The sequence below is a fragment of the Anopheles moucheti genome, chromosome 3, assembly GCF_943734755.1.
Source record: "Anopheles moucheti chromosome 3, idAnoMoucSN_F20_07, whole genome shotgun sequence".
Lineage (NCBI taxonomy): Eukaryota > Metazoa > Arthropoda > Insecta > Diptera > Culicidae > Anopheles > Anopheles moucheti.
In genome coordinates, this window is record NC_069141.1 from 1,787,296 (window position 1) to 1,930,977 (window position 143,682).

General features: G+C 44.4%; 10 protein-coding genes across 11 annotated transcripts; 1 reads left to right on the top strand and 9 right to left on the bottom strand.

Moving 5' to 3' along the window:
• Nucleotides 1-1,282: 1,282 nt before the first annotated feature.
• On the bottom strand, nt 1,283-2,439 carry LOC128304219 (uricase). The gene is made up of 3 exons (XM_053041380.1): nt 2,238-2,439; nt 1,883-2,161; nt 1,283-1,785 (listed from the first exon to the last, which is right to left on the bottom strand). Exons 1-3 carry the CDS (start codon nt 2,437-2,439, stop codon nt 1,283-1,285), a joined length of 984 nt encoding a protein of 327 aa, XP_052897340.1.
• Nucleotides 2,440-7,050: 4,611 nt separating this feature from the next.
• On the bottom strand, nt 7,051-10,758 carry LOC128300679 (nascent polypeptide-associated complex subunit alpha, muscle-specific form-like). Its single transcript, XM_053036834.1, has one exon. It carries the CDS (start codon nt 10,544-10,546, stop codon nt 8,546-8,548), a length of 2,001 nt encoding a protein of 666 aa, XP_052892794.1. The 5' UTR covers nt 10,547-10,758; the 3' UTR covers nt 7,051-8,545.
• Nucleotides 10,759-14,356: 3,598 nt separating this feature from the next.
• LOC128301987 (skin secretory protein xP2-like) lies at nt 14,357-17,353 on the bottom strand. The gene is made up of 2 exons (XM_053038682.1): nt 17,172-17,353; nt 14,357-16,754 (listed from the first exon to the last, which is right to left on the bottom strand). The coding sequence occupies exon 2, from the start codon at nt 16,084-16,086 to the stop codon at nt 14,722-14,724; it is 1,365 nt and encodes a 454-aa protein (XP_052894642.1). The 5' UTR covers nt 16,087-16,754; nt 17,172-17,353; the 3' UTR covers nt 14,357-14,721.
• An 8,403-nt stretch (nt 17,354-25,756) lies between these two features.
• LOC128304980 (uncharacterized) lies at nt 25,757-62,621 on the bottom strand. Of its 2 annotated transcripts, none has more exons than XM_053042236.1 (3): nt 62,507-62,621; nt 60,566-60,721; nt 25,757-34,809 (listed from the first exon to the last, which is right to left on the bottom strand). In XM_053042236.1, exon 3 carries the CDS (start codon nt 34,747-34,749, stop codon nt 28,474-28,476), a length of 6,276 nt encoding a protein of 2,091 aa, XP_052898196.1. In that variant the 5' UTR covers nt 34,750-34,809; nt 60,566-60,721; nt 62,507-62,621; the 3' UTR covers nt 25,757-28,473. The 2 variants fall into 2 exon arrangements, with proteins under 2 accessions (XP_052898196.1, XP_052898195.1); XM_053042235.1 differs by lacking the exon at nt 62,507-62,621 and adding an exon at nt 62,057-62,189.
• Nucleotides 62,622-65,183: 2,562 nt separating this feature from the next.
• LOC128304981 (multidrug resistance-associated protein 1-like) lies at nt 65,184-70,284 on the bottom strand. The gene is made up of 7 exons (XM_053042237.1): nt 69,949-70,284; nt 69,215-69,876; nt 67,634-69,130; nt 67,492-67,571; nt 66,022-67,393; nt 65,567-65,948; nt 65,184-65,498 (listed from the first exon to the last, which is right to left on the bottom strand). Exons 1-7 carry the CDS (start codon nt 70,282-70,284, stop codon nt 65,304-65,306), a joined length of 4,524 nt encoding a protein of 1,507 aa, XP_052898197.1. The 3' UTR covers nt 65,184-65,303.
• A 1,475-nt stretch (nt 70,285-71,759) lies between these two features.
• LOC128304982 (multidrug resistance-associated protein 1-like) lies at nt 71,760-76,718 on the bottom strand. The gene is made up of 7 exons (XM_053042238.1): nt 76,383-76,718; nt 75,649-76,310; nt 74,076-75,572; nt 73,941-74,017; nt 72,511-73,879; nt 72,055-72,436; nt 71,760-71,983 (listed from the first exon to the last, which is right to left on the bottom strand). Exons 1-7 carry the CDS (start codon nt 76,716-76,718, stop codon nt 71,789-71,791), a joined length of 4,518 nt encoding a protein of 1,505 aa, XP_052898198.1. The 3' UTR covers nt 71,760-71,788.
• Nucleotides 76,719-77,523: 805 nt separating this feature from the next.
• LOC128304983 (multidrug resistance-associated protein 1-like) lies at nt 77,524-83,197 on the bottom strand. Its single transcript, XM_053042241.1, has 6 exons — nt 83,162-83,197; nt 82,264-82,563; nt 80,038-82,181; nt 78,511-79,968; nt 78,055-78,436; nt 77,524-77,983 (listed from the first exon to the last, which is right to left on the bottom strand). Exons 1-6 carry the CDS (start codon nt 83,195-83,197, stop codon nt 77,789-77,791), a joined length of 4,515 nt encoding a protein of 1,504 aa, XP_052898201.1. The 3' UTR covers nt 77,524-77,788.
• A 2,170-nt stretch (nt 83,198-85,367) lies between these two features.
• On the bottom strand, nt 85,368-90,342 carry LOC128304984 (multidrug resistance-associated protein 1-like). Its single transcript, XM_053042242.1, has 4 exons — nt 90,274-90,342; nt 89,972-90,205; nt 89,199-89,761; nt 85,368-88,945 (listed from the first exon to the last, which is right to left on the bottom strand). The coding sequence occupies exons 1-4, from the start codon at nt 90,298-90,300 to the stop codon at nt 85,537-85,539; spliced, it is 4,233 nt and encodes a 1,410-aa protein (XP_052898202.1). The 5' UTR covers nt 90,301-90,342; the 3' UTR covers nt 85,368-85,536.
• A 461-nt stretch (nt 90,343-90,803) lies between these two features.
• On the bottom strand, nt 90,804-103,472 carry LOC128304985 (transient receptor potential-gamma protein). Its single transcript, XM_053042243.1, has 17 exons — nt 103,337-103,472; nt 101,108-101,238; nt 100,717-100,954; nt 100,489-100,631; nt 100,227-100,416; nt 99,979-100,161; nt 97,970-98,081; nt 97,399-97,521; nt 97,130-97,276; nt 96,803-96,942; nt 96,027-96,295; nt 95,839-95,949; nt 95,569-95,764; nt 95,296-95,490; nt 94,263-94,824; nt 93,696-94,186; nt 90,804-93,113 (listed from the first exon to the last, which is right to left on the bottom strand). The coding sequence occupies exons 1-17, from the start codon at nt 103,430-103,432 to the stop codon at nt 92,661-92,663; spliced, it is 3,780 nt and encodes a 1,259-aa protein (XP_052898203.1). The 5' UTR covers nt 103,433-103,472; the 3' UTR covers nt 90,804-92,660.
• Nucleotides 103,473-123,424: 19,952 nt separating this feature from the next.
• On the top strand, nt 123,425-123,995 carry LOC128304990 (myoglobin-like). The gene is made up of 2 exons (XM_053042258.1): nt 123,425-123,528; nt 123,599-123,995. Exons 1-2 carry the CDS (start codon nt 123,425-123,427, stop codon nt 123,993-123,995), a joined length of 501 nt encoding a protein of 166 aa, XP_052898218.1.
• The last annotated feature ends 19,687 nt before the right edge of the window (nt 123,996-143,682 follow it).

Sequence of the window (143,682 nt, forward strand, 5' to 3'; positions counted from 1 at the left end):
AATCTGGCTGTCAGTCGGAATTTGATTGCTTCGGCAACAGCTTCCTAATCTGTATTTCTTGTTCAACGTTGAGTGATTTATATTGTGGATTGATTACACTTCATGACATTCGTAGCCGTTGAATCTGTTTAAGGACATCGGATTAACGTGATTTGGCTTTCGAGGAATGGTTGTTCTTAAGGGCTCATACAATTATGATGTAACGCAAAGATTGATAACTTGCTTGCTACATTGATGCTAACTGCTCTTCACAAAGGAATTTAGAGTGTTACTAAAACATGGCTCTACGTTCGTGACGGTTAAATTGGATTGTTAAGTTATGCGGAACTCGAAATCATTTGACTTAAAAAACGGTCATACAAGCACCGATATGAGGGGCCACACGTGCTAGGTGTCGAAAATCGAGAATTATTCCGAGAATGAGCGTCCGAGCACTAAATGGTATTGAATGAGAAAAACTGAAGTTCTATGAGACTGCTGATACCTTAGAAGCTTAGAACATAGCTGATAGAACAAGAAGCTTGATCTTTAAACATCCTCAAGTAAGTAGATAATAAGGAATGTGTATGACTATTCCTTGTTAATTTTCATGAAGGGAGAATTTAAGTTTTGTGTAGTTGTATGTTAAGTAAAATGTTGTTAAATGTTAAGTAAATGTTTCTCTCTCTCTCTTCCTTCCCCTTATCACAACATTTCCCTTATCAACATTTGAGAAACTGTCCTCAAGATGGTATATGAAGAAACAATTTACGACAGAATTGTTTGAATGCTTAGATATTATTTATTGAGATGGAACATACATTTTAATTCTGCTGTATAGATGGATCTATTGAAACAGAGTTAACATTCACTATTATTACAGTTCACTCAGCAATTGCTTTCAGCCAACGCAAAACTTATTATGACAATTGAAATAAAAAAAAACCATTTCAATGAAGGGTCCTACATCGCCATTGCAAAATCAATATTTCAATCAAACAAATTGATTTCTCTGTTCTTTGAAGTGTGCAACATGCATCATTAAATCGTAACTAATTAATTGCACTTTTTGCATAGTGCAACATGGGATGGGTGGTAATGTTACCAGCACCAGACGTTCCGTTCGTCTGGGTTTAACGATAAGTAACAGCGTATGATTGGTCTTTGTCGGTGAACGTTCAACGAATCCTACCGAAGACGGATGAATTCCATCTTCACTTACGAGCTAGCTTTACTCTAGACACACCTTAACTCCCAACAAACAGTCCACACGGAAAAAAGTCCCCATAGGTAGAACCCCGCATCATAGTTTACTCTTCACGTACTGATCCGATTTCCGATCGAGCTGTGCGTAGATGATGCCCGCCGGCTTATCCACCGGTACGTACACCGTCTCCTCCTTCAGCTCGACCTCGTTCACCACCTTCGGGAATTTGCTAAAGTCAAACGTAAAGTAATGTTTGTTCGGCATCGTCATGTCGATCGAAGATATTTCCGGTATCGTCTCCAGCACCTGTTTCTCCGCCAGGTACAGCGTGTTTTGTACGCTCGGCGAAAAGATGCCCTTCTCCGTTTCGCCGGCAAAATTGTTCAGTATGCACTGCTTCACCTTGTTCCAGCAGTAATCAAAGTCCACCCCGGTGACGGTGGAGTACTGCCAGGACGAGCGGACCACCGTGCTGAAGATACGGTCATGCTGGTCCGGCAACGACCGGTACTCATCGTTAACGAAGTTCACAAACGCAGACTGTGTCGTCTTGAGCACGCGTAAATCCGTCAGCCCGCTGATGACAGTCGGTTTAATTTCTGAACAAACGAAGGAGAAAGACAACAACAAAAAAAAACCGACCGGACATTAGTGTGATGTGTTGTAGGCGGGAAATTGAATTACGTTCTCGCTTACCGGTGCGCTTCTGCGTGACGTCCGTGTACCGGATGGCGGTCGGTGTGAAGACGAACGCGTGATTATGCAGATCCTTGTACGGGCCGGTACCGAAGCCCATCCGGGACCACGGATACTCGTCGATGTGTATCGATACCTCTTCGACGTGCGAGTACTTGCTCAGGAAGTGATGACACAGCAGTATGCCGAACTCTTCCGGTGACTTCAAACCGTGCTTGCGGGCCAACAGGTAGACGGTGTTCTTTTGCGAATCTGTCGCCACAATGTCACTATTATCGCCTAAAAGAAATTGACGTCTATTAACGTTTGCTTCAGGGATTTTGTGGATTTTTCTTTGCCATTCCATCAAACTCACCCTCCAGGTAGTCCTTTTGGCTGCGTAGCTTCAGCTTCGTGCCCACCTCAAACTCCTTTATCGTGTGCACCAACCCATTGCGGACCACGTGCATCACCTTGACGCTGTCCTTACCATATCCGTAGTTGCTGATCAGGAAGGGCGAATTTTCGTTGTCCAGGTAACCTTCGCGGCTTTCATCGATAAGCTTTCTGGACATCATCTTGGTGGATAAAGCGTTCCCAGTCAAAAAGAGCTCCGGCTCGTTACTTCTGACAGGCAAGAAAGATGTAACAAAAAGTAGGTTAATAATTGACTGCGCATGTTGCAATTATGTACCGTGAGGAGTGACCGAAGTGTGTGCGAAACAGAATGACCTCTCTTGTAAAGGCGGGCCCCATCCAACCATCCTACCCGAAAGAGGGGTATTCTACGCTTGTTTCCAGTTCATTTGCATCTAGTAAAACCCTTCACTAGACCTTCCTTTCATCTCTTCTTGCACATCCATTAAATTACATGAATCATTCCGGGTCGTGAAGAGAAGCTGAAGCATCTGGGTATGTATTACGGAATGAAATTCTCCATTGTGTGTACCCGTGCACGTAAATCTCCCGTTACCGTTCAGCGGACAAGTTCAGAAAAACCGGTTCAGGATGCTGTTCGTTGCAAAAGTGTTACTATTATTCGTTGTCGCGAGGTTCTCCCATTCCGCAAGCATCTTTCGGTGTTGTGCGAATGACTGATGGCCATGATAAGAAGCTGTGCACCAAGGCAGACTCTCTTCGTTCGGTTGGTTGGCTCTTCGGCTGAACCGGTTTAAAGCGTACGCACAACTGATTGACAGCTGACGAGCTGTGCGGGATGATGACGTCGACTTCGTAAGCAGTCGAGAATGCGCGTACTACTGTCGAGAGGTCATGGCATGACATTACATGGCCCTTATCACCAACTTCAACGAACTGTTGTAGTGAGAATTCCTTGTATTTTTTCCGTAGCGCGACCAAACAGACTTAATCTTCAAGCGGTGACCCATTCAACATGCTCATTTGTCCTCAAACTTGTACGAAATTGCCAAAAAAGACAACTACCCACAGATAAGCGGGCTTCTTCTTGATTCGGTACCCGTTACGAATTTTTTACCCGTTGGATTATCTAATCAAGCGTTCGATGAGGTACTTCAAATCATCAACCAAAATAAAAAAGCGAAGCACTCACTCGTGGAATAGGTGTCAAAAACGACTAGAGATCTTCTTGCAAGATCAGGGAATCAAAAATTTCTACTGCTGTGTCTCGGTTCGATGGGTAAACGTGCGCCATTGCACGTACCGAACTTAATAAGGCATGTCTGGTTAGAAAGGTTATCAGTCCGAAGCCTGTCCCGAAAAACAATAATCCATCACATCGCACGTTGGCAAGTGCTGCCCTGGGATGGGAGAGATGTCTAGAGACGGCTGCAAGATTAAGAACCGCACATAATGAGAACTCACTCAGCGAGATAACGATGACGTGTTGCTGGGGAGTAGAACCGTACCGGACGATTATGTGGCACCGGGTGAACCAAATTCATGTCCAATTAGGATTCCAAGCGAAGAGAGCAATAGTAAAAGCTCGCAATACGTTGGACATTCTAGATCACTTCAGAATCACCTTCAAGTCTATTGCTGCTATTGCAATCAAATGTTGTGCATAGCTCTTTGTATTATTGTTTCTTCTATACTATCTTGCTCTAAATCACTTTCACTAACTGGCTGTATTGTCCTACTTTAAAAAAATCGGGAACATATCTAAACGAATCTAGATTTAAACACTTACTCTTCTCGTTTACTGAGTTGCGCTAGGCGTTGTTGTTTTATAACTCGTAAAATATTCTCAAAAACACCTGATAAAACACAAACACGAAACTCACTCGGGCACACACCAACTTCACTGGCAAACAGAGCAGTACGAACTGCAATACGAACGCGTCTTACCTTAGCCACTGCCGCTGCTTAAATGGTGCACGGTAGCGAGAACCGCGAAGATTTTTCTTCCCGTCCCAAATGGACATCAACCGATCGGCCGCCAAGATCTTCGCCGTAGTTCCGTTTCATTCTACTCATTCTACACCCATTCGCTAATCGCGGTAATGTGTTGTACCCTTCGCCCTCCAAAGGGAGTATCCCGCATCCGCCACCGGTCACCATGGTTCGAATTTTCCATTATCAGTGTTCGGTCCGTTTCGTCTCGGATTGTTGTCTAATCGAACACTGTTCTGGGGTGGCAAGCATTATCGTCATCGGCTCCAAGTCCCGGCAATCGTTTCGTGTGCCCGGTTGTCTTACCGTCGGCTGCTATAAAAAGAGGACAAAACTTGGTAAGTACAGCCTCCAACGGTGTTGCATCAACAGCAGCGAAGTGAGGTCACATTGATTGTAATGCACCTCCTTTTTTGTTTTGGTTCTGTTTCCTCTTTGCGAGGACAATACCTGCATGCCTGAATTGATTGATGATTGACTTAAGATGTCGTCTACTATACTGGAGTGCTATTATTATGTGATGCGAATCAATTTTGCTGCCGAGCGGCGACCGCGCGCGAGGCTACCTACTGCCACCAGTCGTTTCGAACTTTGATGTGAAGCGTCAATCGTGTGGCGTCCTTCTCATGATCATGTACAAGACAATCCTGAACTGGAGTTGCAGTTGCTTGTCTATCTAGCTGCGTAGAAACCATCGAACGAAGCAATGATTCAGGGTTTAATGCGTCGGTGAAGAAGCGGTAAACAGTAAATACTGATAAGGAAGGAGAGACCTACACAAATTTGGGTTTATGTGTTGTGCCTTGACAATAACCAGCTGTTGACGAGCGAGCATTGGGATTATTTTCTTTAAGTGATTCATGCGTAAAACACTGCTAAACATGTGTTGTTTACCGTCGATTGAGCTAATTGCATCACGTTCGTTGCATCGATAAACTTGTCGTTCGCAAAGAGCTAGTATTAATGTGTGCCCTCACGTGAACCTAACCTTATAACAAGATTCACTCCATGCTTCACGTGTTTAGTAAACAATTTAATTCAACTCTCCCGCTGAAACGTGTACCTCAAACATTTGTTGTTTCCAAACTCTCCTCCGTACGTTTAGCAACTATTGCCGATAGTTATGAAATCTTCCGTTTACAGATTGCAAGATTAATTCGCTTTATCAAGCCCATCTAGTGTTGGGAGGTTCCGAGAATCGAGCCGGTTTTGCTCGATTGCTTCGCAGGGGATTTGTGACACGAGTGTTGCGTCGGATTGGTTTCTAGTCAAAACAAACTGTTGTTAAAGAGCGTACAATTTTCAACAGCTGTTGAAGGAGATTTTGAACGGCCAGTTCTGTTTCTTAGAACTGACGTCTTGTAGACACGATTAGTTTATAGAATAATATTATTCTTTGATTAATCTTTTTGTTAAAAGATTGACCGGATTAATCACTCTGACCGAACCTTTAGACACGATTAGTATTATTCTCAAAATTAATCTTTGACTAATCTTTCTGTCAAAAAGATTAATCGGATTAATCTATGATTAATCTTTCTGTCAAAAAATGTATAAAGATAAAAGATAGAAAGATAGAGTCGATATTCTTCTCTGCATTTAATTTAGCAAATAAAAACAAATGTTTCATATAACCAAGGAAGATATTTTCGATAAATTTTTTACCTTTTTGATTAGATTTTGTGCTACTAATTAACTCTTCTGTTAAATTTTCTAAAATCTCTTATCTCTGAATCCGCGTATCTCGAGAACTACTTGTACTTATCTGTCTGTATCGACGGAGAAGTTAGTGTTTAAACATTGCATACCTTCAGGCAGATTTCGAGCAAAATTGCTGTACTAGGAGTTACCTCTTCCGTGGATGCTCTCCTGGTACTATACAATCGGAAACTGGTAGTTTTAGAAGAAAATTTACCCCGAAATATTTTGACAGAAAGATTAGTCAAAGATTAATTTTGAGAATATTATTAATCGTGTCTAAACTTTCGGTCACAGTTGTTTAGCTGAGCGAAAATTACGTTGACGCGATGTTGTTACATAGCGGGAATAGAGTATATCTACACAGCAGTTCATTTTTAATTATATTTGTAGACATTCTATGGAATGTTGCATAAAACAACTAATGCATGATTTGAATTTTGATAGCTTTTATACAGTTGGAACAACCAGGTGAAAACCAAGCGGTCAAGAAGTAACATTTAGCAAAAATAAATGTTCCAGCCTAAATTACAATTTGTGTTAACTAAATTTCAATGGTTCAATGTAAGAATTACAACAAAACGAGCTATGCAGTTGAAACAAATAAAAACGATAGCTTTGAAATTTAAAATAATCTAACTGACACCCGGAAGCGTTACACTCGTAACGAACGCAGCCAATCTGTACGCAGCCATTACATTGATGAGCGTTACATCATATGCACAATGGTCGATGTAAATTTATAAATAACACCAAAATATTATTTTTGAAACTTTGTTAATTATTGCCCATGTTTCACTCAAAACTATCATAAAACTAAACATACATGCCAATTATGAATTCTTGCCCTACAATGGAGGTTTCAACACTATCATATTTTAATAATTTATAGGTCGCAAACGTCGATATTATTTTCATGTTTTCGCACTGATTTATTTTTTTCATTATTCAATTTTGCAAATATATATATAGCGCCACAAACCAAAGAGATTTCACCTAACTAATGGGACATTATATACGACTACTCAGGAAAAATAATAAAAAAAGAAATAAAATTATCATCTGCTCCGAAAGGTGATATAACTACAGCGTTAACAAAATAAACAAATACAAGATTGTCCAATTTATATTTTATTTTGCCAAGGTAAACAGTTATGAAGCCTAAAACCAATAGCTATTCGTATCGAAATTCAATTTCATTTCTTGCTTTAGAAGCATTTCCGTCTGCCGCATACGTTTCACCCGTTCATAAAAAAACACATTTGCCCAATATAAAAATTTACAAAAATAACGCACTTGATTAGCTGTCTGCCAGCTGGCAACCAATGCGCTAGAGCACTGGGATGAAAGGCGATTGGAAGCGTTGCAATTTAATGCAGTGTTAATGGAGTTCCAGCAACATCACTTCGAAATAACTGCTTTATGGTGTATAAGTCAGAGCTAATCTACGGACAAAAATATTGGCCTTGGTATTGATTGTCGACGAACTTCGACATCCTCTTTTCAGAGTTAATTGTAAACATTCCGATTGTAGAAAATGTGTACAGTAGAGAAGGCGCACGATGGAGAATAAAGAGAAGTCTGTTGATACAATCATGTTGCAATTTTACGAATAGACGTACATACAATCTGCTTACAATCTACCATGGTGTATAACTTTGCTAAGACACGCCGTTTTCCGAGGCAAATATATAGGCAGGTAGGTAAGGTTAGTGTTACTCCACTCGGTAGGGTAATTATGGTTTCAACAGTACAAGAAGCTCCTTGAGTATATAATGTTTAGAATTACGTTTAAAACTAACAATATCATTGAATTCACTGTAACACGCAGAGGGCATGAGAAAGAATTAGAGAGACCATCGGATGGGGGTGGCTTTGTGTTGTGAAACGGAGGGTTAAGGGACCCTACCAGATATCTAGCTAACAGGTGACATTTAAATGCGGATTCTTGTAGATGCGTTTGATCTTTAACGATCGTAAATATTGATGGTTTCAGTTTCATATTAGCTGTGAAACATGTGAGATGTATAAGAGTATTTTGAACAAACACACCCCATGGAGATAAAATCCGGTACAAAAAGCTAGCTAATTGCTGTTACAGTCTGACAAATCACATATTAAAAGCGTTTCTGTAAAAGATTTTCCGATTGTTGAATTCAAAAAACTTATTTCAAGGATTTATCCATTTGAAATCAGAAATCAATTCCCATCTGTACCTGTATAATTCGCGAACGCGTGTAAGTGTTTCGTTTGGAAACGTGTCTATGAGTTAGAGAGCATCTTTAACCTTTGCCAAATGAATACCTAATGGGGAAGCTCTTGTTTATCTTGAAACGCTGAACCGGTTCTGTACTTCCATCAGGCATGTGAAGATTCGACTTTTTGACTGAGATTTCTGTAATACTCTACTCTCTCTAATCGTGCAATTATTATATTGTGGTTTGCTCCCAAGCAGTTGATCAAAGGCTCATATTCTCTCCTCAAAATGCCTTATGTACTTGACGTTATGAAAATATGTTAACCATTGTTGTTTTTGTTTGTTTCCCAAATCCCGTTTCCCGATCCTCGCGACTAGCAATAAGGAAAGAAGATGAAACTTTGTTCTACACAGAACGTCTAAAAGCGTACGATTTGACGGAAGCTTTCCGACACTATCAATGCACCAAGCGCCGTTAGCAACGATACCGTCTTCATGCTAGCGCCGCTCGTAGTTTTCAGCTGCGATGCAATGGCCGGTGTAACTGGTTCCGGCTGGGATGCAACTGGAGCGACAGCAGGAGTAACAGGTTGTTCGCCATCGTACGGTGCCAGCGATAGTGGTGGATGGTTCGGGTCCGGAATAAACTGTCCGTCGGCTTCGTACCGACCCGGAGTAAACATCTGCGTCAATGGATCGTACAGACCGGACTGGAAGATACTCGTGTCTGGGATGTATCGTCCTGGGGTGAAGATTCCCGTTGCCGGATCATACTCGCCCGGGGGCACATACTGCCCGGTGGCCGGATAATACTGACCGGGTGGGGGAATATATTGCTTAACGTTCGGATTCACAGTGGTCGTTTCGCCAGGTGCCATTTCAACCGGTGCTTGTGCTAGTGGAGTCAGCGTTTCTGTTCCGTTTACTGCTGGCTGCTGTTGTTCTGTTTCGGTCGTAGTAGCGTTTTGATTTAAAATGACCGGAGCATCGGGGACGCCGGGTGGTGGTGGTGATGAAGCCTGCGCATTTGCGTCGTCAGTAGTGTTGGGCATTGGAGCGAGTGGTACGGATACTTGACCATCCGGGCCAGCAGATGCTGGTAGAACTGGAGGTACCCCAGCTACTGGTGGGATTGCGGGTCCTGCAGCAGGTGCTGCTGGTGCTGCTGCTGGAGCTGCAGCTACAGGAGCAGGAGCTGCAGCGACAGGAACCGGAGCGGCAGCAGCCGATACGACTCCTTCCGATGCAGCAGGAGCAGCAGCAGGCGCAGCCGGTATATTGTTAATGATCGTAACACTACCTCTCTCACTGTACCGTCCACGATCCTCTGGGCGAAGCGCATTGTAAAGCGCTGATCCAGCCGCTCCTGCCAAAAGACCCGTTCCAACACCGGCCGCAATGCCACCGACACCGATACCGGAGCTTTGTGGTTTGTACGCACCGACTGGAATGGCCGCAATAGGGAACGATGGCGCGGGGGCATAATTTACCGGAGGTGCATAACCACCACCCTGGAAGGTACCATGCGGAGCACTGAATCCACCCGCCGGAGGATGGTAACCGCCGCCTCCGAAACTTCCCATCGGTTGTCCATATCCTCCCATCGGTTGTCCGAATCCTCCCGGTTGCCCAAAACCGCCCGCTGCTGCTGGCTGACCGTAGGCTGGTTGTCCGAAACCTGGCTGTCCGAAACCTGGTTGACCCGGTGCTCTAAAACCCTGATTTCCCGGAGTATACATCGGTGGCGCTTCATTGAAGCGCGAGTTCAGGTTCGGATTGTTAGCGGCCGAATACGGTGGTGGCGGTCCCTGCGAGTACGGTGGCGGTGGAGCTCCTGCGTGTGTCTGGTGCGTGTTGTGTGTAGCCTGTACCGGATAGAGAGGCTTCGGAGCATTCGACTGTACCGGAGCGACCTGCTGTACGGGATACGGAGGTTTCACAGCACTGGTCTGTCCCGGGGCACCTTGCTGAACCGGATACGGAGGCTTCGCCACACTCGACTGTACCGGATACGGTGGTGGCTTGTTAACCGCTGGCTGAGCCACGGAACCCGCAGGTTTTGCCTGGCTGTTTACATTCCATCCAATATTGCGCGTGTTCGACGGTTCAACCGGAGCCGACGGTTTCGGTGCTGGTTTCGATTGGTAGTTACTGTAGCTCAAGCTACCAGGATTGCTAAAGCTGGACGAGGACGAAGACGACGTGCTGGGTTTCGAAACACGACTTGACGACGATGACGAAGAAGTTGAAATTTTGCTACGACTTTTAAACTTCAACGCATCGCTCACCGGCAGCAAGGTGGAAACGGCCAACAGCGTACAGAAGGCAATCGCCTTTAGCTGCCTATTTTCGTAACATCCACTACGCACCATCCTCAGATGCACTTTCTCCTTCACGCGCGTACTTTGCATACTGTCCATAAACACCCGCGTCTAGAAGGTTTGACCTTCACTGTCGGGTTTCTGCGCTGCGATATTTGGGAAAAAGCTGCTATTTGCCCTCAGAATTTTAATGATCCACTAACGCACACACACCCAAAGGCAACACTTTATGAACTATTTGGCACCAGTCTGTCGTTTTCCACCGAATTGTTCGTTTTCCACTGCGAGCAAAAATTCCACTGCACGCTTCGTCCGACTTCACGAAACAAATAAAACTCAAGTGTTTCGCTCTGTGTGAAATCGATTACCGCCCGTAGAATGTGTGCGTGCAAGATTCCATTAGCGCTGGGTGTGTGCGTGAGCTAGGTTATAAACAGCTAACGACGCGACTTTTGCAGAACGGGTAACAGTACGGAAACAGAGCAATAAGTAGCTTTTGAACAGTTCTTTCACTGTGAAATGAGTAAATGAGAAATAACACAGATGAATTGTGAGCTTTATAGCAAATCATTGTGCATATTCCACTGTAGCAATAATTAATCTAGTTATATTCCTAGTTTCATAAACTCTTGTGTACCACACTGTAGCTCGCGAATTCCCGTACAGTAGAGTCTCGGACTGTTGATGACTGGTAATTTAAAATATATTACTGATAACATATAGTCCAATTTAATGTAATCGTCCCACGAACTCATTGTTTTACTCATTTTACAGTTACTGTTTACTGTTACACAATCAGTATACGTCAATAAAATAATAAAATATGAAACTGGAATGATCTTTAATATGGCCGTTCTCGAGTTCCGCGAAATTTTTACTAAATAATATATCACAACAATGCAATCGAGACTTTACTTTCATCACATTTTGTAAGCATACAAATTCATTTAATTAGTGATCTTTTGTTATTTTCCATGCAGGAGACTTCACTGTGATATATGAAGGACGTACGTGATCCGTTTACTGGAGGGGATTCCTGGCTCGAACGATCGATAACCTCCCCGCCCGGAAGACGTGTTTACGCTGAAGGTAACTTAGTGAAAACATTTCCATATTCGTAATGTGTTTAGGCGTTCGCTCAATATGTACCGGTAATGTAAAGAAACCGCGATCGCGTTGCCAGAAGCCCGCATATACCTAGTACCATTGTCCCAGAAGCACGTAATGATGACGTCAGAGATACATGACGCGTTTTTTGTTTTGTTACTTCTGGCATGATTCATAGTGAAGCGAATGATTAGAAAAGTGCAACCGAACGGCACAATACTGCCCTTGTTCCACGAATATAGATGAAGCTTTGTGACGTAAAACTGGGGTTCAATAACGACCAATCCGCTTGGCCGCGCGGAGTAGCGTGTGAAGTATTTATATTTGTACTAGGAAAGATTATCCTAGTTGTACGAGTTTGATAATCAGTGCCATCCTTGTGCCACGTGTTGCAAAAAGTTAGTGTCACTCTCAATGTTTACATGCCAATGAAGGTGTTGGAGAATAGAAACGCATCCCAATTATGAATTCGTCATCACTCAACTGTACACTACCAGCGAAGAAAAAGGTGAGTTACAATCTAGAACTATTTCACAATATGCCGAAAGCTTACTTAATACTAACGACGTCACTGATGAAATTTCCTTGGCTTTGGGGAGCTTTTCTTATTTTTAGCCCCCTCTAGCTTTACGACGCTAGACAACGAGGAGGTTGAATGAACATTCCTTACCATCCAGGGTCCGTAGAATCGATCCGGGTTGTAATTTACCCCATTTTTAACATTGACCCCACGAAGGATTGGTCTATCGCGAATCAGAAACGACGATAACACACGCACAAAGTGTCGGGAAATGTCCGCCTGTAAAAACACACCCAACAAAATTCGATCCAATTTCAAGAGTAATCGCTTTGTTGCGTGTCAATGTGGTGGCTACCGGTGGTTTATGATCCAAGTAGCTATTACTCCCCTCAGCGCAAAGGCGATGGTTGGTTAGAACCGTTTCAAAACGCCACGCCACGTGTTGGCACGTCTTTCGCGGCAAACATAGTGTACGTTTCGCGAGCAAACCTCGTGTCATTAGCATTTGCTCACCTTTCTCAACCGACGAGCAATCAATCAAAAGAATTTACTTTCCTATTGCCATATGAATGATCGTATCGCGTAAAGATTTGCCGATTGTTCTCGTGGAAAATTGGATTCGTTCGAGACCATCGGACGTGATGCGGTTGATGTATTTTTTATATAATTGTATTGTTGGTAATAATGTTCCTTAACGTGATAACACATTACATGGCCACTGGTAAATATGCGGGTTAAAAAATAATACAAGCAATGGAACGATTGACTGTACACGACGATCTCCCCCCACACTATTTGGTGCCTTGCTACATGAGTGCATCATTCCACCTGACCGATTGTTTGACCATCTGATGCGTTGTGTTCCGAGACTATTACCATATCCATGTGAATCAACAGTTCCGCCAGAATGGGGGAATGGACGGTTGACTAGCTCTTTCGCACAGGCGGTATGGTGATTGTGCAATAAACAAACGCCCGACTACAGTGTCCGTCCGATAACGTCATCCATCGAGTAATCGATCAAAATCCACCATTGGTTAGCTAAAAAGTCTGCCAAAGTATGTGCCATGTACAATTTAACGTTACTGTTCACCGATGGGTCCGCCGTTATGTGCCCTTTGGGAAACGGAGAAAATGCGTAAGGGAAAACAATGGAAAGCGGCTCTGCAAAAAGCTGCAACAAGGCATGCGTTACAGCAGTGGTCGGCAAAACCTGGGAACTTGCAAATGTATGCCACGTAAAGTTTAGTAGCATGGATTAAGTAATCATTTCTTCTTGTTGTGATTAACTGTGGTATGATTATGTTCTCAGTCCGATAGTAGAGAAGGACGTGAGTGATCCTTTAGCGCTAAACTCAGAATGGATTTCTCTTGCGGTTTGGTTTGGCGTTGGTCACTACTTGGTTATGCCTTCCATAACTGGGTTACAACATTTAATATTAAAACGTAACCGGATAGTCTGACCTTGCTAAGGCGGAAAGGTACCGAATGGTACCAGTCCTGTCAGTTCCAAGACCTGCTAACATCCAATATCATCTTCAACGTTCTATCGATCAATCGATTAACTCGAAGCAAGAACATATTTAAGTTAATATTCCACAATTCTTTAATTAAACACCCGCTTGTCTAATTTCTGATTTTCGCCTAACGACTGTAACAATAACTCAAGGAAGGCTCATAAAGCTGTATGCGATTACGAAATAAGGAACGAACGCGCACTAGTTTGTTTGAGCACTTTTTTGTTTCGTTAGAACGGCCTGGCCGTATCGACTTATTTTACCACGTAGCAGGATAGTCAGTCCTCGCTACGGGGGATTGGTCCGGATGGGATTTTGGTCCAGTCCGTTCGTGTAAACTATTTCTATTCCAAATTTCAATAGAAAATACACAACAGTGATTTTGTAGAGTTTTTCAATCGTGATACAATTTGATGTGGGACACCCTTTGGAAAATTAATGCTTTTATGTTCTCTCCTCAAACTTGTCGAACGATGGGTCAAAATGTTTGACCTACTGCTATTAGTAATGCATTTGATAATGCTTTGTTTTAGATGGAATGCGACAAATGTCAGCGAGTTGTCGGTGTTGTCTTTTGCATGTTTTTATATAAGAAACGTGAAAAATGCTGCTACAGTAGTTACGTTCCGCTCTGTTCCTCATTTTGAATCGCATAGATAACACTTTACTCGTTGAACATGCTTTTTCCCCAACGGTAATGTACTTCCCGGGTTTCTCAATCAGGCAATGGACAATTACACAGAGGCGTGAGCTGTTGTTGTTTTTTGTTTGGTTAACCTATTTTATTACATATCGTCTTTAAAATTCAAACATTGAACATTCGTGATCGCATACTGCCTGCTCGTAGACGTCGTTGTGCAGTTTCAAACTGACGATTACATTACTAACATATACAACAACAAAACAATACTTAATCGGGCTCGAATAACCATGCCACCCGCACCTTCGCCCCAACCATGCTGGGCATCACCGGTTTGGCTACATCGCCCGTTAAACTACAAAAAAGTAGTGGCACAGCAATTTGCGCTCCGTTCGGATCGCCAAACACCGCACGGCAACGAGCCTCAATACTAGAGGATATTCGATATGTACACGAAGCTGCTGCCGCTACGGTGCGAGTTGGTATGGACCTAAAAGCGGAGATACTTGACGATGACTGGCAACAGGGCGAACATCGAAATGGCGGACGAGAGGCGCACGGACTCGGCAGCACCACCACTCGCCGGTTCAGCCATCGAAGCGGACAGATCTGGCTGTACGTTGAGGGCCGAGTGACGTACCTCCACATCCGAGCCAGATACATTCGGTGTAGCGTCGACCGGAGTGGCAGGAGACGAATCGGGCATCGGTGCCAGCGGTGCCATACCGAGCGGGTTCTCTGATGAACTGCTTCCAATAGAAGTGGTGGTGGCAGTACTTTCGCCCTCTACTGGCGAAGTAGTTGCCAGGGGAGTCGCTTCCGTTGGCAGCGGTGCAAGAGGTGCCTCTCCGTTAGGGTTCACGGGCATCGGTGCCAATGGGGCATTTGCTGCTGGAGCGGGTGTTTCACCAGCTGCAGGAGCGGGTGTCGGAGCAGCTGCAGCAACAGTCGTCGTAGTAGCGGCAGTTGTAGTCGCCGTAGGTTCTTCCTTGCCTTCTTTCGGTTTCAACGCATCGTAAAGAGCTGCACCGCCAATACCTGCGGCCAATCCAGCTGCACCAGCGCCCAACACCGTTCCAATACCGCTACCTCCGCTCGAAGGCTGCTCGTAGTGATGAACTACCGTTTGACCTGGTTGTCCCTGGTAGTGAGGTTGCCCCTGCTCGTAGTGTCCACCGGGTGGTACGTACGATGGTTGGTGAGGGAATCCACCCGGTTGCTGTGGGACGTATCCACCCGGTTGGGGTTGATAGGCGGGTGCAGGGAAACCACCACCGGGGTGTTGTACCGGAGCACCCGGGAATCCTTGAGCCGGCTGGGCCGGATAGGAAGGATAGGCTCCGGGTGGCGAGTGAGCCAAACCACCTCCAAAACCGCCTCCAGTTGCATTATGACCATGCGAACGGTAGACATTGCCCGCGACCAGTCCCGTTCCAGCAGCTCCAGCGGCTGCCGCTCCTGGATATACACCTCCGCCAGCGCCGGGAGCTCCATGCGCACCAGGAACATTCCAACCGTAAGACGGTTGACCACCACCAGCGCCTGCTGGTGGGAAGTGCGGAGCAGCCGGTGGTGCTTGAGGATGGCCAGCAGGTGCAGAAGAGTACACTGGTGCCACAGGTTTCGGGGCCGATGCCGGTGCCGAATGGCTTGGCGAATAGCTCAGCTTGGCAATGTCCGCATTCGCGTAACCACGGTGAGCGGTCGGTTTCGTCACCCGCGACAAGGCCACCTTTCGGCCGAGGGCTGCGTTCGGTAGGGAGAGCAATACACAGAGGCAGACTGCTAGTAACTGCTTATTTTTAGGCGAAAGTGGACGCCTTCTTCCGACGCTCTGTTTTTCTTTCTGCAACATGGTGGCGATATGCGTTGAACAGCACACTAACGAGAGCACCGTATCAAATTCGGCCAACGAACGAACACAACACAAACTATCGGAGCACCGTCAATGTGGGCTAGGGTGGCCGGTTGCAGCTTTATCGGCGCACCAAACGCTAATAATAGTGAGTTCCTCTCTCGACTTTGAACTGCGTCTTTTTTTGCACCACGATCACGATCACACCAAACCAACCGTTTTGATATCGAACTGTAATTATCGGTGGGTGGAGGGGTTTTGTTTGGTGAAATTTACATACAATCCCGGGAATAAACGCAACCGGGGAGGAAACGAATTATTGGGAGGAAATAAAACCTTCCTCGACCTACTCTCCGCTGAAGCTTTTTCGAACTTTCAATGGCGCGTAATTCACACGTACGCACTAGTGGCGCTTGTCCGTTCGACTGTGGATTTATCTGCCTCTCTTGCCTATGTATACACACACACGCGCGGGGTATTCACACGTGTACACACCCCAGTCACAAGATCAACCCCGTGGACGCTGTGCCGAAAGACGCTCGTTTGGTCTCATCCGGTGAACGATCTACTCGCTACTGTCCGCTGTTATCCGGTGGCTGTGATGTCTAGCCCGACACTGGACGGTTGTTATCTGTGCTACCCAACGGATTGCCAGTTCCCTCTGTTTGCTGAAATTAAAAAAAAAGGGAAATAGAAAAATGCCATGAAAACCAGGCGAACAAACAATGAGACACACGGTGTGGTGACTGTACTCCCGTGTATCGCGCCGCACTCGTGTACGATCTTCAACAGGCAGGTGATAATGAGTGGATGTGAAAACCATCCACATGAAGCGGTTTTTTGCGAGCCCGAAATTTGCATTCGGATGTACGGTTTAGAAGCAAAACAACTCGTCACAAGTGTTGCCTCTCACTTCTAGCGAACGATAAAACGTATACACCGCATACGTCTAACCTTCGAAAAATCGGCACACGGGAGCTTTGTGCGATAACGCCCATGGCTTAAAGAGATTTTATGATGTACACTGTCACTGTGATCCAAGTGCACGGAAGGCGATTCACTGTGTACCCGGTGCGTTATCTTACCGTTCGGGAAAGCTGCCTGTAGTCGCCCAGGCCCGGTCTCAGGTATGTCTTCACCTTTAAAGCGCGTTCGAATGATTGTGTTGGCTTTACTTTCAGCAACGGCAATGGAGCCCTCGAACGGACGCTCTCCGACGTGACAGTGTGTTGTTAGCTATCCGTGCACACCACCACCAGCAGCAGCAGCAGCAGCAACAGCAGCCAATGCTGGCCGGTTAATTAGACCAACACATTCCCACTCCCAACCACGGACCAGGGGAAAAGCGTAAGAGTAATCGAATTTCCCGCCGGGATGGAATTTGGCGTACGGACGAAAGAGCAAGCGAATGAATAATGTCTGACATCCTTTTCGAACCTACTGTAAGGACCTGCGTGTTTCTTCAGGAGGTCCTTTTTGCTAAGGTCCGTTTTGATGGGTGGAACCAGGACATTGTTGCCCTTTCCCTTTTCCTTTTAATCATTTATCTGAGTGTGCGTGTTGTTTGTGCCGGCTAACCACCAAATGGTACCAGGTGCTGCTTTGCGTACAGCGCTGCGGAGGTCCTTCAAAGGACATTTGGCAAGAAGAAAGAGGACCCCAGAGTGTGGAGATTGCGAAATAAGGCGGAACAAGCTATAAACCGGCTTCTAGCGAGAAGTAATTTCCTTTGTTCATAAACACATCGCAAACGTTTATGTTGATGTGATTTAAACTCCTGGAACATTTATTCTTAATTTTATTAACCGGAAACTGTCTGGATCTCTTGCTCCTATAGAAAGTGTGAAGTAAGAAATTTAATTGAAGAATGTATATCTCGTGTAAATATACATCATGATATCTCAGCTTAACCTTGAAATCTCCCTCACTCTCTTTGGTCAGGCTTAGCTCCATTCTAATCCATAAATTGCACTGTGAATCATCTCATTTCCACACCTATTCACAGCTACATGTGAGACCTCGATGTGGTTAATGTGATGACTTGATAGCCATTATCGTAAATTATCCAACTGGATATAATTTTCCATCGCGACGCTTTTGCAATTGTCATTTAACAATCCTAACGGCAGGCGAAACAACTTGTTCCGTTCCCCCGTTTGTAAGTGGACAGGTTCCGTCCTTTCCTTGGTGGAAACGAATCCATCGCGTAGAATGGATCTTGAGGAATTGCTAGAACATTAGTGTGACTTTGCAGGGCTATCAATACATTCCTAGGGGCTAAGGAACAGCTATTTAATGTGTCGCAAATGGTTGTTGGGGAAGAGGGAAGATATTAATGTACATTGTAATGATTACATCAAAAGCGGGAGTAATGATAGTAGGTCGAATTAAGCAGTGGAGAGCTGAAGCTACTTATGGCGGCTTACGTCATGTGTGAATGGTTTTGAAGGCACTAAAGCATGAAGTTTTTGTTTTTTTGGTCTGGAAGTGTTGTTTTTTTATCAGACAAAACGGTTACAAAAAGTAACCATGTTGTGTTGTATTATGTAGAGTTCCTTATTGTGTGAGCCGAAGAGCTACTTTTTACAATTATTAAAAATCTATCACTTAAACTTGGTTACCCAAAGCATTCATGAAATAATTCAATAGGTTGAAGTAATCAATTATGAACATTATTTGAAAAAAAATATACAGATTTAACAATAATTTTGAACAAATTGCACATTCTTTGTTGGGGATTTACAATCTCTGCAAACATCGTAAATCTTGGTGAAAAAATAAGAAAGATATAAATGTATATTTTGGTCCTCCCTCAATACGAAATTTACCCATTGTGCTCGACTGCATTCCTGTACTGCGAGTTGCATACTTTAGGCGCACAACAAGCAGCGTGCAGGGTTCGTTGCAAATAAAATAAAGGTTTTTTAAAAGTTGTTAATAATAGTATACTAATAGCATTACTTTCTTAATTCCTTAAAAGAAATTACCCAATTTTAATCATATACTATGTAATGAAAAAACTTCTGTTAGGGTACCGCATATTATTCACATACTTTATTCGCTATAATTAGCCCTTGAAAATGGAGCTCGATTTTGAAACGAGCCATCGAAATGGATCTATAGCTGGTACATTTGGTTTGCTGACCACAGTTGCTTGGGGTTTCACGCCTTCACTTGCTTCCATGACACCCGCTCCATGCGTGCCATTAGTCGCCGTTGGTTTGCTGCAATCGGAAGTGGGTGCTGCAGTCACAACGCCATTCTCAACCGTCAACAGCAAACACAGCACCGCAAACCAAACGAATCGAACATTTGGACTGTTCCACATCGTGCGACGGATCAATTGCTACTGCGTGAAAACGGATCTTCTCTGCTAGGACGGTAGTACGGTAGCTTCATCGGGTGTGTTATTATTTGTGTATTTTGCCAAACCAGGGCGATAAGACGCATTGCGCCACTAGTGACTAGTAGTGGTGGGTATACTGATCGGGGGACGGTAGAAAAATTTATTTAGATGTCTTCAGACTGTTGTTTAACGTTCATCAGCGAGCAGGCGGGTGATGCCTAGTGTTGAGATAATTAGGAAAGATAGCAATCCTAAGCTAACACGCAATTGTACACCACTCCCGTTTACGTTCCGATGGTGGAAGACAATTTTAAATTCTTTCAACTTCTTATCGCCACCGGGTAGATAGGGCACCGGATCGGAGCTGACCGACTCGCGAGAATTCTCCTCCTCCATGTCCATGTTGAGCTGTTGTCCAAACTCGGGCTGAAGAGGTATGAACTCACTGTTTGGATCGTCACCCAGCAGCATCAGATCGATCAGATCGAGATAATCCTTCAGTTCCTCGGACGGTTCTGTGCGTCCCCGCGTGTGTCGTTTCAGTCTGTTTCCACCGGTGTACTTCCTTTCGCCAGAATTCTTCCAACGGCCGGAAGAAAGTTTCGCTCCACGCTGACTCTTGGCTGAGCCTTTGGAGTTCCCGACTCGCCGATAATGATAGTTGGAGTAAGCGTTTGGTACTTCATCCGGCGTAAAGAAATCTTGCTGCCGTGGGGACAATCCATACCGTGACCGGTGGCTCGTTTTCGGTGGTTCGAAGGCCGATTTCCAGTCGCGCCGCAAGCCGGAACCGAACCGGGCCCGCCAGGTCCGCTGCTGCCATTTTTGCACACGGTTCCGTACTTTCGATTCCACTAAACCATGGTTTTCGGATAGCTGATAGAGGAGTAGAATGGCAACACTCCACAGCAGCTGGACACACTTCATCTTTTCGCACTGGTCAACGGAACAATCACGTACGCGCACGACACCAGACCGGGACCACTTGATGCTACGTCCCCGGATGCTGGAATGTGTCTGTTCGGAGCGTTTGTGGTGAAGCCTTTTTGGCATGCTCGGCGTCGTTCCAACTGGCGAAGTTGGCGATAATAATCAATAATAGTAGAGACAGACTGGCGCCATCTGTGTTTCGCCGCCCGTTCGTGTGGGCTGACACGAGAAGATGTTTCCGGACGAGGTGGTCCGGGAAATACACGAAGAAAGTAGTAAAAAATGAGAGTGGCGCTTGTTTGTCGGTTCAAAAAGAATCGCAACATGTCGGGTGGGATAATTCTTTGGTGGAAGAACTAATGTTTTCAAATAAAGTGGTACCTTGATATCGCGGTTTGTAACGCGTATATCTTTTTCACCATGATACCAAATGAAAAACATTTACCAGCTTAATTCTTTGGTAAGCATCCGCTACGTTAGGAGAGCCGTAAGTCAATGATGCTCCATCCATTAATGATGACCAATTACACTAGTGTTGTGCTTAATGAATCTTTAGTGAAGAGTCATTCAAATCAGGGGTTAAATTAATAAAATCCCAGTGTTGACAAGCTAACGCGTTTACACGTACGATGTGGAGCATGGATAACTCGTATCTTAAAACACTCGTATGTCGAGGCACCGCGGTACATTTTTGACCTAGTTGGTCAATTTTATAGCTCACAGATGCATTCGATTGGAAGACAAGAAACGCTCTAGCTTAATGGTGATTCTTCCACTCATCAATTATCGATCATCGCATTCTAGGAAAGTTTTGCCCTACTGGGAAACAGGTTTAACACGCTATTATTAAAGCCCATACAGCGACATCAACAGTTCCACCACATCGAGTTCATCGAGCACGCTTGCACTTTCATTCTCGTGCCGCGGCTGAACTGTGGACGTGCTCGTAGCGAAACACAAACAAGAACCGGCTGTGCTGATTAATCACTCGTTTGCAGGTGCGTTAGAGTAGTAACGGTAGCACTATTCCGATTCAGCCCATTTCTAACGCAACCGTCCTTAACCCAGCATGCCAGGCGTTGGTTTGTGTCTGATGCGAACACACGCAATTGTGCTTCCGGATTCCGTATACAGTGCGTGTCTGGTCATCGGCCCACCTTTGGTAGGTAGAATGGAACACCCGTGGCACACCAGTACCAGTGACCCTCAAGAAGTCGAGAAACCGACCCATCGGGCCAAGCTTTCCTTCGCTTCCATTGCATCATGGCGAAGGTCGGCAAAGACCTCCCTCCCCCTCACGGGGGCTCTCCCTTCGAGTGCGGTGGCCGAGGAAGACTTGTTTGATGGAAATCAAAACAATCACCACTTCTACCGACTACCTTCCCGTTGTTTCCCCTTCCCACGCCGTCGATACGGATCGGACCCTCCAGTCAAAGAAGCCGTAACGCGAGAAATGTCGATCAAAAGAAGTGTTTCGTGACCGGTTTTCCGAACCACGAAACGACACGCCATTGCAAAAAAGCCCCCGTCGTGCGGCCAAATTGAGTTTGTGGTACAGGGTGGCAGGTTTCACTAGCCAGTGCTATACTAGTGATCGTACAGTGCGGATCGACTACCAGCGGTCAATAACGATGCGACTCTCGTGGAGCTTTCGGCGGCTGGTCCTGGTCGTGTGGGTGTTGGTGGCAGGAAGCTTCCTGCTGGAACAGGCCACCGGAGAGCAGGCGGAAGACATTGCCCGGTCGCTCGGTGTGCCCGATGTGCATGATTGGGACATCAGGTCGCTGTATCGGGTGCGGTTCCAACACGTCACTAAACGACCACCACCCGGCCAACGTGCGGCTGATCGGAAATCCAAGCTGGCAACACGGTGGGCCGCTTTGCGCGAACGGTTGGCAGACTTTTTCCCTTCGCGACACACAAATCCTCGCACGGTGGTGACGTTCGATAAGATTGCGACGGACTTTGTGAACGTGGGCATCGTGAAGCTTGCCAAGGCGCTGGATCCCCCAAAAACTACCCCAAAGAGTCGGGTCGGGAGGAAGGGGAAAGTGTCCACTCCTCAGGAACCGCGGCCGGAAGTGACTGCAGTTGCGGATGTGGAAGATGTCACGGCACCAACCCAACCTGCACGAACCTCTGATGGTAGGCCAAAACGACGAGTAACGCTGTTGGTGGATCTTCCTGACTTTGATCTTCAGGATTTTGACAGCTTGGTAGAGGAAGAGAAAGCTCGCGAAGAAGCGCAAGAAAGCAGCGAATTGAAGAGAACATCCTCAACAGTCACAAAATCACCTGAAAGACCATCCACACCCGAGTTGCTTCCCGAACCACCGCAAAGACTCGTCGACGATAGCCCCTGTGCTGGCAACACTGCGGGCCGTACCATTGCGCAAAATGGTGCCGCATCAAAGTTCCTGCTGCTGCTAGCCGTCTTCCTATCAATTTTGGGCGCATCGCGAATGTGATCCTGTCATTGCAGACAGCAGAGGTCACATTCGCCCATTTCTAGTTTGATAAGAGTGTATTCGCCAGAGCGGCATGTGCCGAATTCGCAAAATCAGCTATTCGCCGCCTTATTTTAGATCCTCCCCTTACTGTGGTGCGTACCATTTTGTGGCCAGTCGTGCAAGTGTAACGTAGTTGTGAACTGCTGCGTAGAATGCGCATTCTCGGTGTGCTTTATTTGTTCTTTCTCGTCCAGGGTGATGTGGGGGCACTGGGCGGCGGTGAGGGCACTGAAGTTCTTACCCGTCGTAAGCGCGGTTGGAGCTTCAGTTCCGGCAGCTCGCGAAAGGTAACGAAACGGCCGATCGGTTGGAATATTAGCAACAAACCAGTGCAACAGCAGCAGTATGGGCCGCAGCAAGCGTACTACATGCCGGTCGCTCAAAGTCGACCGAGCTCGATCACGGTAAACTTTGCCAGACCGACGAAAAGCATGACGCGCCAGCTGGTCAAGGCTGCGCTAGCGGTTGGAGTGGTCGGTGCAGTGTCGGCCTATTCAAAACCGGTCCAGCCGAGTACCAAATCACCGAGCCAGCGGGCAGAAGAGCGGGAAAGACGTCGACAGCAGCGTTTGAGTCGGCGATCCACGACGACGGCGGTTCCACCTGTGGATGGGAACTCCACCACTACTGCGGTACCACTAGCGGCCTCCGAGCTAATCCCGGTCATGGTCCAGGATGCCAACAAGTTGCTCCAGGTCGTGTATGTCCGGCGTGATCAGATTCCTCCAGGAGGAATACCTATCGCTATGCAAATGCCATTCCCAGGAGCTCAGCCACAGCAGCAGCAGCAGCAGCCTTCACCTGTCACTCAAACTCAGCTGCCAGCACCGTTGCTGAACTCGAACCAAACCGTACCGGTCCTACCCATCCCACCAGTACGACCCTAAGCACGAAACCCTTTGTTGTTTGCGCAAGGTGTTGCCGCCAGTTGCCGGTGCTCCCCAGCGCTAAAACCCAATCATCCTCCTACGTCCAAACATGGTACGAAAATAAATTGGAAGCCATGCGTGGTGCCTAATTTGATGACCATCCACACCGTTGCGCATCCTCCGGTGCACACGCAAACATAGCATCGCTTCTAGCAGAGCGCTCGTGCAACGTGTGAAAGTGTATGGTCGAGCTTGGTGATTGCGGAGATTTTTCGGTGGCGCTGTTGGACACTGTTTATTTGGTGCAACCTTCACAAAACGATTGCCCAGTTCGCGCTAGGAATCTAGCTTTCATCTTGTCGAATCGGGCGGAATGTCTTGCGCGTGTGGGGAGAGCACCATTCACAATGGGAACAACTATGATTTGGCAAGCGAGCGAACAATTAATCCAGCGCTGTGTTGAAGTTGTCATGGAGAAGGAGTGTCCCATGGCTTGCCTAAACTGCCTTTCGAAAAAGCTTACACTCTCCCGATTTATTGGAGCACCGATCGTAGGTTAATAGCTTGTTATGAATGTCTTTTTGTTACCGATTAACGTAAAGAGCGTTAATTATGATACTTGTTAGTAAGACTGGCTAGTGCCACCTGAGGTACCTCTCGTCTATGGTACCATAGAATCAATAAATCCTCAAACGTTGTATGTAGAGTAAAGAGCCCCGTGTTGCATCCTATCCGCATCGTGTACTAACCCGCCTGATGACCTGCTTTATCGCAACCCGGCTGGGTGCAACCAGTTGATAAGATGGCTTGGGTGCTTGGGTGGGAAAATTCTTCCATCGTACGACGGGAAGAAGCGGTAAGGACACTATCAAAACTCACAGATTCCGCAGTGTACGAGAGCACGTTTTTGAACCTGAAGTCGTTCGGCGAATTGTTCCCCACTACCTTCCAGATACTTCCAACCATCTCACCGACTACCTAAGCTGGCCGACAGAGGGTCAAGAGGTGGCATCTTCATCCAATCATTGATAACCGTAGCTCCACTAGGTCCACTGGGAGTGTCCACAAAAGTTGCGACTCATTCAGTGTGTAACGTTCCCGGAGGGAAGAAGCTCAGTGATTTATGAAGACAGCAAAGTAGTTCCAGTCGGATTATCTCTCCATCTTATCACACACACACACACGAACGTACACACTTGCTGCGGGCGGCTCCTTCAAGGCACAGTACATCCGTAATCACCTCTCCACCCTGCGGCGTACACGATGCGTCTGACCGTGTTAATCTGTCTCTACCTTACGTTCCTCGAGGCATCCGTTGGCAGCTTGATCTATCCCGAAAGAACCCTCATACAGATGCTACTCGGCCAGGGACGGATGGTGACGGTGGATGAGTTGATCTCGGCCGGTGAATCGATTGGACAACCACGCCCGACGCTGGCCATTGCATCCGATTTCGAAACGACGCGGTTTGTCAAGCGAAACCTAATGATGGACGCGGAAGTTGCGGGTGAGCTTCCAACCGTACAGGTCGCCACGCTAAAGAAAGTAAAGCGGAAACTAGCGACCAAGAAACCAGCCAAAAGGCTAGTAAATACGCGTGCGTCTGTAAGACCAAAGGTGAACCAGATAAGACTTTAAACTGTATGGCGATGACAATAGGAAGCCTAGTAGAAGCTTTTACCGAAAAGAAGTATCTAAGTTTGGGTAAAATGTAGTAAAAAATATGTATACCATAAAGCAACGTAATAACGTTTTATTTGTGCAATAAAAAGGAATTTATGTATAGCCTTGGTTAAAATAATCAAATAAGCTCAATAATCAATTCTTCCCTGTACGACGATTGTGTTTGGCATCTTCCTTTGCTCGTGTGATGACCAATTTGTCAGTGATAAGGCTTTAGTAATTAAATGTCATGTTATTCGTTTCTTTCTAGACTGATAGCAACAGCCCGCCGCGAGGTGGACTATTCCATTTCGGATGTCAAGCTGACGATTGGTTCTGGTACGTAGTTTCAGTTTCCAGTTTTCAATTAACAATCAAAAACAACTAAACTCATTTTATTTCGGTTCCAAACGCAAACATAATTTACACCGACACACACACATTCACGCTGTTCGCAATATTGCGAGAAGAAACAATAGCAACGCAAGTGTTTCGTACAATAACACCGTTTAGCTTAATTACTCGTTACGCGCCAGGTGGGATAGAGACAAAAGGATGCTGAGAGAAAGGAATGGTATGGTGTGTAGAGGAATGTTTATTGGGCTTTGCGTAGTTTGTTTTCATCGTATTGTAAAGATCCATTGTTTTTTTAAATACTCAGTTACATTCTAGCGCGATAAAGCTTCACACAATAATATGCCTAAAGTAATGTTGTTTTAAAGTTTTTCTTATTTCCACCTTCTTTAAATCGTCCTTTATCAAATGCGGTTGTAAATCGTACTTCTTCGCTCGCTTCGCTACACACACTTCAATATGTGCGTGAGTGACCGTAAAACATTTGCTACACTCTATACACTGCCATTTTGCGGGCGTGTCAGTTTAATTATATGCATTCAATAGTTCAATAATATACTCTACTCTTCTAGATGTGCTACTCACTATTCTTGATTATCTCTGTGTGTTTGTTTTTTTGTTTTTGTTGATTTTTGGTATGTATTGTTTGTCTTTTATGCGTTACTAGGTATAATGTGTATTGTTTTATTTGTTATATGTTATTATATGTCCTTTGGCTGCCACTTTTGTATTCTGTCACCTGAAGGCACTGAATTATTTGTGATTTTTTCTTCTTCAATACATTATACGGTTTGTTTTGCTTTCGTTTTACATCTTTTACCTACTCCATTTTGGTTCCATTTTGCGTTGTATTCAAATGCTTATCTATTCTTTATTTTTACTTGCCAACATTCTATGGTTGGTTTCTTTTCACTTAGTTAGTGTGAAATCTTTTGCTGGCGTTGTCTGCTTTTTTATTGTTTATGCTTTTGTTTTTAAAACAGAAACATAATTATCTCTACCTAACAAACAAGCAAAAAACTGATAATGCTATACCACAAAGCCTTACGTGTGTAAACAGCTACTAGTGCGGGGTCTGTTTTGTTTTGGAAATCATACAATTAAAAACGCTACTCTTTCAGGAATATATACTAAACACGCACACACAACGCCCCACGCAAACACAATATATCATTTACACCTAGTGTTTTACACGCTGTGCCTAGAAAAAGAAAAGGTGGGTACACAGAGGTGGTTACTTTTTTGTCGTTTGTTGTTTGTCGTAAAACTTATCCACTACCTATAGGGATCACTAAAAGGGACGAAAATTCTTCCTTCCATGTTTTTCTTTTACTCGTACCGCTTAAAATAACCCCAAACCATCCAAACATGAATGCAACAACAACACTTGACTAGATGAGTGATAGTATTAAATCGCATCATTCGTAGCGTTCGTGTAAAAAACGTTTTGATGATAATGATAACCAGCAATTAATGATTTACCATTGAACAAACGACAATTATTCTAACGTATTTGTATCCACCCATTTAAACCTTATGCAATAGAGCAAGCAACCACGGAACAAACAGTTAATACGTTCATGTAACAAAAATACAGAAAATTGTCCATCTATTTAAAGCAAATTCAAGTTCTTTAGAAAGGTTTAGTCGAGAAAGGTTTAGTCGGCAAAATACTAAAACGGTTAACGATTCTGTCAAATTTACTAATTAATTTGTTTTACCAGCTTTTCATGTTTTTTTTGCAAATGATCTGTGCTGGTCCATAGTTGATGACTCAAAAATTGGCAATTTTTACAATGCTTAATTTTATCCATATTCTTTTGGAAAACTTAGAAACTGCAGTCATCTCAGAAGTAGAAAAAAGTATATTTTTTAAAGTTACTGCATTGCATTTGGTGCATACCGCAAAACACTATAGCTTTAGTGCCGCAGCTTTTGATAAAAGCTTCGTCATAATACCTCAACCCCAGCGTGCTATAAAAACTTTTTCACGCCCGTTTATAGCAAACGTTTTAGCTAGCCATAACAATAGCAAATCATGATTTTGCAGTTGTGCGAATAAAACTACACTCGTTGTGATTTTACGATTTTATAACAACCAAAATGTAATATTAATAAAAGCTAAATTGTTTCATAGCAACAAATAGCAGAAACTAAACATTTATCGTATCGCCCCGCTTCTTTGTGGGCATTGTTTTTTAAGTACGTGCTTGCAATGAAAAATTCTTTTTTCAGCAGAAGAGCGTAAAAACATACTTTTAAGTTATCTGTGCCGGTTGGTAGCAATAGACTTGACTTGCAACTAAAGCGCATTATTTGGGGTGCATTATTTGTGACTTATATGTGGACTCGCGTATATAAACTCGTAGAAGCTATATCCTCAACGAAAGAATGCATTAAGGTGAATAGTACTAGCCTACCATTTTGCCGCAGCAAGGAATGCTTCTAAAGCTTGGGAATGCAATTAAAATTGTACAATCGATGTACTCACTAAACATGAGCTCAACAGTTTTACCTTGTGTGAGTGTAAATTCAATTAGTGCAGCGCTAGAACACTCGTACCCGAAACATAATCGACTGTCGATTAAATAAGGAGCAGTTTTGCACAATTTTTCCCCCGGTTCAAACACTGAGAATGGTTTTAAAAAGGCCCAGCCACGGATGTATCCTCTGTTTAACCTCCGTCTGCTGTTTGGCTATTTTGGCTGGCACGAACCTATGACGACCTTGGGTGTTGCTGTGCCTGTCGACGATAGTTCTCCGCCAGCTTTTCCACGTAATCGTTTCGCTCCAGGCGCACGTATGGCACCGGTGCATTAAGCTGAACCATCACCGGCGAAGACTTGATGCACACGGGTAACACTAGCGGTGAGCTCGGGGGTGATCGCAGCGGTGAGCAACAGCAGCTCCGACGCCTAACTAGAGCGGCTTTCCGACGCTCCAGGCCGCGTGTTCGTCGATCGCCCTCGGACGTGGAGATGGAGCGCCCGTACGCCGGTGCGATACTGATGGACGTTCTACGCTTTTGGATTTGCTTGCTAAATTCACCGCTCAGCTCGAGTAATGTCGGAGCGTCGGCATCTATCGATCCCTTCCGGTGATGTCCGTTGACAGCCGGTCGTGATTCGTCCGCCGTCTGATCGAAGATCTTGTACGACGGTATGATGAGCTTGCGTGGAACTTCACGCTTATTGTTCACGTTTACGATCACATTCGGACGAGTTGCGGCAGATTGGGGACTTGTGGCCGAACGTGGTATTGGCGAAGGTATCGTAGCCGCTGGGGCAGGACTTGCCGGTTTCCGGTACATTTGATCGATGTTGAGCAAACTTTCTTCGAACGAAAGCTTCTTCTTCTTTTTGGCAATTGGTGGTGAAACAATTACCGAGCGAGGTCGCTCGGTGGTGTAAGTGACTTTTGCAGCGTTACGTTGTTCGATGAAACTGGTGGGACTTCTACTGTTGCTTTTACCACTACTACTGCTAGTGTATGGACTGCTGGCTCGGGTGTTTTGACTTCCAGGACTACCTTTTCCGTTACTACTACTGCTACAGCTACTCACACTATTGTCATCACACCGGACCGGGCTATTACCGATTTCAGAATCAGCCTTCACATGATCGGGTTGAGATTCATCGTCCTTCATCGTGGGCTGTGAAACCATTTCCTTCTGCTGCACTCGGGGCATGGCCGAATTTGCGAGCTCGATAGTATTATTGTTTGCCTCGCCCAGCGTTATACTGGCACACGAAAGCTCCTCAGGTGTAAATTCCACCGCTGCCACAAGTTTGACCGTTTCCTCTTCGTCTTCCATATCGCTGCTGCTGCTGCTGCTGCTACTGCTACTACTGCTGCTAGACGACGACGACGAGCTAGACGACGAAGAGCGCGACGAGTGACTGCTACGAGATGAACTTGACGAACGACTGCTGCTGCTACCGGAACTGCTCGAACTATTCGAGCAGTTGCTTTCCTCATCGTGCTGCACCGGTTTCATCAATTCCGCTTCGTTGAATGTATTCCTAGTGTTCACTATCTTTCTCCATCGAACGGAACTACGCGGTAGCACCCCAGCTCGGGTCTCTATGTATCGTTGATAGACGACATACTTGCGCACCAATCGCTGATGAAGTCTCCTCTGGCCCACACCTCGCGACGCGTACTTTGCCCGAAGTGCCTTCAACACACCCTCCTTCAGGCTTTGCTCTTCCACGTGCACCGGTATAACTTCTTCATATTGTACACACTCCACATCTTCCGCAAACGCAAACAGCTCCGAATCCTTCACCGGAACCTCTGCTTCGTCCTCCGACGAACTTGTGTGCATCATCTTTTCGATCTCTTGCTCTACCCGGCTAAAGATGTCACTTTCGCTTTCTGCCGCCAGTATTGGTTCTGACTGTGCAGCGAAATCAGCCATAAAGATCTCATGATCTTCACACCCTTCACCAATGTCTTGCCGGACGACGACGAGATCTTCCTTCTGTAGCTGAATGTTTTCACACAGGAGATCCGCTATTGAGCCACGATCCTCCTCGACGATATATACACGACCGGCGTTCGATGTGGTCGAATCGGAAGGAACCATCTCGCAGCCCTCATCTTCGCCATCATCATCAATGATGCACACCTCGTTCGTGGTAACGTCGATGAAGATATTCGCCTCACTGAGGACGGCTTTGCAGAGATCTTGCAATCTGGGCGGTTCGCTCTTCATTTCCTCTATGATGTAAAGATGTTTGCTCTCCCGGATAACCCGCTCACATAGCTCCTTTAGTGTAGCTGGCTGGCGGAAAAGCTCCAACGATTCTATTCGCTCGTAACATAAATCCCTCAAAGAAGGAACGGAAGACACCATCAGCACTGTTTGTCTTTCCGTTTCCTCCTGTTCGGACGGTATGGCCATCGTTTCCAACTCAACATGTTCCTCCACTATTGATTCTTCAATCGTATGGGTCATTTCCTCCATCACATCCCCACGCTCACTTTGTTGCACTAACGCTTGCCGTTTGGCAAGATCCTGCTTGGCCCAACGACGGAACGGTTTCGAGTTGAGCGTGTCCACCAGCAAACTTAGCAGACTTTTCGGGCTACGTTTGATAGTTTGTACTTTGAATTTCGGTATATCACAATTGATAAACTCTTCTATGCTGGAGCGACGCGCCTTCTTCGGAAACCGGGGCATATCATAGTCGTAGAAGCGCCGTTTCCGGTACTTTGGGAAACAGCGAGGCACCTTAAAGGATGCCTCCTCTTCAGCGGATGACGAGTCTTTTGCAATAGCCTCACACTTAACCTCAGTTGCGTCCGAAACATTTCGAACGTCATGGCTGATATCTTCCTTATGGTCCAACGTTTCGAGATCTTGTTTTACCTCCTTGTTATCCTTGGGTTGGGACAAATCTTCAGGTTTACAATCGGGTGATCTTTCGCACTGTTCTTCCTTCTGCTCATCATCTTCACTCCGAAGATCGTCACCGGTGTGAACTTTTTCCGTTCGCTGCACATCGTTCTCGTGCTTTGGCTGCTGAATGACTGATGTTTGCTCAGTCACAGCGTTTTCCTCATCTACCACGGCTTTGCCCTCTTCCATCACTTCCTGTTCTTTTTCTTTCTCCTTTTCCTTCTCCTCATACACCACCTCCGACTCGAGCTCCGTTTGGTAGTACTTCTCACGGTTGGATTCGATCTCTTCGAGGAACTTGAGCGAATCGGCACTATCGTTGATAGGAACGACATTCTTCGGCAACTCGTTGATAACGCTCAGATGCTTGTACTTGTTAAGCTCGCTCTGCGGCACATCGTACGTCTCGAGGATGTACAACTTTTCACCATCTTTACCGGTTTCTTCCGCTTTCGGTGGCTTCTCAATGTCTACCAGAATATCGGGAAGGTTACCGTTGCTTTGTACATTCGCCACTATTACCCCAGTGTGACCGGTTACCGGTGCCGCTGCCGAAGCAGGTGCAGCTAATGGTGGTGAAGGCGAAGAATGTGTTGTTATAGCTTCCGGTGTTAGCGCAGGACTACCTTTTACTGGTGCGTTCTCGGTAACTACCGGCTGCGGTGTCACTGGTACTTCCTCCGTCGCTGTCGGCGTTGTGTCCAGTGACGGTTGAAGTTGACCCATGTACTTGCACGACTCGTAGTTCTGATGTGCAACCAAGTTGTTGTTGGCCTCCTTGGATGCTTTCGCGCCAGAAGAGTCTTCCTCTTCCATCTCGCTCCAGCTCGTGAGGTAATCGCGCAAGCTCTTATCCTTGAGATTTTCATCCAATGCGAAGCTGCGCGGTCCCAGTCCGAGATCTTCCATTGTGGCATAGCCACCATAAGCCCCAACAGCTTCTGGATGTGGGTGGTGATGAAGTTGATGGCGTTGGTGAGAATGTTCACCGGCGGAGATCGGTTGGGCACCTCCATATCCGATGGGATTGGTGTTGCTGTGCGGAACCGACGGTACCGGTTTGGAATGCATGTACCGGTTCTTGAGATACATCTGCTGACAGTCGTAATTGAGCGCATGGTTCGTATCGTACATCGATCCCGGTACAGCACCCATCGTTGAGGGGCCACCCTTGAGGATCTTCACACTGTTGATCTGCTCTTCTAGATCGATCAGGGGATGGTTAATATCGATTACGGGGCTTGGTGTGTCGTAGAAGCAACTGGACGCTTTCCTAGTCTGCTGTCCTAAGGACGTGGGAACACCACCTGGTCCTAACGTCGTTGCTCCACCGGCATGTTTCTGCTGTGGTCCTATTGGTTGTGAAGAATACTTCATACCGTAATGTCCCGTGTGTCCAAGACCGGCCGATTGCATCGACCCCGGATGAGCACCAGCATAATGTTGGCCAACGTTACTCGACGTCACATTCGGTGTGTAGAAATCGTTCATGTTTTTGCTAAATGTCAATTTCGGGTTCGGATATCCCATGGGACCTTGCACTTGATGGTGGTAGCTACCAGCACTAGTGGCACCGTAGGGCGTTGACCCTGGTGCGCTCTGGTGATGGTGCGGATCGGTAGTGTATGGATGGGGCAGTGGAACTCGTCCCCCCATGGAACGCTGATGGTAAGGATCTTCGTACGACGACACGGAACCATTTGCGCTCGTATACCCATAGCCCCCGACGGCATTTTTATGGTGCGGATGTGGCACATGATGATGGGCAGGATGGGACGGGTGTGGATGATAACCCGCGCTCGTTTGACTGGCGTAAGCCATCCGATTCGGTGGGATGTAAGGATTGGTAGGGGTGTGGTGTGGATGCGAGCTGGACAACTGTTTGGTGGTGTAGGTATTACCATAGTATTCCATGCCCGGATTCATCATACCCTTGCTTGGACCCATCTGGGTGTAGTATGCCGCATGTCCGGCACTGTTTGTTACCGCTGCATTGCCTCCACCGCCGGCACCACCAGCAGCACTCGAGGGCATGTAGGTGTTGCCGGTGCCATAGCCACTGACGTATCGTTGAGATCGTTCGTTGTACATAAGATCGGCATGCGTGGGAGCGACGCGGGATCCACTCGACAGATGCATGCCCGGCGGTGGTCCCGAACCGGTGTACTTGTTGCGCACGATGTGCGGATAGGCATCGTAACCCGCATGTGCTCCCGGAGCACCCGCGGTCTGTGACTGTTGAATCGGTGTCGCCTGTACACCATCGGGATGGTACAGGCCATAACCAGCGCCACCACCTCCACCGGTGTGTGACGGTACATAGTGTCCCGTCGAACCGGGCGGTACCGGCTGGGATACGTAATCAGTCGCATTGGCATACCGATACTGGCCACCGGACATGCGCGACCCAGCCGTCGTCGCACCGGACGCTGTGTGATGGTACTTGTTGGGATTCTTCGCCTCGAAGTTCCCGATCACCGTTGCCTCATTGTGGTGTGTTGCGTACTCTGCCCAGCCACCTGTCGTACCGCCTGTTCCGCTGCCCGTTCCACCAATTGCACCGTACTTTCCGCTCATCTCCTTGTACGCAGCACTACCGCTGCCACTCATCTTCGGCTGATACTGAGGTGGACCATGGTACGGGTACGGTGGGGCCATAATGTTGTGATTGTTATTGCTAATGTTAATGATGGTCGGATTGCTGACACCTTGCTGTAGACCACCCGCACCAACCGCTGTTCCCGTTCCACCACCGTTCACGGCAATCGCCGAACCGCTTCCCGCACCGTACTGTGTTGCGGCCGTAACGCCAGCGAGAAAGTCACCACCACCGTTCGTAATGGCCGCTATGGCCGGGGGTGCTCCCTGACCGCTGCTGATGTTGTTCACAATGTTGGTGTTGATGTTGTTGATGTTGTATGTAATGCTGTCACCGGTGTTGGTTTCGAACTTACGCGAGCTATTGCTAATGCTCGAGTTGTAACTGCTGTTGCTGGTAGCGGCAGCCGCGTTGCTACCGTTACTTCCACTCCCGGAGCTGTTGCTGCTGATGCAGAGTGATGCGGTTGCGTTGGAGGTGGCGCCGTCGAAAAGACCGGCAGCGCTACTGTCCGGATACAGTCCACCAGCTCCACCGTTACCTGCACCTAGCGGCTGATGAAGCGTTTCCAGGTGATGCTGCCGCTGGGTTGTTGTTGAAGTTTGGAGCTCAGGCTGATGGTGTTGTTGTTGTGGTTGCTGTTGGGACTGCTGTATCACATGACTCTGCTGTATGATGCCGGGCGCCGGTTGTCCGTACCCACCTACCACAACCGACTGTGCCGTGGTCTGTTGCGATGGGGCCGAATTCTGCAGGTGGACGTTCAGCGGCTGGTGCTGCTGCTGTTGGTGTTGCTGCTGGGAATGGTGATGGTGTTGGTACTGATGATACTGCCTAGAGGACCCTAAGGGTGGCACCGGGGGCGGAGGGGGTTGCGGTGGGATCTGGGGAGGGTTGTGAAGGTGGTACTTCACATTCGTGCTCGGCAGGCCGCTGGCGCCCGGGAAACTGTTCGAAATGTCCGCAAACAGTCCACCATGATGTTCCATTGTCGGTGTACGGGAGACGCCACTTTGCCTAGCAATTCATCTGATACCGCCGTGAGGGTTCTGTTAGTGAAGAAAGCGAGACAAAAAGCAGAAGGAAAATGCATTAGAAATAAGAAAACTTTATTTGCAACACGAAAAATAGGCAATATTTATGCTTTATTCGCAACTACATTCAGCCAGCGTTAAACAAGCGGCTCCATCTTATAACACAGTCCTGTCTAGTGTTGCAAAAGGTGACAGGAAGGAAAGGCTTTCACTTTTTCCACATTAGCGCCATTTGCTTTCATTTCATCCCAACCAATCGATAAGCCGTTACAAACGTTCTCGCTATATGCCTAATGTCCATTACTATCTGTCGTGGCTTTCAGAAGCTTACCACAGCCCATTGCACGGAAATAATGGAGCCACCCACTAAAAATGGGACCACAACCTTCATTCGTCTCCACTGGATGGCCACGAACTCTCCGCAAGCATGCCGTGCCAGTCAGATAATAGCAGCTGGAAAAAACCCACCAGCTACGTACCCATGGTACCCAGTGCTGTATGGAACCCAGAAAGCGAAGGCTACCTCTTCTGGTCCCTGCAGCAACCCTTTGCACCGTAAATTATTCATCATAATTGATTTGACATATATTTGAATAATTACCCGTCCGTTCCCGAACGAAAGGGAAGCCAACGCACCGGTGCCCGGCAATGGGTTGGGTGCGATTATTGTTCCGCACAGAAACATAGCACCATTTTCTTTGGGTCACCAGTGCCAGAAAGTATGGGAATTCATTAGAACGATAGTGCATGGGTTCGGTGCTAGTGGTGCAATTTTATGCTACACTATTGATGGCTAATCTAATCGAGTAAAGCAATCATAATGGAGTTTTTTTTGGTTTTCATTTTCATTCGTTTCTTTGTTTACCGGCGAATGACTACAGTTCGGGAACCATTAGTGTTTCCGCTTTTTTATGGTGGAATTTCTCTGTTTCGTGAATTGTGCAAAATCCTTAGTATCTGGCGATTCAATACGATGTGTTTTATTGTTTTTATTTAAAAAACTGTAAGTTAATGCATTGTAAATTTTAAGTAGAGTATCAATTTATAATATTTTTTACAATACGATCAATTAGCCTAACATTATGTAATTACTAAGCACCTGATAATTTTTTATTTTCAAATATAAATAGTTTTAACAAAGAAATTGCCTACCTTCAGCAGTACCAATCCAAGACACAAACGAATGGCAAATTGTATAGGGTTTAATGAATCCTTGCTGATCATTGGGTATGTTCCAATTGCAATATTCATTTGACAGAAAGTATTGACCAATCACAAATATGAATTTTACATACTGACCTAGTGTAACGACCACCGTATGTAGTGCAAAAGCACGTGACGTTTATTTAAAGTAACCGTTAACCAGCGGCACATGCAAACTCTTTATACCTAGTTCCTTTGACAAACGCAAGTAGTATACATTGATCAAAGGGCATCAGAGAATCCAGCCAGATGTTCTATATGGAATGGCAACAATTGCGTGCGGCAAATGTTTTAAATATGATCAGTCGTTGCTGACGTTGCAGAGAGAGAGAGAGTGAAAACGCAGCGCCTAATTCATCCATTGCCCGCCAGTACACTATCACCCGAATCGATCGCGGAAATGGCATATTAACATACATTTTTCTCGGGGTGTTTGTGACCGGCCGTAAGGCCTCACTTAAGACCAATCCACCAATATCGCAATGGCGCCAGCCGTAAACGTCGAACATGACAGATTGCCGGTGAAGAAGGAGTTAAAAAAAAACGCTCACGAAGTAACCTACGCTTCAGGTGAATAGGCTGCGGAACGTTCTGGTTGCGCGTGCAGCGGAAGTGCTAATTTCCGATTTCGATGAAAAATGCTCAAACATGACTCCCAGCGCTACACACTTTTGGGTTCTTTACGGCACGGCAGGAGTAACAGTTGAGCGTTCAGAACCCGCCGGTTGGTGGAAGTAGGTCGTAGCGGGCGCACGAGCTAGAAAAGTACGGCTCGGCAAAAGGATACGACACTGGCAGGAGGCATAGCGAAATGTCATGCAAAAGTGATGACTTTCGTGCCGGTGGAATAGTGAACTCGAACACAGGGCTACACAGGGTTGTTATCATTTGACTGAAGGTTGGTACTGTTGAGTTTCTGGCGTATATCTGTGTGTTTAAGTGTATCCGCGTGCGCGCGTGTGTGTGTGAGCTGAAGGGAATAAGGAAACCTTTCAAGCATGTGCATGAAACAAAATGATGTAAAAGGAAAAAAAAAACGACACAACAAATACCACACGCGCTCTGATGTCCAAAAGCACGTTTGAAGGGTTTTTAGGGGGAAAAAAGGACGGCGCATAGTCGGCATTCCGTGGCGATGGAGCAAAGCGTGCAAAGCGTCGGGTAGAGTCAAAGAAACGTATGCCATGTGTGTGTGGTAGACTAAACTGTGCAAGAAAATTGTGCACACTTTCGTCGGACGAGGTCTAAAATCAGAAATAAATATACGAAAAGTATACGCTGTATTGCCACCTCGTGGAGGAATAATATCCAGCAATTTTCCCCTATCCTACCCACTAAACGGTTAGCTAAATATTAAAGCCAAGTGGATGAAAAGTGTTGTTTTGTAAGCTAGTGAATAGGACGTATTTTATGATTTCCCTAAAATTTTCACCTTTTGGATTTTACGCCCCTAGATGTATGCAAAATGATTTAAAATTTAATTAGTTTTATACAAAATAACACCAACGGAGCATAAGTACATCCTAAATGAACCTAGGAATTCAAACTAAGTAAGGCGTAGAGGAGTGCGATAATAGCGCATTTGTCATAAAATATTTCAACAAATAAATAAATACATGCTGTAATGCGTATTGCATGGTTTAAGGGGTAATTCATTGCAAGAGTTGCGCCTTATTAGGACCTTTTTAAGACCCTCGTTATTCTGTATTGAAATCAACTTTGTTAGCTGGTGTAGGTGTTGTTGCCTAGCAGCAACTTTTGTTCGTTTCGAGGGCGATGACAGTGGATTTAGGCACGATAAAACTGGTGCGGACATATTCGCAGCACACGGCAACGGCAATAGTGCATTAGGGGCTTTTCGTGAGCTGTAGTCCCGTTTGCTATCTTCCCGATGCACGATGTCACGCACAATATTTTTCGAGCGAAATGGTGTGACCTATATTTGTACAGAACATTTACTGTTTCCAATTTTCTTACGTGCTTTAAAAATCGAATCATATACTATTTTTGTGTGTGCGGAGCAGTCTTTAAGCACACCAAGCTGGTTCTTTCATGATGTAGCAATAAACAAGGATTCGTGGCTTTAGAAACACGAAAACATATTACGTTTGCTTTAGCGAGACACCAGGTGGTATGAAAAAGGAAGACGAAAATCAGGAAAACAGAATTCAGTTTCACCATGATAGACCACAGTGAAAGAAAAATGATTTCAAAAAAAGGGAAAATTCGATCAATCCGCTATCGGGAAGTATGGACGGATATGGTACCGAACGCTATAGCTATAGCGCCAGAACGTAGTAGAGGAACCCTTTCCGGATGAGTGACGCTCCACTCCGCTTGGTAATGGGTGCAGGAAATCAATAATTTCTTTGAATTTAATAAATTGTACTGACAGCTGGGAATGGTGCCGGTAACTGGTGCGCGAGTGACGGGCGTAAGAAGTGACGGGGCTGCGTACTTCGTTGTATAAGCGAACTCCATGAACTTTGCCTCTGCCGTCTAATGGAAGAAACGACGCGAATGCGACCGGCTACTATCCCTTTTTCTGGCGTCCACACTCACTCCACTCCAACGTCGACCTGTCAAGGTTCGTAGGTTCTGCACCGAAAGACTAGAAAAGCGGATGGATTATTCAGTGTTTTTGCTTCGTCCTAAAGACCAATATCGGTTCGGAACGATGACGGTTGATTCGTCGGTGGGGCACATTGGAAGGACTTCACTCGCGGTGTTGTTACAAACCGTGGAAGGTGTACGAGCAGGTGTACTGCATTATATACTACGGAAGATAGAGCGATTGTTGTTTTGTCATCCTGCACTACGGAGCGAGTGTTTTCCTTAAGCAAGTTACCCTATTGTGCTGGGAGTTTGTTATTCCAATCCTACATATGTGTGCCTTTGGGATTTAAAGCTTACTTTGGAAGGGTGTAATAGAAGAAAAAGATCATCAGATCATCCTTGATGCACCGAACGGGACCAGTGCCCAGTGCAACCAATGGCAGTAGTGCAGGGGTTTTATTGATACATCAAACCACATGTTTATTTTCCAATCAATTTCTCTTCATTGTGCACTATAAAACGTGAGTTGTTTTTGTCCCACAAACCATAATCCACCGTACAAACAAGTGATCCGCATAATGGTGGACGGAAGTTGAAGCTGCAGTTCCACATAATTGGAAATAATGTACTATCAAACATGGGCTCAATAAAGGGATCTTCAATAATCATAATTTTTATCGCATTTTCATCATCATAATAACCGGAAGCATACTAACTCTAGGCTACAGATACCTTGCGTCCAGGGTCTCTGTGTGTCAAGGTATCCCTACACGTGGTATTTGGTAGTTTTTGGTCTAGGGAATTCATAGGTTTAGTCTGTTTAAATGTTGAATCAATCCAATCTAAACTAGACAAAAACTTGTTTACACGACCCATATGTCGCCACGTAATACGCTGAGGGTTGAAAACAGTTTACGATGGATAAATAACTCGTCTCCCAAGAACCTTTTCTTTCACTGCGTCACGCGTCGTGAAGTCTTCAGTGCCACAACCAGAGCATGATAATGACACGCGCAAACAACTGAATGCGGCACAAGAAAATGATCTAGTTTGATTTTGTTTGTACTCGACACACGATCTGTCACACAAATCTTTTGCTGGCACCCCAGCCACGGGTCCGTGGCAAAGCGCATAATGTGGCAGATCGTTCTGTAATGAAGAAGAGTACCGCGCAAACACGACAAACAACTTTTCCGAGTAGTTAAGTGGTGAAACACGGCGTTCTACACGGTGCAAGAATTGGAGCATTCTGTCAATGATGCCTCGAAACGATTCACTGGTTCGATTGACAGGTATCGGGCAGGGAACGACTAACCCCGTACATTGCGCGCCTGCCAACGTGCACTTCACTTAGCGGAGATTTGTTAATTAACCTGGAATTAATTCCGTTACTCCGATTGTACTCCTGAGGGCAGAAATTTGAGTGCAGTGATTGAAGAGTGACTTGACGCACTAGTTCACTTTGCGAGCTGTAGAAGACCTCCCTGAAGCACCCCAATCAAAGTGAACCAGAAACGTGTATTTTAATTGAGTTAATTGCTTAACATAATTTGCATGATCTATACACAAAGTAACTGCACTCACATGGATAAATATTAGACAGGCAGCTATCTTTTCAACGCAACACAACAGTTGGTCCAATTCCGGCAGCAAGCATCAAGGGGGGAAAAAACCCTGCAACACGCGACTCTGGATGGGCACGTGTGTCACTTGCTACCATCATTAAATTAATGCATTCGCTTGAGCAATCAACCAGGCGTGATAGATACGCAGTGCCCATATCAAGGAACGCTTTTGTCCGGTGGAATGTAACGAGCCGGGGTTTGTTATTATTTGAAAGGTGAAGAATTTCCAAACAAAACGTCCATTCCTTCGTCCATTAGCCGTCGCAGTTTCGCCATCAAAAGGATTTGGATAAAGAGGAAACGTTTGTTGGGTGAAGTTGAAATTGAAAGTGTAGCGCGTGTAAAAAGTTTCCTTCAAGTACCAAACTTTTATCACATCGTAATGGAAGTTGTGGTGCAATACGAATGATGATGATTTTAACACAAATTGTCACATCTGATAGTGGTTGATGGAAGTACCAAACGTGTTAAGACAATTTGTCGAAACTTATTTTAAGTGATGTTCTTGAATTACTTTTTCAATAATGCAGCAAATTGAAAAAGGACATTGCTTGGGAGAAATAAAACTGACCAATGCATAAACGAGGGATAGCTTACAAGTTTTAAAGTACAGGGGGGCAAAATGTTCTATTAAAACGATTTATAGTATTTAGCAACTCGGAAGTATGAACTTGGTAGTTATTGATTGAGTTATGAGAATCTTTTTCCATTAAAAATATTGGGTTGGAAGTGTCACTTTTAGTTTCACTTTTACGAACATATGTTCCAAAGTGTACATAAGGCCCCCTGCTCGCACAACTTCAGCAGCACAACTTTGGGATGCCGATCGAGGAACTAACATTCCATTTAATTACACCTCTAACTCCACAGAAAGCCCCTCCTCCACATTGCATAACGCACGCTCCCAGCGAGGTCAACTCACCCTGTCATGGTAAAACATGTGTGGAGGTCACGATGTGACGCGGTGACGCTCATAAATCACCTTTCTCCGGGTTCATGCCGTGAGATGAAGTAGGTGTGCTGCATGGATGCAGCTAGCTAATACGTTCTTCACTAGAGACCGCGCAGATGTTGGTGTTTGGTAATTTGTGGGAAATTAGGTAAAGGTTTTGAGTGACAGCTAGTGCCCCTTGTTATTCCCATGATTTGTCACTCCAAGTTATTGCAGAGCCATAATGTTTGTGACGCTGACAAACATACAGGGTTCGATGTGGCTACTCACCTCAAGAGTAGCCAAACAGGTCCGTTTACTTGCAAAATGTGTGACGGAATAAATTGTTTCTCGGGTGGAAAGAAGCCCCTCCATCCCACCCACCTCGAACAGACGGGTTCGATATACTTTCGCTAGCGCTAATTGATTAAGTCGTTCAATTAATGAATACCGATTGCTTTAAGTGACGCCGGTATGCTGGGTCGCGATGACATACGACCATACCCGTCCATCTCGATGGTTAGGTGGCGGCAGTCGCTAAGAAAATATCCATATTTCCATCGAAAGAACCCAACCTTACCCCGACAATGGTTGGTGTGACCAAAGCATTGCGTAAAGCGGGAAAAGTTCGTCGTACCTGTGGGCTAGAATCCACGGGTTCCACGCCAGGGACACCTTGCCCAGCGTTCTCCCCGCTCCAGGGAAGAGCTATTAATTTTCATTAAGCACCGTAAAGCACCGGGAACATTGCTACAGTCGATGGCCCACCAGTTCCACGGCGATCGATTCTTTCACCCACAAGTGGGCGATAAACATTTTTCGGTGCAGAAGGACGGGTTCGTAATGTAATCGGTGTCTGTTTCGGCGTTCGTTACATTCTACCGTGTACCAATAGGTTGGCGAATATGGACTTTCTGGAGAGTAGGGGTCACAAACAATAACCACCCAGGACATCCGCACTGGAGAGCATCTTTCCCAAGGGGGAGGGAATGCATCCCGAGTGGGGCAACGTAAGTTGAAATTTATATCTTTAACTTTATTTTATTTTTCCGCTTCGATATCGAAAGCCACACACGGGGCCTTACACAGGGCAATACACAAATACACAGGACACATAAGTGGAAAATCGAACACGTGTTCGAACATATGCGTTCTCGCAGCGAACGGTGTCGAAATTTCCCTGGTGGCAAGGAAATGTGTGTCAGGTAAGTCACAATTATGTTTGCGGTTGTGGCCGTTTTGGCAGGTAAAAAATCAACCACGATCGATTGAGAGATTGCCGTGCAGCGTGGTACACATTTAAAACTTCTCCAATGTCCCAAACGCAAACAGTATCGCATGTTGCCCATCGAAAACAATAAATCCAATTGAATAATTTTCAAATTAATAATTCAATTGCCATCATCATCATCGTCATCGTCACCGTTATAGTGTTGTCCTCGAGTCGTTAGGTGGGGAAATTTCTTTTTCACTCCCCACGGGAATTAAATTGCCTTCATGTTTTATTAGCGTTATTGCGCAGGCAAGGAACTGGACGACGGGGGAAAGAAGGAAAGGGAAGGGGGGAAGAGTTGCATCAGACCACGGCAACGACACAAAGTATTCGATGGTGGGATTAGCTGGACGTCTCGCCGCTCCACACGAGTACGAGATTTCACTCTGGAAGACTTGAAGTTGGCTGGTGAAGAACTTCCGTGCCCAACCTCGTCCAACTTTAAACTACCGACCAAACTGTGGAATGAGGTCAACGGTTACTATGCACTGGCAGCACAATCAGACTGCCAGCCTAGTTCTAATGCAACCTCCGTGTGGTTTAATCTACCACTGGGTTATACTTGACTCTCCAACCCAGGAAAACTCGCTCGATTATGTAGTTAAATCAATAGGCCGAGTAGAGCTCCGTCGCGCTGGGTGCCGTCCCCCACTCGGCCGTGGCCAGTCAATCGCCGTCAATTGATAATCCGGTCCGATCGACCAATCGATGACCTTATTTCCTCCGTCCCATTGCCGGTGTGAAACAGAACCGCCGCCTTCGTTGCGTTCTATCGATTATCGGCCAATGGCGGTCTGTTCTTTTGCGTGCTTCTTCCGCCGAGCGCTTATAAATGCACGTGCAGTTCAAGGGTCACGCAGCGCAAGACAAGCACCACAGAAACAGAAAGTGCAAGGGTTCCGTTACCTTTCCGCTGGGATATTCGGGGGGTTTTTGTTGCTTGTCGCCTCACTCAGTGGCAGTACGCCACAGTGTTCCGTATTGCGCACACTTCGCATTACAGCTGTGGTTGATTATTATGGAAAACGGGTATAATGTGCTCCAACAAAACGTCTGACGACAATTGACGTCGTTGATGGAAGACACTAAGCACACCCTGCCGGGTGAACCGCAAACGATGTTTAGATTCACCCAAGGGGTTTCAATTTGCCAACATTACGAAGGGGGGGATTTTTTCTTGAAGGACACAACAGGGAGAGAACTCGCGGGAAATGTACAAGGGACAACTAGACTGGTCTAGACGATATTCTATGAGTTCTTGCCATTCTACATGGTTGCCTGATTTACTGGTTCTAAGCAGATGGTCATGGCATAGCTTCCGCGAACTTATTCCACAGCTCTACACGTCCGTGTCCAGGGCGGGGTGAGTACTCGACCAGTTCCTAGAGGCTGATGTGCTGGAGCTTACAGTCGATGTGGACACTCGAACCTGCGAATTGGTCGCAGAATGTTGACGACAAAACCGTTGCGCTTCTTTGCATAAGCTGTTCTTCAACTTTACACACACACACACACACATAACCACGCGTACACACGCCATTATGGTATGCGCTTATGTATTTTGGACTGAAGCGGTGGAACGTGAATTACTGTCCGCTGGTAAATAAACGACAGCCGGAAAGGTTGGAAGCAGCAATAATAACAAACAACGTCACCGCCATCATCATCATAATCATTACCGCTTCTCCATCGGTGCTGCCCTGTTACCCTTTCCCCCCGTCCCTGGGGCTGTACTGGCCGCCGATTTGACACCGCTACCGGTTCTAAAGGGAGTATCTTCTTCCATTCCTCAACAAAGTTCCACCATTCGGCCGACCGACGATCAGCGCACCGACGATGACTTTCCATTGTTATTCGCTTCAGCTTCGCCATCGCTGCCTTAAAATGCGTTCAGAACCATAAACGCTGGGCAGCGGCTACGCGTGCTTTGCGAGGTAGTGCTGTAGGACGAGTGCCGCGCGCAATACAGCGCTCTAGCCCCAGGAACTGTCTATTTAAACGACACACACTTTAATGGCAAAAATGGGCAATTGTTTTTCTTTTTTTTTCGCCGTTACTGTTGTTTTGAAGCAGAGCAAAATAAAACCAACAAACGTAGACTTATGTTCGCGACTGGCAGACTGATAAGATGCGACAGCGGTGGAGCACTCGCACACACACACACAAGACCGGCGGAGTCGACAGCTTAGCGAAACCTGGAAAAGATATACCACAAAACAGCAAACTCGATAGATGACGTACGTCCGACGGGGATCCGGGTGCGCTGGTGGTGACGTTTCGTGGTTTGCCCTTGTTCCAATGGGCCAGGGGCCACCGAAGGAAGCCATAAATTAACGAGCCCCGAGCTCTCAACTTCGTGGGGTAGTGAGCGCAGTGTCTTTTGAAGAATGTCAGCCGGGAATTTACCGCGAGAAGGGTTTTTCGGTCGGAAACACTACACAAACAGGGCACGGGAACGGAGCGTGGAACGGTTTGTTGAGATTTTGTGGTTTCTTCAATGGTTTACGGATACCACCGAGGGAAGACATAAGAATAATGGAGTTCGTGCAGAATGATTCCCGTTTTTTTTTTGTTTTAGCGTGTTCCGAAAATCAAAACTAAGACTCGTTTTTTGCACGAACCACTGACACTTGTGGTGATTGGATTTGATTTGTCTCTTTTGTTTTGTTTTTCGTATGCTGTTGATTACTAACAACGCGCCATCTAAATACTGCACGCATGGGTAGTAAACCCTTTACCCAATCCTTCCTCTAACTAGTGATGGGAATGTTCCGTTTTTTTGGACACAACATCTTTTATTTAAAAAACACATCGGGTCTAGTAGATTCGGTTAATCAAGTTTCAAGAAAAAAATACTCCTGCATGATATGATTTTTACATATTTATGAAACTTGCAAGTGTTGCAAACTTTCGGATTCTTCCAGTAAAATTTTGAACAGGCGAGAGACGGTGAGAGACGTTCAAAATTTATTACTGGTCTTTTACTCGTCTGCAACAGGAATAGGGCCCGATCCTCGAAATGCAACCCATTTTTATTTGCACTGATGGTGGCGCCCTCTTACGTCATTCGTTCTGAACTCTGATCCTCTAAATGGGCAGGTTGTGTCAAAAACTTTGACACCATCATTGAACATATTAGTATAAGTTATATAGCTTTTGGTTTAAAAAAGGGTTCGAGTTGTTTCTAGCAAATTCTCAACAAATTTCGAGTTGTTTTCTAGGAAATTCTCATTCATTTCTCAAATAAGAAGGTTTGACAGAGTGAGGTGCGGTGTGAGGTATGACCAATTTAATTTATATTTATTACATTATAATATATGCCAAAGATACCATAAGTGTCCGTTCTTTGATCCAACACGGTAATCTTTGCAAGACGGAACGGAATGGATCGGAATAAACCAAGTAGGTTCGGAACGAATTTCTCATCACCACCTCTAACCTGGCCGTGTGTCACCGACACACGTCATGTCATTGATAATTGTGCCATCCATGCATGTAATGTAGTGTAACCGAGGGCTTTGAACGATTGCGTGATAATGGCCGACCGGTTCCACGAAGCGCGACGAATATCATCACCCTCCAAACAACCGGAAGTGGATGCTGTGTGCAGATTGCGTTGGCTTGGAGATTGGTTGTTTTTGGTGGTTCGAGTTCCCATCTCCATCTTGATTGTTATGACACGCCAGGCACCGAAACCGTTTTTCATTTTTCGAACACTTAGAGGATCGCTATCGCTAAAAACATGACTACCGTTAGCTATCAACCATCGAGGACTACTGTTAATTAACTGCAGCAACACTCCACATAGCAATGCCTGTGCCACCTGTGAATCCGCCATGTTGTGGCGTCCGATCACTACATGCTCGTTAAACCGACACTGCTCCTTGCTGGCGTCAATGACCGGCGAGCCAACTCTGCTGGGTGCTGGGTGAATTCTAAACGAGAACTCGTCAGAAAGAGACATCAGAGCATCACTCTCGGACCAATTATCATCCCGATGGTAATTGAACGCAAGCAGGAGCATTACACACAAAAAAAACGTGATCACTCGCCGGGTTTCACAAAATCTAGAGCAGTCAGCGTCATCGTCATCAACCTCGTCAGTCGTTTGCACCTGTGTAATCTTTGGGGTTTGAAAAAATTCTCGACGACTTACCAAGCTGTTTGCTATTAAAATCCCAGCCTGATGAGGGAAAAGATTCAAAGCTGTTCGAAAAAAAATCCATTACGCTTGGTAAACATCAACCCCACACCCACAACCAGGATGCACAAAAGCGAAATGCAACCATGGAATGATGGTGCAAGCTGCAGCTGAAAACGATGTTTCCCTGGTAATATCCTCAACATGCAAATGTCAACGTGCCGGCCGGCATGGTTTTGCGTTTTTAATTCCCGTTGCAACGTCGGCGCAAATGGGGGATGATGTGACTGACCTTCGCTTACGTCCCTCGGCCCAATATTTCGTACTCGAGTGGAGCCAGTTTTGTTTTGTTTTTATCCGACTCGGTGCTCGGTTGGTTTGCGGATAAAGTACGACTCCCTCTGTATGCGCTATCGTTATTCACGGGGTGAAAAGCGCCATTTTTCTCAAGGGCCACGTTTAGTGTGGGCGGTAGAGCTTCTGGAGATGGGCAGGGGTCTTGAAGGAGGGTGGTGTGTTTATCTCGACCTTAACAATATAGCAGGGTGGCCCGGGTGGAGGCCGTCCTATGATGACAGATTATTATCTTCGGTGACAAGGGAAATGGATGCGCTAAAGCATGGGGTTTAGATGCTAGCAGTCTTATGTAAAGAGCATTTAAAGGAAGATTTTTGTTTTTGCCATTTAATCTCGCTGAGGATTTTTGCTTTTCTTTGCTTTTATCGTTTTCTAGAAGGTCATTCTGTCGTTTGGCTGGTGAAAAAAAAGTATGTGAAGAGCTTAGTATGACTTCTCCGTGCGCAATAAATCATACTCAATTTATTTTACAAGCAGTGTTAATTAAATTTTTCCACCAAATGCACAGTGGACACAGAGTGGGATAGACATGATTTATTTTTTTTATGTCGATAATCGTACTGGTTTTGAATTCAAGTAGATATTTATATATTAAAAAACCCAAAACAATAATTTTTCAAAATGTAACATGAAATGTAACAAATTAAATGAACAGGTTTTAACGTAACATTTTACGAACAAATTATATTTAACATTCGTTTGGGTATGATATAAAACCATTCTACGAACAAAACTATGAATATTTCATAACATTCCGTTTTTATCCCCCTTTTCGTATAAACTGCGTCCACTGTGAAATGGTATGAGCGTTTTCATGACTCATTGAGTGTGTTAATCTGCAATTTACAGGTTTATTACGATCCATTCAAGAGTCCCATGTCCATTTGTGGGCTCTTTTTTTTTTTGGTGGACGTGACAAAAGTGACAAAAACAAAAACATCTGCTCACCTTGGGGACAAGTATGTTTGTGCTACACATTAGCACCTGAAACCTTTGCCTAGTTTTGGTGGGACACGTGATAGGTGCTCACCATAACTGAATAGCTGTAGCAAATGAGAATTAACCGTATAGATGGACGTATTTGTCTGTTTCTTTTATATCAGTTATAGGAAACATTGCCTCGACAAGTTCGATCGATGGAACTGTATAGCGGCATAACGAAACACAAAAAATAAGGACAAAGTCGACGCGAGGACTGTTTCCGCTATTGGGAGCGTTATGATTCGTGTACGGAAATGGCTCTGCCGCGTACCTTTCTACCCAGTGCTACATCATCACACGTCACTTTCTTCAGGTGTCGTATTTCACATGACAGCAGAGAACTTCATCGCACGTACTGCGCCGGGCTCAAAGGAACGATATTCGATTTCCCCCCGGGGCGGAGGTTTTTGGGTTCTAAAACGTTCCCGTTCCGTAATTGAATGTTGCGCTGCCAGTCTCTGTCATCGAATAAAGTTACTTATGCAGGGGTTTTGCTTTTATTAAGCTTGTTTTTTTTTGTCAGATATTGATACCGGTTGGTTGTTTTTCTGTTGAATTGGTGTTGCTCATTCTGAGGATCCTGGATATTGTGGGGTTGAAGAACGCGCACATAATTGAAGGCGAAAATACACCATCATTCGGGATCGAGTTTTATTACTTGATAGAACATTTTCGAAACCTACTGTCATTGGGAACTTTATCAATTCTCCCCCTGGCCCCTATTAGTCAACTGTTACTTGAAGTTCATTTTTCCAAAAATATGAACACGATAAAAAAACATTATTATGTCCTGATCGTTTCATCGATTGGGATGTACAATCGAAATGTAACGCTACACGGGCGCAATTAAATAAATTGATATTGATGCGTACCGCCGGTACACCTATCAACGACTCTCATCTTATCCCATGCCTTCTTCCAACCTGCTTTACTTCCGGCAACCGCACATCAACAACAAAACGGGAAGCCATTTTCAGTGCGTGATACCAGACAAACACAGAACGACACGGCCAACTATTCCGACATGGACGCCGAACCTCAGAATACGAATGGCGCGATGTTCTAGTACGATGGTAGGCGAGCATTTATTTGGCCACGTGCAGTCTCCACAACCGTGCGCAACAAGTGGCACTATCTTAAAAAGATTGAGAGCACACCGCACACGACCACACGTAACACCGTGGGTTTGTTTATCAATGAGAAGCGAAGATGCCTGTGGGCAACGACGGCGGTGACGCTTCTCATAAGTGACACAAAACATAGGCGCGAGTTATCGCAATTCTGTGGGACAACTACAAACCACGTTAAGGTATCTCGGTGCCAGAGGCCGCTACGTTGACTCTCACCTGAGCTGCCGGGGCGTTTGTTTTTGAAAGCGTCGATACGACTTGTTTCAGTGCTGTCACATCTCGTACATCGTTTTGCAGGCTAATAAGTGATAAGCGTGTTTTGTGTGAGGATCTGTGTGAGGAAAAGGTTTGCACGGAGCTATTTTTAATACCCCCACAAGAAGCCTTTTCTGATAATGAGTGGCTTAGCAGTGTAGCTTAGATGACCACCTGACGATTTGAGCTCGGTTATTACTGAAATGATCATCAAGCGAGATTGGCGCATAGGAAGTCCAGAGCGTTGTTGTGGAATTTTACAACTCTTTGTCTCTACGCTTGTATCTCTTCCACTGTATTGATTAATGATGATTTTTAGTTAGCATATCCGCAACAACCGAGTTTTTTTCCGAGTTCTTTTTTCCTTCAGAACGACACAATTACACGAATAGCTGCAAACATGTACAACGCTCTGGTGACATTGAGTTATATCGTTGGGTATTGCGACACGCCACCATCGGAGCAGTACATTGAAAATTGTTCCATCACGCGAAACCGATTCGTCACGCGCTTCCGCTACTGGCGAACTGCAGTGATTCAGATGGGCTTCGTGTACAAAATGGGCGATCCAGGCTGATAGATACATGTACCTGATGTGCCGGAGTACTCTGTGGTTGGTACTCTGGACAAACGTATTCTGATTGCAAAGGCTTCAATCGCATCCAACGCAACTGACCTCAGGCGCTATGTTCACAAAACACGGTCCACAGCCTAGACCCAGTTCAGAATCATTAAACTTGAAAGTAGAAACGTTTAAGGTCCGAAACGTATCTTATCAGGTGTGCGATGTCTGCACTGGTCAACGAAACCTTTTGTGCCTACCGCCAATTGCTGTCCGGTATCGCTATGGCTGCACTACCCTCAATCGCCACACGGCAGGTTACTTCGGAAGACTCCGGCATCCGTTTATCTTATCGGTTGCAACAGCAAATCTACACGGCCGGGCTTGAAGGGCTACAGCTGTCTTGACGCTCGGTGTTATCGTGTACAAACAGTGTTTGCACACTCCGGCCACTTTTGTTTCACTGGAACTGTAGATTAAAGCACATCACACAAATGTCCTAATTTTGTACCATTTGAATTGTGTTTAATTCTGCATGTGACATCGGGTAAGGGTGTGTATGGGCAGTTGGGTAGAAATTTACCACCGAGAGGTGTCCCTGTTATAATCAAATTAAAATTTACTGCATTCCAACGCCAGGAGCTCTTAAATCAACGATACACTACAAAGCCGCTTGCAATAAATAATACTACCGGTTTCTTGTGGCACTTGTTGCAACTTTGTAACAGGCAATCGCATTCGGTAAACGCACCGAACAGTCTGCATTCCGGCTGCACCTAGAATTGCTTGATCATTCGCAGAAATTGGGCGCCTGCTATTCGTGCTTTCGTTGCATCAGACGGAAGGAAAGAATACGACTGAGAGATGGTGGAAAGCTGTCAAATTTATTAATTTCTTCTTAACACCTGATTGTGGGTATTTTATTTCGTTATTAGCTTGATTCATCGTTGCGCTATAAATAAGCCAGCCCATAAATAATGTCGGTCGCTTCCGTTGCATTCCCGTGAGTTGCGCGTGCGATCAAGCGACGCGATTACCTACTGGTAAGCTCACAGCAAGAGGTTAAATGCACTTATGTGGAAGAGCAAGAAAAGGATGCGGCTCTCCCCATTTTAACAGATGCACAGAGCGCGATGCTCGTGGTTAAATGAGTGCCTTGTATAAACGTGACATTTGAATATGGTGGTCGTACATCTTCGCAAAAAGATTTAGCACGAAAGGTTTTATAATCAAACGCTTTCCGTAAGCGTTCGAGACTGGCACTTGTGTATGCTCTGTTTCATTTTTTTGTCTGGGTTGTGCAATTTAAAATCCCCCATCAAGCACAAACATGAGGTCAACTTGGCATCAACGCGGCATTACACGGTTTTCGCACCAGCTAACAGGTACCCTTTTTCGATGCGATACATTAAGACAACATATTTTGTGGAAGAGAAGCCTAAAAAATCACATCATTTTTTTATTCTTTAACAAATCCCCACACATTCCAAGAACCGGGCCCTTGTCTGGTTTTGTAAGCAGGCAGGCTTTCGGGATGCTTTTTTTTTGCTTTTTATTTCCGTTTTGTCGGACCTCCTCAAAAACGGAGGCTCTCTAAAACCTCGGTCAATGTTCATCTGTGCACGCCACTCTACGCCAACTGCTCACAGCGGGTGACAAAGTGGTTTAATTACATCCCACGTCAGCACAAAAAAAGTTTCAAGCGATAAAATAAACAAAGCTAAGAGGTCTGGCATCGGTTTTATATAATTTGTTTTTACTTTTGCTTTTGCATGCAAAGCCATTCTTTGAACGCACCAGCCATTTCTTTTGAGTGGTAGTCGTCTTGGTATAAACCATTAGAGGATACAAAGTAAGAAGGAAAGACTTGAACGCAGATAAACTTTTCATTTTGCTCTCCTATGTCATTCTATAAATTAATTATGATCTTTAGTATGTATCAAAATTAATAAAAATAAAATGAAATACAAACTAGGGAATGGACGATTGAAACAAAAAATAATCATAGAAAACTGTGATGGTTTATTGCTTCTCTGTGAAGACATATGCGAAAACTTTTACATATTGTCCCTTAATTTTTAATTACGTTTTACCGTAATAATCAGCTTACGTTTAGTACGTTTTACCGTAATAATTTTTACGTAATAATCAGCTTCATTGCTATTTACAGGGTGAATGGGTTTAATTTAACCCTAAAAAAAAGTCAGTTTTACCTCCCTTCTCTGTGGTAAGTTTCAAATTTATCCTGTACTTTAGATTCATTTTTATCAAAGCCATCAAAGAACAATGTGCACCAGCTCTTATTAGAGTTTTAAGGCAACGAAAGATGATAATTACATAAACTACAAGCTACCCTTATACATGAAGAGCATTTAGCTTGTCTCCGACATCATTAATGTCGTGTGTGTACCATTTAATCTATTAAAACCTAATTAAAAGCAAAACAACCGCCTTGAAGTTGGATACGAGAGCCCATCCACTCGTGGGCAATGATATGGCACAAATGTTACCGCTGTACGGTTGACCGTTGGTTGGAGAACACTGCCGGGGAAAGGTGAATTGAAAAGATACCAGTCTGTATCAAGATGTATTTCGATAGGAACAATCCATCCAGACATGTATCATGCCAAAATCGGATACGAGTTAGAAATAAAGTGATTAAAGTTAATAACCAGGATGTGATGTGATTAATACAATATTTAGGGATTAGTCAACCTTAATAGAGAATGCATAAATCGACTAAAATGTTCGGTTTCCTCTCGTTAAAAAGATATTTCAACTAAGTATGACATTATTCTGTCAGTTGCCAACACTTAAAACAACATTAGAGCAACGTTAAATTGTGTCCTTAATTTATATCTAATTTTGAACACAGTGATTGCAGCACGAAATTTGTTCCAAAAATACTAATGATGATAGAGTTTAAATTATTCCACGCTGGAATAGCTAAAATTCAGTGTCTGTCCTTTAAACACTTATAGAGTACCAACCTTGTGCATTGTAGATAATGGTGTAATATACCAACAACATTTGCACGATAATATTAATAAAGCAACTACTGGAAATACACCCAAACGACGAGAAATGCTGTGTGTCAGCAGCGTTCGTACGGCATCTCTAATGTAAATGTATCTCAGTCGTGTGGCGCTGCGTATGTTGGCGCGTCAACTGGAACCGCTAGAGCCTTGAGTGAATGTTTCGAAATCTTGTATTTACATCGACTCGTTCCTCGTTTCCTTACAGCGTGTTACGCGTAATGGAAGGGAAACACTTGTTTCAATATGGCACACGTACGGGACCGTCTGCTCCTTGTGGATGGAAGAATGGATTTATCGGTGGGTGTTTAACAGAATGTACCAGTTGAAATCAATGAAATATTTCTTGTGGTAAACATATTTTTTTCAATTCAATAAAATTTGCGTGTACAGAATGGCAAAAATATTGTTGTTGATGACTAACTGCTATTAGGAAATTATAAAGAAAAAAACAGTGTGTGTTGAAATTGCTCCACTTTCGCCAAAACGCACGTCAGCTTTGAAAGATAACAATCACTCCACCTGATAACACATCTACCGGAAGTTCGTAAAGTCAAGAGCCAGACAAGAATTTACCCTCGAAATTGACAGGCCAATGACATTGACTTTAAAAAAAAAACACTACTTTTATTTAATCGCTTTATTCAAAATTATATCAATTGTAAAGACACATCTTACAAACGCCGTAAGCTTATGTTGTTATTAGCACTGTTTCAATATTGCATAATACAGAAAGCACCGAAACAAAACGCAAACGAAGAGAAAAAGATACAAATCAATTAGTCTCAAGGGAGACATTTTTCTTTCCGTTTTCGGCAGTCGCGTTCGAATGAGTTTCGAATGAGTGAATTTAACGCTATAATTCATCACCTTTTACCCCGTTTTCTCGTGCACGGTAAGCAAATTTCGCTCATTTTCCGCACCAGCAGAAGCAGGGAAGAAAAATAACTTCGACGGTTCCATGTCGTGTTATTTTGAGTTGTTTTTTAGAAGGGACGATTAAAACCCCAGAAATGTGTCACGGGTGAATGCAAACGAATGTGCGGCACCATTTAAATAATTTTCCCTTCGAAGCACTTATCCAAATTTTCCACCGCATCCCCACAGCGATACGGCTGTGTGTGGGTGTATATGTTTGTGGGAGGTTTTATACGCGATTTGGGGATAAACATTATCAACGCAAGTAGACCGCATCGTTTTCATATGGCCACCAACAGGTAGCTCATCGTTGCGGGTGTCCAGTCCATTTTGTTGCGATTGATGTAACGCAACAGGTTGAGCATGGTTTGGGGCGGGAAATGGAGAGAGAGAGCGAGGTAAATGTCATGTGTTTGTGGCTTTGAAAGCTTCTGTTGTGCGCAAAAGGTTAGCTGGATAATTAAGATTTAACGAAAACCAGTAACATTGTAGATGCAATGTGAGTAATTTGGATTGAAAATAAATTAACGCTTATTGCTTATTATGGTGTTTCACTAAACAAGTGATAAATATTCCTAAACAGGGTACACCGATTAGTGCACGGCCTTTAATCAAGCGAATGTGTATTGAGCAATAAAACTGATACGATACGGTTAAAGAGAAAGTCAGCCCAATTCCATACTGGCAGGGAAACTCCATCCGAAACAGTACGCAGACAGTGAAAAATTCAAATTAATCTACCACCAGCAAATAATACAATTTGCATCCGGAAGGCTTGGCACGACCAATGGGCATGACGAAAAAGTGTCATGGCACAACCGTGGCGCTCGGCGGAAAGTAAGAGCGAAACTCGAACGGGATGGTCGGTGGGCTGGAGGTGATGGGTTAGTAAGTTGTCTCATTCGATCGAAAGTGGCAAACGTGGCGGCACCATGACAGACTCGACGCATGTGCCTTCAGTCGCCACCCTGCCAGCCACTCCCTACCCGTTTTGCCGTGGTTGATGAGAAGTGAATTTTTCATTTTCCTTCCCTTGAGGGTGAAAGCCGAAAACAACAGTCCGGCAGCATTTAGAACAATGTTGAAAAGAAGTAAAAGAGGCTAGAAGCAAAAAAACACACAATTCGCTTCGTCCACCATGCCGGAATCGGTCGTATGCGCGAGGGAAAAACATGGCGGAACGGGTGTTTGTGAAAATGGAAACGCAATTCTTTTTTAAAATACAGCACAAAACACAAACGCCAGCACAAAACTGTGCATAACCTAAAACGGAACATTTGTCGGTACGTATAATACACGCACACATGGATGTTGATGAAGGTGAGCACAAGCGGCCAAGACCTAATGAAACGTGCAACAGTTTCAGCAACTCATCACTGCCCGTGTACTAGTGCACAAGCCCCAACAACCACACGCATCATCGAGTGGGGCCACACGTCGCTGTTGGCCTCCCCGGTGGTGGAATCCATTTAAAAAAAAAAAACATCAACGCGTTGGAAAAACAACACAAGTTGGAGTTGGTACCTAGAACGTACGTGAAAACTTAAAACCAGCGGTGCAATGGGGGTGCCACCATACCTGTGGTTGCAAGAAGAGGTGAGGGTAAGGTACGATTCGTGACGAAATACTATACCACCAATAGAACTCGCTTCGAACCTTGCCTTACCCTACAGGCAAACACACCAACGTGATCTTCCTCAGACGCGCTCATTCAGGCGCAGATGTACGATATGATACTCTTGCTGGGACAATTTGACGACCCTTCCCTATATTGTACCATCGACACTAGGTTGACATTGTGAAGTTCTGGAGTTACGCTTGGCGGTGCAAAAACTCATGTCGAACTATGCATAAAGACAACCGTCACCCTTGAATGGATACGATTTCTTCAGAGAGTTCAGAACTTTGGACGCTTGCAAAGCGGCCAAAACGCTATGCTGATCGTGAGATACACATTGGATTCATGGTTGATTGCCGACTAGATCTCTGATTTGAGGTTATGATGTTTTGTTGTAGTAGTTTGAATACCACCCTTGTGCCATTATAATGGACACTTTCGCTTTGTGACAATTTACACCAACTATGGAGCAGTGCGATTGTTATTCTGCACACTGGAAGTTAACACCGGAATGGGATGATATCGATACTGAAGCTTGCAAAGTGTGGCGAAAGTGAGCATCCCTCTCTCGCTCTTTTCCTTTCGTCACCTAATCGCAAATTCCGGTAGGAAATGCAACGGATTGGAAAATGTTGACTATAACTTGCCGGGAAAAACTTGAATCAGTTGTAGTGCCACCGTGCGCATGGATAACTAGATTATGCTTGGTGGAGATGTCTCCAATTACTCCTGAGACCTGTCAGTGTAGGCAAGACTTGCGGTTTTAGTTTCACTTTCCTTTCCGCGGTGTTTTTGGTGCTTCTAGTGTCTAACCGCGGTGAATATTGTCTTTCATTCGTGCACTGAGGTTTGAACGTTTGCAACTAGGCCGAAATGGTAAGTAATCAAGTTTTTTTCTTGCATCAATCAAGCGTAACGATAGCGCTGAGGTGGCATGGTTTCAGCTTAACCTACTTTACAATGGATCAAATCAAGCTTCTCTAAGGGCCATTGCAAACCACGCTCCTAATGCATTCTGACCACAGAAAAGTGGAGTAGAAATTATTTGCCACACTCGCTAATATGGCAACGTCGCTTACGAATGGGAAGATAACTGTGATAACACGTTGCACAACGAATTGCAACTGCGAATCGCGAACTGTAGATGGCGGGATGCAGTGAGAGCTGTCGTTTGGGAGGAAGTTTTTTGATAACGGAAACAATGACGAAATGAGGCTATGATGATAATTATGACCACAAGCCATGCGCAGGGAGATAATTTCGCAGAAATCCTCGCAAAAAGCATCGTGATAAGCTTAGAACAGCTGGGCACAATATGGTATTTAAAAAATGTCATCTTAATGTCAAACCACCATTCATCACTTCGGGATAGTGAGACGTAGTTGTGGTTAGGAGACCACCCGTTTGAAGATGTATAAGCATCTTGAAATGAGATTGTTTACCGGAATTCTAGCGTACTCCAACTTCTTTCTATACACATCTCTGGGTGGAGCATGTGCTTGAGTAACACGGTAGCATTTGCATACTCAAACAATTAATCGCTGCTCGGTAAATGTACCAACCGTGAATATCGCGTACACAGAGACACACTCAGTGCGAAGTAACAAGCGGGAACTCTATCGCTCACCACAGTCTGGAGCAGCTAACACGCGTCCCAACGGCCATGGTACGCATTGATACGAGACAAACGAGTAGAAGGAATAAAAAAAAGATCCAAACTGCATCAAGACGCCTGTATTTTGCGATGTGGTGTAGTGGACGGTAATAAATCATGTATAATTTATAGAACATAGACGCACCGGAGGGACCGATGAGCGCCGTGGATATGGTACGGATAAGTGTAGGAAACGGTCCCGAAGGAGGAAAGATGTGAAGCAGAGTGCAAACACGCGTCGCAGCTAAAAATGTTGTAATTAACCGCGCAAACCACACAACCAATAGCCCTTCGTCGATGCCGGTGGTCGTCGTGGCAATTAATCAGCTAACAACCTGCTCCGTCAATTCAAGCCCCGACACGCCGCCCCGACTAAGCAGCGGGGCACGTGTGCGGGAGGACGATCACAGGCAGTCAACGTTAAGAAATTGTGTACACCATGGACAGAATGTGTACTGGAACTTGATAAACACGGAGATCTCCAAAATCAAAGATAAATATGGTACGGTATCTGTCAAGATCTGACATACGCCTCCTCTTCGTTGACTAAGCTAGAAGTCATAAATCTGTGACTCTCTGCTGAAAAAGCTTCAAGCTCGCTAATGTTTTACGAGCTTTTTGGACGGTGATGCTCAGCTCCATGGATTCAGTTTAAATAAATTTCCCTTTACACTTGCTTTATAGCCCTATTCACACCTGACTTTTATGACCGTGAAATCCCGTACAATAAGCTACTGGTTGTACCGATGCAGCAGTAACACATTTCCCTCTACATACTGCCCATTAGTCACGACGCTATAAACGCACTTGAACCCGAGTCATAAGGGCGCTCGTAAAAAAATCGAACGAACATGCGAACATGGAACAAGCCTTCTCTAGTATGACAAGAAACTGGCTGATCAATTTACAGATCATCAACGCACTCTGGGAAAGACTTTAAGCACCACACTGCGGCACGTGATTAAGGGGTGAATGAAGTCTGCCTTACTGCTTTGCTCCACGTTCCATCCATCCACATCATCATCGCCATCGGATGCTCGGGTGGGTGTTCGGATAAAAGCAAGAAAATCAAAACACACAAATCAAACCACCGCCATAAAACCGGCGCCCCGCGCAAGCTTAACACCCCCAAACATGGTGTTAATTGATTAATCACTTCGTTAGGCAACGATTTCATGCTTTCGTGCTGCGTGCCAATCGAGGGAGGTCAAGTCCATCGTGTTCGTTCGGGGCATTCGGTTTTGCAGTTCGCATCAACGTTGTGCTATAGTATAACACAAATTCTGTGCCAAATTCTGGACCTCACAGTCGCACAGATTGTTTTCTTAAGAAAGCAGACATCCTCTCCTAAGTACCCGAACACGGATTGTTGACAGCTTGTTCTACGGCTCGTCAAAGTGTACAAGAAAAGCGACGAAAACGAGGTCACCAAGAAGGAAGGACGCAGCGAAGAACGATGTATTGCTGTAGAGCGCTTTCACCCCTTTTTCCTCCCGCAAGGGTCCAACAATCTTTCAATGCTTTCGTTCCATTTCAATGTCATGACGGAGCGGCATTAAGTAACTGCGAGTAGCGCGAGAAGCAGCTCTCCGGACGCTTTTGTTGCATGTTTGCATGCTGTGACGTACACGGTAGCATTAATTGAAGACTTGTGTACACACGCACACAGCGCACATCGTTGCGGTGTGCGACCTCATCATCCCCCTGTCAGCTGACCTACCCGGCCACCAACCCCCCAAGTATCCGAAAGGGGTTCCGTGTTGGGGAGCGGCAGAGGCCCTTGGTGTGGTAAATAACGACAATTGCCATGTTGCAGCTATTTATTTGTGTGTTTTATGCGGCGACTATCGTCTCGCGGACACACTGGGCCACTGTGGGGGAAAAGAAGGCTGCATGGAAATAAAAAAAACAGTTTTTGTGTGTGTTAGAGAGTCTGTACGAGGGCACATCGTTTTGGACGTGGATAGCGCTGAGCTGGCTGATTTCCGAGATTCATAATTGCTTTATGGATAGTTGACTCTCTTCTTGCTGCGGTACTAAGCATTCGGATGTTGTTTTGTACACCCCACACCCTGCTTAACGTGATGTTGACGCTGTTCTGCTCATAAATGTCATGTTCTATTAACTATCTGTGTTAAAGCATCCGATTCGGGCATTTATTCTTGCGCTTTTGCTGCCATAAAACGGTCTGTGCAGCCATGTAAATGATGTTGCATGGATTCAGAGGCACCTCGTTGAATCAGCGCTGAAATTGTGTACCGAAACCTCTTCTCTTTAAATTTATTTTCTGGAAAACGTTCAATGTTACTCGGCTGGTAGATACCGAACCATTACCATGGTGGCCCCCATCTTAAGTCGCCATTACCTTCGACTGACATTGCATTTTGACAGCCCTGTCAATTGAGTGTCTTTCTTTCGGCGGAAAAAGTGCTTTATTTGCTGTGTTTTCTAGCTTTAGAGCGAAAGGATGGCAGGTTGATGGCACCATCAAAGAGCCTTACCGAAAATACAAAACCTGCTAGTAATGATTCAAATAGGTCATTGAGCCATTGGGAGCACATTATATCGCTCAATAAGTTCGGTTATATTTAATGATTGCTGTAGTGATTCATAACTCAAGCAAAGGCCCTAAGCAACATATTGCGCTTGGAATGGTTCTCTTCTGTTGCAGTTTGGGATACATTTGCCTGCGACCGCTCAAACTAAGGTGCTAAGGATTTTGACTTTTAATCCTCCAGATCACTTGCACTCTATTTTTACTCGTGTCGATTAGTGAGTTTATTAGCTTGCTTCAATGCCAGCAGGCAATTCTCATGGCTGGTGAAATTAATTTCCCAAACTTCGTTAACGATTTAATGCCCATTAGACTGTCGTTCTGTCTGCGCCTACGAAACGCCACAGTCTCCTAGTTTACGATCGATAAAATGTTTAGGATGCAACATTATCGATTTCGCCTTTTCTTTTTCTTGCATGATGTATTTTTAGAGTGAGCTTTAGCTAGGATCTTGAAAAATTAATACGAGGAGTTGTGCTTTTAATTCAAATATTTGTTGAACAAACACGTTGAACTCGAAGAATATGTGGAATGCCGTTTTGGGTATTATTGTTATCGTTTGTAGTCATAAATCCCTTACAGCATGTTAAAAGTCGCATGACGAGCTTTGGGATTCATGGACCATTCGTTTTTTTTTGTGTTTCGGTGATTGGTGTCAAAGTCGACATATTGAAGAAGTTCTACCCAATCGTTTTTGTACTTGTGAATGCTGGCCACCAGTTCAGGATACAGGAACAATATTTTCCATGAGCTTCGAACTCATCGAACTAACTTATAATTAATCATAACATAAACATCATACTAATCGAAATCATAACTACTAAAATATTGGAACGGATTAAACTCTGCTTTAATAAAACTGTGTATCTTTTGCCTTTTCCCACAAAATGAATGTAGCACTCGTGAATGACTAAAAAGTTGAATTTGAAAGCGACTCATGCTAATGCTACGGACGTATCATGCAAAATGTACACTCACCTTCCCTAGTAGTAGTCTACTAAGCTCCGGGTTTTGCCACCAGCAACTGTCAAACGGTTTGACACTTTTCGTTGTCTTTTTCTCGCTTTCTCTCTCTCTCTCTCTCTCTCTCTCTCTCTCTCTCTCTTTCACACACTTCCACACCGTTAACGGAACCTGGTTGAGTGAGATTTAAAATAAAGCAAAAATGCATAAAAAGAATTTTAACGAATCGTCACGATGACTTCTACCCCATTGCTGACGTGTGTTTGTGTACGTGCATGTGGGTGTGTGCGATACCGTTCTATTGTGCCACATTTCCCACTGTTTGGTTGCCGGTTCGTGCTTTTGATTATTGATGATGCACAGCGTTGCACACATGCACATTAACCCGCACCGAATGCACATTTAAAGTAGCAATCGGCACCCCGCGTCCGCTTGATCACCCGATCCGGCACGTCCACCCTTCCCACTATCAACCCTTTTCAACGCGGTACACGTTGCACCTGACACACGAACGACGAGAACGACGGGTGCATCTTATGCATGGACACGAAATTAGCACACACCGGCACATACACACACGCTCAATCACCCCCCGAAGCAACCCAAAGGGGGTTACTGGATAATCGTATCAACTTTTGCTATTTACTACCGTGGCTGTTGGGGGCTTCTCTGATGCGTTGTATTTTTATTGTGAGCGTAAACGGTGTTTTTTTTTTCTTCTTCTTTGCACTTCGACCACCCCAACACATGGAGCTGCACACAATGTTGTAGTCGGCGTTTCAAATTCCTTTCCTGTGCAAGCTTGCGATTTAAGGTGTGTGTGTTTGTGTGGTTGTTATATGTTACGCAAGTAAGCTTCTTTTTTTTTATTTCGTTCACACGCGTTTCGCCCGGTGCGGTTCTAATCGCATATCGAATCGATCGATGGATGGCTCTGATGGTGCGCGAGAGATGGAATGGAACAGGGATGGGGGTGGTTTTTGGGAGGGTGAAAAAAATGGCTTTCGATATCGTTGATGATGTTGTTATTTGCTTCTTCTATCGGGGATTTTTTTTCAATCCTCCTAGTGTTGTTTTTCAAGGTGCACACCAATTCTCACTCCCATCACCCTATCCTCGCTTTCCATCAACACACGCAACAACCCATACGTTAGGGGGTGGCCTTCGTTGGCACCCAGCACGATTGGGGTGGGTGAGAGGGTAGGTTTTTCGCTACCATATGTTATCGCACAACCTGCCCACTAATGGCCAACAAGACCCGGCAGCCTCACGGTTTATCACTTATCGCCACACTTGGACCGAGCGGGAGGTAGAAGGAGTGAAACAATCCACGGCACACATACGCTACAAGCGCACCAACACACACTCACAACACACCCACACGAAACATAAAACAAGACCCGGCAATGAAGCACATTACGATGGGTGAATTTTCCCGCGCACTTTTTCGGTCTTGTTTCGATTTATTTGGCTGTTTGATTTAATAGACAATTTACAGCTTCTTACCGTTTAGCTTTTCCGTATTGGATATCCGCACGATAAGTTGATTTTCTTTCGCGACTTTTTAGCGTACACGCAGAAACGCTTCGATAAGCGACACACACCGACACCAAACGTTACGATACGGAATGAAGTTGCGTTTGAACTGCTGCGAGCGATGAGACAACACAAACAACCGACCCAAACAGGAGCGACACGCACGCACGCACGGAAAAACTCGCACAAGTGGCGACGCGCGAAAAAGGCACTCGGGAAAAACACGCGCACACACTTACAGCACAACTATGTACATACAAACACACACACGGACAGGAGCGCACAGCGATGGCGCCTTGGAGGAAAGTGAAAACAAACCACTAATACTAGCGCACCGACACGGTATGGGCGCTCTCAAGCGCTTTCGGGCCTTCCACTAGCGCTTTTCTTCTGTTTTCTTCCGTGCCGCGAGAGGCTTACCCAGCACGTGTTTCCGGTGGTTGCGATGGGAGCAAAACAAAACCCCCTGTCTGCTTATGCTGCCATGTGCATCCTTTCTGGGATGGGGAAAAGTTTTCCCGTATTTCCTTTCGAATTCTTTCGTCGCCAATCGACTTCCAATGTCTGTAATATCGATTACAGCATCAGCTTCGCCGAAGAATTTTCCCGATATTCTTCTTTGGTGTCACTTCTTTTTAGGGCCGGTACAAGAGACTACTTGCTTTTGTTTTATGTGGACCGGTTCTTCCCGGCTCTTGAGCACGCTTCGAGTACACAGTAACGCGGGTCTGTCGCCCCCGGGGGCAGCTTAGGAAATTTAAACAGCAAACTTTTTTCTCCTCCACAATACTTTCTGATATGTAGATACCGGTTTTTGGGATACTTTAATCATTCCAACTAAGCACAAGTTGTAGTAAATTATTTTCCTTTAAAATCCGTCCCAAAAACAGATTTTGTTTCTGCACCAAAAAATAAAACACTCAAAACAGTACACAAGCTTTTTTCCACAAACGATCTCAGTCTGTTCTGTCGGCAATTGGTTGGCGCGCAATTTGAAACGAAAGCAGAAGAACGAGCACGTCGCAAACGGGGCGCGCACGCTGCCACGACATGGCACACACCGTGTTTGCCAGTGCCGCGTACAAATAAAACTGACACTGGCCGGCAGAAGTGTAGTTGTGCTAGGCCCAGAGAGCAAATTTTACTCCGCAGCTACCAGTTTCACTGCGTTTCGCAACGGTAGAGCACACAAACTGAGTCGCTCTCACTCTCAGACGTTTTGTCCATTCCTCTCGTACATTCCACTGCTTTCGTTGGCTTCTCGCTCTGCATGAACATCACAGAGAGTAATTTTTACACCGCAACTCTCAGTTTCACTGCCTTTCACACCAGCTGACTACACAAACTCAACGGCTCTCGATAAGACATCATTCCATCCCTTTCGAACATTGCACTGCTTTTGTGCCTTCCAGCTCTTTTGAGACTTGGGTTGCTGAAAACCCACGCGCAGTTGTCAAAGCCGGCGTCGAAAAGTAGTGCGCGTGGGGACTATTCTAAGATTGTCTAGGACATTAGTTTATAATTAAAGTTTAATTAGTTTTTAAGGAAACCAAACATAACGAGTACACCTAAAGCAACGAATTTTTCAACAAAAGTTAACAGGAAGCAACATTCTATTGGCCTGCATTCTATTGGTGCCAGCATTCTATTGGCGTGGGTGACGCTCTTTACCGGCAATGGCGCTGGATTTGCATTGTGTCCTACTAAAGTGCTAAAGTGCTAAAGTGTATAAAATGAGAAAGTGATGCAAAATGTTGCTACTACTAGGAAGTGTTCTCCCTAGTGTTTTAAGTGTTAAAGTGCATAAAATAGTGTTTTTTTTTATTATCGTTAGAACGGCCAGGCCGTATATCTATCATAAAATAGTGGTAAAAATGATGCAAAATGTATAAAAATGTATAAAAATTTATCAAACGCATAAAATAGTGGTAAAAGTAATGCAAAATGTTGCTACTACTAGGTCGTGTTCTCCCTAAAATTCTACACGTGTTTAGTCCAACTACTGCTATCGCTTAGGAGAGCAGTTACAAAGTGCAGTGAACAGTGCGTGTGTGTGTTTGTATGGGTGTGTGTGTATGCGGTAAGTAACTTACAATTAATGTACTAGAATATGTGCATCAAACAACATAAAAAACCAAAACACGCGAAAACAGCTGTGGTGGAAGTGCTGCCGTTGTGTGAGACCGCTTCCATCGCCGCTGTCGCGAGAGAATTATCTTTGAGAGAATGAGAGCCAAGCTTTCAGGCGACCCCTTTCTCGTTCCTTTCTCCTTCTTTATTTTTCACAACCCCTCACTCCTACAATTTAGCGCTATTTTTCCTTGCAGCGCCATCTCGCGCACAGAGCTTTTGAACGCAATGTTGTGTGCCACATCGAAGCGTATTGAAAATGGTCCTCACGACTGAAGCGTTTTGGACAAAATTTGACCGTTCAAATTTATGAGTCGGTTTTCGTAATTGTTAATTATATAACATAGGGATATGGGAAACATTATCATGTGATTTAATCCATCAAATATTTCACCATCATTTGCGTTAGAAAGTTAATGTGAACGAGTTCGATTGTGTCAATTGTGATTGGTTTCAATCGAAGTATAAAATAGTTGTATAACTATTATTCATGAAAGGATATCGTAGTAATAGTTAATAATAGTAAAATTTATTATAATTATTCAACAATACTCTGGTTTTCAATCTCTTCCAAAACTCATTTGAAAGCTTACTTCAAACGATTTTTTTATTCACTGTTACCAATTGTATTGATTACAGAGAATTTGCTTCGCTTTTTGTACCAATTTTCAACCCCATTGCGATACAAACTTCACGAAATAACCACTGGAAACAATGTTTTAAAAACTGTTGAAAAAACACGAAAAGACCCTTATCGCCTTTAGATTGTTTCCTTTACGTAGATTATTGTAATCTTGCCTACAAGTGTCATAAATGCCAGAGCAAATGGGTTGTCGTTGCCAGGGCAAATGGGACACAATTTCACGTGGTAGTCGATAATTTTCAAACATGGTGTAATCGGTACCAAGGCAGATAAAGACAACCATTTTTAGCAAGGGCTGAGTTATTGAAACTTTATTTGGTTTCGTATGGCACACGTAAAATTTAAGCTAACAACGCAGAAATACGTACAAACTATTTACACTTACTAATAAGAACGAAATACTTATGCTAGCTGAACACATCATACCACAACATGCATCGGTCATTAGCTTACAATTCCGGCATTCTTCGCCATGCTGAAGAATATGGTGTCTCTGTTCGCTAGCAGGTTCTGGGGTGAGTCACACTCGGCTACCAAACCCTTGTCCAGCACCAGCACACGGTCCGAGTCGAGAATCGTGTTCAGTCGATGAGCAATGGTGAGAATTGTACAGTCGGCGAACTCCGTACGGATTGTTTTCTGCATGAAATAGATAATACAATATCAGTAAAGATGTTCCTCGCGATTGCTTCCAAATCATTATTTACCTGAATCAAATCATCCGTCTCCAGATCCACCGCTGCCGTCGCCTCATCCAATATCAACACCTTCGTCTTGCGAAGAATGGCTCTCGCTAAGCAGACGAGTTGTCTTTGTCCTACAGAAAGGTTCTCTCCGTTCTCGGCGATCTCATGCTCCAGACCTGCTGTGAGACCCTTCACAAACGTCTTCAGATGGGACAGCTCGAGAGACTTCCACACCTGGTCGTCGCTGAAGTTATTGAAGGGATCCACATTCATCCGAAGAGTACCGGAGAACAGAACCGGATCTTGAGGAATGATGGTCAATCGGCTTCGAAGCTGATGAAGACCCATTTGGGAGATGTCAAGTCCATCGATGATGATTTGTCCACCGGCCGCTTCAACAATTCTGATGGAAAGATGTCCAAAAGTCTCGTTAGCATTTATTTTTGGTATTCAACATTTCACATGCTGCTACCTACCTGAAGAGACCAAGTGTCAAACTGGACTTTCCGGCTCCGGTACGACCAACAATACCGATCTTTTCTCCTCCTCGGACACCGAGCGAGATGCCTCGAATGACCAGGTCAAGACCTTCGCGGTAACGGATCTGATAATCCTTGAACTCAACCTTTCCTTCGGCGGGCCACGCCTTGTCCACAGTTCCCTTTTGCCACTCAGCTTCACGCGGAAGTACGGTGTACTCCTCCAAACGTTCGATGGCGACAATATTTGTTTCCACTTCGGCAGTCATTCGCACGAGGAAGCTCAACACGTTAGAAATCTGCAGTGCATAGCTAATGGAAAGCCCAACCGTTGCCTGTCCAATGCTGTCTCGGGCCAAGATGGCGAACAAAGCGGCAAATAAGATCACCAAACTTCCAATAATTTCTAACCTCACACCCAGCCACCGATTAGCAAGAATCGTTGGATAAGTAACGAGTTGGTTGTAGTCCAATCGATCCTCTGACTCCTTTATGAATCGTTGCTGCTGTGCATAGGCACGGATAGTTGACTGGCCACTGATACTCTCACCGAAGTGTGAATAGATCGGACTTCTGGTGACTGACTCCAGTCGCTTAAGCTGACGTGAAGTTTCGATGTAGAACCGTTGCACGAAGTAGTAGATCACCATCAGCGGTGGTACGATCGCGAGGAAGATCGGAGTAGAGATACCGATCACGACAAACACACCGATGACGCTGAACAACATCAGCAACCAGGCGCGGATCGTTGCTGGTAGAATGTTGTCCACCACGTCTACATCTTTTGAGAACCGATTAATGATACGGCCCAGCGGTGTGGTGTCGAAGAAGGACATTGGCATGTGCATGGAACTTTCAAGCAGCTTATCATGCGATTCTTCCGCCGCTTTCAAACATCCCAGAGCCAGTAATACCGACCCAATGAATAGTGCGATGGATTGTACTCCTCCCAGGGCTCCATACACGCCGAGATACATGTCTCGCACCGATGTGTCAGTAATTGCTTCCGGATCTTCGGACCAATCTGTTAACCACATGCTGGAGTAGATACCGCTACCTTGATTGATTATACTAAACACGACCGACCAGAAGCCAAACTGGAACCCAATGGCAGTGACGTATTTCTTATAGACAGCCCATGTTACAGAACCGGTTGCTGATTCTTCCTTTTCGATTAGCGTTGCCTTGTCCAGATTCTGTATGATGGGAACCTCCTTTTTGGAGCTTGTCTTCGATTCTTGCCGACTGATGCGCTTCTTGCGCTGGCTACCATTACTGCCGCCGGATCGACCGGATCTCGTGGACATTGTGCGTTGTACGATACGTTGAGCCGTATCATCCTTGAGCGATTCTTGGATTAATTTAATTTCTGGTGAGGAGATAGTAAGATTAAAGGTTTGTAAAAGTTCTGTAGAGGAAGAAGTAAGATTAAATAATATTCGTTTGTGTTGAACTGTATCAACTTACCCTCTTCATCTGAGTCGTCCAATTCTTGAATGTGTTGTGTGAGGAATTCTGCAAATGCCCCCTTCTGGTCAAGTAGTTGTCTAAACAAATAATAAAACATTAACATATTGCTACAAGACATTTTCCAATAGCTGAAACTTACTGATAGGATCCACTCTCCGATATTTCTCCTTCTTTTACGACGAAAATATTCTCCACAAATGGCAAATAAGAAATACCGTGTGTGACTAACAAACGTGACTTGCCCACCAGCATTCCCGATGGTCCAATCACCTTCTCGAAGATGTGCTTTCCTACGTGAGCGTCCACAGCACTCAGCGGATCGTCAAACAGGTACACCTCAGAGTCAGCGTATACCGCACGAGCCAGTGCAACGCGTTGCTTTTGTCCACCGGAAAGATTGATACCCTTCTCACCGATCTCCGTCGTATCTCCACCGGGAAGCATCTCCAGATCGGGCCTCAGGGCACAACAGTCGATTACGTTATCGTACTTCTTCTGGTCGAATGGCTTACCGAAGAGTATGTTGTCACGCAGAGTGGCATTCTGAATCCATGCTTGTTGTGGAACGTATGCGATCGAACCGTCCGTATTCACCAGGCCACTTATTTTCTCCATCTCTCCAAGCAGTGCCGATATCAGAGAACTCTTGCCAGTACCGACGGTACCAACGATCGCTGACAGTTGTCCCTTGCGCAATGAGAGATTGATGTTCTTCAGTGTGGGCGTCTCATCTCCCCAGGAAAACGTTCCGTCCTTGATGGTGAGTGCTTCATCGCTCTTGTTGTTTGTTACATTGTTAGGGTCCAACTCAGCACTATTAAGGAATTTGTCGATACGCTTCACCGATACCCAAGCTTGCATGGAGAATGTGACCATCATAGGGAGCATTCCGAGAGGGAAGCGCAGAATGTTGAACAGGGCAAGTGACACGAAAGCAGTCTGTGGATCCAAAATATTCTCTTCATCCACGAGCACATATACGGCGAATGACACGAGAGTAACCAAGAATGGCGCAATAGTGAAGGTAAAATAGATTCCTGCACCGTAGTACGCCATACGCTTCAGAATGCCAATTTCTTCTCTACGCACTGTCAAAATAGAGTCCTGGAAGCTAGGTTCCCACGCGTACAGCTTCAGCACCTTGATACCACCGAGAATTTCGTTCATCTTCTTCACACGATCATCCTTGATCTTCATCTGAGCTACTTGTGCATCGCGCATCTTTGTAGCAATCACTCCAGATACGGGAGTGATCAGTATCATCACACCAAGCCCAGCAAACACAGCCGCTCCCAGAATATCGTACAGCAGGTACACACACAGTGCGATAATAAATATTCCGGACCATAGGATGTGCAAGTATGATGTAAGTTCGAAGAACCGTTGCGCATCCACTGCCATAAGATTGACGATCTCGCCAACGGTGGTATCCTTTTTCGCTGCGCTCGAAATTCGGAGCGCCTTACGATAGATGGCACTCACCAAACCGGTACGTATGCGGAATCCGCTCAGGAACGTGTTGTAGAAGTACTGCCCATTCAGCAGCGCTAGCAGCAGCGATGCAATAAACAGTGCGAACGTCAATAACAGGCCCTTCCAGACGGGACCATCCAGTGCAATAACCGCCATCATTTCTCTGCGAATGGGGTATCGAAAAAAAAAACACAATCGATTAGATTGACGTCACGTTATCGCAGGGGAGCTACGAATCGAAACGTACTGCATAAGATAAGGTGACGCGAACTGGAGTCCGGATATCGCCAGTTGTAGCATTCCTGCGAACCAAAATGGCGCACCGTATGCGCGCACCATGGCGTACAGGGATGATCCATTCGTTTCGGAGTGTGGTTTGTATTCGATGTTCGTTTTGCCAGCCTTTTTGTCTGCAGCGATCTGTTTTTTACGTCCACTAATAACGCTCATATCCCAGTACTTGTCGAACGGTGGCACTAGCTCACGAGATGTGTCCTGTGGATTGATGTCGTAAAGCTCTTCCATCGTAAGAGGTTTACGGAAGCCTTTCCAGGCGAACGCATCAAAGTAGAGGAACAAAAGCTTGGAAAAGAAGCTTGACTGAAGTTCCGGATTAGGGTTTTTCGATTCGGGATAGTGGCTGATCTTTGGTGCCTTGTCAGGGAACATCTCGAGTACGAGCATCAAACAGATGAAGGAGTACTGGACGATGTAACTGACGTACTGATACTCCCAAAAGTCAACCGTGTCACCGGATCCGATCGCGTTCGGTCGCTTGTCGTTCTCCATGACCTCCGTACGGAGCTGAATGATGCCGAAGAACATTCTCAGGAACCAAAACATGAACATCGTACCCGACGTTCGAACTCCGTACTTACGCATGAAGAACAGCAACACAATCAAATCAATCTAAGGGAATCGAACAAACACACATAATTATTGCATCACTCGTACACCACTATGACTCATTGTCGCACTCACATAAGCCAAGGCATTGAACACGGCTGTCAGGATCTGCACATCGTATAAACCCTGCTCATCCTGATAATTCACCACCATGCCTAGATCGATCCAGGACATACACATGAGCAGAAATATCACTAGCATCTTGGAGAGATTGTACCAGTTCCATGGTATGTCTCGATATCGACTCTCGGTAATTTTCAAGATGTCGTAGATGGAGAACACAAACAGAAATAAACACGGTACCCATTGCAGGATGACGCGCTGGAAACAGAACGTCAGGTTGGGATTGTCTATGTCCCACACGAACTCCTCGTCCCAAAACGGACCACCACAAAAGTCCTCGAAGGTCATCGTGGACCTTATGGGTTGGGGATCACGTTACCACTTCAGCACACTATTGTCGACCGCACCTGACCACTGTTATGTCAAGACTGAAACCCTCCACTCGGTAATCGGTACCGTTTTATACCCCCGTTGGATTGGCACAAGGGGACCCTTATCGTTCTTTTTTATTGTCCCGATACTGGTCGTCGTCGCCGTGCGTACAATTGCATGCGATAACACAACAACGTTATACCGCTCCACGCCGAGTCATCGAGCGATGAATACTATCGATTGGCGAATAGATGTTACCTTGCAATAATTCATCTTCCCTAGAAGGGAATCCGATAAGCCTGCGACCAACTTTTGCTGTGTCACGATGAGTTATTCGAGAGTCTATCACGAGATGAACGCGCCGATGATGCTGATGATGATGGTATAGATAACTGTTTCGGGACAATCGAGTCCCAATCCTGTACAGCTAACTAGGAAGCATGTTGTTATCGGAAATACCTCTATGGGAACTTCCACACCACTACTACCGATTGTGATTGCTGCAACCGATTGCGATTGTCGCTATCAACTGTAGGCTTGTTTGGTTGTAACTTTAATACGTTATGCAAGAGGAGAGGCAAGGTGCAACTATAGTTGGATATTTGTAAACCTGAGGGTACAACAAGATTTACACTTGGTAGGAGGCAATTAGCTAGAGAGTACGCCTAAAACGTGACTCTCGACACCGCGCGGTTGCTTATCACATGACCCACCAGTGAACAAGAAGGGCTCGACATATCTACCGGTTGGGCTTTAACCGTTGAACGACCGCATGTCATATCGCAAGGTGAGCGGTGTTTAAGGAACTATCTATTTTGATGGCGCAATTATGAGTTGCAAATTATGTTGCACGGGACTTGATAAGCACATTAAGAGAAGATCCTTGAAGTTTTTTGAAGAACAATGACACCGGCTATTGATTGTTTCCGTTCATGTTATCCATATTAGGGACTGTTATTTTGACAGTCTTATCGGATAACTTAGTTCTTATTCAACAAATTGGATCATTGAGTTTGAGTTGGAAAAGCAAGCAGCTATATTCAACAGTCATTGTCACGGGAATTTCGGACAACACGAAAGATTAAAAGTCTAATATGTCACACATACTTTCGACTTCAAGAGAAACTAAGAAACTGTCAGTCATGATAAGTGATCAGTCTTTTAAAGATTGTTATGCTACTATAATTATACCATTGATTTAACATTTTTCTTCTGTTATATCATGCGGCTTTTAGCAATTTTGATCGAATACTTACTTACTATACTTTCTATACGTTATTATTCGGATTTCAATTTTGTATCACATTTACACACAGTTAATTAATCAATCATTCATTTTTTTATTTAACATTTCTAATATTAAAAATAATTTTTCTAAGAAGTTGCTATAATACTATATTGTAAATGTTACAAGTAGATCTAACAAGTATGTATGGCCGTATGAGATATACGGCCAGGCAGTTGTTTCGATAAAAGTAGTTCAAGTTACAATTCCAGCATTCTTTGCCATGCCAAAGAATATGGATTCTCTGTTTGCCAGCAGGTTCTGCGGTGAGTCACACTCGGCTACCAAACCCTTATCAAGCACCAGTACTCGGTCCGAGTCGAGAATTGTGTTCAGCCGATGGGCGATGGTTAGAATCGTACAATCAGTGAACTCTGTACGGATTGTTTTCTGTTTGAGTGAGATAAAATAACTTCAATTAGTATTTCCCGAGTAAGCGCATAGTGTGCATTGTGTCCTACCTGAATCAAATCATCCGTCTCGAGATCTACTGCCGCCGTTGCCTCATCCAAAATCAACACCTTCGTCTTTCGCAGTACAGCACGTGCCAAACAAATCAGCTGTCTTTGACCAACCGAAAGGTTCTCTCCATTCTCGGCGATCTCATGCTCCAGTCCGGCCGCTAATCCCTTCACAAACGTCTTCAGATGGGACAGCTCGAGGGCCTTCCATACCTGATCGTCACTGTAACTCTTGAAGGGATCCACGTTGGCTCGCAGTGTACCAGAGAACAGAACCGGATCTTGAGGAATGATGGTCAATCGACCACGCAACTGATGAAGACCCATTTGAGCGATGTCATGTCCGTCGATGATGATTTGTCCACCGGCCGCCTCAACAATTCTGGAATGAAGACATAAAGACGTCTTGTTAACATTCATGCTACCGGATACGGTCTCGTCACATCTTGCACATACCTGAAGAGACCAAGCGTTAAGCTGGACTTTCCTGCTCCGGTACGACCAACAATACCGATCTTTTCTCCTCCTCGAACGTTGAGCGAGATGCCTCGAATGACCAGGTCAAGACCTTCGCGGTAACGGATCTGATAATCCTTGAACTCAACCTTTCCTTGGGCGGGCCACGCCTTGTCCACAGTTCCCTTCTGCCACTCAGCTTCGCGAGGAAGTACGGTGTACTCCTCCAATCGTTCCACTGCTACGATATTTGTCTCAACTTCCGAAGTCATTCGCACGAGGAAACTTAGGAAATGAGATATCTGCAGAGCGTAGCTGATGGAAACTCCAACCGTTGCTTGACCAATGCTATCCCGTGCCAATATGGCGAACAGAGCGGCAAACAAGACTACGAAACTCCCGATCATCTCCAACCGGACGCTAAGCCATCGGTTAGCAACAATACTTGGGTATGAAACAAGTTGATTGTAGTCAACGCGGCGCTCCGATTCTTGTGTAAAACGGTTCTGTTGTCCATAGGCACGGATAGTTGACTGGCCACTGATACTCTCACCGAAGTGTGAATAGATCGGACTTCTGGTGACTGACTCCAATCGCTTGAGTTGGCGCGATGTATCGATGTATAGCCGTTGCACGAAGTAATAGATCACCATCAGCGGTGGTACGATCGCAAGAAAGATCGGAGTAGAAATACCGATCACGATGAATACGCCAAACACATTAAACAGGAACAGCAACCAGGCTCTTATCGTCACCGGAAGCACATTGTCCACCACATCGACGTCTTTCGAGAAGCGATTTATGATTCGTCCCAATGGCGTTGTGTCGAAGAAAGACATCGGCATTCGTAGAGAACTCTCAAGCAGCTTATCGTGAGACTCTTTAGCTGCTTTCAGACACCCTAGTGAGATGAGCAGTGCGGCCAGAAACAGCGCAATCGATTGCGCTCCGCCCAGAGCACCGTAGACACCGAGATACATATCCCGTACGGATGTATCGGTAGCAGCTTCCGGATCTTCGGACCAATCGGTGAGCCATATGTTCGAAAAAATGCCGCTCCCTTGATTGATCGCAGTAAACAGAACGGATCCAAAGCCAAACTGAAAGCCGATCGATTTGATATACTTTTTGTACACCAACCAGGTAACAGCACCGGTGGCTGATTCTTCTACACCAATTAAATTCGCCTTGTTTGGAACGGTATTGGGTTCCTTGCTTTGTACACTTTGCTTCGACACTTGTCGACTTATTGATTTTTTATTTAAACTGCCATTGCTACCATTTGATCGGTTAGAACGAATGGATAGGGCACGTTGAATAACATTGGTAGCAGCATCATCCTGAAGCGTTTCCTGTATTAACGATATTTCTACAAGAACAAACGAGTCGTACAGAGAGTCGTCAAGTATTACGAACCTTCTATGACTTACCTTCGTCGTCATCATCCAGCTCCTGAATGTGTTGGCTTAAGAATTCCGAAAAAGCACCTTTCTGGTCTATGAGTTGTCTGTAAGGACAGTGCTGTTTAGATAATGCTTATAAATGGTCTAGAGGGTGTAACTTACTGATAAGTCCCACTTTCGGATATTTCTCCATCCTTCAAAACGAGAATGTTCTCCACAAACGGAAGGAAGGATATGCCGTGTGTGACTAACAAACGTGACTTGCCCACCAGCATTCCCGAAGGTCCAATCACCTTCTCGAAGATGTGCTTTCCTACGTGAGCGTCCACAGCACTCAGCGGATCGTCAAACAGGTATACTTCACAGTCGGCATACACAGCACGAGCCAGTGCAACGCGTTGCTTTTGTCCACCGGAAAGATTGATACCCTTCTCACCGATCTCCGTAGTATCTCCACCGGGGAGCATCTCCAGATCGGGCCTTAGGGCACAACAGTCGATTACGTTATCGTACTTCTTCTGGTCGAATGGCTTACCGAAGAGTATGTTGTCACGCAGAGTGGCATTCTGAATCCATGCTTGCTGTGGAACGTATGCGATCGAACCGTCCGTATTCACCAGGCCACTTATTTTCTCCATCTCTCCAAGCAGTGCCGATATCAGAGAACTCTTGCCAGTACCGACGGTACCAACGATCGCTGACAGTTGTCCCTTGCGCAATGAGAGATTGATGTTCTTCAGTGTGGGCGTCTCATCTCCCCAGGAAAACGTTCCGTCCTTGATGGTGAGTGCTTCATCGCTCTTGTTGTTTGTTACATTGCTAGGGTCCAACTCAGCACTATTAAGGAATTTGTCGATACGCTTCACCGATACCCAAGCTTGCATGGAGAATGTGACCACCATGGGAAACATACCGAGAGGAAACCGCATAATGTTGAAAAGGGCAAGCGACACGAAAGCAGTCTGCGGATCGAGCACATTGTTTTCATCCGTTAGCACGTACACGGCGAATGATACCAGGGTGACCAAGAATGGCGCAATAGTGAAGGTGAAAAATATTCCAGCCCCGTAGTACGCCATACGCTTCAGAATGCCTACTTCTTCGTCGCGAACTGTCAAAATAGAATCCTGGAAGCTAGGTTCCCACGCGTACAACTTCAGCACCTTGATACCACCAAGAATTTCGTTCATCTTCTTCACCCGCTCATCCTTCAGCTTCATCTGGGAAACTTGATGGGTTTTGAGCTTCGCTGCTACCACGCCCGATACAGGAGTCATCAGTATCATTACACCCAGCCCAGCAAACACGGCCGGTCCAAGAATGTCATACAGCAAAAACACACACAATCCAATTATCAACAGGGCTGACCATAAGATATGCAAGTAGGAGGTCAATTCGAAAAACTTCTGCGCATCCACAGCCATCAGATTAACGATCTCGCCAACGGTGGTATCTTTTTTGGCCGCGCTCGAAATTCGCAACGCTTTCCTATAGATGGCACTTATCAACCCGGTGCGGATACGGAATCCGCTCAGAAAGGTGTAGTAAAGGTACTGCCCGTTGAACAGCCCCAGTAGCAAAGATGCGCCAAATAATCCGAAAGTCAACAAAAACCCTTTCCAGAGCGGTCCATCGAATGCGATAACTGCCATCAGCTCTCTATAAAAATCGAACGACGATCGATAAGATAACGCGCAGACAGTTGAAACGGATGAACGGGTTGTTCTTTACTTACCGCATGAGATAAGGCGAAGCGAACTGGAGCCCCGAGATTGCCAGCTGCAACATTCCTGCGAACCAAAACGGACCACCGTATGCGCGAACCATCGCGTACAGAACGGATCCGTTCGAAGGCGAGTGTGGTTTGTATTCGATGTCGGGTTTGCCAGCCTTCCGGTTACTAGCCACCTGCTGTTTGCGCCCTTTCTCGACGCTTATCTTCCAGTACTTGTCGAACGGTGGCACTAACTCGCGAGATGTATCTTGTGGGTTGATGTCGTACATGTCGTCCACTGTGAGCGGTTTCCGGAAGCCTTTCCAAGCGAACGCATCAAAATGTAGGAATAGTAGTTTACTGAAAAAACTTGAACGTAGTTCAGGGTTTGGTTTGGAGTCCTTGGGGTAGTAGCTGAAAGAAGGTGCCTTATCAGGGAACAGCTCGAGTACGAGCATCAAACAGATGAAGGAGTACTGGACGATGTAACTGACGTACTGATACTCCCAAAAGTCAACCGTGTCACCGGATCCGATCGCGTTCGGTCGCTTGTCGTTCTCCATGACCTCCGTACGGAGCTGAATGATGCCGAAGAACATTCTCAGGAACCAAAACATGAACATCGTACCCGACGTTCGAACTCCGTACTTACGCATGAAGAACAGCAACACAATCAAATCAATCTAAGGGAATCGAACAAACACACATAATTATTGCATCACTCGTACACCACTATGACTCATTGTCGCACTCACATAAGCCAAGGCATTGAACACGGCTGTCAGGATCTGCACATCGTATAAACCCTGCTCATCCTGATAATTCACCACCATGCCTAGATCGATCCAGGACATACACATGAGCAGAAATATCACTAGCATCTTGGAGAGATTGTACCAGTTCCATGGTATGTCTCGATATCGACTCTCGGTAATTTTCAAGATGTCGTAGATGGAGAACACAAACAGAAATAAACACGGTACCCATTGCAGGATGACGCGCTGGAAACAGAATGTCAGGTTGGGATTGTCTATGTCCCACACGAACTCCTCGTCCCAAAACGGACCACCACAAAAGTCCTCGAAGGTCATCACAGACCTATTTGCACGACTCAATTACCACTGGACGACTAAAAGATTGTTGATCACTCGCAGCCCCATTTTATACTCCGGGCGGTCATGCTAGACCGCCACAACACTTCATGCTAGAGTGGAACAATAAGGGGCTGATTGTGATTGTGAGTTTACATTTTTGCTTCCCTTTTTTTAGCATTCGTTTGCATGACGCCGGCGTGCGTCCGATAAGACCCAAGATCTGCCCCATTTCGGAACGACCACAATCGGTTTGGGCGAGTTTGTTACGGATGACAAGCCACCATTGAACTTGCCTTACCCCTTTTGCATCGTTGGCGTGTGCCAGGGTTGAATATATTTACACGAGATTGTGCATTTGTTGTGATAAGATTATCGAATATATATTTTGCGGCACGGGATCGCGAGTCTGAGTACGGATGGTAGGAACCAAGGGAAGGCTCTTTCAGTGGGGGTAAACTTTCCAAGATGGAGTACGGTAAATTGTTGTTCGTATTACCTCACTCAATCTGATGGAACCTACTCAATCATTTCGCTACGAGGCTTTACTTGCGCTATAATGAACAGATGTTTCTTATGCTGCCGTGAGTCTGTCGTACTTCTTAAAGGTAAACTTCATCGCTCTGATCGTGTACAGATTTTGTTCACACGGGCCATTAAATGCTATCTTATCAGTGACACGCGGTGCACCAACAAAAGCAGCAACACGTGTTATCTTGAGGTCGCCTCGATATTTGTCAAGCTGTGTAAAACTTTCGACGTCATCCACTCGTTAACTAATGGAAGCTTGCCACAATGTTGGGAAATAAATCATTTTTATTTAATCAATATCATTATAAATTTGTATGAAATAAATATTGCCTTCTCCAATATACTGGCAGTGGCCGTTGGCAACTGTTTTCATTGCCATTCTTCTATCAGTTTCGATACGTTTGGACTGAAATGACCGCTTCGCTATTACGACTTACGATGCTGTATCGACCTTCTCCAACCCGATTTATGCATTTTTTTCATGGCAAGTCGTTATCCATTCGAGATTCACCAGGCATCGATGCACTATGGCAGTGACCCTAGCTTACAATACCGGCATTCTTCGCCATGCCAAAGAATATGGATTCTCTGTTTGCCAGCAGGTTCTGCGGTGAGTCACACTCGGCTACCAAACCCTTATCAAGCACCAGCACTCGGTCCGAGTCGAGAATTGTGTTCAGCCGATGGGCGATGGTTAGAATCGTACAATCAGTGAACTCTGTACGGATTGTTTTCTGTTTGAGTGAGATAAAATAACTTCAATTAGTATTTCCCGAGTAAGCGCATAGTGTGCATTGTGTCCTACCTGAATCAAATCATCCGTCTCGAGATCTACTGCCGCCGTTGCCTCATCCAAAATCAACACCTTCGTCTTTCGCAGTACAGCACGTGCCAAACAAATCAGCTGTCTTTGACCAACCGAAAGGTTCTCTCCATTCTCGGCGATCTCATGCTCCAGTCCGGCCGCTAATCCCTTCACAAACGTCTTCAGATGGGACAGCTCGAGGGCCTTCCATACCTGATCGTCACTGTAACTCTTGAAGGGATCCACGTTGGCTCGCAGTGTACCAGAGAACAGAACCGGATCTTGAGGAATGATGGTCAATCGACCACGCAACTGATGGAGGCCCATTTGAGCGATGTCATGTCCGTCGATGATGATTTGTCCACCGGCCGCCTCAACAATTCTGGAATGAAGACATAAAGACGTCTTGTTAACATTCATGCTACCGGATACGGTCTCGTCACATCTTGCACATACCTGAAGAGACCAAGCGTTAAGCTGGACTTTCCTGCTCCGGTACGACCAACAATACCGATCTTTTCTCCTCCTCGAACGTTGAGCGAGATGCCTCGAATGACCAGGTCAAGACCTTCGCGGTAACGGATCTGGTAATCCTTGAACTCAACCTTTCCTTCGGCGGGCCACGCCTTGTCCACAGTTCCCTTCTGCCACTCAGCTTCGCGCGGAAGTACGGTGTACTCCTCCAAACGTTCGATGGCAACGATGTTTGTCTCCACTTCGGCAGTCATTCGCACGAGGAAACTAAGCGTTGCCGATATCTGCAGAGCGTAGCTGATTGAAAGCCCAACCGTTGCCTGGCCGATGCTGTCTCGGGCAACCATGGCGAACAGAGCAGCAAAGAAAACGACCAGGGCACCAACTAATTCAAGTCGCACGGCGAGCCATCGGTTGGCGATAATACTCGGGTAGGAGGTAAGCTGATTGTAGTCTACTCGCTGTTCGGACTCGTTCATGAAACGATCCTGCTGTCCATAAGCACGGATTGTGCTCTGGCCTGTAATACTTTCGCCGAAGTGTGAATAGATCGGGCTACGTGTGACCGACTCGAGACGCTTCAACTGTCGTGAGGTCGCGATGTAGAACTTTTGAATCAGGTAGTATATCACGAGGAATGCGGGTACGACGGCCAAGAAAACGGGTGTGGATATACCGATCACCACGAAAACACCGACAACGTTGAAGAACATGAGCAACCAGGCACGAATAGACTGGGGCAGTATGTTGTCCACCACGTCCACATCCTTCGAGAAACGGTTCATGATACGTCCGAGCGGTGTCGTGTCAAAGAAGGACATTGGCATTCGCATGGAGCTTTCGAGCAAGTTATGGTGAAGTTCGCGAGCTGCTCGCACACAGCCCAAGGCGAGCGTAATGGAAGCGATCAGCAGAGCAATTGATTGAGCACCACCGAGACCACCGTACACACCGAGATACATGTCTCGTACCGAGTTATCTGTTGCCGCCTCTGGATCCTCTGACCAGTCAGTAAGCCAAATGTTAGCGTATATGGATGCACCTTGATTAATCACGCTGAAGAAGATCGACCAAAACCCAAGCCACAGACCGATGCCTTTGAAGTATTTCACGTACACCATGTAGCCGACGGCACCCGTCGCCGATTCTTCCTTCTCGATCAAGGTAGCTGCGGATAACTGCTGAGGAGTTTGTTCTACTGCCCGTGGTTTGTTGCTGTTCCGTGATTCTGCCCGACTGACACGTTTCTTGCGGATACTTCCATTGCTGCTACCCGATCGTTGAGATCGTGTAGACATTGCACGTTGTACGATCTTCTTTGCCTCACCATCTTTAAGAGCTTCCTGGATCAGTTTCAACTCATCTTCATCCTCGTCGTCCATTTCTTGAATGTGTTGCGTGAGGAACTCGGCAAATGCACCCTTTTGGTCGAGAAGTTGTCTGGAGGAAAAAAAAATCATAGAAGTTGAATACTAAACTGAAATATCCCTTCAAATCTTCCACACTTACTGATATGAACCGCTCTCCGAGATCTCTCCATCCTTCATGACGAATATTTCTTCTACGAACGGAAGGAACGATATGCCGTGTGTGACTAAAAGACGTGATTTGCCTACCAGCATTCCCGATGGTCCAACAACCTTCTCGAAGATGTGCTTTCCTACGTGAGCGTCCACAGCACTCAGCGGATCGTCAAACAGATACACCTCAGAGTCAGCGTATACCGCACGAGCCAGTGCAACGCGTTGCTTTTGTCCACCGGAAAGATTGATACCCTTCTCACCGATCTCCGTCGTATCTCCACCGGGAAGCATCTCCAGATCGGGCCTCAGGGCACAACAGTCGATCACTTTATCGTACTTCGCCTGGTCGAATGGTTTCCCGAAGAGAATGTTGTCACGCAGAGTGGCGTTCTGAATCCATGCTTGCTGTGGGACATAGGCAATGGAACCATCCGTGTTGACCGATCCCTTCATTTTCTCCATCTCTCCAAGCAGTGCCGATATCAGAGAACTCTTGCCAGTACCTACACCTCCAACGACAGCCGACAATTTTCCTCTACGTAGTGCCAGATTGATGTTTTTCAACGTCGGTGCATCATCTCCCCAGGAAAAGGTACCATCTTTCAGCTCCAACGCATTTTCACTCTTGTTGTGAGTAACGTTGTTCGGATCGAGTTCTTCGCTGTTCATGAATTTGTCGATACGCTTGATCGATACCCAGGCCTGCATAGCGAACGTGATCATCATTGGGAACATTGCCAATGGGAATCGTAGAATGTTGAACAGGGCCAACGCCACAAACGCTGTCTGAGGATCGAGAACGTTTTCCTCGTCAGCCATGACGAAGACTGCGAAGGAAGCGAGCGTCACCAGGAAGGGTGCCATCGTCCACACGAAGTACGTTCCCGCTCCGTAGTATGCGGCATGCTTCAACACATCAAGCTCTTGGTTACGCACTGTTACAACGGTGTCCTGGAAACTTGGCTCCCATGCGTACAGCTTTAACACTTTGATGCCACCAAGAATTTCGTTCATCTTCTTCACACGCTCATCCTTGATTTCCATCTGTTCTACTTGCAGATCACGCATCCGGGTAGCAATGAAGCCGGTGATCGGGATCATAATCACCATCACACCCAGCCCGGCAAACACGGCCGGTCCCAGCAGCTCGTACAGCAGATAGATACAAAGCGCAATAATCAGTGGAGCTGACCACAGGACGTGCAGGTAGGACGTTAATTCAAAGAAACGTTGGGCATCAACTGCCATTAGGTTTACAATTTCTCCCACGGTGGTATCTTTCTTGGCGAAGCTAGAAATTCGTAACGCCTTACGATAAATGGCGCTTACCAAACCGGTTCGAATGCGGAACCCAACGAGGAATGTCCGGTGGAAGTACTGGCCGTTAAATAAAGCAATCAGCAACGACGTCAAGAACAGTCCGAGGGTAATAATCATTCCCTTCCAGAATGGACCATCCAATGCAATTACAGCCATCATCTCCTGCATGAGGTATGGTGATGCGAATTGAAGTCCCGAGATTGCAAACTGCAGCATTCCGGCGAACCAGAACGGTCCACCGTAAGCTTTAACCATCGCCGGTAGTACCGAGCCATTCGTGGCAGCGTTCGGTTTATACACAAGGCCCGTTTTGCCAGCCTTCTTATCAGCTGCGATCTGCTTGCGGCGGCCCTTCTCCACACTCTCGAACCAGTACTTATCGAACGGAGGCACCAACGCTCTGGACGTATCCTCCGGATTTAAGTCGTACATGTCGTCGTCAGTGAGCGGTTTGCGGAATCCGCGCCACGCGTACGAATCGAAATACAGATAGAACAGCCTCGAGAAAAAGCTGGTGCTCAGCTCTGGATTAGGATTCTTTAGCTTGGCCCATTCACTGTACCGCGGTGCCTTGTCGGGGAATAGCTCCAGCAGTAGCACACAGCAGTTGAACGTGTACTGTATAGTGTAGCTGATGAATTGAAACTCGGCAAAGTCTTCCGTACCGGAGCCACGCACGTCGTGCAGCATTGCTTCCGTGCGCATTTGAATAATACCGAAGAATGCCTTCAAGAACCAGAAGATAAACATCGTACCGGTACTACGTATACCGTACTTGCGGTAGAAGAAATACAGTGCCATTGCCATTATCTGTGGAAGACAGAAAAGAACGTAAAAGGTGATGGACATTGAGAAATGATGGCTTTCGCTCGCATTGGTTGTTTTAGCTTACGTAGGCGAGGGCATTGAAAATTGCCACCAATATCTGTACATCAAACACTTCCGGCTCGTCAATGTTTTGTACGACGACGCCAAGATCAACCCATGACATCACCATCAGTGCGAAGGTGAAGGCCATCTTCGTTATGTTGTACCAGTTCCACGGTATATCTCGATACCGGCTGGTGACAATTCGAAACACCTCGTAAACCGAAAAGACGAACAGGAAAAAGCACGGTGTCCATTGTAGTATGATGCGCTGAAAGCAGAATGTCAGATCGGGATCCTCCTCACGCCACGTAAGATCATCGTCCTATATTGAATGAAAGATCATGATGTCAATGCGTATTACTACATTTTTTAATGCTCCCCTAAGTTACTCTTATCTCGTAGTAATCAATGCTCATTGTTTGAGGTTCATGGGCAACATTTTTAAAACTTTCGTAAGGTTACCAAAAATAAAGTAACCCTTTCATGGCGAACTATGATGATGCATGAAGGAAAACAAAAGGGTGTGAAAGATATTTCCAGACGTCAACTTCGGTCGGATTTTTTGAAACTCATCATTCACTAATCCTCTTTGGTACAGACACGAATTATCGATAACAGCGTAAAACATGTTGACAATAAAGATAAATGGCATGTGGCATGATTCACTGTGCGAGTCGTGCGATATTTGTAGATCCCCGCTTATGGTAAAACCTTATCACTACCAAATTCAGCATATCACAAGCAAAGGGCTTGAGTGATCCAACAGTTGCATTGATGTATTTCAGTTCCAAGAATGTGTAACAATATTGCTAAATGTCACCAAATCAATAAATTACACTACCAACATGTTCACCTGAGATTACGACTAAAGTAATCGTTATACTAATCCGATAACATTACTAAGAAATTGCTACACTTACCCAAAAGGGACTACCACAAAACTCTTCAAATGTCATTGGACTATCACTGACGCACTTTGCACAATCATTCACAACACCTATTCAATGAACTCGGTACACTATTTGCCAGCTTCAAGTGTCCGCTTATAGTACCCAAATAAGAATGCGCACAATAGTTCACAATACTTCCCTTCACGTTATCGACACTCGCGACCGCTTCTAGTTAGTTCCGAATTTAGATCCTTACCGTTGCAAGATTTCTATTCAACTGATTCAACCTGATCGCGGAACGGGGGTTAAAATATAATTGACACCGGTCGTGTATCGAGACGATAAGGTATCGACCACTAGTTGTGGGACCGATGTGTGCGGATTTGGCGTTGCTGCATGTGTGTTTGGAATCCGCACTCGTGTCTGGTGGTTGGACTGATTTTGTGGATGGAACTAAACACTTTGTAGCTCATTTCATGATCATAGAACATGAGGCGTGAAGTTACGCCACTGTGTTCTTAAAACAATATTATAGTTATTTTCTTACTTCATTACTAATTCTGACATTTTGGTGGATCGCCCCTGCACCAACACAGTGGTAGACGCAAAAAAATGCTGAGCATTGGATGAGTTGATCCATCTGATAAGCAGGTATGCGATTTACGACAAATGCCTACCGATAAGATCGGTGATATGTGGGCCCATATAATCACTAGCAAAGGTTTTTTATATTTCGGGAAATAGGGCGCAAGTCATGCACCAATCATCATCACCTTACTGGGGTCTCGAGTAGTGTTGTACGATAACACACAAACGACAACGCATCGGCAAGCATGTCCAAATACAGCACATTGCTGTGTGTACTAGCGTCCAGACATCTTTTGCTGGTAAAATTCTTGCTGGGCCCTCGAAACGGTTTCTGTTTCTATTTGTGCATAGTTCAATTGACCGACCGGGGTCACCGTTAGGTGCTGATTGAGAACCTCAATTGAGACACCATAGGGTACGGAATCACTATCCGAGATTTGTAGTTTGATGGAAGTATGTTAGGCGTTGCTTGTGTGAAATTCCGGTAGTTATGAATGATTTGGAACACACTACCACACAACTTTCTATTACTACTGAGTTTAAAATGAACTCCCGACGTTTTGTCTGAAAACCCACCAGAGTAGCTCAAATCAAATGAATTTGTGTTATGTGTTATTGGCTTCATTGAATTCCGGACATTTTTTAATGGAAAACATTGGTATTAATTCTAATTTGTAGAAGGAGCATAAATCCACTTGTAAATATTAAAGTATATTTTTCCAATTACTTCGAATACTACCGAAGGCGCCGTATGACCAGTTTGATAAGATCTAGGTAGCTACAGGTGATGAATTATATTCTTACCTTACCAAGCATTTTACTTTAAGGAATGATTATAAAGAAACATTACATCCAGAGCTCGTAAAATAAGCCTAACATACCAATAGAATGGTCGCTAAATGTCTCAGTTTGTGAACACAATTCCATATATTGTCCTATGTAAATCGGAAGTTACATTTTCCCTCTCATACATCTCCAACATCTAGCATCGAAACGTAAGGTGAAACATCCCGATTATTTCATCGCCTTCTGCAATCGTATTGGACAATTGATAACAACGGATCATAATGCACTACAAACATCCTATTAACAATGACTTGTGGATAGGACACTGGCTGACTTGCAAAATGATGTGCAATTCCATTAAAGCGACACATGCCGACACCCGTTTCCTTCATAAAATTATCACAGTACTGGCAGTATCGTTGCAAACCATGGTCACGGGCGAGATAAGATAAGTTGGGCACGGTTTTGCGCTTGCGTATTTATTGATCGACGTGAGAAGCAAGTTTTGTGCCCACACCGATTACACACTTCCACATGCGCGGTGCGTGCGTAATGTTGGAATCTCCTTCCTCAGTTACGTCACAGGTTGTTGAAATCGAAGTGAACCACCGATTCAGCTTGTGCATTACGAAAAAAACCATCAACCAAGCTGTGGACAAGCAGGGAAGCGTTTACTGCGAAACGCTTAGGCAACCGTTAAATCAAATCTAAAACGCTTAAATCGAAGCCATTTTGTTTGTGATATGCGTCGAGGAGCACTGTTTGCATTTTTTTAAAGATTCAGTTTCATCATAAATATATAAGCCGTCAGATTAATGTTCATGCATCTTTAAATTGTATTGATTATATTTCAATATGTGTATTACTATTATATTCTCTTAGGCACGTTAAGTACATCGTTGCTTCGTGTAAAATACACTCATAAATAGCGTTAGAATGTATATGAATTTTGGGAGCTAAAATGGATAAATAATGAATGCAGAATGTATACTGGATGTCAGCTAATTATCACACAGCGTTACTTTTAAGTACTAATCACGGAATCCTAGCTCGATCCGCTCCTCCGCCGAATAATCCTGCAGCGGTCCAATTTTACGCACACGTCCATCCTGCATCCACAATATACGATCACAGCTTCGCACTGTGTTAAGATGATGGGCAATCATCAGAACGGTACGATCGTGAAACCGTTCTTGAAGCACCTTCAGTATGAGATCCTCCGTGTTTTCATCGAGCGCTGAGGTAGCTTCGTCCAGTATGATGATCGGTTTCTTACGCAACAGACCGCGCACCAGGCACAGAAGTTGACGCTGGCCAACGGAAAGTTCCTGGAGTGTTGCACCTAAGTTGACATTTCCCAGCTCACACTCACGCAGACTGGTGTTTAACTGGTCGTTCGTATGCGTCTCCCATGGGTCTATGAAGTTCTGCACGAGCCCTGAAAACAAGCTTGTACTTTGGGGGACGAGTGTCAGTTCACTGCGCAACTTCTTCAACGATATGTCCGCCAACCCTACGTCAGCAATGAGAATAGTTCCTGATGTTTGCTTCGGGTAAAATCGAAACAATGTTCCAATGAAGCTCGATTTCCCAGATCCAGTTCGACCTACGATACCCAACATTTCACCGGCCGCGATCGTGAGCGTGATGTTGTGGAGCACTGTGGATCCATCAGCATGGGTTAGCGAGACGTCACGATATTCAATTGGTCCCCGGACCGGTACTTTTTCCTCTTCCATGATCGGATAGTCGACTCCTGACTCCTGATGCGTTTCGCGTGGCAAATCCAAATACTGTGTAACACGCTCGAATGATATGATGTTCTCCTCCAGTGCGCCAACCGCCAACAGAAGGCCGTTGAGCGAGGGAATTAAGCGGAGCACGTAGCTGATGATAATACCTACAAAAGCCAACCCAACCATCGACTGATTGCTGACGATAAGCAGTGCCACAAAGTAAATGACCATCGCACCGATGAACTCTAGCCGAATACCTATCCAACGGTTGGCGGAATTGTTGTGGTAAATGTAGTTCTGATGCGTATCGATCCGTTCCAGAAACTGTCGAAGAAATCGTTCCTCCGCATCGTACGCTTTGATTGTATCAATGCCCTGCAGCGTTTCATTGTACTGCAGTATGATCGGTGATCGTGAGCTTGCCTCCAACCGCTTCAAAGTACGTGCCACCTGCAAGTGATAGCTTAGTAAACGCCTCAGACCGAAAACTAACAAGACGGCAACCGCAAATGCCACGGCAAACAACAGAACCTTGCTGTACAGCTTGCAGACAAACAGTACTAGCGTTCCAAGCACACTAAACGAGGCGCTCAGCACCGAGCGCAGGTTCGTGATGATCTTGGCGTCGACTATGTTCAGATCGTTCGAAAAGCGGTTCACAATCACGCCGGAATCATTACGATCGAAGAACTCCATTGGTTGGCGCAGAACAGTGGAAAGCATGCGAGAATGGACGAATTTCGACAGTTGTAAACCTCCCCACTGAAGTAACACTGTCTTGCAGAACACCGCCAATATCCAGACACACATGACCCAAGAGCTCTTGCACAAATCTCCGTTCGTCCTTTTGTCACTTGAAGCCCATCCTGCCAGCAGAGTAGTGATGAAGATATCCATCGAGATGGTTACTCCTTCCAGCGCCACTACCACGATGCAGTATAGTGGTTTGAGTAAGCGTATAAAGTTTATGTACAGTTCCAGTGACACATTACCCCGGGTATTCTCATTGGGCTTTGCGTGAGGATTCCTGGAACGCTTTGTATTTCGCTTCAGATTCATTGCTGTCACTAGTTTCTGATCGCACTCCTCTTCATTTTCTTCGGCAATTTGCTGAACAATTTGATCACTCATTTCGGCAGGTGTGAGTACCTTATCGATGGTACCTTCGGACATTACCAATACTGTATCGGCTACGGCTAGATGGTCGGGATCGTGTGATATAAACACACAGGAACATTCTGCCAGCAAACCACTCGTACGATGAAACACATTATCAAACACCTTACGGGACACGTTGGGATCGAGTGAGCGGAGTGCATCATCGAAAAGATATATGTCGGCACGTCGATAAACGGCACGGGCCAGCGAAACTCTTCGCGCCTGTCCACCTGACAGTGAGTGTCCACCTTCACTTACGATACGCTCGTCATAGTTGGGGAATGTCTTAAGATCATCCTCCAGACAGCAAGCACGTATCACCTCCTCGTAACGAGACTGCTCGTACTCCTGACCGAACAGGATATTACTCCGGATGGTGCCACTGTGGATCCAAGGTGTTTGTGGGCAGTAAGACACGCGATCCCACGTGATGGTGGCTGTTCCCGCTGTTCTATGTACCGTCCCGATCATCGCACGCAAGAGTGTCGTCTTGCCGGAACCATGAGTACCGCTTACACCGGTAAAGGTACCCGCCCGTACCTTCATGTTGATATCGCGTAAGATCACTTTATTAGCAATCGAAAACTGTGCCCGATCGTACTTTAGTAAGTCTGCCTTGGCCGAATCTTCCGTGATAGAGTCAACGAACGTATGCGCTGCGTCTTGCATTTTCTCGAGACTACCTCTGTACGCTCCATTCTTTACTGTGCTCTTTTGCATCTTTACATTCGGCTCGTCCTTTCGTTCATCGCACACCATCGCATTGATACCGGCAAGCTTCTCGTTAGCGATTGTCCAGTTCGTCATCACGTTCGGTATCACCGACATGGGATAGCGCGTAATGTTAAACAGTGCGATCGCCACAAACATCGACTGTACGGTCAGCAACGATCCGCTACCGTTGAGATACATGAACAAAAACGTGACGCAAGCAACGACCGTCGGTGTAACGATGCTGAGCATGTATTTCAATGCATCGTACCATATGAAGGTACGCATATGGCGCATCTCTTCCGTCCGATGAACCCCGATCTGCTGCTCGAAAAACTCTTCCAACAGATCGGACTTGATCTGTTGCACCTGCTCGATCGAATTGGTTGTTAGCCGTACACGGTTATCCTTGCAGCGTTTAATGTTTTCCTCCTGGCGGGAGATCTTTTGCGCTAGCAGTCTGGTGATGAAGATCATGACTATCATTATAGCTAGACCTACGAGACAACTCGGTCCTATAACGCACACCCAAAGCGCAGCGAATGTAACGATAATGATCAGCGGACCGGACCACATCATGTGTATATCCTGCACGAAGGGCACAAACACCAGCGTGTCGGTCGTTAACGTAGCGCTTGATGTGTTTGTGGTGGAAGCTTGAGCCAGAATGCTACGGTAGATTGTACCCATCAGGATGGACTTGATGCGTAACCCTATGTCTTGTGTGGCGTGCTGGTACTGCGTGTTAAGCAGAGCAATCATAATCGATGCATCAAACAGTGCCGTCACAATCCACTTCTGATACATTCGAGATTGGTTTTCTTCAAGTAGAACCCTAAAACGAAAAACAAAGACACATGTTAGGCGACTCATCGACACAAAACACACAATACGGTGCAACGTCGAGTGCGTTTAGTAGCAAAAACCTGATTGTTTACTTCAATGGTCGGTGCAGTGTTTGTTTGCGGACAGGCAAGTAATCTTGTCCCCACCTCTCGAGCAGTGCACCATCAATAGGTCATTGATAAAAATAAACTCCTTCACAAGGGTCTTCATCCGATAGCCAAGTACCGGAGAAAGGTACTTACCGTAAGAGATACGGGCAGAGAAAGTAAAACACGATCAGTGCAAACCGATTCAACCCGGTTAGTATGATGTCATGCCAGAACGGGGCTAGTAGCCGACGGATGGTAAATCGATGGTTTTCCCGCTGCGTCTGTCCACTACCATCGTCCACCGCAGTGTAGCCACGGTTTGCGTGAGCCTTCTCGTACAGCTCCAACAGTGATTCACATCGGCGATCTTCCTGCAGCGTGCCAAACAGCTTACCCTCGTGAAACGTTTCACTACCCCTATGCGCTTCCCGGTAGGTCTCATCCAACCAGGAAAAGAATAAGCTTCGGAGTAGATTCGGCTCACGTGGTATAGTGGAGCTAGTGCTGGAATGGAGTGCATCATTTCGCAGCGATCGAACGCCGCATAGGCACAGCCAGGACACGGCGAGCATAAGATGCACCACATCGTACACATCCGCACGATCGAACGCGAAGTCGATCGAGAGGGCAAGCAACCGAAGCGTCCAAAAGGTAAACAGATAAACGTGATCCACATTACGGCGGGATGAATAAATCTGCAGGCAGAGCACGGCTACCTGAAGGAAGATAGGCAAGGTGTGGTTTGTGAGTGCGTATCACAGCTAGGAAGCTGGTTGAGCGACACTCTTATCTTGCACGTTGTGTCAAGACGCTCAACGACCTAGACTGATAACAGCATCATGATCATTTGTCATGCTGGTAAAAGTGTTATAATGTATTGTAGAAGGTCTTTTAGCACATCAGCTCCGGCAGATTAATATGCTTACCATAGAAATAGCCTCCATTCCATCTCTCAACACCGCCACAGAGTCGACGACCAAGCGGTAAGCCGCCAGAATGACAGAGAGCAGTGTAAAGAGTACTAGCAATACCGATAGTATACTATAAGCGGAACGTCTGGTTGATCCATCGGATACATTCTGCTTCACGTACGCCAGCTCAGACCAGAAAAACAAACAGAGCAGAAGATACTGCAATCCGTACACCACCAAATGGTCCACCTGATGAGACAGAAATCGATCCTGTTAAGCGGGGGGATTTCGTGGGCAACAGCTTCCCATTCGCTCACCAAATGTGACGTGACTAATTCTTCCATTGAGAAGCCACTTTTTCTCACTTAGATTCAGATTCATTCAACTGTAGGTACACACCGGCGGCAAATAATCTCACTATAACACCATCCGAAATTTACCTACATCACCCGATGTAGCCAGACCTGGCCTGCTGTGTGTATGCTTTCTACTCGATGGTTGCAAGTAGACTGAACTCGGCAGTTGTATTACCCTATAAACGATACGTCTACACACCGTGCACGCTGAGCACAGAGAAATCTCCCACACGGGATACAGTGAGAGCGGATGATAAAATAGAAACAAACCTCCATTGAGAGTGTTCGAGTGAATCGACGCAAAGACATCCGACGCCCTTCAGCGAGGGAGGACGAATACGGAGGTGCTATTTTCGTAATGAATTTTCCACCCTCGTACGGTCAGTTTTTGTTGTGAATGAATTGCAGCGTGAGCCACATGTTGCATTGCGCTCAAACAACGCTGCACTGTCGTCGGGAAAGTTGCGGCGCTAATGAAACAAAACAAGCACTTTCAAATAAATTAGATATTTATTACAATTCACTTCACTGTCCTCTGTCCACAGAGCATGGAGTTTGTGACCAAGCGCTTTCCGTTTTGTCTATCTATGCAAGCCTTCTTGCAAAGTTTAACCAATTCCCTTCCATACTATACTTCAACATTTGTTTCCACCCCATCTTTGTCAAAACAATCCAACAAACGATACTGTTAACAAATCCATCTACATCTGGCTGGTTAAATCTCTGCTGACGACCTTCATATATCTACAATTCTTCCCATTTATACCGCACGCAAGTCCTGCTTTTAAATTTTAGAAGTTTACTTTGTTTTGATTAAACGAATCCCTTCTGTTACTGGTGCTTTCCCTTTTCTCCCTTTTCGTCTGTTTTTTTTTTCTTTTAATAGGTTATAGTTTTTTGGTTTTGTTTCGTTTTCTAATATAATTTTTCGTGTTTACGTTTCTAGCTTTTCTTCTGCACTTAGACGACGGGTTTCTTGTTTTCGCCAAACCATTATTCCTGTTTTCTACGTATAGTTTTTTTTATACTTGCCTTAAGTTTATATCTACCGAACTTGTTACCTTTCGATTGCAGCTAATGAATTGTTTACTGTGTTTGTGTGTATTTTTTTTTGTTTCATTATCTCATACGGTTTGCTTGACATTTTCTTGATTTTCTAATTTCGTTTTTCAATTCATTTTTATGTTTCGTTATGTCTAGTCGTCTTTGAAAGAGAGTTGACGCGTACGCGTTATCAATAGTTGTTCCATTTTTTTCTGTTCTGTTTTGTTTTGCTTTGTTATGTGATACATATACATATATCGTGTTACATGTTATTATAAGGCCTCCTTTTTACTTCTTGTGTTAAATTTTCTCTTTAATTAATGTTGTTATCGAGTTTCTTTTACTATTTCCGTGGGTTTTCCTTTCATTTACAGAAACATTTCTTCACGCACGATTTTTTTTTCACATCCCTTTCTGGTAATATTCTATCTGTTTAACTCATCGTACGGTTATCCGGATTGTAGTGGCTGTCTTTCTTAATATGCTAAAATGTATCGAGAAGTTTAAGGTGTACGGGTTTTTGACATGTTTAGCTCACGTTGTTTACGTACACCATGTCTAGACGACTACCGGTTAAAAGAGAATGCATAAATGTGCACATGTGAGTCCAAGTGGTAGCACGTCCAAGTGGTTGGACAACCAACCAATTTCTACCCCGACCGCCTGTGTTCCTGTACGATTTCCAATAGCGAATAACAAATGATAGTTTAACAGCTACCGTTGACCGCCGCTTAGCACGTGCGAACACTTCCTCAAGAGACCTGGTCCCTTATTGTATGTTATCGTTATACACACCTATTCCTTAAAGCTACCACAGAATCCGTCGGTTGAACAATTCCTCGTGCGATTGTGGCTAGGATCTTCGCTTCGTCGCCCAAAGGTTCCAGGATCACTTGGTCTGTGAATCCTAGCCTTACGGAGCGGAGATCTTGACAGGATCGGCACCATTGCGGGTTAGCGTTTTTTTGTCCGCAACCCGTTACATTTCCCGTTTAGGCCCTACAAAGTATCCCTCGTGAGGATTAATACAAACTGCTGGAATATCTGACAACCATACTTCCAATGATCTTTAAATGTGTCTCATCAGACTAGTTAAGAGAATGTAGTTTCTCATTTAACTCAACGCTACCTCACATCGCTTGTACACCTCGTTTAGAATTGATGCTTTTGACTAGTTTACACACTCTCGACCTTGTGTTGCATCCAATCATTCCGTTCCTTCGTACGCCGATGGAATGCAACTGGATGTTCAGCTATATTTACATACAAATAGTGTAGCCTGCGTTTCGATGCATCGCCATCTCCTATAACCAACCCTGGGAGTGTAAATGGCCCCTTAGCGGCGTTACACCTGGTATCTTCGGTACCGAGCGCAGCGTGGACGATGCTGACGATGGTCCACCGCCCGACCCAATTCCACCACCGGCCGATGGTTCGCAACCGCCTGCCGTACCGCCATCACTACTATCACGATGTTCCTGTAGACGCAGTAGGGGTTCGTTGGAGCTGTTCCTACCGCGTATGATCTTTTGGTGCTTGTGCACTGCGAGAGTGGTCTGCGGTTGGGCTGACGCCGGTTGCTGGTCAACGCTTTCCTCCGTGGTGGAGGGTGTTAATGGTGCCGCACCTTCGAGCTGATGCTCGATCGAGTGCTGTTGGCTTTGCGTCGCTTCGTGACGGGCCGGTCGAACGCTAACGGTTGCTTCCGGTTCATCACTGGCCCCACGCGTCGGTACACTGGAAGCACGTTTCAGTACCTAGTTGATAGGTGAATAAAATGTAAGCATTACTGTGCTAATTACGGCGCGTGAATGATACGTCGAAAGATGTACGTGCTGGTACTGAAGGAATGTACGAGTCACACCGAGTCAATACTTCATGGAAGAAATATGCATCACTAATGGGCACCACTAACCTTCTTTAGCCAGTGGTTGGCAGAGCGGATTTAGTGCACCCTACCAGATTATTCTAACTGATCTACCTGATCATTTTTTACATCTCGAATCCACGGTCTTGATCATAAATTTAATTTCCAATGTGGGTAATATTTAATTTTAATCATATTTTATGTAACTTGACAGAAATATTTAAAGAATTTTTCGTATTAGCTAATGAGGTGCTTTAAAAAGCACCAATACATAACAGGTGTTTACTTTATTTTTAATCAGCGAGAGTAATTGTTAGTGTTATAAATGGTCTACGTTTGTTCAAGGTTATTGCTAGATAACTTGTCGACCCCTGCTTTAGACGACATTTCAATCAATGTTATGGAAGCAAAAAAAGAGATAAGCTAAACCGGTCTAAGCGATTCACGAACGGCACGTAACACTAGCGCTTACCTTACTGCTTGAATTACCCGTCGTGCTGACGGTATTCGTCACCAACGGCAGCTCGCTCGGTGGCTCCAGCACCGGGCTGGAGTTGCGGCTGTTGGAGAACTTTTTTCGCTTGCGCTTCAGTGCTGCCAGCGCACCGAAATGCAAATGATAGTGATGCGCATGCTCCTTCGCTTCACGTCCATTCTTCCCGTTAGCGGTCGTACTGTGCTGCGCCGTGCGATCGCTTCCGCCATGCTGCCGACGGTCTTGATGCCGGTCCCGGTTTCGATGGTGGTTTTTGTGCGGATCGGGACACTGTTCCACATCGGGCCGATCGAGACTGGGGTTCGAATCGGACGGTGATTCCGTGATGGCTTCGTCCGAGGCCGGGCTGTTACTATGGCTGGCCGATTCACCTCTCCCCGGACCGTGATTGCACACCGAGTCTTCGGACCGTGAGCGTCCGATAAACTTGGACACGCTGCCATGCTTAGCTGCTTCGATGAGAGTGCCTGCAAATGGAAACCGTCAATTAGGTGCCTCAGTATACTTCGGGTATTTTGTGAGAGACGAAGGCTTCAACCTTACCCCAACGCTTCTTGTGTGATCCGGGACGACTCTTGGAGTTGAATTTCGGTGCCAACTTTGCTAGCTTGTGCATGGGGTTATTGTTCTCGCCGAAGGAACTCTGGGATTGGGACGAATATTGATGCATTGGGTTCACCTGGTGCAATGCCTTCTTGGGAGTTAATCCCGGCCCAAACACACCCGCGAACAGCTCATGCGGTGAATGGTCCGGTAGTTGGGAGATGAACTCCGACACGGGCGTTAGATGCTGTCCCGCATCCGGTGCCGGCGGTGGCGCTATGTTGAAGCCCTTCATCAATCGCCGCTCCTTCTGGCGATTCTTCTTACCACCAACACCGCTGCCCTGCCCGGTTGCAATGGCCGTGTTCATGCCGCTGTTCTTCAGGATCTCCACCAGCTCGCACCGGAACGCCGATATGTCCTGCTTGATCTCGTTCACATCGTCCTCGGTGACGCCCTGCGATTCCGCCTTCCGCTGCTCGACCGTCACGTACCGGCGCACCAAATTGCGCATGATGCTTTGATAGCGGAAGTCCCGCTCGCTCGCCTGCTTTACCTTCCGCTGAAACGAATTGCAATCGAAACCACCAGAGCAAATAGCCGCCAAAAGAGGGAGGAAAAAGTCGTACACACGGCGCATACCCCCAAGGCATACACACACACGCACACGCACACGAAAACACACAACAATCATACAGTCAACCCAATGCCCACGGAAATGGAGTGAGAGAATGATAGCACGCATCACACACAGAGCATTGAAAGGGGGAAATGGGAAAAGAAGGGAAAAAGAAATTGTAAAACCACACATTAACAAAACTGGAAATGAATGGAAGTGTGCGCCATCAAGCGGTGAGGAGGATAATTCGTGAACAAGCCAATCTGTGTCCGTATGGTTTCTTTGTTGTTGTTGTGAGGTGCCTTTAGCGTGGTGCTAGCATTGTACAACCATCTGGAATGTGCTGCCAGCGCAGAGTTCTGAAGTGTTTTCTGAGTGTCGAGCAGTTGGTCAGCTGCGACGAACAAGACTTACTCGAATCGTTTTCATGTGTTCCTTCTTTACCGCCTTTGAGTGGCCGCAGAACTTTCGCTTCACCCACTGGAAGATGTAGAACAGCGACTTCGGGGTTGGGATGATGTTGAACGGCGGTGGACAGGTTCCGCCCTCCTCAAAGTAGCTGATCCACAGCTTCGAACGGGCAAACTTCCACTCGACATCAGCACGTTCCTGTGCAACAAAATGCAGCAAAAGGGAGTCAGCATTGAAAGCGAGATTGAAAGGGGCTTTCAGCAACATCTATCTTACCGATATTAATTGATATGAGTGATTCATCATGGCGATCAGTAGGTTCAGCAGCACAACAATGTTGATCACCGAGTACGTCCCAAACATCAGCATGCCCCAAAACCGCGTAAAGATTTTGATCCCGTCCAGCTCAAAGTTCTCCAGATCCACCAGTCCAAACACGGCCCAGAACAGTGTCTGTATCGTTTCGAAGAGACTGAAGTTAAGCAATGGAAGTGAGATTAGTAAACGCCCTCACTTTCTTGCTATTAAATCCATATATCGACATACTTAGCAAACCGTCGCCATACGATGCAAGCGTTCGGATCCGTGGAGGTGATATTTGGTCCGGAAAAATTGGACACATCTGGACAACGTTTTTTCTCCAGATCCGCATAGTACCTGCAGTATGGACGCAACAAATTGCGCATCAGCAGAGTGATGAATAGGATTCTCCCTCCCCATAGACAACACCTTACCAAAGAAGCTGATTGAGACCACTGCTGAACGCGAACAGTACCAACACGTACAGGAAGAAGAACTTCATGATGTCCATCACCATGCGGGAGAGCGATACCTGCAGCGGTCCAAGATGTGGATTGACCGAAAAGATGTACACCAGCTTGAGCGAACTGAAGATGTTGGCCGCAGAGAACAGACCCTCGGATATTAGCATCGGGTCCCAGGTGTCCCACTTTTCGCGCGGTAAGTCCGCCGCATACTTGTTGTACGTCATCTCCTTCTGGACCTGCAATTGCAGCGAATAGTGAAGGGCACGTGTGAGCCTTTGAAGAATTTCAGCTCCTATCAGTTGTCGCCACAGTGCGCGAATGTTGGACATCTCGAGAACGTGTTACCAACTTGGGTCGTTTACTTGGAAGCATAATGAGGACAAACTTCGAGGGAAAACAACATAGCGATCATTATGTCCACAGGTTGTTAACGAAGGAAACTTCCCCCAAAAGGAAAATGAGTTCCACGGCTATAGAGACTGTTCAAGCAGTTTGATGAACCGTGAAGAAAAATGAAGCTTACGAAGAGTGACACAGCAAACACTTCGCCGTAGCAAGTTGCTGATCGTTTCGGTTGAAGCATTTTGGGCAAATATTCTGGTCGAAAATCCAATTAACTTTCCGGACAAATATCGACGAAGAGGAAGGTGTGTGGCATTTCGTCTGCCCCGTATGGTAAATGGTGCAAAAGTTTACTGGGGAAGCAGCTGCCTAATTACAAATGTTAGTATTTTCGAACTTACCTCGAAGTAGGAAACGACTCGAAGTGCCACCGTCGCCACGTACAGTGAGTTGGTCACAAAGTCTATCACATTCCACATATCGTTCACGTACTCCTGCAAGCCCACGTCCCACAGCTGCTTCACCTCGCTCCATATAAGTCCTGAAATGCATATCGAAAAGCCGGAAGGTGAGTCTATTTGCACCGGGGACCATCAGCCGGCACCGGAAAGTCCGATTAAATCTCGCTAGCCAATCGATCCACACTGCTTTTTTGAGCAAATGTAGATGTGAATTGCGGGGGAAGGTGAAAGTTTTAATTAGATTTTCCATTTTTAATTCCCACTCACCGCTAACCCAGGCCAATATGAGCCACTCGATCAGGGTTGGGCTCGCACCGCGCTTCGTAGGCACTTCGTCATGCTCCTGGCTAACTTCGGCACCCCACACGCCACCCATCACCGTTTCGATGCGCTGCGATGCCAGCATCAGTAGAACTAATCCGGTATGGAACGAAGCAAAAGCCAAAGATTAAACCCTTATCTCACCTTACGCAGCTTACCGAACCCAACGCTCACAAGCCACAGTGGGCAATCCGTAAACGCTGCGAGTCACTTACATAAAAACGTAAAATACGACGCACTGTGGCAGATGAACTTGATGAACGGTTTACGCATCGTTTGGCCGAGCGACGAGTGCGGTGCGATGATGTAAGAGAAGGAAAACAGTGGAAACATGATGCCTGCGAAGAGCGAGAAAAACAAACATTCAGAGCAAAGAAACAAAAAAGTGATTCCCGAAGGGCAAAGGTATGCGAGTGCCAGTGTTCGAACGGATGGAACCAGGATGAGAAGATTTCCGATTAATTATTGCTGCACGACGCCGTACTCCACCGTTCCCTGCCCAGTGGCTCTTAATGAGTGGCACCGGTTGATTTGATTTCATTTCCTTTTCCGCGTCGGTGTGGCGCATAAGGTTGATGGGAATGTGTTGTTCCTAATGAGTCAATTACTTTATTATTCCCCGTACAGGCGCATCCCGCAAACAGTGGTTGAGAGATTCCATTTCTTCCAAGAAAGATGAAAGCAATTTGCTTCAATTGTTCATTTGCTCTTAAACCAGCGGCACGGATTGGAACGGGTGCTGTCACTCCTTTTCGATGTACCTTCGTAGCCCGAATCATAACTTACCTATTCGCACAATTTCCAGCGCTTGCAGGGCCATGTTTTTCCTCCGGAAGCCCGGCAACCCTTCGTACCAGATGCTGGCCAGCAGCTGCTGCACGTTCGGATGTGAAACGAACTGAAAGACCGTGCAGGAAACAGACACACAGAGTTAGCGAGTTGCGTTGTGTGAGCAGTGGTTTAATATTTATAGCGGCAATGTTTTTTGGGACCGAATGTTTAGAATTTGGCAGCCCCAAAACATGGTGGATTTGTGTATGGGTGTGTATGGCTGTGTTTGCTGGAATCAATTTAGAATAATCCTCTGATAGTGGGTTGTTTTAAAAGTCGCATTAATGTTTCTGAATTTTAATTTCCAACAATCATTCCAACCGCTTCTAACACAAGATGGCACCATGTTTTAAAGAACACAATGGAATGTGAGTGCCTTTCAGAACTAGAAAAAAAACAAATGACAACCCTTAAAAGCGTTTCATATTTTCTTGCTTGCACACAGATTAGTCACTTCACGTGGATGCATTCTCGAAAAGGGGTGGAATCTATGCGGGTGGAATGTTGGCTGTCAGTGGGTTTGAGATTTACGAAGGATTTACGTAAATCGCTGTCGAGCCATGGTACCGTGGGACGTTGTCGCGTGGGGCAAACGATAGAGCAACATTGTACTACACATATGGACAGCACACGAAAAACAACCCCCAAAACTGAATGATAAAAAGAGATGGGTCACGAGTGTGGTATTTAAGGTTCACGTTCTCGGTAAAGTTTGGCATGTTAGCATGTGTACAGCTGCACAAATTGTCCATCGCAGGCGAAATGATTTCACTCGAAAGAACTCCGTGTAGGTGAAGTCAATGTTTGCCGTAACGTCTCGAATATTAAAACAGAAAGTGTGCCATTTTTCTGTAAACCAGAGCCGTCCTTCTTTGATAAAAAATGACAGCCGATCATCGGGTATTTCATGACATTAACTTCATGCCTGCTATACAGTTTATTTTTCAAGCAGAACAATTGAGACCACCTCACTTCAAACAGTAGACCATAGTGCAATCTCAATAATCAATATAGCAATCGATCGCACCGCGATAATCGCAACACTCCAGGAGTATGAAAGCTTTATCTAAATGTTATAAAACTTTGCAGTGCATCTTGGATTGTTCCAAAATGAAGGGCATGGGCATTATTTCCATGCAGAAGTCGCTGATACTAAAGCCAGCCTTCAATTATCATCCGGTGGTATTTAAAATAAGCTGGAAAATTTAGTTTGCCAAATCCAGTGTTTTTAAAAGAGCATCTTTGAAGCTTCCCACCTTTACGCTGGAATCTAATGGGTTAATATAAGAAGGCCTAAACGTTTCAATAAATTTGTACAATCAATTTTTTCCCCGAATCGATGTTGGAAATGTGTGACTAGTAAAACAGTGTTATAAACTAATTGGATAAAAGTTGAAATTTTCAGACGAATATTTCGTATTATCAATCAATTTTTCTTACATTGCAGAACATGTTCATTATGCTTGTGTAAGTAAAATCATTACATCATCAAATAAGAGTCTCGAAATTATTCATAGCATATCTCATTAACACATCACACCCACCACTTATCGTCGCCACGAAACGGAACAACATTATTGAAACAATTACAATAACAATAAACATGTGGTCTGCTTTCCAGCTGCAACTGCAAAACTCGCCAGCATTTTATGCAAATAATGTGTCGAATGTAAACCAAACCATTGTCTGCACCGCTGTCGTCCAGAAATAATGCCATTCGCCATTAGGGCTCTGTGTGTACCATCCCTCACAGGACTAACGAGCGCGCTCGAAGTTAGCTTCCAATTAGCGACTGTCAAACCGCAAGCAAAACGACGCCTTCTACCACACTCCAACTGCATGCTAATTAGCGGTTATGAATATTTAAATACGCTAAAGAGATTTCCGAGTCGCTTGTGGCGCTGGTAAAACTGTGTGGCAATGGGATGTTTACTGAGGGGTAAAATTAGTCCCTTCCCGCGTACCTTCTTTTGGCGTAGCTTTACGGCAAGCTTTAACCGGTTTAGATGCATTCGATCGCCATGTTCAAAGGCCGGTCCGGTGGGGTCATGGTTGAGCAGTACCTCCAGCTCGTGCGAAGATCTCGTGTGATCGAGTAGTGCCGTTGCAAAGTCCTGACACTGTCGTCGAAGCTCCTGGTACTCATTCTATGAGAAATAGGACAAATTTTAACAATAGTTAAACTGTCGTGCCGATTACGCGCTTGCCGTACCTTGAACTCGTGCTCCAGGAAGCTTAACCTTCGTAACTCCCAGCTCAGCTCGAAGGCGGTCAGTATGGGGTCTTTCGACGACAGCGCTACAAGCGACGGACTCGCCAGTGCTCGGTACGCGTTTATGCGCGATCGAGAGTGACGCAACGAGTCCTCCTGTCGGGAAGTAACACAATCATCACAACCACATCTGTGAAAAGGAGGGACATTCGTTTGAACCAGCCATTGAAAAAAAAACGCTGCGTTACTCTCTGCGTCTTACCGTACGTCATGCGGCATAGGCAGTGTGGCACCGCGGTCAAGCAGAATTTTTATTATTTCATAATTATCACGATGGGCAGCCAGTATTAGGGGCGTTATGTCCGGCGTAAAGGTGGCCGTATCCGGTGGCAGGGCTTCCCAACTCTGTGGAAACAACAACAAAAACAAGCCCAAGGTCGAATCAGTTACAAAACCACACATCGATCGTAATGCCCGCCGAAGTACTTACGTGAGGATCTCCATTCTTGTGACAGCTGTCCTCGTGGTCCAGCAGCACCTCCACCGCCTCGACGAACTCCTCCGAGATGGCGTGCAACAGAGCGTCCTTCGTGTCCACCCGATGATTGATGAGCAGTTCGACCATCTCCAGATTTTCGTTATCGATGGCCATCAGCAGGGCGGACCGGCCCAACGGATCGACACAGTTGATGTTGATGTGTGATTCCGCTTCCGCTTTCTCCAGTATTCTGGAACGATATGTGACGCAGGGTTATGTTTACATGATAGCGTCATCCCCATCGTGTTGCCCCCAAGGAAGATTGCGGCACCGACAAGATTGATCTGCTGATTCAGAGCATTGTGGTTGTCGCCGCTGGCTTCGCTTGCCTTCTCCATCTTACCTTCTCGTGGTAGCGACATCACCCCGCTCGACTGCAAGCAAGTACTTTTTCTCCTCCAGCGAAAGGGCGGCAATTTCCTGATGAGGTCGGACCACATTTTCCTCCTCCATCATGCCGTGTATGCTGTGTCTCTGTTGTCGTCGGTAGGAAGCGGAAGAAAGACGATACAATGTAATACAAACGTGGGTTAATTCGCGTATGGTTAGTGTTAATTGATGCTATACTGATGGGCTACTCGTCTACTGACTCCAGACAAGCGAGAATTACACGCGTCACATAGTACAGCACTGCATACTTAAGCAACATTACCGCCCGAAGCTACAACAGACAAACCCAACGTTGACTAAAACTTTGAGGATTACGGATACAACAAACGAACAGTCGACGAGATACAATCTAACGAAAAGTTCCACGCACGAAAAAAAACTGTCACAGCATCACTCTCCCAAGGGTCATAAAAAGATCTCCTTCTTGGAAGGCTTGAACAACAAAAACAACAACTCCCTGTCATTTCGTCACCGCTGTCATCGTCTCTGTTGGTGGCAGTAGGCGCAGAAAAACAGGCTCAGTTCTAAAACGAGAAAACAAATCCCCCTCCCAACACACCGCAAAACAGAGGACACAGCTGTGTCGATTGGCGTTGAAGTGCAATCGTTTAAATGGCTATAAAACCGGTAGGTGGAATGAACGTTTCTTGCACATTTTTCCTTCCGACGCACAAGACGCATTCGCCGGCAATTTCCTACTGTTCGTTGCTTTACGATGCTTTTGAAGGGTTTGCCGTTGGTATTATGACGCATTTATGTATTTTAATGTGTTTTTTTTTGTTACACAACTTTGTCCCAAATTTCATTAATGTTTTACAGCCGCCCCCCCTTCTTTTACGCCGCGCCGTTACGTTTATTGTCACTTTAGTTTTGGGGTGTGTTTTTAATATTCGCTTTTTGCAAATTGCGAGCGCGATAACCGAGAATCCAATAAACTGTGTGTAAATTGCTGAAAAAACAGGCAGAAAGGAATCAATATAAGATCATTTATCAACAAACACCGAATAATGCTGCAGAATGTAGTACGTGAAGGACACACAGCTACTCACAGCTAATTATCTGATAAAGATGGATCTAAACCGTCCGCATCGTACATCATCGTCATTGGACGAAAATGCCACACCTTACAAAAGACATTGCTGCACTTTCTCCAGAGAAGGATAAAAAGATGCTTATCGCAAACGAAAACACATTGTAATACCCTATCGGGGAATCATAACACGACCTATGGTACATTCGCCCCGAAACGTTCGTCACTCGTCCGATAAGCTCCAATTGAGATAAATCGTCCGTCTTCAACGATGCATTCTTGAGCAGAGTTGTGTGTCTGAGGACATTTTGCCCTGCAAAGATTTATTCCCCCGCCCGAATGCCGGATCACCCGAGTACGGCCATCTTCATTAGTGATTCTCCGGTTCCAACTTGCTTGCGTGGGAAGGCACGTTCGCTCTGTGCTGGATTCTCACCGTCGGGCAAAGATGTTTGCAGTGATCCAACTATAATGATGTGTACCGTACCCGGGCTTGCACCATGGAAGAATGAGCTCCACGGAGAACGGCATGGGATGGGTTTTTTTAAACCTGTGCGCCTTAAACCCTCGCTCGGGAACAGGAACAGCTGGGCTCTTCCGTTATTCGCTGCACGAAAACGCTGCAAAAGCCGCCATTGTGTCTCGGTGGACTCACGGTGCATTGTCATCCAATGCTGTTCGGATTACGGTATCTTACAAAACGATGTGTACCAGAAACCGGACGGAGAGTTTGACGTGTCAGCTCAGCTCATAAGACTCATCCATGTGAACCCTACCCACCGTGACACCTGAATGCATTATAAATGAAGGGATGGTGACATTTTCTGCTCTACATCACGTGCGGATTTGTCGACGAGCTTTGCGGGTAAACTTTCTCTCGGTCGGCAGGCCGGAAGCGAAGACTGACTGGAAATTTGACTTCCAGCAGGAAAGGTTAACCTGTTTCTTGTCTACTAACTCCATCAAAAAATTGACGCGAATAAATGCACATCATTCCTGTCCCCATGTTGACTTCGATGACTCGTGCTGTTGTTGTTTACAACACACACACACACAGCCTTTTAACCTTTTTTCCCTCCCAACATGACTCAATGTGGTTTGGTGCGCTCCATCAACACGATAACCACCCCGTCTACGGATAGTAAGACTTACCTTAACTCGTTTATCTGCAAATTTCTCTGCCGAGGGCGTCATGTACGGTGGGAGCGGGATGTCTACCTTCGTGTCCCTACGATCGTTGGACACCATCGTTGTTGCCGCTCCGCTCCCGCCCCCGCTCGGTCCCCCACCGCCCATGGCTGCCGTCAGGTCCGTCGTGGAGTCACCATCGCCGGCTGCCGGTCCGCTGGCCCGTTGGGTCGCTGCCCGCTGGGTCATGGATTCCGGAGTCGACGTACGTCGAGCAGCCGATTTTTCATTCTTGATGAACAGTTTACTCTTTAGCGTTGTACTTTCCATCGAGTCGTTTTGCCCCACATTTTCTTCACCACTTTCTGCAATCGTGAGGGGAATCGAGTGTGCATATGGGATTAGTGGGACGAATTGGAATTGGCATGTAACACACCGATAGCGTAAATATTGAACTGCCTAGGTTCTAATTTGAAGACAACAGGATTAAACAGCTATTTAGAATGATTTTAAATCGAAAATGCAACGATTAAACCAGGTAATGAAGTGAGTTTTTATTTAAATAGAAAAAGTGTACAATGTTTTAGAGAATAGTACAATCATTCCGCTCAACCAACTAGAGACAGGAAACCGAGATGGGCAACATGAGCAAGATCGAAGAGAATAGGAGAAAATACAAGAACGGTAACAGTCACTAGATACAGAAAGGAAAGAAGTGGAAATGAAACGTCAATTCAAAAGGAAAGAAGAGAAGATAGAAATAGTGTTACCTATTATTGTCATGCGGATTGTCTACTTTGAGGCGCTAATTAGCCTTGTGACAGGAAACCGTGTGACAAAGCACTCGAAGTAGAAAGTAATATTTAAGGTGCTTACCTTGCTACTGTTAGATTATATGTTTATTCTTAAACGAATAACAAAAATCTAGAACATAACATAATAACATACACACACGAAATACAACTACAAAACTTTAGTAAGATACAGATCATGAAGATACTTCAGCTGTAAAACGCGTTAGCCTATATGTGGACACTACACTACACTTTTAGGAAGCATGCTACAAGAAAAGTTAATTCCCGATTATCGGTTCATGCGATCGTACACCGATCTGTTCGTGTTTCTTGCAGAAACTATGCCATTGCATTTGAAGCAAAACTTATTTTCGCAACGAGTTCGGGCATGGGAGAAACACAACGAGAAAATGATCTGCTTAAATCGTGGAAAATGTACGGCACGCCGAGTCGGAAGTAGTTTGCACAAAGTCTTAAAAGATTTATCGATACCGGGGAAAACTTTAATGTCATTTTTAATTGGATTATACCGCTCGATAGTTAGTCGTTTGTGTGAAGGATGATCGATTTATCCGATGTTCAGTAGCATTACGGCCGATTGAAAAGGATGAAAGTCATGGAAGTAGTAGTAGCACAGTGATGTAGAATAGGACGATAAGTATTGTTCGTGGAGGGATTATCTGACAAGGAACCTTTTTTTTATTTGTTGTAGTGGTTAGCAACCTCTTGGTTGATTGTTTAATTACTTGAAGAAATTGTTATATTCGGCACAACATCCTCAAGACCTCACCGCAACCTCATAACAACCTTAATTTTATTAAGTTGTTATATTAAACAATTTTATTTAAAGCACCGATATTAAACTCGATTAAACCTTTTTTGATTTAAATGATTACAAAATTCATTAAATGCAGTGTAACATAATTCAATAATCTTTTTCTTCTTTTTCTTGGCGTAACGAATTACTAGGTGTGCCCGCCATTTCCTGCTACGAGAGATTGGTCTAGATGTGTATTTATCATTGAATGAGAACCCCTGATATCGTTGGTAAGTTCTAAAAACATTTAATAAGCCTCCCTATCGTTTTAACAATTAATAACAACGAATTGATGAGCTACATCTAACTTGTTTGCTATCTTGAAAGCAAATCATCACAACAGAATTGTTGTTTTTTCCTTAATTACCCATACAATAAACAACCCACCGTTATGTTCCTCCTGTGTTAACATACCACAACCAGTTTATAAAAAATACTCCAGTTTCATCTATCAATTTCAAAATAACATGCCACCGGCACAATGCGCTTAGACGTATCAATCAGCCATTCTAGCAGGAAAGGAAAACCAAATCCGTTCCGAATTAAACATTAATCATGCAAATCGATCGATCGAACCACGGCTGCGGTAACGGAGGGTCGTCCAATTACCCAAACAGCCCGGTCCAGCTTCCTTCCTTCCGGTTGGCGAAGCAAAGCCAGCACGCACGATGATCATGATTGCCAATTTATGTTTCCAATCGGTTTATCGACCCCACTGTGACCGACCCCTGCCCGTGCAGACGATGGGTGCGCTTGATGCGCTCCTAAATGGGGAGAACGAACGGGGGTTCGCAATACTCATCCGACCCGGCTGACATCTGTGATACATTTATTGAATGCATCTGTGCATTCCATATTACTCGCTCACCCACAATGCTCGCGTGGTTCGCGTGGATCATAGTCTATTGTGGAAAACCTCAGCACCGCTACTCGAGCTCGGTGTCGTTTCGCCACGTTTAATCCGATTTGTCTCCATCCCATTTCTTTCCCTCAGCTGATGGAAGTATCGGGTTCCGAAAAGCTTTTCTATACCTTTTTTATGTTGCTTTACACGGGCAAAAAATGCGCAAAACTACTTTCGCTACCAGGAATGTGCATCAATTTTCCATCACAAAATCGATGCTCACCCTTGCGATACGTTTGCGATTGATTGGCAGTGGTTACATTTATGCTGACATTACACGACGTTACGTCGTGCAACATCGCACAGACACGGGCTTGCGCCTTCCTTTGTCGTGCGGTGAAGCTGATTTTCACTCGCTAACGATTGCTTTAACGAAGCAGAAATCTATAAAGTTGACGCGGTGTGGTTGAAGACACCCAACTGCGCTACTCAGCATCAAGAAAAGCACGTTTGCAACCGTACAAAACGTTTGCTTTCTACCTTTCTACAGATATTATTTTCATCTCCCTTCTTCTATCGCTTCCGTTGCACCTTTTAGAAATGTTGTGTTGGACGTGAGGGAAATCGTATTCCCCAGTACGAATTGGAACGTGACAAATCTGTATCTACAAGAGTATACTACTAGAAACAAAAATTCAATTGCATCCCTACACACTATCAACGTGCAACCGACATCCGATCCGGGTTTCGGGAGGGAAGGAAACTAAAAATAATGATGGAGAAACTAAATTCCGAATCCAGCAACAAGTTAGTACAGTAGTCTAAACACGTGTTAGATGGATGTTAATCGTTCCACAAAATGGGGCCATCTATTTTGAGCTTGCGTGTGTCTATGAATTGCTAATAATACATAATTTCGTGCTTGGGTGAAGTAATGGTGTAAGTGTTTGTGGATTTGTTGGACGACTAAGGAATATTTTATTAAGCGAAACGATAATCACGAAACAGATGTAGATTGTTAAGGAGAGATAAACATTCTCAAACTTAGCCCATTACACTCCAGCATGCCAATAATGAGAGGCAAGGAATCCTGTTGTTTTTAATTTCCATTTGGTCTCAAAATATCTGAACACCAAACTTTCAAACCATTAAAAATTATTCCTTAATCTCTTAGGATGTTGTTACTGTCACTAACTATGTGGTATGATCTTCACACATCACTCTTCAACTATGTGGTGAGATTTAAAATAATCTTCATACTATAATTAAATAAATACAGCTTTTTAAAACAAAAGTATATTTGCGTATTAAACTTCATACGCTGGTATGTAACAGGTTAAGAAAAATTCTGAGTTACTTTGATTTGGAAAGCGTTATTTTGAAAAAAAAACACTCGATTCTTGAACCTTTGTTGGTCCGTAACTACGCTACAAATTATTTGATTTTTTTTACTTGAGGTATTTCTGAAATTTATAACGTTTAAAACAATCAGATCTGATATTGATTGTATATCTCCCCTTAAAAATGTTTTATTAAAAATAATTACAAAGTTAGGGAACAAAGTTAAACTACAAAAAACCATTGTGGTGATGTGTTTGAAACAAAACATATTTTAAGCAACCTTGAGTTAGTAATTTTTTTATATAAATAGAATAATATTGCAAAAGTATAACATTTGTAGCAAAACAGATATAAAACAAGTTTGCATTCACTAAGCTTACGTAATATGACTTTACGATTGTTAAACAAAATCATCAACGCAGATAGAAGATAAAACTGGCTAAAAACACAATGAAGGAATAACAAACGTTAACAAACAAGACAAATGCAAAACACGGGGGGGGGGATGCTGATAGAAAATTCTTTTCAAGTACCATTTATAATTTAATCCAACATCATTCTCGCATCCTTGACAAAATCACGAGGGGGAGTCGCACGGAAACCAAACGAGGAAACACAGAGGATACAATAAATCGAGCTCTGAAATCCTTTATTGCAATTGCATCTTCAAACGAATGAAAGATCAACAACGCACGAAACGGAACGAGAGTAAGAAAAAAAACGAGCAGGCGAAGAAGGATGTGAAATGAGGAAGTAACGAGCTGCACGGTCACGGTTGATTACTCTGTCTCGCTTACTGGCTCGTCCCTGTGAGCTGCTCGAGAGAAAGAGAGATAGAGAGAGAGAAAGGGAGATACGCGAGGTGAGAATATGGATGACTTCGGTGTGGGGATTCGGAGGTTCGCTTGAGTTTGAACTGGATGCAGCACAGCTGCAGCAGCAGGCTGACGAGAATGGTGGTGAATTAAGGATGATGGAATGATATTCTGCACGTCAAAATAGATCGCTGGTACGCTTTATTCGTTTGACGATGAGTGATGGGAGCATTGGAAGCAACGTTTTTCTTTTTTTACGTCCATGTAATCGTTCGAGGAACTGGTTTTATTCCGCTTCGTGCCTGGAAGAGCCTGAGCGGTGTTGGTGTTCTCTTTTTTGTAATAACCTTCTATTCATTTTGTGGATACTGTTGGCAGTTACATTTAATTCCCTCCCGTGTGTTTTTAATGGTTTTATGTGGAAAAGCTCTAGAATGGAACTGATCCGTAAACACATCAACTGTCAAACACGCTGTAAAACGTAGCAAAATGCCAAAGAACAAAGTCAAACTTTTATCTTTCAATCATAATCAAGCTTAGAAGCAGACTCCTTAAGGAGAACGCGTCCGAGCAATCGTGGTCACGTGATAATATTTCATATTTCCACAAACCACCATGCGTCTCCATCCGATAACGAAATTACACCATTACGCCAACAAATCATCTGACAGCAACAACACAAACAGCAAGGTGTTAAAGAAAATTATTGACCAAAGATGGGAATTATCGATCGTGCTGCTGTACTGTAGCGATACGTACGGTAGATAGATTTCAAATTTATGACCCCTCATCTATGGGGTGCGAAAGTGGCGTCTGTGTGTGTATGTGATACACGTATTCGCCATGATTGACAGTGTTCGAGTTTGGCGAACAACTTTTCAACGCGTAGAAGTTAACGGTTTCGTTATTCTTTTCTTCACGCCGTTTGACAGGAACTCTTGACACCACGTGGCCGTGGGCAGAAAGGGCATGATCTGAATAAAATATTTCCAAATCGATTCACTTGCCCTCCTTGCCATCTTGAAAATCGTTTCCAGCTGTAATTTTTCACATCTGTTTCTCTAAATAAGGATTGATTGCATATCTGTTTCACAGTCTTTCGAAAGGGAGTCCTCATAAGGCGCAGTTAAATCACAAAACGATCAGTTTAGCAGTATGGCAAATTATTCACTATGCCTGGTTCTGTCATAGACAAACAGTTCGTTTTGCAATTAGTATCCCCATTGATAATGGGTTCACTTCTCTCGGAAAACATATCTTCGTTTACTATCAACGCACACTCACACACGTACGTGTTCGTGTTCACAGTAAAACATTCTCCATACACGCACCATAAATCCATTTTTCAACCGCTCCACCCGGCTGACACTGGTAGTAAATCAATTTCTCAGCTGTCATCTACAGCCAATCAAACATTTACAATCGTACAGTTGATTCTATGTCTATTGGCGCAATCAAACGTCTTTCGACTGTGGGTTGGAAAACGCAGTACATGCAAGTACATCTCTTACGGCTGTACGTCTGCTAGTGCAATAAACACCGTTTTCAATCAACCCAACCCACGAAAGCTATCTCTCCGTTAAACCATTTTACGGTCGAATCACCTCCACACTGTGGGGAGCCCTGCCATCCTAAACCAGCTTAAACCACTACTGGGAGCCAGCATGACAAATAACAACCACACTTGAAAGTAAAAGTGTATACATACGGTCGTTTTGCGAGTGGATATTGCAAGTGTTCTCACAAGGATGGACTTATCGCAGGAGAGCTGGTGGTGGTGTTGATGTAGGCAAACCGGGCCAGCAAACAACCTCTCATGATTCGATTACACTGCGCTCCTTGATATGCGCCACCCTTGATATCATTCGTCCAGAGCTCCATAGAACCAACGGTGCTCCAAAGGACGCAAACAAAAGTGCTTGCGAAAGAGCCACCAAGAAAGATGTGTCCTGTCTTCTTGAACGATAAATTCGTCCTCGGACGTAGGATATCAAATTCCAATTTGATGCTTTGCTTCTTTGTCTCCCAGCTGAATTCGTGTTGGCCGGCTTCCATTTATGCCAAATTGTCTCGTACCGGGATGGGGCACGTACCCAGCTGACAAAACTAGTTAGAGCAAATTGATTAAAGTATTATCCGTGTGTTTTTGTAATGCGAATTGCATACTTTGGGGCGAATTCCATCTTATTTCCAATCGTGCCAACGTAAAGTGTTCAATTTACGTGACGTAATAATTGCAATGAAAATTTGCTTCACAACCTTGTTAGTGTCGCTCTAAACAGTGCTGTCCACTGGGGAGCCAGACACCGAAACAGATAACTTCTGTCCACTGTCATCTAGAAGACAGCGGGCGCCACAGGAGCAAACATTCGCGTCTTTCACCAGGTTCGCTTTTGGATGGCTTTCGGCTCCGTTGCCAAGACAACAAGCTTCTTGTCGCTTCTGCAGAAGGAGATTGCTGAAGTTATATTTCGTTTTGGTTCCTTATTTCTACGAGAAACAAATAGTCGCCGTTGCGTGCGGTCACGATGACTTCCCGTGAGCCCAGTTACACGCAATCATTGCTTCTTGCCTGCCGCTCAATTTCAAGTCAATCGAAACGGAAACGATAATGGAAAATAAATAACCAGCGTCATTCTTCGCGGCGTTCCTGTGCGTAAAGCAGTGTCTGTGTGTTCCCTTCCTGGAACACCGTACACTTGTACACGGGCAGCTGACTCAGTAGCTCCGGGCGAAGATTTATCCGGGGTAGGGCTTTTGTTACTCACTACTGTCCTCTTTGTGATTGGCTGTTTATTGCATGCTTTCCCTTACCGGTACGATGCACGTTGTAAACGTCTGGCGGGAATAGCAATAGATGCCACGCTAGCACTCGGCCCCGCCAATGTCCGGCTTGATTTATTTCACAGCTGCAACCGGTTCAATATCGCGTCCCTAATCGTCTGTTTATTATTTAATTATAGTGTACGCGCGGTAAACACGGTGGGCTGAAATGCCAGCCCACTAGTGCACAGTGGCAATCTGTTATGGATGCAATGACCCGTATTTTATAGCACGCCAGAGTTCATCATCACCATCGATCGTACAGCTCGTTTTGTTTGTGTGGAAATGTTATGATGAAATGTCTATTAATTAGAGCTTTCTTTTGGGAAAATAGACAAGTAGTTCTTGGAACTTCATTGTTGTTAAATTAAAATTTCATTAATTACTTCTGAGTATGAGTTGGAAAGAGTATTTAGAATGTTGAATGAAATGCCTCATAAAAGCCATAATTTCTTCATCATAGAATATAGTTTGGAAACAGGGTTATATTGCTTACTTAATCGTTATCAAAGTATGCTAGTAACTGGTGGATTTAAACTTACAAAAAAAAAGTTTTAAAGTTTATAAATATGGCCAAGTATGCAACTTGGTGTTTAATGCATACAACATTTTAAACTACAAAGCGTAAGATTTATTGTATTATACCAAGTTGAGTTAAACTTTCTAATGATTCAATACTTTATAGATTAATTAGCTCTTTCAATACAGCTTGCTGGACAGACACGTTTGAGAATTACAGACAAATCAGATTAATTCATGAAAGAACCTGTTTTGATGATTATGAAAACTAAACATAAATAATGATTTAAAAAATATCAACCACGGAAGCGTTATGCTAAATGCAAATGCTTCTTGGAAAATATGAACGGAGAAAATAATTATTATTCAAACAAACAATTTTCCACAGAATTGGAGACATGGAATGAAACTGAATGAAAATGCCAGCTGGTTGATTCATCGCCAGAATTTGATTTGATATTAATGAAGAGCAATTCAAACCATCATTCGGAAAATGTAATATCTTATTTTGCCATACTCTTTGTACACAAGACCATTCAATAAAGTACACAAAAACAAGCTGCCTTACCTTCATCCGGTGCATCATTATCATGATGATCTGTCCATTCAGAAAACTGTAAAGGAAAAAAAATTGAGATCAGCATATCAAAACATCTGAATTGAAGTATAATTTTTAACTTTCATATTGGAATTGGAAAAAGAAATCGCCTGGATTGAACATGGATCTTCGAGAAAATAAACATTGCAATCAAATCAGCGACAGGACAGTGACATCCCCGTTGGATAAATCATTCAAAAGGGATTGGCAAAAGGGATTCATCGGCGTTTTTTGCTTTTCGATTATTGGCTACATAATTGAAAAACAGAATTTTGGCCCCTTTTGTTCGGTTGTTGACTTGCTTTCGTCCTTTCCAAATCAATTCCCTGTCAACTCTCCTACAACCGTGAATAGATTTTGAAAACTGTTTGTTACATCTTTGGACAGATCAATCCGTATTTTATAAAGTATTTTGTAAAGTGTGTTCCTTTGCAATACCTGCAGTCCCGGGTCAACCAACTCGCCGAGGTGCAATGACTTGCTGTCTAACCCTCGCCCTAAACAAATCGATTCCCGCCAGAGTTCGTTGACTTTTTGGCACACTTTGCAATGGGCATTTGCATGGCAATGGCAGAAGAGTGCACGTAAAGTTGCTGTTGGAAAATGCACCGCCCAAACCACCAAACGCCCGCATTTAAATAACGATCCGCCGTGTGCCGTGTGCGAAAATGCCGCACAGTTCCGGTGCATCAATTCGATGGTAGAAGACATGCAACAGAAACCACACACACGGACGCTTCCGTACTGTGGGAGCATTCTTTCAGCGCCGTTTTGCACACCACAGCTGACCACGATTGCATGCCGTGGCAAAACTCAAACTTCACCGTAGTGATTTCCTAACGCTACCCTGTGCAAAAATGTGCAACCCCATGCGTCCCCGAGCAGCAATGGCTCCCGCCCACTTACTACTGGTGTGGTGCCGGTTCCTGGGCACTGAAGCAGGAAGCGATACCTGCATGTTGCATGTTAAAATAAGGCCAAAATAAAGTGCTTACTCTTCATCATCGATCCGGTGATGCTCTAAAGCACCCAACCCTGGCTGCAACTCGTTCGTAATCGCGCGAGGGAAAATCCTCGGGAAATGAAGCTTTGGCACGCAACGGTTTTAAACGACGTGGAAATGCAAACTCGGGACCCATCGCCGACACTATTTCTCTGTTACCGCTTCGTCCTATTGATTTTATTCCTGATTGCGTTTGTTTTCCACTTACGGGTTGCAGATAAAGAACGTTAATAAAGCTAACAGTTGATTTTTTGTATCTTAAATTGTGAATGCATTACACAGTGCATTCCTTCATTACCACCGAGTTACTAGGAATTCATTTAATTTCGGAATACCCAACAAAATACAAACAGTTTGATATCATTTGATGTTATTGCATTATTGTTATCTCCCATGATCATATCTATTTATGGTTTATGTGCATGTAAAGAAAATATAATGTTTCAAATCGCCAACCAACTGTCGAGAGCTATCATCCAAACTAAGGACTGACTTTTGACAACCCTGTAAACCAAACCTTCAAAGCAAATAATTTGCATACCTTTAGGCGGATAGTAACCCGAACACAATCCATCCAGATACTCGGCTACAGTGGTACATCATTGCATTCCTTTTTCGGTTGCCTGTTTCTAAGCATATGTATGTTTAAAATAATTCAACCAGGATTACTATGATAATAAAAAGGAAGACAGGCCACATTGTCTCCAAGAAATATTACGCGAAACTTAAAGAGTCTATCTAACTTCAACTTAAAGTTTACACCTAAATCATTTAAATGGGACTCTTTATTTACCCGTCGTCCTATTGACATAGTACAATAGCACAACGGAAGCTTTTAATCGCTCCATCCTACCTTTATAACGCTCGATAAATCCCCTGCTGAATGGGTAATAATTGCACCTTCAGTTTGAATTGCACGTTCTCGAATTTCATTGACACTTGCTCAATGCAAAAGTCACATTAATACACTTCAGGGGCAAACTCTTGTTCTGATTTTATGACTGGATCATTATGCTTGCCGTGCGTTACCATCCTAACAGGCACCGAACGGGGGAATGCGTCCTACATAATTGGAACGCTGCACTCGCAACACGTCCAATTGTGGACAGCGGTGGGACACTTCGCCCCAACCCACCCGAAATGGGTCGAGGTTTTTTTCTCGGGATGTGATGAAAAATTCGTGACACACCCTTCAGCGGGATCGGGAACCCGGAACAATGCAATCGAAATGGTTGTGAAGCAAACGGGTCACAGAAGGGAAAAAACTCACGCTGGTTCACAAAAACCCGGAAAAAAATATCGTTACCCATTGGTAGAATCGCATTCACCAGGAATGGGAATGTTCGCTCCAAATGAGAAAATCCGGAAAAGCGATTTCGACTTCCGCTTCACCTTTGTACATTTCCTCACACACAGCGCAGGTTTTGATTTCGTTTGCCTGCCCTATTTCTACGCACACAAGCCAAGGGCTGGCGAGCTCCATAATCGTAACCACCATCATTATCACCTTTGCTATTAGGTGGGTGGTAGCAAGTCCTGTAGGACTCTCGAATGAATTTATTCGCCGGTGTGGAAATCCTCGGCAAAAGTAGGTCGCTTCGAGTTGCTTATTTACTCAGTTCTTCACCACCGTCGCCGTCCGTTGGAACGCTCTCGAAAAATGCCTCGGGTTGGAAAATATTGACCATTAGTTGTCCAAATCCATACCATTAGAAGCCGGAAAGATATACGTTGGTTTGCTAGTTTATTCACCCGTGTGAAGTGTTCTTTCGACGTCGATAATGATATTGGCGTAGTGGATATTTCTATTTTATTTTTTTCGTCTCTGGAAAATATAACCAAATAAGTTCACGCTAGAAATCTTGTATCCCGTTGTTATATATTAAGAAGATCGGTCGTGTTACTAATTTTCATATTTTTATATCTTAAAGAACCAAATAACCATACATTTCTCTTGGTTTGCTGGCTTTAAAGTTCCTCCTCGAGATGCTTTGGTGTGGTGAAAAAAAAAACACAAACAACATAGGAATTATTTATCACGCCATGCATACGTTGCCAGAAAACTCGACGACGAGCAAAATCTCCTGACCTCATCACGTCTGGTGGTGGACGCTTTTAGCAACATGTTATCTTTCGTGTTTGTTCACCGTCCAAATTGTATCAGTAGTTACCAGTGTACATGTGTTGGAGTTTTGGAACAATTCCAAGCACGACTGCGATACATGGAAATGCTGCGGTACGGTTCTTTAAACCCAGGGGCTGTAGTCGTTACCTTTTGGGTGAAACAGTTCTAAATCCTGATTTTAATTAGAAAATCCCTTCAAAAAGCCCTAATAATCTGCTTTACTATTTTTTTCTATTTTTGTATTCAATTTCTCGCTTCTCTTCAAACAAGTCGCAATATATTACGGAGATTTTATCGCATCAAATCCTCATGAAAAGCCCATACGTGCTGATAGACACTTTTCTTTTTAGGGACAATATTTTTTTTACGTATGTCAAGATTATGTTCTTCCGTATTATGGTGTTATGGCGGCTTCGTCTTCTGCTTCTGAGCGTAACGACCTACTAGGTCTGCCATTACTAGATTTCCCCAAGTAGCACTAGGGGAAGGGGGGGGGGGGGGGGGGGGATGGGCCAGATGGTCCTGATAGATTTTACCTCAGTCCTGTCGTGTGGGACTGGCGCCGCTACCAACTACAGAACCGGGCCGCCCCAAGTTGTGGCGACTATCTCGCTTAAATGCCCTATGCCATTTAGATGTACCCGTAAGTGGTGTATTGAATGGTGACAAAAATATTTAACTTGTAACACATTGGCCAATTTTCTACACGTGCAATGACTATTTTGAAACTGTTGTAGCCTTATAATATCGCTTTAATGAACCTTTGACTAATTTTTCGTTCGTGTAACATGTAACATGTAGAGCACAATGTTTACTTGTCATAGAAATACATCAATGACCATTTTTTACACAAATCCTAAAATTCCCGTTAGCGAAATCCATAGCAGCACTCACGAAAAGCTTGACATCTTAATGTAACGCAGAACCATATAACAAATAGTTCATCATATGTCAATAGCAACAGCTGTACAGCACGCAGGTTCTCGAACAACAACGATGAAACAAAGAAGTAAAACAACATGAGCAAAGCATCAAACTTTGTACAAGCGCGCAAAAAAACATCGAGCCCCATTTCCACACATCGTTGGGTGTGTCAATAAGCGTTAAAATCTTCCGCCAGTCGGAACGCTACTGGCATCGATTCGCCTTTTTGAATGTTTGTTTTTCGGGTACCAGCAAATAAAAAAAACTTTTTGCCCGATCGATCGCTTGCTCACTACCCACCCAAAAACCCATCCTTTACATTGCCGAAACATGTGAGGTTCTCGATCAAAAGCAAATGTCGACTTCAACGATGTTACGATGGGTGCGTTTGTTGGAAAATTCGTTTCCTTTTTTTGGCCGGTTTGCCATTTTTCCAATTCCGATTCCGAATGAAGTGTGGGTACGGTGGGTTGTGCTGGTGGGTTATGCAATGGTGTTGGCGTACCGAATTGTGCCATCGTTACGGTATGTAAATGGAGTTTCATTTCCATCTCGATGTCACTGTGGACCAAACTCGTGTGGAAATGGCTCATCGTGCCAATCGGTAAAGTCAAAAGACTGATTTGTCCTGTCAAGTATCGATCTACTACCGGCGTGTTTCCTGTTGTGAACTCGCATGAGCTGCACATGAACATAATGATTAAAATATACACAGTGTTTTTTTGCAACTGGGCTTTGAAAAGTCTCTTCTATTCAGGCTCGTTGAATGATGCATGGAGGGGGACGATTTGAATATAGATGATTGGATGTATTTCATGCAAGCAGATCTACAGGGCTTTAGCATGAATGGATGATAACATACGAATCTCGTCCCGATTCAATCTATCTTCACTGCGTAACGAATGCTAAAGCGCAGATTTAATGGGTTATTACTTTCTAATATTTGACAGCTGTCAAAACGTAGGTATAAATGAAACATGGCCAGGTTAAGTAAGACTGCATTATGTTTTATAAAAATTTGCCAACATCTAATTTTTACTCCTGAACGATCAAAACATGCACATGGTTTCAAAAATATCGTTAATATTTCTTAACCATTTTCTTAAGACGTTCAATTGCAAGAATAATTTCCGGTAGCAACCAAAACACGGAAATTGTTTTCGTTTGTCCGTACCACCGGAAAGGTAACTAAACTGTCTCGGAACTCTACTCCAGCAAGTAAAGCATTCGAAAACACTATCTTTCCTGGAAATACGATAAAAACGACTAGATCAATTTGTCCCATCTCATCCTTCACAAAGACATGATCTAGAACGAATGAGTACCAAGCACATGTGCACGTTGTGACAGATTAAACGAGAACCGTAAATGGGGAAAATAAAATAAAATTCTCCCATTCTAGTTTCCCACTAGTTCTTGTTACTCGTCGTCTTCATCCACAGCCTACATACTGATGAGCGTTTGAATTGTGATACAGCGCAATGAGCGCAGTCCTTCATGCATCCTTCTGCGGGAAAACTTCAAACCGACCAAATAGAGCCCTCTTTGTTCAGTGAAACGATCACGAACTTTTTTTTTACTTTATTACATCAGTTCCGCTCCCTTTCCGCGTAGATTTAATGGTTCGTAGTGCCGCGTCTGAAGTGGAGAGTGTGTTCATCGTTCGCGTAAAAGATCAGCTGCAATTTGGGCCCATTGGAGACCCCCCCCCCCCACCCCCCTTCTGCCTTTTGTCATCGGATTTACGAGGGTTGGAAATTGGAACTACCATAGCAGTCATGATGGCAGCAATCGTTTCTCGGTAGCTGTGATGGTTATCTACCGTTTTCCGAACCCCATCCTCCTTCCGAGCCGTTCGCATCAGACGCAATTTAGCGCTTCATACCGTCACTGGTAATTACCGTGGCAACATCTAAACGAGCAGCGCATACTTAACGTGTTTTTTTAGGGGCAAAAGAAAATCGATGAAAAGAAAAATCACCAAAAACGATGAAAACTCATCCTTTTCCTCGGCGCCTTGTGGCAATAGTAACATTTTGACTCCCGTGCTAAGATAAACACGCGCCGGAAAGTTTACTTTTCATTCAACATGCTGCTGTGCTGATAGGGAAAAGGTTGTGTTTCATTTCTGCTTTGCTTTGCTCGTGGTTTAAAAAGGTTCACATTGGTTCGTTGCGGTTTGTCAACGTCATTGACTAGGCGCCTCCATTTGACAACGTGACCAGAAACGCTTTTAAAAGTGACTAAGAAATGATACCAATTTTGTATTTTTGTAAAGGTACTTCTAAGGTGAAAAGATCACGATTTCAGCAAAACTTCTGATAACTCATAACAAAATCGTTACTAGGGCTTGTAAGCCTTCCTATTCAAATTATCAGTTGTCCATTTAGAACGACATAATGTAATGAAAAATAAAAAAAAACATAATTGACTTTACAAAAAAGGAAGCTATTTCCTGGTGAATGAATTATCAGCGAAAGATCATATCTTCCAGCTCATGGAATTCGGATACTGCACTCATTAAAAATATCCTTCCCTTTCATAATTCAACGGTTGTGTACAGTACCGCCATGCTTTTAGCAGAGGTAGCTAAATTAGAATTACGATAGCAAAAAAAACACACTCATTTTTTTTCTTTAACCATCTTCTTTCTACGGAAGATAGAGTGAAAGTAATTAAACCGAAAGTACCTAATTTTCACCGAACACCATTGGCGACCAGATTGTCTCGACCTTTTGCACTGGTAGGATAAACCACCTGAATATACCACCTATTTTGCCCCGGTTGGGATGATTGTTTTCCACCCTTTTGCCGGGTTTTGAGTCCGGTGTGCGAAATATGGTCCGAACGTTTCGGAACTCACCTTGCCTGCATGGGCCATTATCGCGATGCTGACCTTTCAAGAAAAGTAGCTCGTAGCATGGGGATTTGGAGTTTTTCTGCACTTTCCCTCAAGGCTGGTGTTTTTCTTTCTCTCGGGATATAATTACGTAAATAGCTTATCCCTTTGCGAAGGCCTTTTCGATGTCATCTCAGGGCGGGAAGTACACCGATTTTGTGCAATATTTGGCAAATAAGAGTGTATTTCCTTGAATAAGGGTGGTAGCAAAAAAGGCTACGGGATAGATGAACCAGGAAATTGAAAGTTTATTATTTTTTTAGCTGGGTCACCAGGTTTGAGTTTCAAGAACAAAAGAGTTTTTGTAATCGATTTATGTGTAGTAGCACTTAAACATTCGAATAAAATAGTTATTTTGCTTTATGAATTACCTTAATAACTTTCTCTAATTATTACAATGACATTTTGAGTAATATACAATTAAAATAAATGGTTCATTCATTAGAAGATAAATTGAACTGAATTATCGGAAATTAAAGAGATACTCGCTGCTCAAATCCATGTGAGATTACGCCAAGTTTTTGTTCAATGAACTCGTCAGTCCTACAGTGCCACAGAACCGTACAACCAATCGTTCAGTGGATTAAATCATCAACATTTTAGCACCACGGGACACAACCAACAGCGCCCAACACCATCACCCCTCCAATGAGTCAATTCTCACTGATTAGCAGTCGTGCTAACGTTTAGCGTCCTTCACACCCTGTACACGTATCGTATTCCAGCCGCACATCAACATGATGAACATGCCACTGTCATGGTGATGACATTTCATCCCGGGAATTAGCTTCCAATTCCCTCGGTTTCATTTCGATTGAACCACCATCAATTATCGTGTTCGGCACAGCGTGTTGCTCCGAAACGCTCGACACCCGATGACATCCTGCTGAGTGCGGCACCGAGCTAGCAACAAACAACAAGCGGCACTATATCTCACACTGAACACACTGCGGGTGGATCATTTTTCGCAATTAGACCAAATGGAAACGGGCTTTGCCGGGCTGGAAAAATGGATCAAATATTATTTGCTCACTTTGTTTTCACACCATTCACCCCGGATGGCCGATTAGGGAGTTTACTGACCATCAACTAAATTACAATTTACTACCTGGTGAAAGGTACACCAGCTCCAACAATACGGTACGGTACGATATCATTTTGTAATATGCACACAGATTCGGTCGGAAGGAACAGCGTCAAAAGGTCAGTAAACTGTCTGCAGACCGAAGAACCTTCGCTTCGTAAATCCTAAATGAGCCTCGCAGGAGTGATCAGTGCCGCACATTACTGCGGTTACTTTATCCCATCGTATTTGGTGCTTTTTATTCTTTACGATAGAATAACAGTCTTCTCTCTGTCCACATGAAGAGCACTAATAAAAAGCATTTCTACTTCTCGCCTTTAAGATTCACAAACGTTCATGCGTGGTAATGCTTCCATTCTATTTACTCTCGCTTGAGTCGAACAGTGGCGCGTTAATGTACGCCCGGAAGAACACTAACGCTAGAAAACCCCTAGCATCCCACAATAACAAGCGAACGACATGTGTTTGGCCTCACTGAACATTAGCTATCCAGTGGAGACAAAAAATAAGACTAGACGATGATGGTAATCTTCAATGCAGAAGCCCACACTGTCCGGAAAGACTGGTTGAGATAAATTTCTGCGGACATTTCAAACCGTCCTAGTAATCCCATTCTCAGGCCACGACTCCATTTCCGGTCCGTCGCGTTAAGGGCTCGTTGGTATACTCAAGTCCACCAGGACACTAAATCCGACAACCGAATGCACGCGTGTTGTAATCTTCAACACGCAACATTATACGCACCAGAGTTACTTCATCGTTGCGTACCTCTGCCTGTACAACTACCCCAAAAAAACCATTCGTGCAATGAATTCAGGCAGCGTACAGCTCGCGAATGTCATCTCTGGCCGCTTACCCATAACATTGGGCCCGGTAAGACCGTAAATGGGAAAACTTATTAGACTGTGACATACTTCCCTTTCGACGATTAGGTTATGTGGGGAGTTTCTTCAACGAAAGAGGTACAGTGGCTCGTACACAACCGATTGTGCGCGTCTTAACAGTGAAGGAACTTCTTCAAGGAAAGAAGAGAGTGTGTATGTGCGGTTTTTCGCTTTCCTTTTGCATACCATTTCTTGCGAGAGCAATTGCGCCAACGATGAAAGTCACAGTGATGGTACAGCGTTAAAGCTTATTTATTCTAGTGAAGGAAGAAAATGACTTTACTTTCTCTTACCAATTGAAGGCGTACTGACGTACACGACTGCACAATGGGCATTTGTGTAATACTTGTGTTTGATATGCATCAGAATTATATGTGTTGATTTTTTTCAAAGACAAACCAACACAAAACTATAGTCAGATTCGATATAAAATTCATAAAATTAATCGAAAGTATTTGATGCCTCTATATCGTATTAGTTTTTATCCGTTAAAAAAAATTGTAATGTTTTCGAGAGAAATTTTGTTATAAAAGATTTTACGTCAAAGTATTAAGAAAAATCTTAAAAATATACTAGTTACTTGATTTTCTATAAGTGTCGTATAATAAGCTTTCTATGGAGAGTTGAATTTTCCTAACGCTGATTGGGCGCCTCCATTTAATTCATATTAAACCTGAAAAAAGGCCTGTTAAAACTAAGACCAACCTGAAAGCGAACATTGCTTATGTTATGACGGATTACCATTTTGCCATTTCCAAAGATACCATTTTGCTCGTTTTTCACTCATATTTAGTGATAAGTATTATTTCATGTGAAAATCATCAGATACCAGGCGTCTCCATGGGCACACGAAACATTTTTATTATATTTTATGTCCAAATATTTCAGGGAGCAATTAATTGAGTGTTGTTGTTATTAGTAATTAGCAATCGGTTGTTATCAGTTATCAGTAAAGCTAGCAAATCATGAAAGTTTCATAGCTTACAAAAAGCGTTTAAATGGAGAGATTTAACAGGTCCATTCGCAGGACCAGAGAACAGAAACACATTACAGAGCTAAACTTTTCATTACTTTCAGAAGCATCAAGGGCTTTGTCAAACTTTATCAATAATGGCATCGAATCAAATACAGACTTCTGATAGGGACTATTATTTGTTCGCACAATTGCCCACTGTGCACTAGTCATAATAAATGATCTACCATTACACGACAACGGACAACTCGTATGTTTCTAGCTGCTGCTGGAATGTTTACTTATCGTTCAGTGGAATAAGAGAAAGAAAAAAACATTAATATTTCCTTCATTTTGCTGTATCGTATCTACTTCCTTTCCCTACCGTTAACGCTATCACGCGCTCCAGATGTAAACTTACACCAGAAATCATTTCATATCACAATACAAATTACATTCATTCTTTGGCACATTTTTCATGTGTCACTATGTAGTTGATTTCTCTCTCTCTCTTTTTCACACACACAACTCTTTTCTTCCCGGCAGCATCTTCATGCTTAACGACATGCCTTTGGGAAGCGCAAGAGTATGCGATCCCTTGGTACGCAAACAAAATTTCATTACTTCATTATGGCGAAAATCGATGCTTAATGTGTCTGCGTTCGCAAAGCTTTAGCAAACTTACTTTTATTGCTACGTCCACTCCACTCCATCCTCAGGAGCCGCGCGAAACAGTTCGGAACAGACAAGGAATGCACTAAGCGAATTTGGTTTGCTAATGGTCAGGGTCATGCTCGTCGACGAGATCAGAAATAGAGGGAAAGATTTATCGGACCGGACAAGCTTGCTGCTTGGGAAGATTGTGAAGTTACGTTGCTATCGGTACTTTGTACCAGGTTGTTTCTACCAACGGTACGGCGCTTCGGGTTGAGATCACGTAAGTACGCTAAATATCACTTTGAGTGCTTACGTGACCGTAATTCTGATTTCCGATCTTCCACGCGCATACCGATGCCGAACTCGATAAGGCGCACGTCGGCATTAATGGTAACCGTGCATAGTACTGGTTCTGGTTGCTAGCTATTTTTCCCCTCAAATTCCTTCTCGTCATTCCACACGTAATGCTCCACACGGACTTACGCATCAGGACCTAAAAATCCTTCCACAGACAGCATCCGACCGTGTGTCGCTCTGGATCGGAAATTGATTAACAACCGAGTAGTAAAGCCAGGTAACATATTTTACTCTTCCCAACCCACCCGAGTGCGTAAGCGCCCAAGTGGAATCCACTATTCTTCTTGCGGAATAAAATGCGATAAAATGTGGCTCTTCTTTGTGGTTGGGTCGTGCGTCTCCAGTAGGTGAACGAACCCACCCGAAAATTTCCTATCGATAAAATCGATCGTGACCAGCCTTCGAAAACAGGTGTTCCGAAGCCGCTTAATCCAACGTAAGCTCACCAAACCAGCTACTTATTAAACGCTAACAAATTGAGCCGTCACGGAAACAAAGGTGTGCTTATCGAATCCGCCGACTACTTTAGGGATATTCGCTCCGTGTTTGCTTTGTTTTCCACATCTCAGTAAGCGGCGCCTTGCCGAGCTGTCAGTGCACATGTCAAAAGTAGCTTCTTCGAATGGAAACATCTCGGTATTCTAGTAGACGATGACTTGCGGGCATGACGATAGCGATGGATTCGACTGGACTGTCTGCCTCGGAGAAAATTACCCTCTTCAGTGCGTGGGGCTTAATTCGCAAGGATTTAGACGTGCATGGGCGAAATATGCTGCTGCTGTAAGTTTATCGGATTGGGATTTTAATTTTATCCATTAAGCAAATCATTATCATTAACCTGATTCTGCAGATTGTTTCACAAGTATCCACACTACGTTTCGTACTTCGATTTTACCGACGATCCGACCGCCCAATCGCTCGTGGACAATAAATCTCTTTTCGCCCAATCGATACACGTCATCAAAGCGTTCGGATCGCTCATCGAGTATGGTCTCAAGGATCCGGCCCTGTTTAATGAGACGCTGAAAAAGATTACGCGCCAGCACGAGCAACGCAATGTCTACTCCAAGGATGTTCTAATCATCGGAGAAGTTTTGCTGGACTATATCGCCCAGGTGCTCGGACGTCAAGTGTCCGATTCGTTGCCCGATGCTTTCCGGAAGCTGTTTGCAACTATCGCTAGCAGGTTCCCTCCAATACCGGACATCGATGATGACGTAAATGATGCGAACGTTACGAAAACTTAAGATTCACCGTTGCGTCAATACCCTCCTTTCCAACAGTAAGCTAAACTTTTTCTTGAATTCTTGAGTAAATTTCAACCGTTTGGCACAATCGCTCAGACGCCCCCAAGGGCCAATAGTTAGATTCCGTGCCAATTCATCTTTTCTGATGCCCCCAACAATAGCAGTGACTTCGCAATTCCACGAACGATGAGAATTCATTAGCTTCCCGAGCAAGTACCGCCGTGCTGTAAGATGGACGATGCGGAAGATGAAATCAGGGAAAGCCGATTTTGGTGAATCCGCTTCAAAATGCTAACGAGCCAATTTAGCGCCGTGGGCAGATTGTAATTCTTCGCGCTCGATGAAAATTAAAATATGAACCGCCCTTATCAAACACTTGTTTCGTGGAAAATAAAATCGATGCTCGGAAGGTGCTGCGTGGAAGATTGCCAACGCAGAGCGATACGGAAGACTTTAGTATGGTGTGGAAACAATATAAAGTCATCAAGTGCTCAATGATGCATGCTTCCAGGCGTAAATTTTATGAAATCTAGAATGTTGCCTAAAGTAATGCAAACTGTCGAACAAAATTACCTCACTTTGCTATTTTTCGTCAGGTTTAGTTTCTTTTGCGCAGATTTTTGTATCTACATTAACCGAAGAAGCTAATAAAACTTTAAGAATCAAAAATTTCCTTTTTACATCAACAATTGAATTAAAATCTAGATGTGGCTATGTATAAACCCAAAAGCAAAAAAAATGGCCAACAAAAAATGAAATCTTTTCTAAAGAATCGTCCCAGTAGAACAATGTGAAAGATTGCAACATTCCATAATTCCAACGGAAGGGAAGAAAACATTCCAGATGAACTGTTTCGCCAGACCCAATTAAAGTTGGAAGCAGGCACTCACTCAGTGTTTCCACCCGGTTGTGGTATGCTGAACTGACCTACTGGAAAGTATTACCTCACCCAAAGGAATGGCAAGAAAACAAACTAATAATGAGAAGGAAAACAACTTGTCGTAACAAGAACGAAACAAAAAAAAAGCAGAAAAAGGATTTCCTGCAGGGAAACTTTTGTGTGATGGAAGCAAAATGCTCTCCTTCTGCTTCTCCCTTCCGTTACAACGTCTGCAGATTTACACTCGTTCCTGATTTTTTTCCATTTCCTTTTTTGCTTGTGTCTTCTTGTGCGTTTGCTTGACGATATTTGATGCGTTGAACGATGATTTATGCCTTAATTGGGGTCTTTGCGTGGTCTGGAAAGCAATTTATCAGAGCGCCCGCATTTTCCCGAACGAACGCCAATTTCCCGCGCCCTGTCGGAGATTCGATTTCACAGGAAGCTGCGATACACATTGCACGTACAAATACTATATGTGTGTCTGTGTGACGTGCACACCATACGTGGATGTGAGCGATTTTATGTGTGATCTCTTCACTAGATGACACCGTGCGTGGGTTAATGAACTTTGCCAGACACGTTTTTGTGTTGAATTGCTGTGGTTTAGGTGGTGGCAATTCGGAAGTGATTGGAATTTCAATTAGTGGACGCGCGTTATCACGTTGGTAATGGCAGGTTTCGGGGAAATTCCACTTTCGAAATGGAATTGTGCTTTCGACAGGCTTAAGTGGTGCGGTTTTGAACATCATCATGAACATCAATAAATTAATTGTGGTTAGAATGTTGAGCAGCTACTGAATTTACAGAAGTCAATCACATTCGCAAAAGAGTTCAAATTGATTCGAATGTTCAAATGTTGCTCAAAAAAATATGAAATTATTTAAACAATCTCACATACGTACAAAATGAAAATAGCAAACAAACTGCAATGCAGTAAGGACCTACTGAAACGAAGATCATGATCGTATATGCAAAGCTTTGTTTCATTTAATTACAGGAATTATTCATTCCTGTCATTGTTCATTATCAACAGCGCGTCAATCTAATCATTCAATTGTTACAATTGCTCAACAATATCCCCAATACAAGATTAATCAATCTGGCAACAAACTTTGCAAAAGCTAAGATAATGAAAACAACCTATCGTAAATTTGAATCTCTTACGTCAACATTTTAACCAAACCCATCCAAAAGTCCGATAAAACTTGTCGAAACCGCTTGTGTCATCGTAAGTTGTCTTGGGCAGAATATGTCACCGCATTCTTCAACCACTCCAAGTGAAATGAACGCCCCGGGACAAAACTTCACTTCTAGCGAGGTGTAAAAACTTAAAACCGGAAAACCACCCATTCACACTCCCGACCACGTTCAACAACGCTTGGTGAGGAAAAGTTTCTTGCCGCTAGCTTTTTTACACCCAATCTAACCGTTCTTCACGACCACACTCATCAAGAGAATAGGGTTTGGCCGCAGAAAAAAAAACACCCTCAGAAAGTGGGCAATCATGACGTTGGATTGTCGTTGTTGGTCACCTTAAAAGGGTGAATGACAAAAGTTTATGTTTTTCCTACCACTTTGCTCTTGCGTCACACACTCACACACACAAACTATTACACCAACGACGACACTATGCGATAGAAATAATCCCTTTTTTGTCTTGTCCACTTTTTCTTTTCACCAGTCGACAAAAAATGAGATAAAATTTAACATAATTTTCCGCATGACACATCCACCGCCATGCTGTGGTTGTGCAACTTAGCATAAAAACGCATCTTTTCCGTGGCATCTTTGCATCGGTCGGAAATGGTTCCCTAGGGAAAGGAACGCGACACCAGGCAGATTTTGAAGCTGGCTTGAAGATGTGCTTCCGCCTTCATTTTCTGTCACTTTCAATAGCGCTTAATTACTTATGCAAACAGAATCCTTCCAACAGATCGGCTCATTTTCCATGCTCCGGTACGTAAAGCGCACGATTGGCCCAAGAAGTTTTCCCTGCACGGTGTGCTGCTGTTCCATTCGGACCGGGTACACGCGAGATGTCTTTACTCATCATGCCGAGCGGTCGGTGGGACGGTTTGGTAAAGTTCGTTAACGCTCGAACGCCTTGCCGAAATTTGCCTTCGAAGCTTTAAATTTCGGCACGTTTCAAGCGTGATAGGCGTGGGATTGGAATGTACGGGGTGGAAGATAGAGAAATTCCCATCCAAATAACTTCCCCGAACTGGCACGAATGGTAAGCCTCTTGCATACCGGTAGCATAAGCGCGCTAGATGGTTGTTATGGTTACTTTTACAGCTGCGGCTTTGCATCGGACCAAACTCAATGAGCTATAAATTTGTCTCGAGGCTTTGTAGAATGATATTGGAACGCCTTTTTGGAGAGCGTTTTTTTCTCATTTTGTTTGTGAAATAAGGACTCGCTGCAAGCGAAAAAAAAAGATATGAGATATTTAGACATTATTGAAAAGTAAAATGGGAAGCCATAGAAAGAGATACATCCTGAGAAAAACAAGGAAATTTTAGGTTTCAATATAACATTATTTGCATAAAATTTACAGTAATTTGAAAGATGGTCATGTTTAACTTCGTTCTCTGGAGCCTAGCATTATAGGATGTTAATCAATTTGTCCTGTCTCAAAGAAACTGATTATAAAAACTAAAACATGTGTTAATAGTTCACTTTAGGCACATTGTTAAGCACAATTTGAATTCTTTTACATGGGAATTGCATGCATTCAGGCGTCAAAGTTTTTAATTTGTTTATTTGTAAAATAAATTAATGTAGTTAAAGAAAGCTATTGGCAAAACGTCTAAAATATAAAAATGCATTAGATATTACTGTTTTCTATAGTTTTTTTTTTACATGTTCATACTCGATTACTACGTTAGCTTCATTATACCAAGCAATACGTAAAAAATCGTTTTGTTGAAAATAGGAAATTTGCCGGTTGTTTTAGAACATTAATAATTTCTTAAATAATCTTAATAATCTTTCTTAAATAATTATTGTATTATCCAGAATCCTAAATGTACATTTTACACAGCCTCAAGTGTTTTAACGTTAAACGAATTCAATACAATTAAACTTTTACAATCAAATTAATTTATAGACCATTATTTCACATGAAAAAAGCTGTTTTCTCTTCAAATTGCGCCTAACAAATTTGCTATTAGATCCCACACGTCAATCAATTCACCCTGCTGGAATAGCAATATTTTCCGATCGGGAATCCATTAACCCTCAGTAGAGCAAATCTACCCAAGGGTCACTTTTATTTATTGCCTTTTTTACTTCAAAATCATTTCTCTCCGCAACACCCCCCGAAGACATCTTACTATCCAAAACGCGTTATCAGCCCATGGATTGATAATCAACCATGTTGCCTTGTAACGCCGTTCGTAACGCAACGTTCATGTACGGCCGTTTTCCCTAAAATCGGCACCCTCCAGCCAGCCTACACACTTTGTAGATTATAACAACAAAAAAGCACAGACACACACGCGCGAACCCCGTCGGTCCCCAAACGCCAATCCGGAAAAGTGCGCAAACAAGATAATTAATCTTATTTCCAATTTGCGTTACGTTTTCTGTCGGGCATCGGAAGAGAAAACAAAAACGAAACGAACGAAGGGAAGCATAATTTCAATGGAGATGTTAAAAATATCACAAACGCACCAACACATGAACGGTTTAATATCAGTGCAAATAGGCACCGCCCAATGCCGATGCGTCTATGTCCGGTGCGTGAATTCGACATCGTAAATCTTAATTGTTGTAATGACAGCTAACAGTGCCCGAGGGGGCGAAAGAGAACGGAAAGATATGGTAATTTGGTTCCATTCGTTTTGGATATAGTCCGTGTCCTCGAACAGATTCTAGAAGCTCGTTAATTCCGCTGAAAGAGAGAGTCATCTGCACGAAGTTTTCCAGCAAAGTCTGAACAGAAAATGACTTCCATTCAGCCAGTGCCTAACGCCGTACACCTTAAGCTGTTGCTAGTCTTTTTGTTTCGTATTTTCGCCAGATAAGCGAGCGATAAGACAGCCAACCTATCAGCCAACCAGAGCTGTAGTCAATGAGATCCCGGAATGGAATAAAAACAGTACGCAATGGTCAGTTAATGCTTCGTCGCTAATCATTGTACTTCTTGCACACGTATACGAAGGCAATGACGCACCCACGCCTAGAATCGAAACGAAATCCACACCCTCTAACCACCGCAGAACATCAGCAAAGCGAACCAAAATCAAATCTCATTCTCGGCGCGCCTCACCACCATGCCCACGCCCGGGAAAATGACGTCGGGAAAAAATCTAATTCCATTCTCATAATGTTTTATCGCTTCATTTTCCCTGCGAATCTCGGCCACGAATCCGTAGTACACGATTTAGCATGAGAATGCGAAGCGACGTGAAAGTTCTTTCCACAGCAGATAAGCTCTTGGCAGTAATCTTTGCGGCGCAGTGATGCACACGAATGGATTTGAAGGTGCCGAACCAGTTCAGGATAATCTACGGCCAGACGGTAATATTAATTGAATTTTCCAACTTTCGTCATACATTTCAGAGGAAACAGAGCAAGTGGAAAATGCCATACGAGACAATGATAACTTGTCCTAGATCGTTTACTTACTTTTGCGATGGGTGGACTCGCTGCAAGCCACATATTCTATTGAATGGAAATGCAATGGTTCTTTGTTGTCTCAAATGTACTCTCTCACACACACATACCTCCGATGGTGGCCTGCTAACGACAGATAGGTCAGACTCGGCTGCTGGCTTACACGGACATGAACCCACGATCACGGGCGCAATGTTTTATGCGTCTCGTACACATCTTCATTCTTTTTCCTTTAAAAAAAGCAGATGAAAAACGTGAATGAAATTGCTCGAAATCGGCGCCAAAGGAAAGTGTGCAAATTATCTACCAACAAAAACGAAGGTTAGTTTTTCGTGCAGGAAAATGCATCGAACCAACTGGAGCGACACCATTTGAACAATTGTGGGCTTGCACTTTAGCAAACGGATTACACAAAAAACTCTGCTCCTGACAAGTTTGCGATACGGCTGCTCGGAATGCGAAATAGAGCTGTCACAGACTGTCGCGCAGCGTTTGCACCACTGATGGAATGCTACTTTGTCCACGGTGACTTCATTCGTTTGCGAACTTGTTGTTGTCGTTGTTTGGTGTGTCAAAGCACGTTCGACCTGGCGAACTAGCGTCGGTTGGCTGGAAAGCTAAGCAGCAAGCTGTGTTGCCATGACGATCGGGAAAGAGCGTCCATTGCATATTTGTTTCTTTATTCCTCCGTAACTCATCTTCGTAATGGGCTGCGTGCTGCTGGATGCGCGAGTTCGTTGTGCTTGTGCCATTTTGTATGATTAACGTTAATGTCTCCGATGCATGGAGGTAAAATATGTTTAAATTCTCAGCAATCGAATCCTTTAGGGTTCCAAAGCGCCGGAAGGTAGATACTGTAATTTTTATTGTTATTTGCCCTACTAGGTTGGAAGGATCTCTTCGTACTGAGGAAACTGGTTTAACCGATTTGTGTTAAAATTGATTGTTAATATCAAGTATAACGTAAAACCTACAACTTCCAGCAAAATTATTTTTTGGGAGGAGTACATAATCCTGCACAGACAGGATCAATCCAACAATCAATATCGACAATCAGGATCATTAAGACAAATCAATCCGCTCGTTTTCATAATATGCGTCTTCATAATATGCGTGTTCTCATGCGACTTAACATAGCCAATCACAGGAAAGATCAATGAATTCATAATACACAAGACATGTAATTAGTCAGCTTCAAACGTTGATGTACTTGATACCTACCCTATTCACATTATTACATGGAATGTTAAGCTGAAGATGAAGATACGCTTAAGCTCTCCAATTTCTGAAGGTCTTTCATCTATTGCAATACCACCGAATGAAAATCCCATTCACAAGCGAGATTACGTAACGCAACCCAAACACTAATTACACTTCACTAGCATCTGAGATGGAATTAGTGTAGTGCCATCACTCCTCGCGCTGTGGTGCTTTTCTCATCCTGTTAGTACAAATTTTCAATTATAATCCTCCCATCCATCATGTTCTAACCCTAGCGAACATGTGCCGTAAATGCCACAGCTTGAGCCCCAGTTTTGACTCGCTTCTAATTCGCATCACATTGTTCCACGGTCACATCCAGTGCAGCTCCAAAAGTTCTCAAAAAAAAAAAACATCCCACACAAAAACACGCTTAACGAACTTTCCAACTCGAGCACTTGCATCCGTGAGCCAACCAAAAGGGAGTGGTCTGAAAGCTCCAACAAGGATACTTCTTCTTATTATCAAACCCATCAACAGTATCTTTACATTTAACGGAAAAAGGAGGAACCTTTTCCAGCCCTGATGCAAGTGGGAAACGCTTTCAAAATGCAATTCATTACATAACACTTGCAGGCACTCTCGCCGGTAAACTACTCCTGGGAGATGTTTCAGTTCCGAACGTCCCAAACGCATACGGGTGCTTCGGTTTACTGCACGTGTTGTTACCGTTGGTACCGAACATCCCTCGAGTGGTGGTAGAAGGTGTTCAAGGTGCAGGGCGGACACCGCCAAAGCTGGCAGGTATTATTCGAGTTTAAACACTTAAACATTGCCACAAGGTTCACACTTGCGTGCACACCCAGTCAATGGTTGCCCGACGCTTCACAGTGAGCTACAGGGGAAATACTACGACACGAATACAAGAGCGATAGGGAAACAACACATCAGTTGTTCCATGTTGCTATTAGGTGTCTGTACTACCTGTTCTGCTCGGTGCAAAACCGACGTATGGAGAGGATTGATATTTCCCTTCGAGCTTTCTCGACCTGTCAAAATTGATCCCTTCCTGTGATCCAATGCACAATGTCCCTGGATGGAGTAAGTTTGCTTTGTGTGCTTACAAGTGCCGAGAATGTAGTTGCGAATGCTCACCAATACAATGCCAAGGGGGAAGAATACGGGGGCCGCTTCGTTGAGCGCCCCCTTGTGAGCACATTCTTCTGCATCGACCATTTAGTACCCTGCGTCCATTATTGCTACAACTCTCTGGAAGGAAACAACTCGGCACAAACAGGACAAGCTGTGAAATGCCACCGGGCACAATGGCATCTTCACGGCAAACATTCAACCACACACTGCCTCTGTCACTGTCCCGCCGGAATGCACCCCTGTTTTTCTGCAATAATGTTCGATGTCGTTGAAACGATGCCCTGAACCTGTATGTGCCCATACCGACAGGTGTGCTCGGTACAACACGACGGATGTCCCCAGTGTGTTAACAATTGAATTACTACCAGTACACACCCGTCGGACGCTGTAAGCTACCCGGATTCCCATGCTTACCATTCCTATCTCCGTGGAAAGTAAAGTGTCAAATGGAGCTTTACGGTGGGGATTTTAAAATGGCTGCTAACCCGGAACGCTTGCGAAGATACTTGGATGAACGTCCATGAAACACTTACCTTAACCTTACGTCCACGGCGTGCAGCTATGGACCGAGACTGGCGCCGTATCGCCTCCAGTAGTGCGCCTGCTGTGACACGCTTTCAGCACACGAAAAACAGCATCCACGCGTCAGCTGACAGCTCGCTGTATCCACCTTTCTAACGATTGGATTTATATTTGTGAAGCTCCCTCATACATCCACACACACACATACAACACTACTGGAACACGTCCAAACAAATCTCACGTTCTGCTAACAACCTGCAACGAGCGATTTGAGGTGTGGAACTTTCCAATCTAAACACCAACCCTGTGCGTAACCTTCTGCTATCGAACCATGCACGGGATGCGCAGGGATTTAAAAGTCGGATTAACCGCGTTGAATTGCAAATTTTTCTTTGTGCTGTGTGATTTACATGCGAGAGTAACATTTATATTTTTCGCGACTAATATTTCCAAGTCAACACATATCTGCTGAAGATTTGAGGGGAAGGCGATTTTTTGACGGAGGGATTATTTGCCCTTGAACTTCTCTCTGCTTCAAGGTGTCTTGCAACCAACGTCAAAAGCAATTCGTAAGCTGATTGGGGTTAATCTTCTTACTGTATGTAAATGGAATACACCACCAATTTCGCCCAAAGAGACAGGGCTTAGACGATGTTGTGTATGATACGCTAGGAAGCTTTCGATCGAGGTGAACTCGTTAGCGCGAGAGATCGAAACCTTCTTTATTTCTATATACTGATTTTGTTTTGGCTTCTTTTGAATTCTAAGGTTGAAGGGCATCAATGTAAAAACTCGGAAACTTTAATATGACACCTTAGATGACATGGATTTGTGAGATGCTGAGAATAAACAATCGAAAAAACAAGCAGCTGCTAAGCTGTAATAAAACCAATTTAAACGCCTGGCGCAATTAAAATTATCAAATTCTTTTGTTTGCCGCAGGCGCCATAAACTTCTTTCGTGGGCTCAGATTTGTATTTTATCCTGTTTTCGGTTTTACGCCTAAAGGTAGGTAATAAATATGCTTTTGAACTTTTAACGTGCCACAGCAACTTGCTAATATGTCTTATTTTGGACAGCTTTTGCATACTTGAAGACGTAATAAAGTCAAGAACAACCGAAAGTATTTTCGATTGGGAAGCTCTATTTTTTATTAACGGTAGAACGGCCGGGCCGTTTATCTGGGAAGCTATAATTAATGGAATTGAAACTTCTTTTTTCAATTCTTCAATGCCGCTAGGAAATAGGTGAATTTCGTACGATGTTACTCTCTACTCTACTATCAAGTCACTTTAAAGTGACAACTGTTTAAACCAATTTTACCAAGGAATGGAACATAAAAGGTCGTCTCTCCTTGATTTCCTAACGATACCAATAACGATGTTGATAAACCTCATTAAGGTAATAACAAAAACTTTCCCTTCTCCAATAAAAATAAGAATCAAGAAAGCACTTGTCTAAATTAATCAATTCAAGAAATGAGATTTTTGATTTGCTCTTAAAACTGTCACTTTCTTTGATGTGCCACCATTTCACGCTTGCTTTTTTCCTTTTACCTTTTGAAATCGACTCGGAAGGTCAAATGATCAACTTTTTCTCATCCCAACATCTGATTTCCAACGTCCACCAAACACTTTGTTTCATTTTCACCGAGCTTCGTGCTCGGATCCGCGTGCACCAATCCAATTTGGTGAAAAATTTAGAAAACCTTCCTTTCAAGTTCTTCCTCCATTTCCCATTTGTTATCCCGGCAGACCCAACTGACCCACCACCCATTATTCAATCATAAACTCATTTTCAACGTTATTTTTGCATGGTTTTCCCCCGTGCTTTTTTCACCCCTGATCGCTCTTTGTCGTACTTTTATGCATTTTGCTCATTCCGCACATGATAAGAACGGCATATTCTTCTCATTGGATATTCATTTTTCATCACCATGATAATGAATCTGTCGTCACCGATAAGAGAAACATTTCGAGAAGCTGACGAACAATTCATTGCTGCTTGGCGTGTTTCTGGAAGCTAAAATTTAATACGAATCACACTTTCTTGATGTTCTGCCGGGCGAAAGCGTATGCTTTTGCTATAGTAGCACCCGACAAAAGAACGTTCATCCGGAAGTTTGGTCTGACCGTAATGAAATGTTTTTACCCACGTGGCACATCGTTTCCATTTTCACACGAGCCCCAAGCCAATGCTCTCCAAGCAAGTCCCATGTCCCACCGAGTGTTAGGGATGAGCTGAAACGAAAAAGACACAGAAAAGGACACACATTATGAACAGAAACGGAGAAAAACAACAAAACAACAATTAGAACAATGGAATGGTACGCACTCGGCTTCGTATTCCCCCGGTGCTTCCACTCCAAACTTCAGCGCAACAAAAATGGCTCACCAAACAACAATGGCTAAATAATGTGAAAAAAATCGTTCCAGCTTCACAACACTTTTCTACCGCTTTGCCGCTCGTTAGCGTTCCTTTGTGTGAGCAAATGTTGGTATTGTTTTCTTTTTTCTACGTGACTGTTTTCGTCTTTGTTTAACTAATGTTGCCCCATTTATTCACTCTCTCTCTCTCTCCCTCTCTCTTCACCATGAATTATCAGCTGACTTCTTGCTGCTGGAGTGTAACATTTGTTTGATATATTGTTTCAACCACCAGATGATACAAATTCACCCCCCAAAAAAAGAGATTACTTTAAGGCAAAAGATTTCATCACTTCTGTGTTTGATCACCGAAAAAATGGGCAGCATCTGATTGTTGATGCTTTTTTGCCTTGTGAGGCGCTTGCTAATCCCATTGAAACAAACGTTAATACTGCCATAAAACTATTAAATATATTTATTTAAGGACCGTGTAAATTATCAAGGTACAAAAGTAGATCAAAATAGCCTTATCCTAGAAGCCACATGAAAAAGCTATTTATTTTACTAATATAGTCAGTATGTTGTCTGCTGTTGATGTTTATATCAGCAAACATTATTGTACTCTTCGCATTTAGAAATGACTTTACCAGCGAACAACTCATCTCAAATTGGTTTAAATAATCCCGGATCTCTCATAATCTAGGATCAATGGATCATTACTAAATAAATGTTGAAGTAAAATAGAAAGAATATGAAAGCAATGCCGTGTATGTGTACTTAGCTATTAAGAGCTATTACTGTAACAAATGTAATCCCTTTTTGATCTCACCACATACAAAGATTCTCGTTCCCAAGAATAATTATAGATTCCATGCGAATATGGATATTGAGGCTTTGCCAAAAGCTCCGATTATCAAACCAGAACCATTTGTCGTCTAGATTTGTATCTTCTTCTTTACCTGCGTTTGGGGTTATTTTTATAAAAAGTTTAAAAATTCATCCTCAGCTAGTATCAAGACACAACAACTTTCAGCGATCCAATAAAAACATCATTTCTTGTAAGCTATGTTGCAAGATTTTTTAATATTGCCAAAACGGCACGCTAATAACACTGTGGAAATAATGAATTTTCATGTCATTTATCATAAAATCCTATCAGTTAAATTATAGATCCAATCAAAGTTCTTCTACCGCTCACACGGTGAGCCAGTGTCATGCTTCAAAAGGGGGTATCGTTGCGTTCCCCATCCTTTCCCTAACTTATATTACAAGGTTTCGTCAAATTTGTTGCTTTTCATCATGAAAAACAAGTTTCTGAGCGTTTATTAGGCCTGTTAAGGACGTGTGCCAACAATCTTATCAAAACCTACGCAAAGCACGTCAGCCTCCCAGAAGCCGGTGCTTGTTAAGTTTTGATTCTACGAGCTTAATGGCCAATCAGGGCCACCCCGCAGATGATGATGGTGCTTTAGCGTTGCAGTACAAAGCAACCAGATTATCTTATATCAGGTTGTTGTGCTTTTTCATCCTTTTCAGCCCAAGTCCATACCCTTGCGACGAATCACTGTGCACAAGTCGTCTCCAAGTTTCGTATCGTTTATCTGCGTCCACAAATTGGTCCGGTGAGTGACGTTAGCTAAAACACAACGTTCCACCCATCATCATTAGCTCAGTCTCGGTGGGCCGCTTTTGACCTACGCCTACCCGCGGTGTCGGTGCTGGTAATGGTGGTCTCTTTGTAACCAAGTTGAGTAGCTAAAAAATGTTCAACAATTGCTTTGATGATAACGCTTGTTTTGTTTGCATTCGTCCGAAAGTTACTGGTGGTTTGCGGCGAAGAGTATTCCAAGTAAGTTGTTACAATAAAGATAAATCCCGCAACACTAATGTAACGATATTGCGCCAGAAAAGGGTCACTGACACTTGTGGACATTTCGTACATTGTTAAGTAGCTTCCTTTCCTAACTTTGCGTCCATCGGAACCTCCACTCAAATCCATTTCCGGGAAAAGTTGAAAATTTTCACTTGACAGTTTATGCCGTCGAAAACACGACCCGTCATATTGTTTGTGCTGACTTTTGACACTTCAAGTCGACCTCTTCCGTTCTTTGTTTGTCGATGTTTTTCTACTACCCTTCAGTGGTTTTCGCTTGCTGTCGACATTAGGCTCATAAAAAAATAATACATTACTTCATCTCCAAAACAGCACGTACCCCCGAATTACACTTTGAAGTCACGGATGTAACTCTTGGTGTTGTACTATGCAGCGCTCTGAATGAAAACAACCGTTCCCGCCTGTAAACCGAAGTAAACTCGAAGTTCTAAAAATACTACATCCGCACCCCGCATCAGCGCAAGGTACATGGCGGTACCACGCGCCATTTTTTTTTGTTGCCTTCAAAGCAAAATCTGCCGGCGGTGAATGGGCCGGATGATAAATTAATCATCCCGCAGCCGTGCATTATGGTGCGAAGTATTACTGAGGATAAAAGCGATCCATCCGCATGCCGCTCATCGTAGTTATTGCCACGGATGTATATGCGGGAAAACAGCCGGTTTGCTGAACGAATCTGCGTTGCAAATGTTGCAACCCACTCGATTGCATTATTCTGCAAACCAATCTGTTTGCATATGCGATTGCGATTGAAGTTGGAAACGATTTATCGGCTAGAAACTATTTCAATGAAACTGTTTGCCAGATAGCCAATAGCTCATGCAAGTTTGGAATGTAATACTCGTACTCATTATTGTCATTTATAAACAATTCGACGCCATTTCAGCGTTCCAAACTAATATTATCTTTGGTTGTTAACAACACTTCATCGAGCACACCGGTATTGAGGGCAGCCAAGCACCCGGCTTTACATCGATAATCCGGAAATTGTATCCCCTCCAAAAAACACCTTCCAATCTAAACGAATTTCCGCTCGATTTTGGCTTCCGATTCCCGAACCAACTATTTCCTTTTCAGCAATTCGCTCGGATGCGAAAACTTTCTACCTGTTAAAACCTCTACCTTGGCCCAATGGTCCCATTTTGCGCCTGGCAGTTTGTTACGCCACATTTTCTCGCTTCCACCTCACTGGCCATCGGTCCAAGGATGCTTTGCTTCTAATTACACGACTAATCCTGTAAATGCTCCCGAAACCCGATGGCATGCATAATTCCACTCGGGGGTTCTCCTGTCCATCTGGGGAGTTGCGAAACAAAATGCAAACTCCGCACTCACTCACGCTCTCGGCGCACGGCAAAGCTGCCGAATAATTTGTTATTCAGGTTACATAGGTTCGTAAAGGAAAGCTGTCTGCTATAAACCATACGATGACGACCTTCAGGAGGTTAGCCAGTTCCGGCGCGTGGTCCGAAACTCCCCCGGGGGCAAACTCCCGTACCTCGGTGCCCTCGATGTATCGGTAGCTTACTAAAACCAGACCAAACTTTACGGTTTTACAGGTACGCTTTTCTTGCTGCCTGCCTTCTTGGGCGGTAAACCACTATATCCCTAGACAGAGTCGGACGTGCCACGGAAGACTAAAATTATGCCACCGGGAAATGAGCTTCAATGGTTCGTGCCTTTTGTGTCTTCCCTATCGAGACCACATCCACCACCGCCGGATATCTACTGGCTGGCTTATAATGGCCATAGGTTTAAATTATGCATGTTTATGGTGTCTTCTATCGGTTGTCTCTTCCTTTCGTCGCACGTTCCAGTGTCACGCCATATTTGGCTGAAGAAATTTCGTATCAGTCGATTTCTCAATTGGTGCACTGATTTAGTTACCGCTTTGCCTTGTGAAATAACTCGTTATGGGAACTTATTACAAGTTTTCCGTTTTTTTTTCGCTCGCTTAATGAAGACAATTTACAACGCTTGAAGTCGTAGCCAGAAGAATTCTAGCAATATTTTTGCCTGTACCAGGGACAGATGAACCTCTTGTAGCTCCGTCCAAATTTCTGTTCTGATTAATTCTTGATTAATTTCGTGAGTTTGATTCAAAAGATGCACATCTTCCAACGTAAACTGTTTGAATAATTTCACCACCAATGTATGGCGATAGTTACCTAGTTTAGTAGAAGTAAAGTAGTTTTAGATTTGTTTACATTCATCAACATGTTTTTTCGTAACTCTGTAATATTTCACTAACGATGAACAACTGAAAGATTGCTTAGCCCTGTTCTTTTCAACTTTCGTGTTAACTAACGTATGGCTACCATTCATCGCCAACGTTTACTTCACTTTACTTATCCACTGTTCTCTTATCAATTTATCCGGATTCACTTTACGAAAAATGGAGCTTTTACCATTGCGAAGGTAATCGATCGAATCCTCACACACAAACATCCCCAGCGAACGTCGAATTTTTGCTTCAATGCAAGAATGTTATAGCACACGCGCAAAAAAAGCGCAAAAGAAGCCAGCACGAAAGCACCACTCCAGAAACTTTCACCATCCGTTTGCTACGTAGCTACCGTGAACTCATTAAAGTTTTTCCCCCTAATGTTAAAATCATCGTTCGATCCGAAAATCAGCCATGAGTCATGGATGCGAAGCAGTTAGTTAAGCTTCCTTCGGGTGGAAAATTGAAAATTATCATTAACACCACCATCATCATCGAATCCTGCCAACGCCAAGTTCTGGCTAAAGGATCTCTTGCTTGCTGCAAGATCTCGTACACCAAACATCCCACCAATACCACATTTGCATAAGAATTTTACCCCACCAATGATGGTGGAATGAACTGGGTCGGAGATAGAGACAGCTACACAACACAATCAACACGATCCACTGGAATGTGTTAATTAATATTGTAATCGAAAATTAAATTTATGAAATCACATTGTGACCTTCTTTCCGCTCGTACTTCAAACGAAGGAAGCGTGCGGTCGTACAGGACTTTGAAGCAGCTGTCTCGGGGATCTGAATCTTTCGTCGGAACATGCGGTTTGGTAGCTATCTCAATTGAATAGCCATCAAGAGAGAGGACGTTCGGTTACTTCCCGTGAGGTTTCGTATCCCATTAAACTACTCTCCATCGGATGTGGATGGAAAATAGGAGAGGAGCAGAGTAAATGGCAAAAAACTTAATGGATATTGTTCACGAACCACCACATTCATGGGATCTTCGCTCCCTGCTAGTAGATGTTTTACTGCATCTCATATCACTAAACTTAATGACATCGAAACCAATAAGGTTCTCATCTTAGAAAGGCTTGTCTCCGTACGATAAAAGGTAAGCCAATCTTGACGGTGTCTAACCATCAGTGATATACACACTCCAACCAATTGACAATCGACTGATACGATCGATCTCGGCAAAGCCTATATGACTCCACCTGCTTCCAATCGGTATCAAATTGCACCTGACGATGTAACTAATCTTTACACCATTTTTCACCACCCTTCCCCGACCTTTATCAACTTACAGATAATACATGGAACTTCTCGTACCGATCCCTTGATACAAACATTTATTGCCTCGTAAATGCTCACCCACCGCTCCAATGCTCCACTTCGGGCGACTTGCGGTACTAAAATTTATGTGCTCACTGGAAGACTGGATCAGCTAAAGGCAAGCAATGAGAAGAACCTCCCGGTTCCCAAGCACTTACATCCGCTTATCGCCTACATGATACCACAAGCCGCTTATATTAGTGAGAAAGGAACGGAAGGTCTAGGTAAGGTGTGGTTGAAAAATTGTAACATTATTCTATTTATACATATTCTAGTACCTTACTGTTTCCGTTGTTGTATGTTTTCTTTACATCCTACTCGAGTGTCGCTCGACACGGTATCGAGCAGATGATCACTCGGCCCAGCATCAGATATTATGCTCGGTAAAAGCCATGATAAAATAAAACGAGACCAAGGTTGTCCCTCGCTGCCTCTGTCACTCGGAAAAAGTAAAAAAAAATCCTACTCGACTTAATTTATAGACAAATAAACAGCCCGGACCACACCATAACAACCTGTCCCGGTCCACAACCAGTGTGGACAGTGCGGAATGTTTTACATGCGCTGTAAAAAGCAAATCCTGTGTGCAACGGGGCCAATCCCATTGCCTTACGATTCTCGAATACGTGGAAGATGGAAAATCATTTGTTTGGTATGGCTTTTCCCTAGCCTTAGGCATCCATTTTGTGGGAAAACATGAGCGGATGAGATTTTTTCTTTTGTTTTATCCCCAGATTTATATCGCTCCAGATAAACCGGGACGTAAAGTGATTTCATATACCGTGGCCTCGGGAAGCTAGTACGTACGTGGCCTTGAAGTGAAAGTCCATGAAAAATTTATTTTACGCTTCAGTGACCCATCAAGTTGGGACAAAATGGTTTCCGTGTGTGCGTGCTTATAGGGACATAATACGTCTGGGAAACTTTTAACAAATATCCTTCTTTGGGGTTTTATTGTCCTGTAAATAGGGGATTGTTTGTGTAGTTCAAATTATCTTTACATACCCACCCTTGTGTAAATCGACTAAGTGAATTAATATTCCATTTCGGAGAAGTAGAAGCCGGTCCTTCTTTTTATGGGACACTAAAGCAGTTTGTGAATAGTTTCTCCATTTGGAAGGACGTCCGCTATCTGATTAATGGTCACATTAGGTTGGCTGCACAGTCTGAGGGTTAATATTCGCACCCCAAAAGCTTCCTAGCGTTAATTCAATTGGTAAAATGATCTTAAATATTATACCCAGTGTTTTTACTTGTCGCCAAAGTCTCTCCCCCATGCTACTCCCCTAAAAAAACTGGAAAATCATCCATTTCGGTACTTCTGAATAGTCCTCACTACGGTCGGTTCTAATGTCCGAGCCGAAGGTAAAGTTAGCTCCCAATTAAGCGTTATTGAGGAAATCAGCTCCACTAGGGGTTATTTTTTCTTTGCGGGGTGTTGCAAACATAAACCATCCGAGGGCTATGCGAAAATGATTTCTATACATTCAGTGAAAGCTCTTGCCCTTTGTGCTGGGATGTGAAAGCAATTTGCACCATCCACGTTTAACATTTCTCCCAAAAATTTTGAAAAAAAAACTCAGTCTTGAACAAAAAGCAACTGAACAGCTTTTTTTATGACTAGCTGTTTGTTGTTATACTACAATGCTTTCCACCTTGAGCTGCTGGCAGATCAAGGGAAATAAAGGAACAGAAAACCGCACTGACCATAGACCACAATAAAGCAAATCCGCGATCTCACGCAAACGGCAACCATAAAAGCACCACGTCTCGCAAAACCAACCCCACCCTTTCTTAAAAAAAGCCCCAAGGGATCAATTGTGTGGTGTGGACGAAGAAAAATGAAATTTTTATCCCACCGATTTCGATCGTCCTTCGGATGATTTTTTTCATTCTTACATAAGTCCACTTCTACCGCGTTGTTTTGCCCATTAACGCGTCACTTTATCCGACTTTCGCTTGCTCTTTTTCAAGTGAAACCTTCGCATTGGTTCTTTTCTCTCCTTCATTCGTTAAGCATAAACCATAACCTGCTACTTACTGGGGAGCTTTAAAGTGTGGCGGAAAAATAGCAACACCCATTGAAGCTGTCAAAACGACAAAGACGGCTCAGCGGTAAATAACGGCAGTCCCGTGTCGTATCGTCATTTTAAAGCACGAGATTGTGAAAAGCCGCTTTAATGTCCCGTTTCTCAACTGACTGTGACCTGAGAGAGCAGGAAACATCCGCCATCCGCCATCTACCTGGTGGAAAACCATTACATCCCATCACTCGAGGGCTAAGCTAGATGATGAAGATGACGGGTGGAAGCACACCATCCGGTGAAACGAGCTGCAACCACCGGGCAGCAGAAAAGCCTTCCATTCTGCTAGCCTAGGGCAGCAAAATAAGAGCAAAGCCACTTCCGCCTGACTTCACCGGGAAGAGATTGTTCTGGGTGTGTGAGGAAACATTTTTTTTTCATCATCCGCGGAAAGCCCAAAACCCAAAGCTCTGACCACCGGATAAAGCACTCGTAGTAACTTCAGCAACAGCAACAAAACAATCCGAACCCCACAGTAAGGTAGAGTTTTAAATTGGAAAAGTTAGTGAAACCCAGTAAGCGGTCGGCTATAAAACCTTCAGGCGTGCGTTCAACCAAAGCAAACCATTTACTTCGGACAAATCGTATCATGCATCTACTGGCGGGATTTCATCGTGATGTTTTTTTCTACATTTTACTACCATTTAAACATGGCGTCCGTTGCTGTCAGTTCCCGGTACCGTGCGTTGACCCAATACGCAATGGAACGATATGACAGATCACACCTACACACGAAAGTCAGAAAGGAATCAATTATGTGTGGCGTTTATTACGTGCGGTCGAGCGGAAGCTGTCATCACGGTGAAAAGCGGACGTGGGAAACAAACGCAACTTCAACGGTGAAAGACGTAAGAGCCTTCTGAAAAGCACGCCACCGGGCAACGAATGATACAGGGATGAAGAATTTATTTTTGAGCCCTTTCACTTCCAGTGCGCTTTTTTCTGTTGCTATTTTCTGCGCAAGGCAAACAGAAGTGAACGCAGCACAAGCAACCACGGCCTACGGCCAATTGAAGCGACACTGAACCCTTGAAAGCGAGAGTACGACATAATAGAGCCTACCTGACAATGGAACTTCTTTGCTGAAACCTTCCGCGTGTCAAACACCACTCCCACGGCACGTTTCGTGTCTGTGTGTGTGTACCGATCCCGATTCCATTCATCTCCGGCTCGCACGTCACACGATTTTGCTTCCACCGATTGCCTGGAGTAGCGCAAAAAGGAGAGTTTTGACTGTTGCGGTTAGGCTGTCGGTAGGCGTCACGTCTTCATGGCGACACGTGAATGGTAGAAGCTCAAAATGCAAAACCATTGTAGTGGGTTAGAACGAAAGCCTTCGTCTATGGCTACCCCACGAGCATCCTAAAGGGTGGTCTGAAGTGCAAAGCGTACTATCGTAGAAAGCTTT

What these genes read in the sequence shown, in the direction of transcription:
- LOC128304981 (XM_053042237.1), bottom strand. Translation starts at nt 70,284, where the DNA reads ATGACCTTCGAGGACTTTTGTGGTGGTCCGTTTTGGGACGAGGAGTTC. An exon ending in TCGGAGAGTGGATCCTATCA is followed by an intron (nt 67,572 to 67,633) that starts GTAAGTTTCAGC and finishes TTATTTGTTTAG; the next exon opens with ACAACTACTTGACCAGAAGG. An exon ending in AGACGGATGATTTGATTCAG is followed by an intron (nt 65,499 to 65,566) that starts GTAAATAATGAT and finishes TATTTCATGCAG; the next exon opens with AAAACAATCCGTACGGAGTT.
- LOC128304990 (XM_053042258.1), top strand. Translation starts at nt 123,425, where the DNA reads ATGGATTCGACTGGACTGTCTGCCTCGGAGAAAATTACCCTCTTCAGT. An exon ending in GGGCGAAATATGCTGCTGCT is followed by an intron (nt 123,529 to 123,598) that starts GTAAGTTTATCG and finishes CTGATTCTGCAG; the next exon opens with ATTGTTTCACAAGTATCCAC.
- LOC128304985 (XM_053042243.1), bottom strand. Translation starts at nt 103,432, where the DNA reads ATGGTGTCCAACGATCGTAGGGACACGAAGGTAGACATCCCGCTCCCA. An exon ending in CCTATGCCGCATGACGTACG is followed by an intron (nt 100,417 to 100,488) that starts GTAAGACGCAGA and finishes TCCTTTTCACAG; the next exon opens with ATGTGGTTGTGATGATTGTG. An exon ending in GAGTCGTTTCCTACTTCGAG is followed by an intron (nt 96,296 to 96,802) that starts GTAAGTTCGAAA and finishes CTGCAATTGCAG; the next exon opens with GTCCAGAAGGAGATGACGTA.
- LOC128304219 (XM_053041380.1), bottom strand. Translation starts at nt 2,439, where the DNA reads ATGATGTCCAGAAAGCTTATCGATGAAAGCCGCGAAGGTTACCTGGAC. An exon ending in CCAAAAGGACTACCTGGAGG is followed by an intron (nt 2,162 to 2,237) that starts GTGAGTTTGATG and finishes AATTTCTTTTAG; the next exon opens with GCGATAATAGTGACATTGTG. An exon ending in CGTCACGCAGAAGCGCACCG is followed by an intron (nt 1,786 to 1,882) that starts GTAAGCGAGAAC and finishes TCGTTTGTTCAG; the next exon opens with AAATTAAACCGACTGTCATC.
- LOC128301987 (XM_053038682.1), bottom strand. Translation starts at nt 16,086, where the DNA reads ATGTTGCAGAAAGAAAAACAGAGCGTCGGAAGAAGGCGTCCACTTTCG.
- LOC128304983 (XM_053042241.1), bottom strand. Translation starts at nt 83,197, where the DNA reads ATGACATTTGAAGAGTTTTGTGGTAGTCCCTTTTGG. An exon ending in TTTGTGGTAGTCCCTTTTGG is followed by an intron (nt 82,564 to 83,161) that starts GTAAGTGTAGCA and finishes CATTCAATATAG; the next exon opens with GACGATGATCTTACGTGGCG. An exon ending in AGACGGATGATTTGATTCAG is followed by an intron (nt 77,984 to 78,054) that starts GTAGGACACAAT and finishes TCACTCAAACAG; the next exon opens with AAAACAATCCGTACAGAGTT.
- LOC128300679 (XM_053036834.1), bottom strand. Translation starts at nt 10,546, where the DNA reads ATGGACAGTATGCAAAGTACGCGCGTGAAGGAGAAAGTGCATCTGAGG.
- LOC128304984 (XM_053042242.1), bottom strand. Translation starts at nt 90,300, where the DNA reads ATGGAAGAATTAGTCACGTCACATTTG. An exon ending in AATTAGTCACGTCACATTTG is followed by an intron (nt 90,206 to 90,273) that starts GTGAGCGAATGG and finishes CTGTCTCATCAG; the next exon opens with GTGGACCATTTGGTGGTGTA. An exon ending in CTCTGCCCGTATCTCTTACG is followed by an intron (nt 88,946 to 89,198) that starts GTAAGTACCTTT and finishes TTTTCGTTTTAG; the next exon opens with GGTTCTACTTGAAGAAAACC.
- LOC128304982 (XM_053042238.1), bottom strand. Translation starts at nt 76,718, where the DNA reads ATGACCTTCGAGGACTTTTGTGGTGGTCCGTTTTGGGACGAGGAGTTC. An exon ending in TCCGAAAGTGGGACTTATCA is followed by an intron (nt 74,018 to 74,075) that starts GTAAGTTACACC and finishes CTGTCCTTACAG; the next exon opens with ACAACTCATAGACCAGAAAG. An exon ending in TTAACGCTTGGTCTCTTCAG is followed by an intron (nt 72,437 to 72,510) that starts GTATGTGCAAGA and finishes TCTTCATTCCAG; the next exon opens with AATTGTTGAGGCGGCCGGTG.
- LOC128304980 (XM_053042236.1), bottom strand. Translation starts at nt 34,749, where the DNA reads ATGGAACATCATGGTGGACTGTTTGCGGACATTTCGAACAGTTTCCCG.